Source organism: Haliotis asinina, chromosome 16 (assembly GCF_037392515.1).
Source record: "Haliotis asinina isolate JCU_RB_2024 chromosome 16, JCU_Hal_asi_v2, whole genome shotgun sequence".
Classification (NCBI taxonomy): Eukaryota; Metazoa; Mollusca; class Gastropoda; order Lepetellida; family Haliotidae; genus Haliotis; species Haliotis asinina.
Window position 1 is genome coordinate 45,782,213 of NC_090295.1, and position 112,912 is coordinate 45,895,124.

General features: G+C 39.4%; 5 protein-coding genes across 8 annotated transcripts; 3 read left to right on the plus strand and 2 right to left on the minus strand.

The window, feature by feature from the left end:
* The first annotated feature begins 7,468 nt into the window (after positions 1-7,468).
* On the plus strand, positions 7,469-30,490 carry LOC137267595 (mitochondrial 2-oxoglutarate/malate carrier protein-like). Its single transcript, XM_067802086.1, has 9 exons — positions 7,469-7,600; positions 10,893-10,954; positions 11,632-11,806; positions 12,886-13,005; positions 13,568-13,658; positions 15,265-15,355; positions 25,054-25,153; positions 25,484-25,535; positions 26,207-30,490. The coding sequence occupies exons 1-9, from the start codon at positions 7,488-7,490 to the stop codon at positions 26,381-26,383; spliced, it is 981 nt and encodes a 326-aa protein (XP_067658187.1). The 5' UTR covers positions 7,469-7,487; the 3' UTR covers positions 26,384-30,490.
* A 350-nt stretch (positions 30,491-30,840) lies between these two features.
* LOC137267596 (Parkinson disease protein 7 homolog) lies at positions 30,841-37,568 on the minus strand. Its single transcript, XM_067802087.1, has 5 exons — positions 37,355-37,568; positions 36,065-36,226; positions 35,080-35,149; positions 32,888-32,971; positions 30,841-32,723 (listed from the first exon to the last, which is right to left on the minus strand). The coding sequence occupies exons 1-5, from the start codon at positions 37,436-37,438 to the stop codon at positions 32,563-32,565; spliced, it is 561 nt and encodes a 186-aa protein (XP_067658188.1). The 5' UTR covers positions 37,439-37,568; the 3' UTR covers positions 30,841-32,562.
* A 1,232-nt stretch (positions 37,569-38,800) lies between these two features.
* LOC137268702 (forkhead-associated domain-containing protein 1-like) lies at positions 38,801-73,380 on the plus strand. The gene is made up of 26 exons (XM_067803300.1): positions 38,801-39,132; positions 40,490-40,696; positions 46,581-46,625; positions 50,554-50,872; positions 51,297-51,412; positions 52,215-52,454; positions 54,189-54,359; positions 57,737-57,829; positions 58,302-58,394; positions 58,801-59,013; positions 60,033-60,272; positions 60,538-60,736; positions 61,251-61,439; positions 61,739-61,866; positions 62,541-62,868; positions 63,139-63,250; positions 63,638-63,904; positions 64,928-65,060; positions 65,197-65,335; positions 65,801-66,030; positions 66,925-67,145; positions 67,600-67,651; positions 68,404-68,517; positions 69,012-69,089; positions 69,542-69,682; positions 70,471-73,380. Exons 1-26 carry the CDS (start codon positions 39,037-39,039, stop codon positions 70,510-70,512), a joined length of 4,206 nt encoding a protein of 1,401 aa, XP_067659401.1. The 5' UTR covers positions 38,801-39,036; the 3' UTR covers positions 70,513-73,380.
* Positions 73,381-80,221: 6,841 nt separating this feature from the next.
* Positions 80,222-94,325, plus strand: LOC137268703 (selenocysteine lyase-like). 4 transcript variants are annotated; one of them, XR_010955045.1, is made up of 13 exons: positions 80,222-80,546; positions 80,979-81,088; positions 81,620-81,691; positions 82,255-82,283; positions 82,835-83,009; positions 83,953-84,080; positions 84,374-84,532; positions 84,911-85,017; positions 85,838-85,874; positions 86,455-86,538; positions 86,916-87,015; positions 88,378-88,551; positions 94,062-94,325. XR_010955045.1 is itself a non-coding variant. In XM_067803301.1 (13 exons), exons 1-13 carry the CDS (start codon positions 80,530-80,532, stop codon positions 94,238-94,240), a joined length of 1,248 nt encoding a protein of 415 aa, XP_067659402.1. In that variant the 5' UTR covers positions 80,222-80,529; the 3' UTR covers positions 94,241-94,325. The 4 variants fall into 4 exon arrangements, 3 of the variants coding, with proteins under 3 accessions (XP_067659402.1, XP_067659403.1, XP_067659404.1); XM_067803301.1 differs by having other exon boundaries at positions 88,378-88,428; XM_067803302.1 differs by having other exon boundaries at positions 88,482-88,551.
* A 1,352-nt stretch (positions 94,326-95,677) lies between these two features.
* On the minus strand, positions 95,678-104,621 carry LOC137268704 (glyoxylate reductase/hydroxypyruvate reductase-like). Its single transcript, XM_067803304.1, has 3 exons — positions 104,275-104,621; positions 101,027-101,197; positions 95,678-98,780 (listed from the first exon to the last, which is right to left on the minus strand). Exons 1-3 carry the CDS (start codon positions 104,474-104,476, stop codon positions 98,179-98,181), a joined length of 975 nt encoding a protein of 324 aa, XP_067659405.1. The 5' UTR covers positions 104,477-104,621; the 3' UTR covers positions 95,678-98,178.
* Positions 104,622-112,912: the final 8,291 nt, after the last annotated feature.

Below are 112,912 nucleotides of genomic sequence, written 5' to 3' on the forward strand. Positions count from 1 at the left end.
TCCGTATCCATGAAACCTCATTGGCACCCATATCTGCTGATTGATATGTGCCCGGTAGTTATACTATATATATTCATTTGACATCCTCGGTTGTCAGTGGAAATATACATGTAGTTACAATATCTCCCCTGTTGCTCTGCTCTCTATAGTCATAAATCATTTTCAGTCTGCAGGTTTAATATTCATTATATACACAGTCGGAGACTACAAGGTCAATACAAGCACTATATTTCCTCTATATTCTCCCTCTATAATGAGGAATCGATTTTCTCTGACTTGTCAAAACATTGAGATCTTTCATAAAAAATACAATCATAAAATAAAGCGACGGGACCCTGTTCATGAAAAATCCTCACAAGTATCGTTTGCACGACAATATTCCATTACACAACAGATAAAGTTTTTAAAAATATTTTGCTTTTTCTTATTGTATATAGGACTATACAATGGTCGACGTTCTCCAATCCACAAATGCGTGTATCGCTTACTCATGGAAAAAATTAAGGGAACGTATGAAATAGCTGTGACTTTTAATCTTTGAATCAGTAAGAGAAAAGTTCATACAGATGAAAAGGCTTATGTCAAGTGATGAAAATCAATATCGGGTGTGTGCCCCATGTCTCTGGAGAACTTCTTGACATCGTCGTGGCATGCTGTGAATGAGTGTACGGATGGTACCAATCGGAATTCTACGCCATTCTTCCCGGAGAGCCACGAAAAGTTCATCCAATGTAACTTCAGGAGCATGTAGTGCACGTGCATGGAAAGCATTATGGTGAGTTTGAGTGAACTGCTCTTCACGAAAACGATAATACACGACGCTGAAGTTAGTAAACAGAAATTTTGAATTGCCCTAAGAAACATGCATTTTTCCATGAGTATATGAAAGAATCTATGGTACTAGGGTAGGGTCTAGACACATGTACGTCCTTCTAACACTGTGTATCTAAGCTATACGCCTGTATGTCTTTCTAACACTGTGTATCTAAACGATACACGCCCCTGTGCTCCGAACATTGTGAGTCTTAAGACACCTTATCTGGTCTTTTCCTGTACATGAACTTTTCTAATATCCTCTGAGTTACAACCTGTAAACTAATCTATCTCACAGTCCCTGAATCACACTATTTTCCCTAATGCTAATCCCTAAATAGCAAGTCTAGATTTCCCCGGGTTCAAGGGAATCTCCGAACTCATTGGGGCTCCTTTTCAATATTAAAATGTAAATAGTTTAGGGGGTTACTTTCAAACCTAAAAAATATTACACGCTTTTTACACCTTTTTTCAAATACAGTATATGCACGTCCACACGTCTTTATTAATGGCTGGTTATCCATATGTATTCAAGTGGTCATACTAACATACGTGGCTAGTTGGTGCCAACCTTCTTAATTTGCCTTCAGTTTGATGATGGGTTTCAGACAGTGACTTAGATTCTGATTGTGGTTTTGATCTTGTGTGAAATACTCATGATGCTTAATTTGTCTTTCTTTAATTAACTCTGAAGAAATGATGTAAGTGCGAAGTCTGCTTGGTCAGAATGTAGAACTATTGCTTCATGCTGAGATGAATATCCCTGCCTACCATACAGACGGTGAACATATCCTCAAAACTTAATTCAAATACACCAACAGAGAACAAAATTGGCAAAATAAGAAACTAGATTTCCAAATTGCAAGAATTTCCTCTAAAACTACCCGTCTCTTTGAAAGTTACGCACGCCCACGCATAACAAACAAACATTAATATCTCTTTCAAATGGGTGCAACTGTTCTAAAAAGACAACCAACGTTTGTTACTCTTTAATGAAAATAATGGCTTTGTTGACAATTTGTCACCAAGTATGTGCCATTAATTTGGCACAAGATATTCTGTTTCTGTCAGTGAACTTGTGGTAAAAAAACAATGGATTTATTTCCTATGAAGACTCCGCAGCATACAGCTGCAAACAGATACAGCACAAGCTTGAAGAATACAGCGATAAAGTCCCCCCCCCCCTCTCTCTCTCTAGGATCACTAAACTGACTGGGCCAGACAATCTGGTGATCAATAGCATGAGCATTTATCTACGCCGTTGGGATACGATGACATACTGTTAAGCAAATCAAGTTATGATTATTGAGGTTATCGTGTGGTAGGTAGATATGGTACATAACGTACGCTCTTCAGAATGTTGATATCAAAGCGTATATATTACACCTGTATCTAGGCTATCTGTTGCTTTGTTGATATTTACAGGTATGCGACAACAGATTTTCCAGATGATGGAATGGAGCTAATTAGCCCTCACTTGCAAATTTCAAGGTTTGGGGCCAAACTTGAAACAATCTGTCACTAAACAATCATTCCGATTCCTTTACTTCACAAATAACAATAGACAGCCGACGAGTGTGTAAGATTCCACTTGAGTATAATGTTGACTTCCCCAGTCAGTATCACTTGTACCTGGATGGGACTAAACAAATCTGGTGGCTCAGTGAAGTTACAGATTGTATGTCATCTCAACCCAGCGGTTTGATCGTCGCTCATGCTATCAGTCATCGGTTTATCTAGTCCAGCGTCTATATATCGTCAAGCCAGGTAGCTGGTATAATGCTGAGTGCATAAACATCAAACGCACAAATCTTTTCTTCCAGTTACCAACCTTGAGGGACATGAGTTATGTCCCAATTTCATACATATCACGATTCCCATGAATCGCCTCAAAATGACACACATGAGGATTCGTAGTGGAATCGTAATCAGTTTGTGAAAACTCGCATATAGTCGTAGTCAGTTGGTTTTTTATATTCTTTTTGAACTGTTCAGAATTTTGGCCACGAACGTTTGATTCCAAACTATCGTAGTTAATTCTTAACAAATTCGTAGTGCATTCTTACGCATCGTAACTGAATATAAATCGATTCGTAGGCATTCGTAGGTATTCTTAACTCATTCGTGAATTCGTTACTTCATGGCATAACCACAAATCGGCAGCGAATCTGCCACGAATGCCACAAACACACGCCGAAGCATGGACAAAGCAAATGAGAAATGCGTGTATCTACGAATCCACGAAAGAGCAAGGTGGCAAGAAAAATCTGCAGGCAATACATGGCAATGGTGAGAGTGTAGAGAAGCGGAGGAACCAGGGAAAGGGGAGAAGAAAGCAGATGGGGGAAAGAGGAGAAGGCACTGACTAATGTTTTTAGAGCATCCCTAAACAGATAGGGAAGCCCAGGATGAAGAAGAGTGGGCAGGCAGCTGCTGAGACGACGGACCGTCAACAGTGGATATGGACCAGACTCCAGTTCATCATGCCCCATACCCAGTCTAAGTAAACTTAGTCTCAGTGTATTTCGTTACACTCCACCACTGAGTCCAACAAAACCTAGTAGAAGGTCGCGTCAGGTAACCTTTGAGCGACCAATGACCATCCAATCAAACGCGAGACGGTTAAATAGATTTAGCTAATCAGAAAACGGTTACTATTTAAGGATCGGAGGGCCTTTCAAAATATTCAGGTCACTGACACAGATCTCTCCATAAACAAAAATCCGCATATAACACAATTATTTGACACGCAGAATATACGCTTTGGGGTTTCTGTTGACATGGTTACCATTAGCTAATATTTTCGCAAGATAACATCCTTGAATATTGCCAAAAACACCATAATCGGCGACTCTTTACTCACCGTTGTCAGGGTTGTACGTACGCCGTGTGCATCACCCGGAAGCATGCGTCAACTAAATAGCATTCGAAATCTTTCGGGTACGAACATTTTCGAGATAAAAAATTCAAAAGGTATGTGCGAATGTCCGCTTTCGCGATTTGGTTATCTGAGTTCTGATTGGTCAGTCTCAAAGGTTACCTGACGCGACCTCCCATAGGGTTTTGTTAGACTCAGTGGTGGAGTGTGACGAAAAGTACTGAGAGTAAGTTTACTTAGACTGGCCCCATACATGTCACCCACCGCACAGTCCAGAGTGGCACCACCACCAGCTACAATGAGTTCCAGGAAGAGGAGTCCAGTATCCACGATCCAGTGACCACCACAACGTCTACCACCGCTCAAGAGCTTGACTGTGACGGTGTCCAGCACCAGGGGAGCCAGAGGCAGAGTAGTCTGTAGTACAGACCCTGAAGTATATATATCAAAGAAAGCCTACGCAAGTCTAGAAAATGTGGCAAGTCTAGATTTCCATAGCTTCAGGTATTGTCCACATGAGTGACCTCATGTGAACATTTTCTACACACTGTGTGTGTTGAACATTTCCTGTTAACTGTTACTTGTAAAACATTTCAATCAAAGGCATGGCTCTGTCTTACTACTTCCAATAAACAGTTTTCTCCTGTTCCATGTGATTTCAATCAAACTGCCGTATATAATGCAGACAGAATATTTTGATTTGACAGAAAAATTATATTTGATCTCTTTGTTGGAGTTTTGGATACATCCAGTTTTCCAGCCATAGCATTAGTCTCAAGAGATGCTAACCCTGAGCTATGTGGTTGCGACACTTGATACTTCCCCTGAGCTGCCCACACTACAATGAGAGGGAGTAGGGGTCTGGCTGGGTGGGGTGATGTTGGGGGCAATAAAAAGTCCTGTCACATACACCTTCAGTGGCATGTCAGTAATGGGTGATAAGAATCTTTGCATGTGTTGAGAAATTCCAAGAAATTATCGCTCTGCAGATTTGTTTAGTCTCTGAAAATGAAGAAAGTCTCAGGGCTCCACATCCACATCCAGAGAGGTTAAAGGTTGCGGAGTACATACAACCTGCCTGAGTTGTGTGGTTTCCTGATGCCTACATGCTTGGCATCCAAGGCCCCCATGGGCAAGATGGAACATTCCAACGGTCTTGCAACAGCTGGGTAAAGCCCCTGCCGTCCTCCTGGTTTCTTGGCATTGGCATGACTTCATCCTTCAGCTCCTGTATGATGGCCTGACACGCTTCATACCACTGTTCTGTCTCCATCCCGGAAGTCATACCAGGTGGTGTGGTACCTATCTCCTCTAGCCAGGTGTCTGAAGGCAAACCCTGTTGAGTATCTCGTCAAAATTATACATAGTTGGCAAAGGTATTCTCATCTTCCATCCTCAGCTCTGGCATCAGTCTGTTGTATAGTGTTCTAGCCCTCCACGTGGTGTCAGTTACGCTTTAACCCGCCCCTCCTCTGGTGTCAGTCTGTTGTATAGTGTTCTAGCCCTCCACGTGGTGTCAGTTACGCTTTAACCCGCCCCTCCTCTGGTGTCAGTCTGTTGTATAGTGTTCTAGCCCTCCACGTGGTGTCAGTTACGGTTTAACCCGCCTCACCTCTGGTGTCAGTCTGTTGTATAGTGTTCTAGCCCTCCACGTGGTGTCAGTTACGCTTTAACCCGCCCCTCCTCTGGTGTCAGTCTGTTGTATAGTGTTCTAGCCCTCCACGTGGTGTCAGTTACGCTTTAACCCGCCCCTCCTCTGGTGTCAGTCTGTTGTATAGTGTTCTAGCCCTCCACGTGGTGTCAGTTACGGTTTAACCCGCCTCACCTCTGGTGTCAGTCTGTTGTATAGTGTTCTAGCCCTCCACGTGGTGTCAGTTACGGTTTAACCCGCCCCTCCTCTGGTGTCAGTCTGTTGTATAGTGTTCTTGCCCTCCACGTGGTGTCAGTTACGGTTTAACCCGCCTCACCTCTGGTGTTAGTCTGTTGTATAGTGTTCTAGCCCTCCACGTGGTGTCAGTTACGATTTAACCCGCCTCAGCTCTGGCATCAGTCTGTTGTAGTGTTCTAGCCCTCCATGTGGTGGTGTCAGTTACAGTCTAACCCGCCTCAGCTCTGGCATCAGTCTGTTGTAGTGTTCTAGCCCTCCACCTGGTAACAGTTACAGTTTAACCCGCCACCTGGACGCTCTTCTTCACCTTCTTCAAAGCAGTCTGATTCTAGGGATCAGCAACTGGCGTTGATGCTCCAGTTCCACTTCTACAGCTGCTCTACGTTAAACATCCAGTTTTGAATTGATAACCAAACAGGGATGATGACCTTTTTCATACCTATCTCACACGAACTGACAAGAATGGTTACGAATCCATTCGTAACTGGCCTAAGTACACTCGCCGGATTCTTAATTGATTTGTGACTGACTCCTAACGTTCGTGAAGTAGTCGTAATAGATTCCTATAAATCGTAGTGAATTCTTGACAATATTCGTGCGATTCCAGGTGATCCCAGGAATATTAGTAACTCTCTCGTACATGTATCGTAACTTCATCTTAGACCTTCGCGAATTAAATCTGAAAATTTGCACAATTCCACGAATCTTCAAATTTATACATTCGTACCGATTCGTTACATTTGTGGTCTGTGTGGAATAGGGGCATCAGACGTGTGTACAGTTATAAGTTCTACTTTTATGACGCATTTTGCAATATCATAGCAATATGAGGACGGGGTACACCAGAAACGGGCTTGCACACATTGTACCAATATGGGGAATCGAAGCCAGGAGTCATTGTTGTGAGCGAACGCTTTAGAAAACTACTAGAACACCCCACCCTCCCGGATAGATATGAATTGTTCAATGTAAATAATGTATTAGAGGTGGTGGGTAGCCTAGTGGTTAAAGCTTTCGCTCGTCACGCCGAAGATCCGGGTTCGATTCCCAATGTGGGTACAAGGTGTCACGCCCATTTCTGGTGTCCCCCGCCGTGACATTGCTTGAATACTGCTCAAGACGACGTAAAATTCACTCACTCACTCAATTTATATTTGTTAACGATTAAAATATTTCAAGAAAGATTAATAACTGAAATATGTTCAGTGCTGTTGGACATATGTTACGTTGTTCACGATGACGCCGAAGGAAAATATATTTATAGCAACATGAAGACGGGTGACATCTTATTTGATATACACTTATCATACCTGACGACCCAACACTTTAACCACCACTCTATCACTTTGTCCAAACCATCCACCACCACCCACCACCCCACCACCCCACTCCACCTCACCCCCTAAAAAAACCAACAACAAACAAAACTGTTCTTTAAACGAAAGCAACAGAGTCGCTCTTGCTTAACAAGCGACAAAATATGTTGTGCGCATCGTATTGACATAACGCATGTACATAAATGCACGTGAATACGTTTTGAATCGACTTTTAAAATGTGGCCAGATGCAACGCATATTATTTTGGGGATTGCATTCTATCAGTACTGTAAAATACAGCTTCTACTTCTTTGCAGGGTTCAATCCGGGTTCGAACTGCATTCGCAGAGCAAGCCAACCAATGCTAGTGCAATGAAAAATTGGTCGGGACAAATAAGCTGATTTTTAAAAGAAAAATTATTATAACCAGGGAGATAAAAATCTAGCTAGGCAATAAATCCGAACGGAGCATTCGTGACACACTATCAATTTAACTTTATATTCACGCATGAATAATTGTTTCCGGTTGAATCCGGACGCTAGCAAATGCACGCACGGTTTGGCACCATGTCGACATGAAGTTCAAGGTGGTATGGAGGTCAAGGTCAAAACGCACATTGACAAGATGTCTGCTTCCAGTGCACAGTCGACACCTCAAGCTAAAATCCCGAAAGGGATAAAATTCTTGTTCGGGGGCTCCGCAGGGTATGTATCAGCATTCCGAGTTCTGAACATTATGTCTGTTACTATAAGTAGCTATTTTTAAGTAAATTGTGCACACTTTAATCTAAGTAAATGCTCGCCGGTCTTGAAAGTGCACGGACGTCTCTCGTGTACGGTCATATCAACAGTTTACTCGAGTGCTTTCTTTCGTGTTAGTGCAAGGACTCTGAAAAATGTTTTCAGGACACCTGTTATCCACATTTATACAGTCTAAACGCTGAAAAATATTTTTCACTGAAAATTTGTGGTTTTCGCTTGAGTGCCGAGCAATGCTCAGAATTAGCTTGCATGGATGGACGAGTTTGTTGCATATCTAGACTATCAAGGTGACATTACAAAATTGCTTTGTTGTGAATAATGAAAACAACACAAAATGGCACTAGTCCTAAAGTCCTTGCCAGATAAAAGAGGTACATATGGATGACAACTTCATGAATACTTTTATAGGTGGAATATTGCTTAGTGTGGCATTAAACAAACATTTATAACAGTGGTCACATATTTTTCTGGTATATTTATGGACGTCATTTCCTTAGTTTGATGCTCACAATGTCACTGTCTGGTTAGATAGGTCTAGACCTGTTTATTTGCAACAGCTTGAATTTGCTGAGTGCAGTCTTAAAAACCAACAAACTGTAAACACAAGTTAAAGAATTATTTGCATATTGTCCATTGACGATTTTTAAGTCTACTGAATAATACTGTATTATTACACTTCCACATGCATGGATTTGCCACATCACACCAGAATTTCTGACATTAAGGTATCACCACAGGTGGATGAATTGCCAAATGTGAACATTTGTCAGGTAACCTGAGTGGAGTTACCACTATAGGCCTCTTTCAGATTTATCATTAGAGCATCATAACAAACAATAGGTGTAAGTCTATACCATCAGAGGTGGTGGGGTAGCTGATGGATAAGTGTTGGCACATCATGCCGAAGACCTGGGTTCAAATCCCAATGTGTGGTTTTGTGGAGCTCATTTCTGGTGTTCCCTGCTTTGATGTCACTGGATATTGCTAAAAGCAGCATAAAACCAAAGTCAATTACTCAGTCACTCTATACCACCAAATATGTGGCAACAAAGGAGTAGTAAATGTATTGTATACAACTTAGTTGCAGTTTTGAGCCTGCAAATGGCACTACATTGATGTAGAAATAAACACTGATTATATACATGTATATCTAGGTGAATTTTTGTATCATAGCATTGATAAAATAGGGTTTATTTAGTTTGAGGCAAGTCAGACAAATCATGTGTGTTGATTCGTATCGAAACAAGATAGTACAGCTGTTATGTTTCTGAAACAAATATACACCCATAATTTTGTCAAAATTGTACAATAGAGCAGAGATTTTTTCGAGATGTGTAAAGGGTTTTGTCTCTTCAACATTATAGGTCAGCTGACATGACACTATTTCATGACATGATTGAACGTTAAGGTTCAAAACACAAGAGGAATCCAAATCAATCTCATCCATACATGATAGATAGAAAATGATTGCATTTTGGTATATATTATAAAAAACAATTGATGAGAAACACCAGGGATTTTTCAAAATAATGGCATCTAATGAGCATCTACAAATCTTTTTAATCTGCTACTTAATTTGAAGAAATCAACATGTACCCTTTGGTGTATGTGTATAAACATTGTCTCAAGGTTAATGTCAAGTCGGTCTGGTTTGGACAGTGTAGCCTTTTGTTCCTACAGCCCTGACATAAACATTTCTGAGTATATCAGGATATGCAATGTGTTGGTGCACCTCGTAAACCCCCGAGAGGCAACTGCTTGAAATGTCTCTAAGGTTTCATTTTCATCTTTTGAGCCTTCCGTGAAACAATGGTGTATTTAACAATTGCTTGTTCAAATACAAGAGTCAGCTACTGTGTGCAGATCATGCTTTAGCCATGCCCTGGGATGAGCTCGTCACAGTGCATGCTACCTGTGGGACATTGTAATGGGTTTTGTCACCTCAGTAATGACAGGTGTTCGACATGAATGGTTAGTTTGATGCCATCTTGAATGAACGTGTTCGTGAAAGCAATATGAACTGGTGGCTGGTTAATTTGAGATTTTTAATTATAAAGTAATTAGGTGTAGTTGAGTGTTATCAATTAATTGTGAAATCTGAGTTCAATAATCGTACATGTCTTTTCAGCATCAAATGAGGTGTTTACCAGATGGTATATGTTACCGAAATGTGATATTTGACTGTATATGTCACATCTTGTGGAGTTGTTAATCTACAAATGATATTCATTATACCAGGTTGAGCAAAGTCACCATACCTGAACACTACTGCCAGCTGAATATGATGGAGACGATTAATTTTGATGTTCACAATTATATAGTGAGGCATTCTCATTAGAGCTGATATATACCACATATCTGTTACAGATGTTAGTAAAAAGCAGTCAGATTGATATCAAATGTATCCATTTACTGTGACTGGAAATGTTTCTCGAAACGTGAATAATGATAAAACGAAACAAAAATTAATTGTTGTTGGTATTTAGTATCTTAACCATGTATTATGTTCAAAAGAAGTTATTGTAATTATGTCTTTATCTTAATAGACAATGCAGTCTTTTAACCATGTAGGAATAACATATTACATTGTTGAATCTATTACTTACATGATGATATTGATAACAGGCCCGGGTACTGAGACATGTACCTTGGTCCAACTCATTACACACCTACTGGATTGTCAGGTCCAGACTCGATCATTTACAGACCCAGTGGTCGCAGTAGGCTTTCTGTGAGTGCGTGGAGACATAAAATTATAAATATGTAGTCCACATCTTTTGCACGTATAATTTTCAGTACAATCCTGAATCATGTTGAAATTTATCATTTGTCTATATGATACGGTTTTAAGGTACTTTTTTAAATTATGTAGATCAGTATCTATGCGTCCAAAACTCGCAAAATATTTTTTGCGAGGTTTTATTTATTTATTTTTTGCATGAAAAACGCATGTTTCTGCGTTAACGTGAACACTGAGACCACCGCCATATAGCTGGAATTGGGCTGAGTGCAGCGTAAAACTAAACTAACTCACTTACTCACTCACTCATTACCCACCTGTCCTGGGTCTCTGGGTTACCTGCCCAGGCCCTATTGACAATGGTACTTTCACAACCAGCCCTAATACATTCACTGTTTTCTAGAATGAGTGTGTTGGGTTTACTGAGTTTCTGATTCTGAAGGATTACTTTGTGAATAGGTATATCAAACATGTCCTCCATTTGTGTATTTTCAGGATGGGAGCCACAATTTTCGTCCAGCCCCTGGACTTGGTGAAGAACCGTATGCAGCTTAGTGGTACGCTAGTTTGCTGCATTGTTGTCTCAAGTTTACAGTTTATTTCACAATTTTGTAATCATTGTGACCTCTATGATAATAATTGGATAATGAGGATGAAGACTTTATGAAATGGATGTGATGTTTCGGTGTACATTCTAGCACCATTATGTTTTGCTTGATAGCTGTGTTAGAATCTACACTGAAGTGTTGCATCCACTGTAGGAAAGAAGTTGTTGATCCATGAAAGTCCTCATCCTCATCATGCCAACATCGAAAATGCCACTTAAGGAAAAAAGGAATTGGATAATAGTTCATAAATTTGACTACATAAACAATGCAAATTAATAACAGTATATTCCAGAACATGGTGTGATTAATATGTATCAAACTCCTTGTTCAGGATACATCTCATAGTTTGTATATGTCATGTTTTGTTCAGTTTATCTGTATAGCACACTTGTAGCATGTGTCTGGGTTTTATGTAACAGTTTATTATTATTATTGTTCAGTAATTATCAATCAGAACACAATACTTTGGCCAGCATCTGTCATATAGACCACAATGGTCTGTTTTGTCGGGTAGCTCATCTATTCCCCTTTTGAGAAAAAAAATATGTAATTGTATTATAAGATATGGTGAAATTACCATAGGAGAAAGTGTCTCAGTGATTTTGACGATACCAGTATTTGTTCAGGTGAGGGTGGCAAGGCGAGAGAACACAAGACAAGTTTTCATGCTTTACGCCACATCCTGAAGACTGAAGGCATCACTGGTGTCTACACAGGGCTGTCTGCCGGTCTTCTACGTCAGGCCACCTACACCACAACGAGGCTTGGAATCTACACCACGCTGTTCGAGATGGTGTCAAAGTAAGCACCATATGCATGAAATCGTTTTTATAACTGATTCTTCTGTAGGGTGAGTACATTTATTTTGAACTCATTCTACATGCTTGCCCAACAATCCAATCTACATTGCCCTTTGAACTGTCAGCTGATCGAAATTTAAGTTTATGTTGAATTACCTCCCTTGGGAATCTAACTTGGTACAAGACATGTTTACACCACAGCAAAGTGTAGTCAACTTATAAGAAAACTAATTCATAGTTATTTGTGAGTACATATGTAAAAATAATGGATATCTGACAAATTCCAAACTTTGCTAACGTTAGTACTAGCTTGCAGTCTTGAGTGTTGGTAACGTTTTTTTAAGTATCCATGCACCCGATATGTCATCTATACATGCGAATGAGTGAATTTCCTGACATATATGATAATGTAATACTCCTGTTTTCATTTGATCATTCGTCTCAGCACCATACTTCATGTTTCCTGATATCATACTTTCTGGACATTGGATAAGTATGAGTTAGTACTCTGTCATCTTGGACCAAGGACCTGTGAAGGTCCCGGGGTAGAATATGCCTTCAGCAACCCATGCTTGGATTAAAATGCGACTGTGCTTGTAGTAAGAAGCGACACTAACCTGATCGGGTGGTCAGGCTCGCCAACTTGGTTGACACATGTCATCGGTTCCCAATTGTGCAGATTGATGCTCATGTTGTTGATCACTGGATTGTCTGGTCCAGACTCGATTATTCACAGAATATTGCTAAGTGCAGCGTAAAACTAAACTCACTCACCCCCTGGACCTAGATTTTTGAAGCTCTCCTAGCGCTGAGAGTTAATGTTAATATTAATGTATGACATGTACAACTATCTTAGCGCTAAGAGAGCTTTGAAAATATAGGCCCTGGGTATTATATCTGGCAGGACTTTATCTGGATTTGCTCAGAGGTCATAATCAATTAAATTGCAACTGGTCCAACGATTAGATAGTCGGACCCATTGACATTGTAATTTGTATCCCAAGGGTGTTCATCATTGCCCACAGCATTGGGCACTCTGGTTTGTTGATGCCAACATTCTTCTCTTGATGCTACTTTCAGAGATGGCAAGCCTCCCAACTTTTTTACAAAGGCTGCTATAGGAATCACTGCAGGTGCCATTGGCGCTTTTGTTGGAACGCCAGCGGAAGTAGCTCTCATCCGGATGACAGCAGATGGAAGGTTGGCATTTAGGACGTCTCATGATCTGTAACTGTGTTGCTTCTCACTCATGAACTGATGAAGATGTCGGTTATAATTCACCTTCAGTAGCACATGTTTGTGTTAAGAGGCACTATCAGGATCGGGCGGTCAAGTTTGCTGCTTGACACATCTTTGGTTCCCAGATCAGCAGATCGATGCTCATGCTGTTGATTAGTGCATTGTCTGATACGGAAATTTGTCTGAAATTTTGCTGAGTGTGGTGTAAAACTTTGTTCACTCATGCATGCATGCATTTTGCCTCCTTGAACTATTTAGGTTGGAGTGATGTAACATTGTAGTTTAACAGTAGTTCCACTCTTGGTGTGGATTAATTTTTCCAATAAGTTCACAAGGTGTGAAGCCCTGCCATGATGCTTCTGTAGTGTTACTAAAAGTGGGAAAGAAGTGTCACCTATGAAGCCATGCACTTCCACTCACACCCACCCAGTGATCAACCAAACAAATCGTCCACCCTAATTCACACTGACTAAGTCCCCACCACCAATCTTGACTCACTGACTCACACTTACCCTCATTACAGGCTACCAGTAGATCAGCAGAGGGGTTACAAGAATGTGTTCAATGCGCTGTCCAGAATCGTCACAGAAGAGGGCGTGGTCACACTGTGGAGGGTAAGTGGAATACTGCATGTTACTGATACACCAGGGGCCAGTCAGTCTAAGTAAACTTATCCTCGGTGCTTTTCATTACACTCCACCACTGAGTTTAACGAAACCTTATGAGAGGTTGTGTCAGGTAACCTTTGACATTGACCAATCAGAACACAGCTTACCAAATTGCGAAAGTGGACATTCACACATACCTTTTGAACTTTTTATCTCGAAAAGGTTCGTACCCGAATGATTCCAAAAGCTATTTAGCCTACGCTCGCTTCCGGGTGATTCACACGGCGCACGTTACAACCCTGACAATGGTGAGTAAACAGTCCCTGAAAATAGTGTTTTTGGCAATATTCAAGGATGTCATCTTGCGGCAGTATTAGCTAATGGTAACCATGTCAACAGAACCCCCAAAGCGTATATACAGCAGGTCAAATAACTGTGTTATATACAGATTTTTGTTTGTGGAGAGATCTGTGTCGGTAACCTGAATAGTAGCCGTTGTTTGATTGGTTAAATTCTATTTAACCCTCTCGCGTTTCATTGGACGGTTATAAGTCGCTCAAAGGTTACCTGACGCGACCTTCAACTAGGTTTTGTTAGACTCAGTGGTGGAGTGTAACGAAATACACAGAGACTAAGTTTACTTAGACTGGGGGGCCAGTATATTCACCAATAGAAAGACAGGCTTACAGAAAGATGATGATAAAGTCTGTGGATGTACCTGTGCAGAAAAAATAAATACATCAGTATACATTCTACTGAATTGTGTGTATTTCTGGGTAAATGTTCAACATAATATTTATTTATAACTCTTGCAATAAATTGGTGCCAGAAAATTCAACAAACTGCTGCATCCATTTGCATGATCCTGTTGTCAGTGATTGGAATAAAACTTGATGTCAGCATGTATTTTGCAAACCAGTAATAGCGATTTGAAACTATGATCATTTGTCATAATGTTGTCAAAACAACTTTTGACCAAAGTTGAATACAATTCTGAGATTTAAATATTCAGTTGGCAAGGTAAAATTATGAGTATTCGCAATCTTAATTTCACTTCATTTGGTTTACTTTTCTGTTTAGAGTGAAATTCAGCGGAACATTTTCACAGCAAACAGAGTATAGATTTCCTCAGGAACTGCCCATCTCACTGGGCTTCCTTCCAGTTTAAATGGGATTATATGTTAATATCAGTTTACATATTGTACAAGTTGTATATATATTCAGAGACTACATGTCAGTCTATGGCACATCCAGCATCTGTTCCAGCCTAGTGTACGCCAGGAGTTGTTGTGATGGTTCTATTTAGGAGATAAACATACTGTGTTGGGAAATCCGAGGTATATAACAAAATTACGTGTTCGTTTTTTTAATATAAAATTTAGAGCTATTATAATTTCGTTATATACCGCTGATTTTCCAACACAATACGTTTATCTCCATTCTGCCATAACAGTGTTATTCAGATTTTGAACAAGTACATGATGTGTTTGAAAATCAGAGGTATATAACATGATTATATACCTCTGGATGACTTTGATTAGCCAATCACAATCCAGTATTTACTGAAGTCATTGTAGAATTCGTATTATCACAAGCAGTTATATATTTACAGGGTTGTATGCCAACAGTTGGACGTGCCATGGTTGTGAATGCTGCACAGTTAGCTTCCTACTCCCAGGCTAAACAGGGTCTTATGTCTACAGGTCTGTTTGTTACAGTGAACACTACATTACAACCAACACACTTATAACAAACCAATGGACATAAGGCCAAACCAATTTTATTTCTTGTTTTACAGATTTTTTTCCTCTGAAAACTTTAAGGCAGGCAGGAAAAATAATGAAAATAAAATTTCCAATCAAAGTAATTTTCCTTCTAATTACACAAAGTAATTTTTAACTTACCTTACCATAGGTCTTATGCATATTACCTCTAGCTTCGCTAAACGAGATCAGACAGTCGTTGATTCGCCATCCCCTCGATGGCTACCTCATGTAATCTACGAATGTAGTCACGGAAGTGACGTGATCTCTCCACTCGCGCGAGAGCGCAGAATCCAAAATTCACTTTTACCTTTAGCGTTCGTGCGAACGGACGTGTTGGTTTGCAGTTTTTTTTTCCTATTGTGTGTAGTTTCAATAAAGTTGCTACTCCTTGGTAGGTATGGTTTGTATCCCCTCATTATGTATCAAAGTCAAGTCATACAAGCATTTAATGTGCTTACCTTGCTACCTCGTGTTGTTCTTTTCTCACTCAGGCTTGGCTTGGCCATGTCGGAGGTGAGAACGACTTGGCGTCCATGAGGGTAGTTCATCTTGTTGGTGGTTTGCCCGTCATGTTTCTGCCCATGCTTGGTCATTTTCACTTGTGTTTTCGGTATTTAGCATACTTTTTTCTGCCATGAATTTCAGCGTAGCGAAGGCAGCCATTGTGGTTGTTATTTTTCGCTGCCCCGCACTTACGGGTGTGCCTATTTTTTACGTAGGGGTGCAACTACTTTCTACATTTTTATGTAGGGGGTTTTCCTCCTAGTATTGTATTAACATGTCGTCAAGTCGTGGTTTCTTGTCTGTTACAGTTCTGTGTATGACTCGACACTATTGTACTGTCTGCAAGGGGCAGAAATCAGCCAAGGACCCACATCCCTGGTGTCCGGATTGTGCGTCCGCTGTTTGTTCCATCGATAGTCGGTGCCTACACTGTCAAGCGTTATCTCTCACCGATTTCAAGACCTTTTTGGCGGTTCGGAGGAAACGTTTTACGCAACGTAAGAGAAGAATGTCGTCGCCAGCGTCTTCCTTGGGATCCTTACCTGACGACCAAGATCTACCACCGCCTTCAATACCACTATCAACGCCGAGTGTGGAGCGCTCATCTATTACGCCGGCGTGCTCCTCTCCAGAGCCTACGCGTTCGGACGCCTTTGTAGATTTATCTCACCCGGATGCCTTATCCCATCCTGAAGTTCAGAGGCTTCTGCGATCTCTCTTGACGCCGGGCGCTGCTGTACTCCCTACCTCGGTATCTACACCTTTACCAACGACAGCGCCTAGACTTACGCCAGCGCCGTTGCCTGTACCAGCGCCTCTGCCTGTCCCGGCGCCACTGCCTGTCCCGGCGCCTTTGTTTACATCAGCACCGGTGTTTTCGTCAGCGCTTATTCCGACGCCAGCGCCTATTCCGACGCCAGCGCCTGTACCAACGCCAGCGCCAGCGCCAATATTGTTGCCGGACCCTGCTCCTATAACTACGTCTTATCGGATCCCCAGAGTGTCTCATACGCTGACTAAAGAAGAAATGTTACAGCGCCAGCTGGATGAAGAGCGCGCTCGTCGTTTAGAGGCTGAGTGCTCCCGGCGCAGATCTCATTCTAGGTCCCCGAAGGGTCGGCGCTCTCATTCTCCACACCGTAGCAGGCGCCGGCGCTCCCGGTCGGTTTCCCGCTCTCCAAGGCGCTCCTTAGAGGAAGACTCACGTACCAGAAGTAGACGTAGAGTGCGATCTCGGTCAAGATCACCACGACGTCTCTCTAGATCCCAGCGTTCGCGATCGCCGGAACCACTGCGGACTTCCGGCAAAGAATTTAACACTAAGAACTCTGCTTCCAACTCGAGTCAGCGACGAGAATCAACCTCTATTTCCTGGGAGGAACACGAGGAACAGTTCTTTTGCCCAGACTATGAGGAGGAACCTGGCAATGTTGGTGATAGTGATGGCACCTATCTTCCCTTAACTGCTGTCTTTGAGTGGATTGCCGACAGATTACCGGACTGTCCTTCCCCTTCTTCGGATTCAAACAACCCGGCGTCGATTCACTTGACTCCTGAGTTACTTATTCCACCACACCCTATGGTGGCGGATGCGATTACTTTGTTAGACTCGGACTTTGCGAAGTTATCCTTAAATCCGACCATCAAAGCGTCGAAGTCTAAGAAATCAGATTATAAAGTGCACAGTCTGGATTTTGCCGACAACGGGGCGGCGCTAGACGATTCAATTAAGAGGTTGTCAAGTTCAACTCCGTCATCTTACAGAGTTCAGGATTCAAAGTTAGCAGCTGTTGATACTGAACTGAAACGTATGCTTAAACCTATCTCGGCGCTTGCGTCAGCCACCTCCGCTGCAGCCTTGGATTTGTCAGAGGATAATGCCTCGAGGGTGGATCATTTAACTACCATTTTTGCTTGGCAAGGCAGAGTACTCCATGACCTACTTGGACACTTACGTGCGGCGCTAGCCATGACTACTACTATGCGCCGATCTGGATTTTTAGATGCTTGTTCTTGGCAAGAGGAATTTAAACGTCAACTTCTTCGTGCACCATTTACGTCTAAGTTCCTCTTTGATGAAAAGATACCGTCGGTGTATAAACAACATGCCGAACTTACTAACACGGAAGTGGCGCTGTCAACTTTCGAGGCCTTGGGCTCTGCATTTCGTGGCCGAGCCAGGGGTAATGCCACGAAAAGATATGTACCCAGGAGAGAGTCGATCCGTTCCTCGTTTGGGAGGGGACGAGGTCGTACCAAAGACTCAGATGTCCAGCGCAAGCCTCAAGAACGTGGCAGGGATGCCCCAGCTACGTCCGGTCGAGGTAGGGGCAAGCGTCCCTACTCCGGCCGCTGAAGCCATGGACTACTACGACTGGGACCTCCCACCCCCAGTCGTACCAGTTCATCCGACCCCTGTAGGTGGGAGACTAGGGATCTTCTGGGCCAACTGGACATTCCTGGAAGACCCGTTTGTTTGCAAGATCCTGAGAGCCGGCTACAAGCTACCACTAGCCAGAGCTCCGCCGTTGACTACCACTCCCCTGTCACGAGGGTACTCAATAGATCAACAGGTACTTATCCTAGAAAACATCAACATTTTATTAACAAAACATGCTATAGAGATAGTGTCAGAACCCCATCTCTCCCCGGGGTTCTATTCACCCATCTTCCTGATACCCAAGAAAGGTTCCACCAAAATGCGGATGATTCACAACATGGCGACTTTCAACAACCTGTATTTAGCCGAGCCCCCGCATTTCCGAATGACATCACTGGATCAGATCCGAGCCAAATTGTCACCCGGAGCTTGGATGGCCAGCCTAGATTTACAGGATGCTTACCTGCACGTTCCTGTATTCCCACGCCACAGGAAGTTCCTGCGTTTCATATTCAACGGAGTACACTACCAGTGGCGAGTGCTGCCGTTTGGAATTTCTACGGCCCCGTGGCTTTTCACTCGGGTCACACTGCCTGTCACCCGGTTTCTGCACCTCCGGGGGATAGACTTCGATCCTTACATCGACGATTGTTTTCTAAATCACTGCAATCCTCAGTTGCTACGCAAACAACTGGACTTCTCCACACGCCTACTTCAACAGTTGGGATGGATTATCAATTTCGAGAAGTCGCAACTGAAACCAACGCAGGAGTTAACGTTCATTGGGGGGTTGTTCCTGACTCGGCTCAATCTAGTCAGGGTCCCTCCCGATCGATGGCAGAAGATTCTCGCCTTTACGGATCGAGCTCTGTCCCTACCTCTCACCCTCAGAGAATGGCAGTCTCTGTTGGGCTTGTTGACGTCGGCGCAGGACCTCACCCTCAGAGGACGGCTTATGCTGCGCCCACTACAGAGGTTCCTATTACCATTCATTCGAGAGAACGACCTCCAGTCGTCATTTCTTCTACCCCCGCACCTGCATCAGTACCTCAGGTGGTGGACGGTAGAGTGGAACGTCTGCGCCGGTGTTTGTTTGACAAACTTCAACCACGACCACGAATTGTTTGTAGACGCATCCCTCTTGGGATGGGGTGCTCATTTGAACGGCCAAGCAGTCATCCTAGCGGTTAGCCACTGGCTACCGGTCCTAACAGACTCCAGACTCCTGGTAGCGTCCGACAATTCCACGGTCGTGTGGGTGATTCACAATCAGGGTACAACCAGGTCCAAACAACTTCTGGACCAGATGTTCCTGTTAGCGGATCTGGTAGACAGCAACGGCATCGTGATCGCGGCTCGTCACATTCCCGGCTGCAAAAACATTCTGGCAGACGCCCTGTCGCGCCCCGGCAAACCATCCCCGACGGAGTGGATGCTTCATCCGGACGCATTTCGCCAGATTTGTTGGCAACTCGGGAGACCACTGGTAGATCTTTTTGCCACCAGTTTCAATCACCAGTTACCAACGTACGTATCTCCCGTGCCGGATCCACAGGCATGGGCAATCGACGCGATGTCTCTATCATGGGAAGGACTGGACGCATATGCGTTCCCTCCTCCAATTCTTCTCTCGGATGTAATCGCCAAGATCAGACTGACGCAGAACCTCCGACTGCTTTTGGTCGCACCTTGGTGGCCAGCCAGATCGTGGTTTCCCGATCTTCGACGGCTCGCCAGCGGAGACCCTTACAAACTTCCAGAGTGGTTGCATCTGCTTCGACATCCACACAGTCGACAGCTGCATCCGGATCCACGGCGATTCCATCTTCACGCATGGGTCATCTGCAGAGAGCATTAAAGGCTAAGGGCTACTCTGCGCACGTGGCGAACGTTATAGCTCGCGCGCATAGAGTTTCTACCCGTTCTTTATATGACGACAAATGGCGCTCTTTTGAGAATTTTTGCGCACGAAGATCTCAAGATCCCATGGCAGCATCTCCTCAGTTTGTGGCACAGTTCCTTCTCTACCTACGGAACTCTAGACATCTCAAAGGCAGTACCTTAGGCACCTATTTGTCAGCTTTGAATTCTGTCCTTGCTATCAAGTCAGATTCACAGATCTCCAAGATACCGGAACTTATTGCGCTTCTCAAAGCTTTCAAGCTGGAAGACCAGAAGACCAAGTTTCGTCCTCCAGCTTGGGATCTTAATGTTGTCCTTCAACATCTCAGAGGGCCGCCGTACGAGCCATTAGAAGAAGCCTCCTTTGAACATCTTTCCAAGAAGACGGTTTTCTTACTATCATTGGCAACAGCGGCTAGAGTCAGCGAGATCCATGCTCTTGACGTTACTCAGATCCGATTTGAACAGTCAAGACACGGACGTGCTCATTTGGGTTTGCTTTGGGATTTTGTGGCTAAGAACCAGCTTCCCGGGCAGCCTAACAGGTTATTCTCCATCCCTCCTTTGTCTACGATCTTGGGTCATCATGACTTGGAGGAGGAGCTGCTATGTCCAGTCAGGGCTCTCAGATGCTATATTAAAAGGTCAGCCTCTAGGAGACGATCCCGCAAAAGGTTATTCATTCCCTTTGCCGTGTCCTGCAAAGGTGAAGTAAACAGAAATACTATTGCCCTCTGGCTCAGATCGACTATCCTGGCGGCCTATGACGACAAGCACCTGCCTCATCCGGTAGCAAGTAACCCGCACGAGATCAGGGCCTTGGCGTCTACGATGGCCCTCCATCGGAACTGCACAGTACCGCAGATCATGGAGGGCTGTTTCTGGAGGTCATCAACTGTCTTCGCATCCCACTACTTGAGGGACTTGGCAGTTGAAGACGTGGAGGGATTACAGTCATTTGGTCCATTGGTGGTTGCTCAGCAACTTACCCGACCATCCGCCCATTAGGTAACTACACTTCTACTTACCTTTGGTCTTAAGATTAACCTCACCCCCAGGGTGCGTCGGTTTTTCTTTGGAGTTCTATTGGGTTGCTCTTTGTCCTGTTCCAGGTATTATCCTGAGACCGTTGACATTGGCTTTCCCGAGTTCTCCTGATGCATGTGCACTGTTTGCTGAGGGATGGTCCTCTGGAGTCCACACCACCATCCATCTGTCGAAGCCATATGCATAAGACCTATGGTAAGGTAAGTTAAAAATTTATTAAAATCTAAATATTTTAGATATTTAAATACTTACCTTACCATAGGGCGGTGACTCCCTCCCAACGCTGGATGCTCCTCCCCACTTTGGACTCTTCGGACCTTCCGGTTGACGGTAAAAGTGAATTTTGGATTCTGCGCTCTCGCGCGAGTGGAGAGATCACGTCACTTCCGTGACTACATTCGTAGATTACATGAGGTAGCCATCGAGGGGATGGCGAATCAACGACTGTCTGATCTCGTTTAGCGAAGCTAGAGGTAATATGCATAAGACCTATGGTAAGGTAAGTATTTAAATATCTAAAATATTTAGATTTTAATAATTTTAGTTTTGGCAATCTGTGGAGTGAATATGGGTAAAAAAACAACAAAACAGTATTTTCTTGTGAGTTTACATTTTTAGCCAATGAAAACATTAGGATTTTATTTTTTGAGCAAGGAAAATTAATTCTTATTTTTTTTTTTAGTCTGGAAAAAGTATTGCAGGCGGATCCGTAAAACAAGAAATATGATTGGTGTGGCCTAATGTTGTTCCACCATATGCTGTTATTTAGTCAAAATGTGTATGATGAACTGTTTCTATTACAAACTAAATTAGTGATTCCTTTTAGTTTGTTTTAAGTGTATTTTATCGCATAGGTAATACATGATGGGTGTCCTATATCTTATAACCTCTCATGGGGATATAGGGTTATTAGTCCTTGCAATCTAAACAGCCAGTCAGAGACAACAAAATGAATCATGTTTCCATGCCATGTTGGGGCAGTAGGGTAGAATAATGGTGAAAAGCGTTCGCTTATCACGCCGAAGACCCGGGTTCCATTTCCCACATGGTTACAATGTGTGAAGCCCATTGCTGGTGTCCCCAGTTGTGATATTCCTAGCATATTGCTGAAAGCGGGATAAGACAAGACTCAGTAAGTCAGCCCACACCTCAAAGGTGATTTGGTTACATTGCTGACTTTGTGTGCTGGTGGTTACGTGCCTGATTCTGAGAAGGTGGGAATTCAAATACAGGATGGGACTTGACATAAGATAAAATCGAAAAAGCTGTATTTTTTAACTTAGCTTACCATCGGTCTTATGCACATTACCTCAAGCTCTGCTTCAAAGAGAGTCGTTTATTCGCCATTCTACTAGAATGGCTGCTTTGTGAAATGACTTGTGAACAGGAACGAAAGTGACTAAATCTCCCCTCTCACACAAGTGCAATCTATCCAGAAATCACTTTTACTTCAAATGTGCTGCTCGTCAGATGTAAGATGCAAAGTGCAGAAATCAGTAGAGGAAGCTCATCTGTGCTGTCCAGATTGTCCAACAGTGTCTTGATGCTCAGGCCGTTAAAGCGCAGTTGTTTCTTCTACCGCTGCATCTCCACCCTTAGCTCCGTTAGTGGACCATAGAAGCAAACATCTGCATAGGAGTCTCCTTGACAGAGTTTGTCCATGATAACCAGGTTTTCATAGACACATCTCTTCAGGGCTGGGGGGCCCTCCTCAATGACCAGACCATCTCAGAGCTGTGGCCCGATGCGGAGCAACGATGGCACATCAACAGTCTGGAACTCAAGCTGTCATTCTAGCAGTCCAAAACTGGCAGCATATCCTGATGAACACCAAGCTTCTGATTGCATCCGACAGTTCCAGAGTGGTGTGTTGATTCCCAATCAGGGTACGACCAGGTCCAAGCAACTGTCGCAGCAGAAAACGGCATCAGGGTCAATGCACTGCACATGGCAGGATGCAGAACATTCTTTCAGACGCTCTCTCAAGACCAGGCAGACTGTTGCCTACAGAGTGGATGCTGCACCCAGAGGCATTCAGTCTTTTCTGTCACAGTCACAGAGGCCTTCTGATCGACTTGTGCAATGAGGTTCAACAACCAGCTTACGTTGTATGTGTCGCTGATTCTAGACCCAGTGGCATGGGCAGTCGATGCCATGTCCCTGTCTTGGGATGGCCAACCAGAACCTGGTTCCCAGACCTGTGCCCTTTGAAAGAAGGCGAAGTTTTGTATTCCCGTTTGGGATCTTAACATCGTTCTCAATCATCTGACAGGTCTTCCTTACGAACCTTTGTACTTGGCTTTATTTGAGAACCTATCTAGGAAGACAGTTTTCCTCCTGGTCCTGGCCACGGCGACTGGACGTCACAAGAGTTCATTTTGAGCAGTCCCAGCATGGCCTTGTTCAATTGGGACTGCTTTGGGACTTCATGGCTAAGAATCAGATGCCAGGACAGGATGTTCTCCATTTCACCCTTGTCTTCAGTTTTAGGGTCGCAGGATGCTGATGAACTGCTGCTGTGCCCTATTAGGGCCCTTAAGATGTATATTTCTAATTCATCTGTCAGGAGACAGTCTCTCAAGAGACTGTTCATCCTCCGCAGCTAAGTGTGAGGTCAAGAGACAATTGCTCTCTGGCTGCGTACTACCATCCTGGCCGTCAACTATGCAAAAGGTCTCCCTCACTCTACAGCCAACATCCCACATGAGATCAGGGCCCTGATTTTGATTATGACACACCATAGAAACTGTCCTGTGCCAGCTATTATGGAGGGTTGTTTCTGAAAGTCCTCTACTGAGCCACTACGTGAGGGATCTGGCTGTTTAGGATGTGCAGGGACTTCAGTCTTTTGGTCCTCTGGTGGTTAATCAGCAACTCACCTGACCTACCACCCACTATGTAATTACTTCTCACCATCTGGTTGCTCAGCAACTCACCCGACCTACCGCCCACTATGTAATTACTTCTCACCATCTGATTGCTCATCAACTCACCCGACCTACCGCCCACTAGGTAATTACTTCTCACCATCTGGCTGCTCAGCAACTCACCTGACCTACCACCCACTATGTAATTACTTCTCACCATCTGGCTGCTCAGCAACTCACCTGACCTACCACCCACTAGGTACTTACTTCTCCTCACCATCTAGTCTTAAGGTTAGTTTATGCCCAAGGCGTATTTGTTTTCCTTCGGGTTTTTTCTTGGCTCACAATCAGTTTCTTGTGTTAGGCTCTGCCTTCCTCCACTAATTCCGATTGGTTTCCCAGGTTACCTTTGCATGTGGTCTTATTTCTTAGGACGGTACCCCCTAGTCCAACACCGCCATCTCACTGTTGAATCCATATGCATAAGACCTATGGTTAGGCAAGTTAAAAATTTATTAAAATCTAAATATTTTAGATATTTAAATACTTACCTTACCAAAAGGCGGTAACTCCCTCCCAATGCTGGATGTCCCTCCAGCTTCCTACCCTGTTTTTTTTTTTTAAGAACTTGTCAGCTAAAGTGATTTTTAGATAGATCGCGTTTGTGCTAGAGGGGAGATCTCGTCACTTCATTCCTGTACACTCATCGATTCTAGTTGAATGACTAATCAGTGATCTCTTTTAAGCAGAGCTTGAGGTAATGTGCTTAATTCCTGTGGTGAGGTAAGTATTTAAATATCTAGAATATTTAGATTTAAATAACTTCCCTGAGATAGTGTATTTCCACATGTGACACATATTGCATCTGACCACTTTCTGAATGGCATTGTGAATTCATACAGTCTGAATGTTGAAATGTTTTTGTTTATTTGCAGGTTACTTTGCTGACAACTTATTTCTTCATTTCTGTGCCAGTATGATCAGTGGACTGGTAACAACAGCTGCTTCAATGCCAGTAGACATTGCTAAAACTAGGTCAGTTGGACACTCAGCTTGAAATCAGATGTGACTAGTTGTCTAGTATTGGTATCAGAGGGATGGTTGTAGGATGGTATCATATTTTGTTAAGCTTTTGTTTGTGTCAATTTAATCCCTCAAAATGCAGGATTCTGAGAGATACCTTGAAATGATAAACAACTTGTCTTCACTGTTTGTTTCTCTTTTAATCCACATTCTTTTGTACCTGTTGTTTATGAAATAAGTGTAGGAATGTAAACGTGGATCAGTCCCTCAGTTCAAAAATTACAAGTAAATAACAATTCCAGTTGAGATGATCCAAATAATGACATATTTTTTTCATACCAGAATACAGAACATGAAAATGATAGATGGCAAGCCAGAGTACAAGGGTGGACTGGTAAGTAACCAGGGCATCACATACCCAACAACCTGAGAAGATCCCAGTTAGAATTGATCTTCAGTAACCCTGCTTGTCAAAAGAGGCGACTAATGGGATTGGGTGGTTAGGCTTGTTGACTTTGTTGACACATGTCATGTCCCAGTTCAGTTGATCAATGCTCATGCTATTCATCACTGGATTGTCTGATCCAGACTTGATTATGTTCAGATATTGCAGACTAATGTGTGTAACAACCACAAGAACCTATGTCCTCTTTGAATGTCACATATTCCGAACCCAGCAACCCATGCTTGTCGTAAGAGGCGACTAACGGGATCGGGTGGTCAGGCTTGCTGACTTGGTTGACACATGTCATTGGTTCCCAATTGCGCCGATTGATGCTCATGTTGCTGGTCACTGGATTGTCGTGTCCAGACTCGATCATTTACAGACTGTCGCCATATAGCTGGAATATTGCTGAGTGGGGCGTAACCTAAGCTCACTCACTCACCCATATTCCGAACGGTTTCATGACAAAATGTGACCCAACTCAGATGTGTAAGGCTCAGCATTTTGTTCTGAGCTGCTTTCCTATGGTGTGCCAGAAAACACACAAAATATGAAAAAAAATGCAGTGAAATACTCGCATGCTATTTCCTGAAAATGCAGAAACTTGTTTTCCCTTGCAGGATGTTCTTGTGAAAGTGATCCGGAAGGAAGGATTCTTCAGCTTGTGGAAGGGCTTCACGCCTTACTACGCCCGACTCGGCCCACACACAGTCCTCACGTTTATATTCTTAGAACAGATGAACAAGGCATATGCCAAATATGTTCTAGGAGACACGCGTGCTTCTGGAGGATTATAGGACTGTGTGTTGTAGGCCCTTATATATCACCTACTACCTATATTGTTACCATGGTTACGTACATGTGATAGTGTTGTAGGACAAGAGCTCAGTTTACATTTGTTAACAATTACTTTGAAAAAGTAACGATGTGTGTTCTGTGAAATATTTTTGTGAAGAATCTTTGGGATGGATGGGTACATTACTCATATTTTATGACATAGTTTGTCATATTTTGACATAGTTTGTCATAGTTATGACATAGTCTTGAGAATGAATTAATTATTTTGTGTGTTTATGGTCATACAAATATTCTGGATCAGATTGAATTCTACTGAATTCCAAAAATGTATTTTCTTGAATTGTGTAAACAAAGAAGATAACAGATATTGTTCACAGTATTTCTCTTTGAGGTGCCTCTCAGTGATCAGGTTTGGATAGGTGGCCCAGTTGTCCGAAAAAAGGATTATGGGTTTGAATCCTATTTTTATTTCTGGAATGTCGGAACCCTTCCTGTGCTGAAAGGGCTCACCACTGAGGTAAACGTCTCAGACTCGTATCTCGGTGACCTCTGCCAACAAGCTGAAATACTGTTAAAGGGCGGTTAAACACAGCTAATTCTCTCCTGATTGGTCGTATTGAAATGGCTCTCATACCAGGGGTTAGCTGTGTCTGTTGCTTAACGTTTGAACTGGTAAAGATATTTTAACAACAAAAGTTTTGATGCATGGTCAATCAAACAAGCTTGATCAGTCTTACACAAATATGTTTGAAAAATGGTTATTAGTATTTTGTTTTTTATAGGGAAATTGTTGGAAATATTTTGATTTTATGACAGAACATGCTTTTTAAGTTTTGTTTTAAGAAAGAAATCTTTTTGATTTTAGTGGAATTTGGGAGAATATTGTTGAAACATTTCAGGTGTAAGATGATCTGATGAAGGAGATGCATTTGTTGTGTGGGAGTCATTATATGGACATACTGTATTTTTCAAGAAATATTTCACATGCCTCTTTCTCAGGATTTTCTTGACAGAGATCGTGGATGGAATCCCAGATGACAAAGCTTTTGTCAGCAGATACCAGAGTTCTGCAAAATATTGAACTTAACATTAATTTGGGCTTTCCGTCCAGGAGTTAAAGATAAATATTCATGCAATTACATATTGGACAGGTGCTTGAATCAACGAGTAATGTTGTGTTTTCGATAAAGCTGTTCAGTGTTGCTACATAGTGTTAGAAGTTGAAAAGATTCAAGATGAAGGTAATAATGAGTCTTTTCAGATAGTCCTTGATATGTAAATGTTGGAGAATCATGATGGTTTGTATCTAGCATCGTCAATACGTCATTGATATGTATGCACAAGAGCATTCCTCCTTCTCCTGTAAATACATTCAGCAAGTACGTTCAGCGCCGTTAATTGTGTAGAAAGCTTATGGACATCCATGATAATCTCTAGGGTATATGTTACAATAAAACTTCATTATACACTGGATGCATCTACGACTTGGCCCAATGATTTTAATATCTCCCTTTACTGACTCTTTATCCACTCGGGTGTACATGATGGAAAGTTGAGCATACCAATCACAACTCACCTCTCCTTTTATATTATCAAACCAATTAAACTTTCCAACACAAATCATGCTGAGGTACTCTGAAAATGGTAGGAGTGCTTGCAATTGCTATCTTATCTGATTCGCTACTGTGAGAATGTGTAGACAGCAAAGGGAGGTTATAAAACTATCAGGCTGAGCTGTAAATGCATCCAGGGTGTAGTTCAGATTTATCGTATTGTTACCGTGGAGATAATCAAGGATGGCTTATGGATGATTCGATGAATAACTCACCAGTCTAATGAGTGGTAGTCAGTGTAAGAATTTTGTGCCATCTCTGATCACCTTGATCGAGACATTACGAGATGGTACCTGATGTTACTCTGCGGTAAGGACCCATTATAAGACTTGCTAGGCAAGACTCAGTATGTTGTCTGAATGTCTTGTTCAACTGCAACATGGCTTCCGTTAGCGATATAGAAATATTGTGTTTAAGAAAACCATGAAGTATTGACAATAATGTCTTTAAAGAATGGGACAAATTCTTGTGTGTATGTTTTACCATCCAGTACATGCTAGTGTGTTTGTTTGTTCAGAAATGTTGATATTTTGTATGCTGGCATGCAGATAAAAAGTCATGGAAGATAACTATAAATATAGAGTATCTGTCCCCCAGTCTGTGCAGATAAACTTTTTTTCATTAAACTAGAGATTAATAATCCTTAAAGCCTCAGTGTATTCAGTAGAATGGTGCATAATATAATATATTTATAGTGCTATTATTTTTGTCAAATAGATATTTAATTTGGTTATTACGATGTGTTCATCTGTGCCTGGAGGTATGAATTTACTTCCAAGCCATTACGTCTCATAAACTTTACCATTTTGTGCTGTATGTTTTTGTTTCATTTGTTGTATTTTACTGACATTCTGACAGTTAATCTGTCCCAGGTCAAATTGTATATCTGTTACCTTGGTTACCAGAGGCTAAAAGACAAGTGGTGCTGAAGACCAGAGTATGTGGTGACAAATGTTAAGAGCTCATGGGGACTGGTTTGTCAGCAACTACTGTACGAAGTTGCTTCCCTTAGTTTTGACAGGACAAGTTCAAATTATATCTGTTCGCTTTGTACTTTGGTTATATATTCAGCAAAGGGGTAAGATTCTGTAGTAGGTTCTATAAAGGCATTCCTCCCACATCAAGGTGATATGCCATGATAATGCTTCAATACCGTTCTATGCTGCATCAATACCAAGATTCAGGATTCTAAAATGTACATATGAACTATACATCAATTGCATGGCTGCAGGAATGGATTCTGGAGGTTTATGTGACATTGGTTGCTAGATTTATGTATATGAAATAAGTAGTATTAAAACAGTGTCAACAGATTGGCAGATCATATAACGACCTTCAGAGTCGGGTCCTTTCTGTTTGCTCCAGTAGTATACTACTCAACTTTCAATAGGGATAAACAAACGTGTTCTATTTACATATATGCCTGTTTTCTGTGGGAGTTATTTTGTTTTACACGACACGTTTTACGGATAGCAACTTCTTGAGTTTATTTTCATGACGTTTCGGGGAGTATCCTAGCCCCATCATCAGGTTGAGCTGAACTGAACAGTAAGGCCTAACTGAGGGGGGTTAGGATAAGCCCCGAAACATCGTGAAAATAAACTCTAGAAGTTGCTATCCATAAAATGTGTCCTGTATTACTACGCCAACTTCTAAATACCTTTGAAGAATCACAATTATTTTGTTTTGTTCATGGCTGTGTCCCTGTTACAAGCAAAGTAGTATATTTATTCAGGTATTGATCACCTCAAGCCACAACTTTAAACGTAAGTTTAATAATGATGACCTTTTACTTACTGATTAATTTCCCACACTGCGCAGAACCTAGATGCACATTTATGGATATGGAATATTATGTATACATCGGATTATACCCTTGTTTATGTTTGATATTATATTAGGTTTTCGTCTCCTGTGTGTGTCATACACCGTGTGTGTCATACACCGTGTGTGTATGTGCAGCTCAACTTCTGATAGGGATTATCATCTATGTCACACTATTATTCACCTGTGGTAATTCCTGCAGTGTAGTATCTTTACAACAATATTACACCAGTGTAATACCACTAGACATATGGTGTCATTATGGTTTAGTTTTGATGTCACAATGCTAATATCTCTCACTTCCCAGAAATATCATTTTTATTAAACTCTTGAAATATTTAGTACCAAACCAAATTATTAACGTTTAATTAAAATGATATTAAATACAAGGTACTTCAGTATCTTCTGTATATTTTCACATACCTATGTATGTGTGATTGTAGTTTTACATATCATGGTAAATACGATGTATAAATCCCGGTCAGAAGTGAAGCAGTATGTATAAGTATTTGTATATTGTGGCAGGAGACTATTGTTCAAGTAGCAGTCCATGTGTGATATGATTATAAGGCACAATGACTATTTTCAGATTGTTCGAAGAACCTTGCAGTGCCATACTTACACAATGAGATCATGTAGAGATGATGAAATATACTTGAGAAACATGGAGTTGTGTGTTCTGTGATGATCATAGTGGGTAGATATACATGGCATTGATGCTGATGGATGCATGCATGCATTGAAGAGGATCAACACTTGTAGAAGTGACAAACATCAGGACTTGTTGAAATGATGGATGCATTGACTGAAGAGCATGGAGACTGATAAGAGACCCATTGAACTTTTTCTGTACATGCACACTCTACCCTATACTATTGCCCCATGGATTTAGGCAAAACGCTTATCACACCAGCAAGTATGTCATTATTGCAGTCACAAGGTAGTGAGATGAAAATATTCTAAAATGCATTGATTTCTCTATTTCACGTGCATGTAATTGAGCAGCTTTACCATCTCTATTTGCATTTGTCTGGTCCAGACTCAATTTTTTTATTTAAAGACCTCTGTCATGTAGCTGGAATATTATTGAGCGTGACGGGCATCCAAGTATGTCAAGGGACTTATTCTGTCCACAAACCCAACATGGAATATAATGCATAGGTACAAAACAGTGAATGAGAATTCAAAAATCACTTTCACAAACATTCAGGGGTGAAGTACTTGTCACTACATTGCAGTAAGTGAAAACCATCAAGGTATATGAATACGATATACGCATTTACTTACAAATGTACACCGGGAATCAAAACAGCACAATCAGTAATACAAACAAGCAAACAGTGTCAGTTGGAAGACTAAAATAAAATAAAACAAATATTGCAATAATAACCATTTCTGACATGTTGCCAAACAGAAAATGTTTCCTAATGATGCTAATCCATATATAAACTGATTTGTAGATAACATACTTGAGTATATCATTGAGTGGTATGCCAAATAACAAAGATTTTAAACAGCTTGCATCTCTGTAAATCAGGAAATTAGAGCGAGTGTCCCATGTTTGTGCATTCTCTTCCCACAGAGGTTACTTGTCATATCTTCCTACGAACCTCGTTCTAATGCAGCCATATTTTGCGGTTCTCATAAAATCCCCTAGCGGTAAGAAATGGCAGCAGATTTATCTCCCTTTTTTCTGTCCAATCAGAACACGTATTACATCGACCTAGATTCAACTTGACAAATGCAAGCAATGTGAAGAAACAAATACGACATGACTGAGTTCTGTCTAGAAGAAACATTTGAGTATCGCACTCAGGAAGAGGTGCTAGTTTTCACAATGCATCTGGAAATTACCGAGATCTTGCGAAAGATCACTTTTGAAACAAGGTCGCTGATTGCATAACTAAATCTGATTGCCTCCAATCACGAGTCTTGAACACTAACACCATGAAAGGGTCGTATTAGAACAGAGGTTACGTAGGAAGATATGACAAGTAACCTCTGTGGGAAGAGAATGATGTTTGTGATAAATACAACATTTTTATACGGACATATTGTCAGGTGTGGTACACTGTATCAGGGTCAACAACACTGGTCATTTACATTCTAAAGATAGCACTGAACTGTACACCTGGACTGAACCATTTCAGTTGAATACGGATCATCTTAACTGCCTACTGTTGACTTCAAGAAATTTGGAAGTAGCTGAAGTAAAGTTTGTCAAGACATTCTCCCCAACTCCACAAGCAGATAGAAATCACTCATACACCCATGATATTCTATCTCAAGTGACTGTTTTCCACATTTCACAGGTAGGGCTACAAAATGTATCAGTTTCATGACAATTTTGGCCAGGTGGTGGTTGACACTGTCACTTTAGAGACACATTCAATGTTTCATAATTTACAGCACACAGAATTGTTGCAAAAGCTTAGGATCAGTTTCTTGATCAGTTCATTGTAAATTAACATAACATGATGATACTATTTATACAGACTTAATAAACAGGCTTTATCAAAACAAAATTTGCCCTGAAATCAAAGTAAGCCTTTTTCAGTAAGGACCACAGCATTCCACTATTCCAGACATAGCTTTTCTATGTATGGATTTTAAAAATCCACTCAGTGTTAAAGCCATGCCATACAACGAAACAATCCCTTCAACAAAATGGCCACCCTGTCCTTGCGATTTGTTTCCTAACTCAAATCAGAGGTTTGTATTGAAAATGTTCCACATCCACCTTACAGTTTGACCAACATTGGTGAGACAAGGGACTGAGCCTTCTCAACTCCCTGAAGAGCCTCTACAATCTTCAGGGCAAACTCAAAACACGTTCCCGGGCCTCTGCTGGTGATCAGCTTGCCATCCTGGACAACTCGTTCCTCGGAATACTTGTAGTCACCTGGAGAACAGGGAGTGTGCGTGTTAGATATGGGTTCAAACAGTGTTTCAGCTATAAAAATGTAATACATTATACACAGGAATGTGACAAACGTCTCACATTTATAACTGTTTCATTTGTGCATGCCCAAAATAAACACTAATTTCTAAATGTACGTAGCTCACCTTCCTTAAACTCGTCTGCCACTCCAGGATGTGAGGTGACAGTCTTCCCCTTACCGATGCCATGTACCTTAAGCGCGGTTGGTCCTGGATGAAAAGAAGCAAAAACTCTACATGAAGGTTATCCTATACTCACACGAACCTTAGATACATATATACTGCTTGTTCAGCTTCACCTGAGCTACTCTACATATGCAAGAAATGGCAGTGAACTCCATGAAATAAAGGGGTAGAGAATGTTATTAATGTTGGGTTAATGCGAAGCACGCATACATCAGAAACATTAAACCATCAATTCTAACCCTGATCTTCATGGGGTTGGGTTTTAAATGATAATGAAACGCTTGTGATTGAGATCTTAAAAGTTCATGACACACTTCTTTTTGAAACATGTTTTTGTACATTTTTAAGCTCCACGTACCTGCACATACAGCTGTACATGTTTAAGCTACACACAGGTGCAATTACAGCTGTACATGTTTAAGCTACACATAGCTGAAATTACAGCTGTACATGTTTAAGCTACACATACAGTTGAACCCCTTTGTCTCGAACTCGGTTGAGACGAATTCTCGGATGTGTCGAACTGACATCTCGGTCCCTGCCGATTTCCTTATATTTATCATTATTTTTACCCTGATGTGTCGAACTAGATGTGTCGAATTCCCGGTTGTGTCAAACTCATTTTAGGGTCCCCAAAGGCTCTAACAAGTACAAATTTACCCTTTTGTCTCGAACTGTCAAAGCTGGTTGTTGCAACTGAAAACTTCAGTCGCGCAATCGGAAGTCATCCTCATAAACGTGCTACCTAAAGATCAAAAGTAACGATTAACGGACTCAACAATCAAGTGACATGTTTAACTACGCATCTATACACACATTGTTAGCACACTTACCAACTGAATTTTACTCAAACAATTAACCATAATTAAGTTGTTACCAGTGACACGTTGATCACGGACCGACAGGATATCTCTAAACAAACAATGGCGCATGTTGTTGTCATGTGACAGTCTATGTTAGCGGTCATGTGATTTCCTTGAAAATACAAAATGAGAAGTGAGGAAAACGGAGTTGGATTATCTAAATTGATGTTTTGTTTTTGGTTTAGTATTTAAGGTGTAGGATCAATATTTTTAACCAGTACGGTTAGTAACATGGCAGGGCAATTCAGCGAAGGACCCGATCAGCCCGGGGGGATAACTGGATCGCATGTTACACCTAAAAAGCGAAAATTATCTGTTAAGACAATAGAGACAAAATACGAGGCTGTCATAGATAAATTCCCCACATGTACACGTATGTACATTCCGATTCTGTTTGTATGAACTATACAACTTTTTATACTGACTGAAAATGAATTAGTGCTGTCAACTAAATGGGATCGCTTGTGAGTTTGTTAAATTATTCTTGTTCTTATCTTTTTGTATGTATATTTATTTGCCATGACGAATAAAGTGATTGAATTGATTTACATTTGTATATGTTGTAATTTAAAGATCAATACTGCCGTAAACGTTTATTGCAAAGATATATTGTTCATATGTGTATCCTACTGCAAAATAACGATGTGTTAAGCAACGTGGTCGTGTTGGTTCTTGGTCTTTTCAATGCTGACGGATGTGTCGAACACTCGGATAAGTCGAACTTTCCGCTTGGACCCAACGAGTTCGACACAACGGGGTTTGACTGTACCTGCAATTACAGCTGTACATGTTTAAGCTACACATACCTGCAATTACAGCTGTACATCTTCAAGCTACACATACCTGCAAATACAGCCATACTTGTTTAGTGAGTGAGTAAGTTTAATTTTATGCCGCGCTCAGCAGTATTCCAGCTATATGGCGGTGGTCTGTAAATAACCGAGTCTGGAACAGACAATCTAGTGATCAACAACATAAGCATCGATCTTCGCAATTGGGAACCGATGACATGTCAACCAAGTCAGCGAGTCTGACCACCCGATCCCGTTAGTAGCCTCCTATGACAAGCATAGTCACCTTTTATGTCAATCATGGGTTGTTGAAAGCCTATTCTACCTCGGACCTTCATGGTTCTCTACTTGTTTAAGGGACACATACCTGCACATACACCTGTACATCTCTAAGCTACACATACCTGCACATACAGCTGATTATCCTTAAGATACACGTACCTGCACATACAGCTGTACATGTTTAAGCTACACATACCTGCACATACAGCTGCCACCAGTGCATCTCGTCCTTCCTGTTCCCTGAGCAGTTTCCCTACAGCTTCAGACTGGCAAACACAAAGATCTTTCACTCACCAAGTCATTTTAATACTTGCTAGATAGATGTTAAACTTGCTAGACAGGTGGAAAATTCACCAAATGGTTATAATACTCACTCTGTAGATGTTAGATTCACTACACAGATACTAAACTCTATACATGGGTATTAACCTTGTCACTTAAATGCTAAATACATGCAGATGTTTCTTTGTCCATTTGTTGATGAACATCACAATGTTCAATTTTCCACAAATCTGTACATAAATCAGTCTGGACTAGACAATCCAGTGACTGATATTATCAGGCAACTCACGGAGCCAAACCACCCAATCCAATCCATGATAGATAGATAGATAGATAGATAGATAGATAGATAGATAGATACATAGATACAGAGTGAGTGAGTGAGTGAGTTTAGTTTTACGCCGCACTCAGCAATATTACAGCTATATGGCGGCGGTCTGTAAATAATCGAGTCTGGACCAGACAATCCAGTGATCAACAACATGAGCATCGATCTGCGCAATTGGGAACCGATGACATGCGTCAACCAAGTCGGCGAGTCTGACCACCCGATCCCGTTAGTTGCCTCTTACGACAAGCTGAATCGCCTTTTATGGCAAACATGGGTTGCTGAAGGCCTATTCTACCCCGGGACCTTCACGGGTATAGATACAGAGAGAGAAAGAGAGGTAGAGAGGTTTTATGCTGCTTTTAACAATATTCCAGCAATATCATGTCCCGGGACACCACAGAAATGGGTTTCACACATTGTACACATGCAAACTGCAATCCAACTGACTAGGGAATCGAACCCTATTCTTCAGCATGATGAGCAAATGCTTTAACCATTAGACTACCCCACCGCCCCAACCCACTAGCTACCAGGGACTATTGTAACACAAACCTCAAACAAAGTTTACCTCGCGAAGATTCTTGGCACCTGTACCACCTCCTGGCAAAATTACGACATCATATGGTGTCGACTTCAAGGCATCATCAAGACTCTTGTCTGGCACAACATTGACCTGACGACTACATAACACAGGGTCAGTGCCATTAAGTCCAGCCAATGTCACGTCAATCTGAAAAAAGGGAGAGAATGACTTGTCCCATGCTAAACACTCTCTCAGAATTGGGTACACTTCATGAAATACGAGATCACACAATTTGTTCTGTTAGATAAAGACACCTGTCCAAGTAAACCAGGCTTGTTCTTATTTGTTATGCTGCAACACAGAGTCTAACAAACCCTAGTAGAAGGTCAAGTCAACTAACCTTTAAGCGACCTATGACCGTCCAATCAAAAGTGAGATGGTTAAACAGATTTCAATGGGACTCGTTTAATCTTTTAAATTATTTCAGAATTCATTTTGAACATCCGTGTTGAGAGTTTTGGGATTTTCTTATCCTGTAACTCAACAAATGATCGAATATCTGTATAAAACACAGACATTTGAAATGCAATGTATATACGCTTGTGGGTTACAGATGACATGGTCACTATTGGCTCATATTTCTGCAAGATGATATCCTGGAATAAGAAACACTATTTTCACTATTTGCTCACTCAGGAGGAACCATTTGAGTGCAAATGTTTTCGAGGTAAGAGTTTAAACAGTATGTGTGAATGATTACTTCGCTGTTTGGTAACCTGTGTTCTGATTGTCTCTTTTTCTATGCATCAAATATTCAAACTGGCAGTATCACCTTACACATTTATGCTTTCAGCATTTCGTATCGCAACGTCATACGTTTCAGATCCTCATATGTTTTCAATCGGCCATTAAGATTCCCATTATAGCAAGACAATGTGGGAAAATCCATGAACAGTAAAAAATCAACGAAAGATTTATTTTAACTCGTGAATCATTAAGGCAATATCTGCCTCATAATCAAATGCATAAAAATCCTTAGTTCAGCAAGCTAAACGTCGTGTATGTCTTGGCAGGAACACGACGTTTAGCTAGCTGAACTAAAAAATCCTAATTGTTTACTCCAAAGCCGCCATTAATGTTTCGCCTGCCTGTTTTACATACTACCTTACAAGATCTCGTTACTAGTCACATTTCCATACATCTCTGTATCTCAGTTTCACCTCTACTTCAGCCAGCTAAACGTTTAACTGGCTGCACTATTTCAGACCAAATTTAACGTTCAAGTAGCGTTACACTACATTTAACAAGGACACACATAATGACAGCCAATATTACCCCGCCCCTGCGCAAGACATCCACTGTGATGACCGTCTCCATCTCTTCCGCTCCTGCGGCCAACAGTACAATAGCTGACGGCATCTTTTTGAAGTTGCAATTGACGTCTATATATGACGTTTTCGGTCCTTTAATCGCGTTTCTGTAAACCGGAAGTGCCGCTGTTTTGTAGCGTATGTGATGCGAAGCTGATTTTCTTAGCAACTACATATATATTGACGTTGAAGAATCGGACTTCAGATGGTAGAAACACAACACATTACAAATCAACATATAGATTTTTCTGGGTTACATCCTCTTGTTTTATTCTGGGAAAATACCGTAATTAGAATTACTAAGTAAAATATCAATATGAATATTACGTGGATGTAACCCAAAAAATTCTCTATGTTCTTCATATAGCATCTTCTAAAATGCCAATCAAACGTCTATTTCATATTAAAAATGGGATGAAACAAAGAATGAAATTCTAAAAATAACTCCCATGTACAAATTGACTATATCAGCATTTAATTAAAATTGCAATCTTTTTCCAAAAAATGTCACTGAGCATCTGGGAGACTGGTGCTAATAGTAATGTGAATCAACTGATTCAGTTTCTATGTAGATGACAGCCATGAAGACAAAATGATCAAGAGAGTGGGCTTGAATCTTCAATAAATATACTAGAATCTGTACTTTGCTGAGAGAGTGTAATACCTAATATAAGATGTGTTAAAAATAATCAGGGCATTTAACACCATAAATACTTCATGAACGAGGTACAACAAAAGGATGACTAAAAGGATTAAATCAAGTCACTCGGGTTATATAATAAAATAACATTAAATATAAATTAATAAATATAAATGATTTTTTTCCAAAGTACCAACAAGAATACATGCTACACTATTTAGTAACAATTATGGCATATCACATATGGTGAAAATATCATTATTTAATATCATCATCATTATTCGTTATCATCATTGCTGAAAAGTGAAAACATAACTGCTCAAGACACTTTTTGAGTTGGAACTTCTTTTAAAAGTTTTGGCATTTCTAATATAAGTTATTTCTTAAGTAAAACTTTTAAATGCATTAAATGCATAACGTAAGTATTAATTATGTGCAATTTGTTTTACAAGAAAAGCTCTAGACTGAAATCGATCGTTTGGCATGTAGTATCTAAATGTCGGTCTCGTTGTACGCGAGTATATTTGCATAAATAGTCTCAAACCATAGTGCTTTAGTTTTACAAAACATTAAGGAAATTTATTTCATACACACCAGATTAACAAGGCTCTCTATATCACTAAACCCAGCATATATTAGTTATAACTTTGTTTTGTGAGACCTATTTTCTACGACAAAAAAAATACGTCTCCATGCATAACTGTTTACAGTTTCTAGGTTCGAGAGTAAAACTGTTTGGTTGTCACGATGGCAATGAATGACATGCGTGTTGACCTCAACTTGATGGAGGGAGATATATCTTCTAAATAAATGGACGCTGGGAGGCGATGAATTATAAAGGATGGGTCGGACAAAACAATAGATAATTAATCAGCGGAAAGAAGGAAGCTAAACCGCAATCTAGCTGGCCTGGAATCACTGCACCGCGCGGGCACCTGCTAAATATACACGCCCTCAACTTCAAGGGATCACAAGTATCGGCATTGCTGTGAGGGAACTTGCCGAAAATGAAAGCGTTTTTAAAAGGAGGCGAGGGCATGTTATGTCCGATGGGACCTAAAGTGACAACTATAGGAAGAGAAGGATGTGATATTATAATCCAGGTGTGTTCATCATGGATACAAGATGTCACAGTGTGTAAATGATTCGTGTATAATTGACACATTCTTGTGTAAACATGTACAACTTGTCTGGCAAATTCATCATTATGTACCGTTCACACAACAATGTGTGATAGATAGATACGATTTTGACTGCTCATGACCAAAGATTGACAAAGAGTTCAAACATTATTTCATGCATGGGTCGTAATTGTTGATGACATAATATTTAACTAATGTGTCTAACAGACACAGCTGTGCGGCTTTGATATGTGAAATTGATCATAGTGACCCGGTAAACAAACATAAACCTGAAGGGTGGAGAGAGTTTTTTTTTAGGTAAAACAGATATGATGTACTTTAACAGTTGCTGATTCATTGACACTTTGTTGATTAAGTTTCAACAATGTCATCAGTGTCAAACAATTTCTATGACACTTTAATCACCTGATACTTAATGCACACAGCACATTATATACATATTTAGTATTGAAATCTTCTGCTGATTTGAATATCACATTCCATTAATTTAAATTAAATCAACATCATCAATGAGGATATTATGGTACTGCTCATATTTAGGGTATTTTGTGTTAATTTTCCATCTGTCAAAACAATGTTTTGTTTCTACCCCAGAGTGAAATTGTTTCATATATGATTGCATTGTTTTCATAATCCTGTTGTCTGTACAGATCATTGCCCAGATATTAGTAATACATTTTTCTACAAAGTCTCTTTTGTTATTTTCATGTCACTTAAAGACAGTTTGTGACATTATCTGATTATTCAAGATCAATTGGAAGCATTGTATTTTCCAGACGTATGATATAAATTTGAACAAAATATTATTTAGTTATGTATGTATATGTGTGTGATTTGAAAAACATGGAATGTTGCTAGTTTGGCTCTTATTTTTCAAATATTATTGTATTTTTGTCATCGTAAGCAAAAACTTTCAATTATATTTTACACCTGGCACCAAATAGTCAACAGTGAAGGTATAATGTTGTTTTATGTCAGTCTATACAATTATCATCACAGGACACAGGTTTCTGCTGATACCTTGGGTCTTCTTCTAAGCCCTGTGCAATGACGTTGGGGTAGCCTAGTGGTTAAAGCATTTGCTCATCATGTCAAAAACTCAGGTTTGATTCCCCACCTGGGTACAAAGTGGGCAGCCAATTTCTGGTGTCCTTAGCCATGATGTTGCTGGAATACTCACTCACTCACTCACTCCATGCAACAGTGTTTGTGTTTTTGCTTACAATTAAATATGTTGTGATTGAAGTACACAGTGGCAACCTTCACTCTGATTCCAACCGTTATTGCCTCCTCTGACTCGACATTCTGATATCCGCAGATGCCAGGCGTGGACGCACAGCACGCTGTTATAGAATTTCACGAACAGGAGGAATGCTGGGTAATCCAGGATTTAAACACAGCCCAGGGTACATACGTGAATGACTGTCGGATACAGAATGCCACAGTGCGGGTACAGACAGGCGATATTATCAGATTTGGTTACAATGGCACTCCATACGAATTTCATCTTGAAAACTCAAATACAGTAAGTACTTTTGTATATAAACTTGTGTCTGTAGATTATTATCAGTAGTAAGAAAACATAGCTTTATCTTACAGTCATTAGTGCATTAAATGAACATTAGACTTAAACATTAAAAATGTTTAGTATTTGAGCACCAACACAAATAATATGTTTGTTTTGTAATACATTTTTAATTGCATAATTTTGGTGTGTGAATAATTGCCTTTACTATCTAACAAGACAAATGAAAATTGTTCTCTTTTTTATGTTTGTGCGAAGTTAAAAATAGTTTTATTTGTTATTTTAGTAGTCAATTTGTTATTGTTGCCATGGCATTTGGAATTTACATATTCATATATCCAAACAAGTATCATTTACAATATTTCATTGAGAGCTTGTCTCATTTACATTTTGTGGCCATCGTTTATGTGTTCGTTGGTAAAGAGAGGAGGATATTTATGAAAGTAGGTAGTTTTGTAAAATTGTAGCTTGAGAAATCCTGTACACATGATCTGAAAGACTTTGGTAAGGACTGAATTACTTTTTTTCTGTTATTGTTCTTTGTTTATGAGGTTAATTACTTATTGCTTTAGAGTCAGTAGAATATGAATGAAGCCACATAAGCAAACTTTGGGCCAGATTCAGTTATGGTGAAGAAGAAATTGACCTGATCAAACATATAATTGTGAACACCTGAAAATAAATGATAACTAGCTCGTACACTTTAGCATGTCTGTTTAAAAATGTTGCATGGGAAAAGTGATTTATTAAAAATGCTCAGTGATGTTTGGACTAGTCCTAACTCAAGATGTACTAGCAGGTAGATATAAACCTAAAAAAAATAGCAATGCTGGCTCTCAACTCGGCTATCTTCCCTGATAATAAGGACAATGTAAAGATGACACAGCTCAAGTACAGTTAGTAAAAAGGCTAGGACTTCATTGCAGTTAAAGACACATTTCATGCGCTTGATAAGGACCATAAAAGGCGACTTTGCTGGTCATAAGAGGCGACTGACAGGATTGAGTGGTCAGGCTCGCTGACTTGTTTGACCCATGTCATTGGTTCCCTGTTGTGCAGATTGATGCTCATGCTGTTGGTCACTGAATTGTCTGGTCCAGACTCGATTATTTACAGACTGCCGTCATATAGGTGGAATATTGCTGAGTGTGGCGTGAAACTAAACTCACTCACTCACTCACTCTTGATAAAAACTGACTAATACACCACAGCTCACTTTAAGATTTGTATGGACAAGATTTGTGTAGAGTAGATTTGAAAAAAAACACAGCATAAACAGCGCATACTACAGATGCAAAGGACATTCTGCACCTCAAGAAACAGTAATAATGACTTTACAACATTTTCCTGTATCATACTACACATGATTATTTCAGTATATACTCCAGAGTTGTATTCTCCATTAAGTTGTTAAAGATATCCATGTCACGCCATTCCAGTGCCCATTTGGGCAATGTAATGACCCCAGTACAATGTACCATTGTCAGAGGTGAAATAAACACATGGTTGTACTGACTCTGTCAGGACAGGTGATTATTTACCCAGTGTTATGAGACAATGTCATGCAGTTGTTGTGTCAGAGCTATTATAATTGCCATGGTAACATATGTAAATGTACTCTGTGGTGTCACTACAAACTGGTATTTAACAAGACATTGAGAATTCTGTCATTTTTGCTAATTTCATAATGTGTTATTGTTTTTAGATTCAAATTAAAAAATCACTTGCAATGATTGTTATTCTTTCAATGCTTATTGCCAGTATTGCTATTTGTTATTCCTTGTACATCTAAGTATTCCTACAGCTAACTGATTCTTCAGTTAAATTGTTGAGGAAGCTTTCTGAAACATGTTTCCTTTCAGTGGAACAGATCCTAACCATTAGGAATACCAATGATCCAATGCCATAGCTTTTGTAGCTTTTAAACAGTGTATATATCCTATACTATGCCAGTAATGTTAACCGTGGTAGGGTAGGCTAGTGGTTAAAGTGTTTGCTTGTAACGCCAAAGATCTGGGTTTGATTCCTCACAGTGTTTGAAGCTCATTTCTGATGTTTCCAGCCGTGATGTTGCTTGAATGATGCTGACAAATGCTTCAAACTAAACTCACTCATATAAATTCTGCTGCAGAATTCAAAATTGATTGGGTTATATTGTGAGCAGAGCCATAAAGGTCCAGAGTAGAACAGGCCTTCAGCAACCCATGTTTGCCATAAAAGTCAACTCTTAAGAGGCGACTAACATGATTGGGTGGTGAGGCTCGCTGACTTGGTTGACACATGTCATTGGCTCCCAGTTGTGCAGATTGATGCTTGTGCTATTGATCACTGGATTGTCTGTTCCAGACTCGATTATTTACAGACCACCACCATACAGCTTGAATATTGCTGAGTGACAAACTAAACTCTCTCACTCACTCACTCACTCACAAGCACAGGCATGATAGATCTGTTGTACTTTCAAAGTTTCTTGTAGGTTATCTACTCATTTAAAAAAAAAATCCAAAAATCAAACAGAACAATTTAGACCTATAATGTTGTCAGGGTAACTGTTGAATATCAGTCTAATGAAGAAAATATGAGCATTGAAAGTGGTGTAATGCGTGAATTCCACTTCCCAGATTTGGGACTGCCATTTTGTACCAGTGTAATCCCCCTTTCAGTTTCTTTGTAGTTTCATTGCTTAGAGGCATTGCTACACTTACAATACCTTTCAGTGTAGGTGTTTGAAGAGTTATGAAAGTATTGATTGTGCTTATCTGGTCTGTACAAAGGCAGACAGTGTGCACATAGCCAAGAAGCAGGGTTGTGTCATGTAGGGGTATTAAGCTGTGTCAAGTGTGTACGTGAAGGGTTGTCGTAGAGACGAGTTACAATACACTTCACTTTCTCTCTGCAACAGGGCAAGTCTAATGGTACAAGTGTTAGCTTTTAATGCCTATGTCTTCAGTTTGATTCTCTGACCTGATACAGTGTGTGAACACAGTTTTGTTTAAAGTTGGAAGGGTGTTAAAGGCACATAAGCGAACACTTAGCAACAGTCGCCTTGCCAACATCACATTCAAATCTTAAAGCTGAGGCTGATTTATTGCCATTGTGATGGAAATTCAGTTTTTTAACCATTAGTGTTTTAAATCTGTCACCACTTAACTAGTTGGTAATATAAAGCACCTGACTTGAATTAACTAAATGCATGAACCATTAGCTCATACTGATTTAACTGAATGATTACTTTCAACTTTTTTACATTATTGTTATTATTATTATTTTGTATTTTTGTCTGTTTGGGGATGAAAAATAAAGACACGCTTCATCAAATCTCAACCACATTAAATACTAATTGTTTTATCAGCATTCTAGGTCGTGAGTTAATAACGAAGCTTACAAGTATGGCTAACAACATCTTGTTTATTGTATATTGCTGTATAGACTAAATATAATACTCTATGCATTAAATAAGCTAATGTTATCAATAAACATAATAAAGTCGTATACTTCACATTAAATAAGAAAACAAGGACACTACATCAAATCTCAACAATAGTATATACAACATTATTTGCTTGTTATCTTGGCCTCGGCCAAATATTCAGGTGGATCAAAGTAACATAGTGCCAAAAAGACAAAGGCTGAATGGAGTGTGTTTACGGTGGTGGTTGCTAAGTCAAACTCTCTGGGACAGCATGAATGTATTGTTCCCGATGACATTGATGTTTTACTTTGAAATACGACACAATAGCTGTTGATGGATGCAAGTTCCCTGCATACTTGAACACTTCCACTCCTGCTGTTTTCATGTGTTGTGTGGAAGTTTGAGAGTAAAACCGACATAAACCCGGCCTTGGTATTATAGTCAGAACTTTTCAATCTTGAGGTTGTGTCATTTTCACATTGTACTGAATTCAAAGTGGCCCTAGGCCATACGATATTAGACTAAATATTCGTTTCTGTATGTATATAAATTTGACAATAACAAACTAACCCATGTAAATTGAAAGTGAACCCCAGGTAGACCAGAGATTTGTGAACCTGAGGACATCTGGATTCGCTGCATTTAAGGCTCTAGCATTGCAGAGATTGCTTGGTAGTAGGGAATATGAACTGGTTCAGGGACTGTAAGACAGACTAATATATTTTGTAAAATTTGTGTTACACATATGCTGACTTAAAAATTTGAATGTGGAAGAAATCAGAACTAAGTTAAAGATACAGAAAAATACACAAACTCATGTAATGTGTGATCAGCACAAATAAAATATTCCAAACACTGTAATTAAATTCTGATGAACATTGAACTTACAATCTTTTGAATACAAGTAATTATGCCAAATTAAATTGCTATCATGTCTTCCTCCAATCCTGCCACTCAAAATTTTCCCAACCGTCTTAATATTTTGTGGGTGTACATGTGCTATTTAAAATCAAGAGTTACTTGTCATTCTTTTACTTTTCAAATTTATACTTTTTGGCTGGAAGTTCTACTACCCTCTGTAAAATATCTCTTCTATCAGACCCCAACTTACAGTCGTAATGATTGTATGTATACAATCCCATCATGTCTGTATATACTTAAGGAACAAAGTAAAGTCAGACAGGCTTTACTCGTTGTCCTTGCCACATTGATGCGTTACAGGGGGGAATGTTCGTAATAGGAATGGTGGCATAGCATGGCGCTTTTAGAGTTTGCTGGTCACGCTGAAGACCCGCGTTCAATAACCTTCGTGGTCACGGTGTGAAACCCATTTTTGGTGTCCCCAAACCTTGTATTGAAGGAATACTGCTAAGAGCAGCAAAAAACAAAATTCATTCACTCATAATAGGAAATCTCCTGCAATCCAGAGTAAATATTTAATTAAGATATAAGGCCGTGTTTTGTGTTATCTTGACCGAGGTGCATGGAGCTAACATACCAAAGGTTGTGGAGGTTATAATGTTTTGGTGCAAATCTGAAAACATGTTTGAACAAGATAGTTGAAAGTGTAAACTAGCATGACATATGATAAAACACTTTATGTTAGCAGCAAAAATGATCAAGATAGGTTTTCTATTTCAATGTACAGGACTGATTTCAAAATAAGTCATCAGCACTTGCTTATATTTTCATTACTTGTGTGAATGGTGTTCATTTGAACGGAATTATCGTAACTGAAATAAGAAATTAGAAGTTATCACATGCTTTCAATATGTATGCTTATTTTTGTTCTGTTTTAAGGTTCTTTATCGAATGAGAAGGCCAATGGTATGCTTATGAACATCCTCAGACTTTATTTAAAGTTTTACTGTATAAGTCTCATAGATCCTCTGTTAGATTTTAATAAAACCCTTTTATCATTTGCATGAAATCTTGACAGTTTCTCATCTGAAAACTTTTCTGTATCCACAATGTTCCTCATAGTTATTAATATGTTAATGACCCACAAAATTCATGTGTCATGTGGTTATGTAGCCATGGTAACCAAACATGTTTAATAATTTATTTTGTTGCATATGCAAGATTTATTTAAGCAATTTTGAAAGGGTGTTTCTATATTAATTATTTGCTGTTTATATCTAGTGAATGAAAATAATTGAATGTTTTGTATTGCTAGTGTTAAGTAACTGAAAGAGTACTTGTTTTATTTTATTGTAACCGAGAGTGGCATCTACAGCCCAATTATACATGTTAAGCAAACGTTGAATTTAATCTTCAACAGGAAGCATGGTAAGTTATGACTTTTGTTTATATGACCATATATGGTCATAGTTATTTGTAACCATATACTCTTAATTTACTTTCAGACGGAGCAGAAAACAAAACTTTTGTGCTCGTGATATGTTTTGTTGACTGATCAATATTTTCAATATTTCTTCTCTAAGAAATACTACCTTTGTTCACAATTCGCAGGAATATCCAGATTCAAAATCTGATGCAGTTCAACATTTTGCTGGGGTGAGCCTGTGTGTGGTCACATGATGTGCTGTGATATATAACACGTAACATCATACATACATGTGAAATACACCATGTATTCCTTATTTCATGTAATTCAGTATATGGGACCTAAATATATGGTTAGGTCTCCCTGTGGAATACTGAAAGAAAATGAATAAAAGTCGCCATTGACAAAAACACAAGACATTATTTTACATCATCATGGCATGGACGTATACTTGATGTTATTCCAAAATGGATGAACATAGTGTATACAAAACTGTGAAGCATTGGTGACACCTTTGGGTAATTGTGTCTGTAATCTTAGTGGGATATTGTTTGATGAACATTCATTTGTTGATAACGCACTTTTGCAGCGATGCCAGTGTAACATTACTTATACCAGATATACCATAAAGATATGAGACCTGTTTGTCTGTGATATGATGTATTGTCTTCAGTGTATCATAAATATACGTCATACATATATATATACTTTATTATGATATTCTCTTATGTATTGATATTCATTCACCTACCTCTGATCTATCATGATATATCCTATTCTGATATAACAATTAACATTGCATTCTGTAAATACTTGTGTATCATCCTCTCTACATGTTCTATGCAGCTATTATTAAAACAATACGTAGAATAGATAAAAATGTACATGTCAAGTACATCTGAATTAACAATCTGTTTGGTGACAGGGTTTGATTTTCCTTGTTTTTACATTGTGATATTAATCAGTAAACTTCCTTGTTTTCAATTGACATTTGACTACTTTCTCAAAATGTTTGATATGTGATTGAAATAATGTTAAGATAGATTTAGATTAGGTTGTGTCATATTTTGTTTGAGCATAACGAGGTAATAGGGATTATATGTTCTGAATCAATGCCTCTTTAAAAAGAGCAGATGATTAGATGAATAACTGCATTAAAAGGTTTGTTCGTCATGGTCATGGTCGTTGATTTCGATATGTCGGTTGTAAGTTGCAGACTGAGCTTCATCTGTTGTCTGTCGATGTGCAGTAGAGCACTGCCTACTGAAATGAACATGAGTTAATTACTCACCTGTCTGTTTGACGAGGGAGCAATGTGATACAGGTGACAGATCCATGAAAAAGTCATAGGGCAGTATCTAATTAACGTGATTACCTGTAGGTCTTATACAGGCATGGTCTTCCTTCATTTGTTGAACATTGCATTTTGTTTGTCATTCATATCCAGACTTTGTCAAGACAAATACTTCTAAGCTAATAATTTTCAAAATTTAAAATTGAAAATAATTGAAGATATGTTGAAAAGAATATTGTATATTAAATGGAATTCATTTGGGTATATAATAAAATTAATGTGTATTTGTGCTAAATCAAAAATAACTTATCTTTTTGCAGATGAACATTTTTTGTTGTTGATACTTTCTCTTTAGTTGACTCAGACATTAAGATCTTTTAAGGGAAAATGAAATTGTCCTTGTTTTTTGTAAAATATATGATGTCTATGCCGTGTGTGATTGGCTGAAAGGATCCAGTATACATTTTACCATTTACATTTTAAAATTTGATTTGAAGACAGTCAACTAGGGTCTTAAAATGTTTACCAATATATTGGTGAGAAAAGTGATTCTGCTTCTCTGTCACTGTTTGCAAAACTTCTCATACTGGTTTGCACAATTCTGTAGAAAAACCTGTATTTTAGTTTGAGATAATTTCACTGCAGATTAGAAGGTTAATATTTTCAAAAACATGGTAAACATAAAACTGTCATCATACAATTGAAGATTCAGATTAGAACTGGATTAGTTACTTCAGTAACACATGCTGTGTTGTAGGAGGTGAGGAAAGGGGTTGGGTCAGACTCACTGATTTAGTTGATCTTCAGGAACACATGCTGTGTTGTGGGGGAGGTGAGGAAAGGGGTTGGGTCAGGCTCACTGATTTAGTTGATCTTCAGGAACACATGCTGTGTTGTGGGAGGTGAGGAAAGGGGTTGGGTCAGGCTCACTGATTTAGTTGATCCTCAGGAACACATGCTGTGTTGTGGGAGGTGAGGAAAGGGGTTGAGTCAGGCTCACTGATTTAGTTGATCTCAGTAACACATGCTGTGTTGTGGGAGGTGAGGAAAGGGGTTGGGTCAGGCTCACTGATTTAGTTGACACATCTCACTTTCACCCAATTGCATCGATGGTTGCTCATGCTGTTGATCACTGGATTGTCTCGTCCAGACTCGATTACTTGCAGACGGCCAGGGATTGGGAAAGGTAGGGGCCATTGGCCATTTTACACATTAGAATGAAAAATGTCCATTAAAATTTGGAAGTTTACTGTTGATACAAGGGCAGTGGCCCATTCTAAATTTAGAAAATGGCTAATAATTCTGAAAATGGTCCACAGTATCTGGAATATTGCTGAGAGCAGGATTTTTCAACAAACCAACCAACCAGCCAAGTTCTCAGAAGTATCCTTGTATCTTTACGAGAACTGTTTTGGTTTAATTTGAGGGAGATTAAGGCATGAAGCAGGGAGCGTTTTATCTGAATCTTCGATATAAATCTCTGTCATGCTTTATTCAGGGTTTCCAGTCTGGTACGTGATACAAAACTTTGATTGATTGGAATTCTCCTCAGACTGGGCATGTTGATAACCCACTCTTAAAATCTTTTACATTCGAGCTTTGGTTCTTAAGGTATCAGCTGAAATCTCAGTGTGTCGTTATCATTGCCTTTATAGTAAAATTACAGATTTGAAAGTCCTTTGATTGAACTCATTATGCAGAGGATCTCCACAACTACAATTTCGTAGTAAATCCATTAATGCATAGCACAGGTCAAGAGCATCCATTTGATTTAAAGGAAAAAAGAGAGGGTATTTTGACAAGACTATTTAAATGAACTGTCTCAAATTAATGAAAATGCCTCAAATTAATAGTATGTTGTCATGGGTGAAAAAATGTTGTGCTGATAGTGAAAATTGTTTAAAATTAAAATATTCTAAAAAAATATTAGTTTGTTAGGGTACATCTGGGCAAGATTAAGATTGCTCCAAAGCAATAACATAATCTCTTCCCACTCCCCATACAAGAGAATGTTTTAGCAGAAATCCTAAGTGAACAGTCATACATTTTCAGGTTATTGTTTAGTTGATGTTACCAACTGTGTATCCTGATTATACCATTACAGAGGGGACAACACTTGCGATTTGTTTTGTATTGATTAAATTTTTAACTTACCATACCATAGGGCTTAAGCATCTATTACCTCAAGCTTCGCTTAGAAGAGATCAGACAGTTGTTGATACGCCATTCTACCGAATGGCTACCTCATGTATCGACAAGTGTATAGGAACGGAAGTAAATATTTAAATATCTAAAATATTTAGATTTTAATAAAAGTTTACAGCCAGAACTACAACAGTGTGATAGTCTCCGTGAAAGTTTAATATTCTCTCCATATTGACACTCATGATCTGTGATTCTCAGTTTGATATGTGAACTTTGGGTAAAGCTGAGACATAACTGTAAGCAGTTGCAGGTAAATAGCACTGTAGTACTGACTAGTTAATAGGTAGGAAGTCCTGGGAAAACCCCCTTTTGGTAGCCAATCAGAAGAAAGAATGTATCTGATGCAGAAACGGTATAACTAAGGCTGAAATATATTCTTTACAACTGCTGATTGAACATACTGCTGCAGTCTTTGCTGATAAACCGTTGCATAAGTTAATAGGTATGATATTACTGTTTAATGTGTATCAACTGTGATGTGTGTTACTATTAGTTTTCTGAAAGTACACTCACTGTGTGTTTTGTTTACTGTTTTGCTATTGATTGCTGCCATGATTACCTCCCTTGTTTTTGCTTGATACTGTCAGTTTGCCATCTTCAAAGGTATGGTTGTTGTAAGTGATTTCCTGGTCATCCACATGTCTTTGCCCCACTTCCAGGTGCTGTACCCCCCTGTTCAGCCACGCCCAGGATCAGCCTGGCCCCAGCCTGTCACCATCCTTGACCATACGCAGTACTCACAGCAGCAGCAGCAACAACACACAACCACCAACCTGCCGTACCTCGCAACATCTACAGCAACCCCAGCCTCTGTTACATGGACGGGGACAACGACTGGGCCACTGCCCCGCCCCCCACTCAGGTCACGCCCTCTGTCAGCAGGGGCATCAGCGGTGAGACGAGGACCGTGTGACATGAGGTTTGCGGGCGTGACCGGGCCACCTGTTGGGGGTCCGTTGCCTAGAAGCACTTCAGGAGGTAAGAAGTGATTGGTTAATAGTTGCAGAATTCCCATACTTCACAAAGCAGTAAAAGCAGTTAGTAACTGTTGACTGTTCTTAGATTCTCAAAGGAATTCTGGGGGAGTGGGGTGGCCGAGCGGTTTAAGTGTTGGCTCGTCACACCGAAGACCACGGTTCGATTCCCCACATGGGTGTAATGTGTGAATCCCATTTCTGGTGTTCCATGCCCCGATGTAGCTAACATTGCTAAAAGCGACGTAAAATAAAACTTGCTCACTTACCTGTAGAATCTGTGATACAGTGTTGCCATGGATTCCCAACATTGTAAGGGGTACATGGTGAGCGATATCCTGATGTGCTGGGTGTCAAATACGTGTATTTGTATTTGTGTGAGCCATGACCTGTTGTCGTGTGTTAAAGCTTGTATGTTTGTGACACAGTGGGATGGATGGGATCCACGCAGTCATCCATCAACACGCAGAGGATGCAGCAGGCACCGTCGACAATGCCGCAACAAGCACCATGCCCTGATGTGCTACAAATGATGCAGGAGAAGGTAAGTCACATGCCAGATAACAGCGTAGCTCAGTGATAATGGTGCTCACCAACTTCACAGATGATCTCAGGTTCTAATCTCTCCAGGTGTATAAGTCCCAAACAATTTGCCATTGCCACTTCATTTTAGTTCAGCAGAAAGGATTCATTGCTCAAAATGGTGGAACAAATTAAGCCATTGTGGAAAATGGGTGTGGGGATTATATCAGGAATTGAGAAATAATTTGCTTGATGACAGATGGTGGTGTACAAGTAGCCCACAGGTGTGTCCTCTGTGTTGTTCTCACTTCCTCTGTTCTGTGCTTTATCATGCTTATATTGCTACATTCTGGCTGTACATCAGCAGTTAACCAATCAAAATTTAGGATAGCCATGTGGTATATGCCCATACTCAAGCTGAACACCTGGGTCTCATTTCCAATGTTAATGTACCATTGAATATTTTAATGTCCACTGTGTGTAATGGTCTTTTGTTGAGTAGTCCAGTAGGTTGGGTATTTTCATGCTGAAGGTCCTTTCTTGATGTCCCCTACATCATACATAACCTCAGTCACAATAACTCAAACCTTTCTTGATGCCCCCTATGTCATACATAACCTCAGTCACAATAACGCAAACCTTTCTTGATGCCCCCTGTGTCATACACAACCTCAGTCACAATAACGCAAACCTTTCTTGATGCCCCCTGGTGTGTCATACATAACCTCAGTCACAATAACGCAAACCTTTCTTGATGCCCCCTGTGTCATACACAACATGAGTCATAATAACTCAAACCAATCCTATGCTATGACTTATTTCAGGAACAAAAGATTCTGCAGTTAACTGAAGAAAACAGTAGACTACGTGTGGGCGAGTTTGATGCTTACCGTAAAGAACAGCTGATTCAGCAGTTGCAACAAGAGAATGGCCAGCTGCAGAAACAGCTTCGTCAAGAGCCATCTGTCATAATGGGTGGAGACACAGATGTCTCGTCCAAGCTACTGGTGCTAGAGGCGGAGGTTAACGCCCGGAAGGATGAGGTCGCGTCGCTCAAGGAACAGGTATGTTTCACAGGTGTTCTTTTATGTTATGGATATTGAAAACACCTGTAAAATAGTTAAGCACAACACCTTCATTTCCCAAACTTCCTTGATATTCAATCACATCCTCTTGTATGCTCACATTTTGTTTAAGGTAAATGAAGGTAATATCACAGGTAGAATCTGGTTGGCAAATATGAGGAACCTAGCAGGGATATAAGACATAACAGCTACTGATGGTGTCCAGTTTGGCTTGGGTGGAAAACAGGCTTTTTATAGTCAGTTACCTCCCTTGCATCAGGAAGCTGTTGATGCACAGACGCGAAGAGTAACTGCAACAGCTGAAAAGATAAAGTTAAATATCTATAGCTGTGGAGCTGTTACAAAACTTATTGTTAGATCATAGATGTTGTCTTCTGTATTTCAATGTGAGGGTTGAGATATGTGAACAAAATAAAATGTTTTTTTTAAACAAATATTCCTTAAATATCTTCTTGGAGAGATAAGGGGTGATTAACTATTTTACGGGTGTATAGTTCCATGTGTGTGTTTCATATCTACATAGTGGTTGTCCTTGGTGTTTGGTTTGGGTCTTAATTCACAAGAAATACAAAGCAGACCTGCTTCTTGTCTTAGTTTTGTACTTTGTCATGAAGGGTTTCAAGTTAATAAATTCAAACAGAGATATGACTGAGGTCAGGCCAATGTATTTTTCTGATTTGCTGACAAGCTTTCCTTTATGAGGAAACTGAAGAGCACTGGTAATTGGGAGTTTTTCCTAAATACAGTTTTTGTTGTGACTTAAATTATTAAGGTTATTTAACCTCAACTTTAACCTCAACATATTTCTAAAATCATATGAATTATTTTAAACAAGAAATTATGTTTGCCTGGTCTGTCGTCAATAACATTGACTACTACATGTGTAATTTGTTTTGAGCACAACTGATTGGTTAGCATGTATTAATTATTTGTAGAATTTTTATTTTGTGGGTTATGATTAGCTGTGTCAGATACTAACTGTGCAAATTTATTACTGGTTTACTTAATTACCATGGAAACAGGAAATATTATGGGAACACTTTTAAGAAGTTATTGCGGTAGTATTTACCATAGCTGTTAGGAGAGATTGGTGTTTTAATTGAAAACGTATTTAATGTAAGCAATGTGATCTTAAGAGTTAGAATTAGAAGTGTGCTGCATATATATACATATTTTGGCAGATAGTTGTAGATGCATATATTATGTGAATTAATACTTGTTACATATTAAGGACAAGATATTTGTCCTGTATATTGTGATGAGGTCCTAAACTTGAAGCATCTGAAACTGTTCCAGTCAATAATGCATTTATTATATTCTGTGGATTAGTTTAATAGTTCTTTAATTTTTTTCATTTTAAGTAATAAAACTACCTCTCTCCTAGTATTTTTTTTTTATAACTTTGGATTAAAGTCTGATAATTAATGTAAGCCTCATTATATCTGAACCTCATTCAGAGGGGTCCTCAGCTGGCCCCCCAGTGGAAATGTGTAGAGAGCATTGTGACAGCCTGGGTTCGATTCCCAGAATGGAAACAATATATGAATCAACCTCCTGTAGTTGTCATACATGATAGTCCTTCCATATTGCTGAGGTCGGTGTAAACAGTACACAGTCAGTGAGTGAAAAAAGCATCAATCTCTCTGAAGGAACTAGGAACTATGGAAACTGAAATGATAAATCAGCTGACAAGACGACTGTTTGCATTTGTAGCTAAATAACATGAAAAGCGATTCTGGTGATAGTACTTACCATCTAAGACAAGAACTCAACGAGAAGGTGCGAGAACTGAACAATGTACGGAATGAGTTGGAGAGGGTTAGGAAAGACAAAAACATCACATCAGGTTTAGTCACCCAGATGCAGAGAGACATGTCAAATAAAGTAAGTGTATTCAGAATATTTGACTAACCCCCATGTTTGTTACGCTAACCGAAGAGCATGTTCTTGTTTCTGTGACTAACCCTTTGTTGTCTGTCGTTCAATCCCATTAATATCATTTCCCACTTACTGCATTATGTTTTCTAAATTTTGATTTTTCTTTATTTGTTACCCACCTACATCTTCATGACATTTTGTATTTAAAGTATTAATTGTTTAAAATTTGTTGCCATGGTTACATGTGGAGATATGTTTTAGTCATGGTTATCATATTTTTAGGGAAGCCTGATCAGAATAACAGTGAATGTTCGGTACAAATGTTGTTAATTTGTTTCTTTGTTTACTACAGAGAGTCTTTTGTGTAAGTTCTTCTTAATTTTTAATTACTCTTTCTGAGAACAAGCCTTCTGACGACAGAACTATGGAACTTGAAACAAAAGTGACTTAAAATCACATATTAAAAACAGAGACAGGTCTCAAGTTTATTCTTTTAAACTACAAAAATAAAGAAATTGTAGAGCGACATGAAAACACACAGCTTGCATTAGTGAATCTATTCGCTGCTTCACCCTCTTTCCATTCTTTGAAAGCACATTTGAATATGCTTATCAAGAGATCATTATATTTTTTCAAGATATTTTATTAGCAACATTCACAAAGCCTATGCTTTTATGCAAAATGTAGGCCTGCTTTTGGTATATTGCTGTATAGAAGAAAATAAGGAATTGAAAAATAATGCTATGTCATTTTTTCAGTTTTTATTGTAATTTACAATTTTGGGTTTCACTGAACATCATCCTTACCTGTAACAGAAGTTTAGAGCCAATTGTATGAATATGAATTCTGATATTAAATTCTTGATCCTGAGAGATAGAACTAAGTTATCTAAAACATAGTATAGTGTATTTGGTTAGTTTGTCCCAGTTACCTCCCTGTAAGACCCCATTGCCTAGAGTAGCCTCCCCTTGTTATCAGCCTGCCTGCTGTGGATGTAGGCTAATGTGTTTCTGTTCTCTTGTAAAGACAGAGGAGGAGAAGGTAAGTAAATCTGGTTGCAGCACATGCAATTTCACTTGCAATTCTTTCATTTATTCCTGGTTGTATGTGAAGCTTTACATTTAACATTGGTATTTTTGTCATGTTCTGGAAGTGGTCTAAATAAATTAATAAAGATTTGGCTGTTTGAGTATATATTCTTTTATTTACAAAACTGACTTTATATGGAAGATATCTGGAATATTATGCCATGGACATTTTTGGGCTTTTTGTTGTGAGCTCATTATTAGGTCACATTAGGTTTGAGAATAATTTGTTAAGATATTTTTGAATTGAAAGGGTTGGGTTTTTTTAAAACTTTTGATCATATTTCAATGTGAGCAAAGTTATCTACATAAATATTTTTTAAATTTAAAAAGATATTGTTTGATGTTAAATTTCGAATGGAACGTCTATATGATATTACATATTTAAAAGAACTGTCTCATTAAATTATTTTTGAAACAGAAGGTCCTTTTTGAAATGTTAACCCCTGTTTTATGTTGAGAGTTTAGTTAACATTTCTAATTCACTTTGATGGGAATATTTTAGTTGCGAATTTTAGATGTTTTGCTATGAATTGTGGATTCATTTGCAAACCTGTTTTCTTAAATATTTTACTTCATTATTCAAAATATCATATCACATATAACCTGGTGTCAGCTTGTGATCTTCATCATGCCACCATCTTATCAAATGATAATCAACATGCAATTATCACATTGTCATTATGACAATATATGAATTAACTCACTTGACAATGTTAGATAACTGTCGTTAGCATGCATATTATATTACTGACGTATGGAGTTAGTTTTGAAGAAATAATTCACACGATATGTGCTGTGTTACACGCTGTATGCATATTCAAGTTATCTACCTGCTTAAGAACTGTATCAGTTTCATGCACATTTCACTGTCCGTCACTTGCCGATTCTACTGTCAGCTGATTTGTTCCTCTGACTGACTAAGTGTGCCTGTGTGCTCTTGATAGCTTACATCTCTTCTAGTCCTCACATCAAGTCTCTGCAAAAAGGGACAGTGGGGTAGCCGAGTGGCTAAAACATTTGCTTGTCAAACTGAAAACCCGGGTTTTATTTCCCACATGAATGCAGTGTTGAAGCCCGTTTCTGTTGTCGCTGCTGTGATATTACTGGAATATTGCTAAAAGCAGCAAAAATCTAAACTGGTTTATACTGTAACTGCTCTGTAGCTGAAATACTGTTCAGAGAGGGACGGTGAGGTGGCCAGGTGGTTGAAGTGTTGGTTCATCATGCTTAAGACCAGGGTTCTATTCTTCACATCCCACATGGATACAATGCATAAAGGCTATTTTTGGTGTACTCCTGCTGTGATATTGCTGTAATATTGCTAGAAACAGAGTAAAACCTTTTCACTCACACAATTCAAAGGGTGCTGAACAAAGTCACTCACCCAACACAGTTGGTACTTCTAAGTCATAAGGTATTTCAGCGAACTATGTTTGCTGTAGCGTTATTGACCAAATAAGCAATTTTGTGGTCATGTGACCTTGCTGATAGTGTAAACAGCATCTTTCACATCACTCACTCACTCACTCACTCACTCACTCACTCACTCACTCACTCTTTCAACCATGTCAGTATGGACAAGTATCAGGATACAATGATCACAGATAGTCAAGCCAATTCAAATACATATTGCTAGTAACTGAAACAAATGAGATCAATGTTTTGAAATAAGTAAATTAAGATCAGGAGAAAGAACTCTTTCTACAATTGTTTAATGCAATAATCTCATTGATGTTTTTGTTTGTTAAAAAAAATATGACTAAATTTGTAAAGTGAAACAAAACATCACATAATGAAGCTCTGTTTAAAATGTTTAAAATGTTTAAAATGTTTCTTCAAATGTTTAAAATGTTTAAAATGTTTCTTCAAATGGATTAGCAGTTCTGTGTGCAAAGTTGTGTCCCTTGGGCACAACAAAACCCATGATTATGGGTTGAATCCCGGTTCAGTCTGACAGTGTTCCTGGGTTTGTTAGAACCATCCTCATATTTGTGGGGTTCACTAAACTTATAAACATCCAACTCCTGTATCACTTGAGGTATGCCGCCGTCATCATTAAATCTATCCACTCACTCACTCTCATTCAAACTGACCTTTTAGCAAGAGGGGCTGGTTGTCCAAGAATTGATCTGTTAGGGGAAGATGTTTTGAGATGCTGTCACTCTCTTGGTATTACAGATGTTGTTTTTTTCTTAAATGTAACAATCTGTGTATTTTCGAAATCAAATCAACATAAAATGTGGAAAGATGTTATCATTTTTTTTAAGTATTATATTTATTATGGATATATTGCAGGATTCATCCATCAGCAAACTCACCCGGGAAATTGAGATGTTGAAGAAGGAACTTCGAGACCGTGATGTCCAAGTCACAACACTCAACAACAAGGTGGGTGGAGAACATGAAAATCAACATCAAGTCTTCAGCAGAACATGCTTGTTGTAAGAAGCAAACAATGGAATCAGATTGTCAGCATGTAATAATGTCCAAATTGTGAAGTTCGATGCTAATGATGTCAATCACTGGATGGTGCTGTCCATACTCATTAACAGGCTAGTGTCAAATAGGTGAATATTGTTGACCATTGTGAGATACAACAACCAAACAATCTTTTGAGTAGTTTCTCATTTCTGGGGAGAGTTTTAGATGCCAACTTATTTAAGACAAAAATACCCTTTTTGAGCATATAAAAGTGTTGATATTACTTTATGACGATGATGTCACTTGTAGCTGAGTGATTTTCATGACAACATACTACATTTGCTGTTTTCCAATTTATGGATGAAAATCCAGACAGTTTGAATGTGGAAAATTCTCAGACTGAGGTATTGAAACGTAAATACACTGTATTGTATTGTAGATCTCCAAGTTGAAGGACACGTCAACACCAGTCAGCCGTCCTGGTGAGGACAGACCGGATGTCAGAGAGAAGGAGCTGGTCTGCCTCCGACAGGTTGGTCTTGAATCTGTTGTCTATTTTGGGGTGGTGGGGTAGCTTAGCGGTTAAAGCGTTCGCTTGTCTTGTTGAAGACCTGGGTATGATTCCCCTCATGGGTACAATATGTGGAGCCTATGTGTGAGCCTTATGGCAGCAGCCATTTTCATAATAGTTAACAATCTAATTTAACTGTAGGGTATTATATTGCAAATGTCAACAATCGTAAACAAGTATGTAAACAAGGCTGGGTAGATAGGAATATAATGGTGTCTAGCAGCTGTGAGAGTGACTAATGGCCTTTGCAGGATAGAAGTTGAGATCAAGTTAGAAACATGCAGCTGATCTTCCAGCTATGCATTATTTGTGACATGCTAGAAAATGTCAACAAATAAATGATACAAATAATGCTTTGTTCCTCCAGAAATTCAAGGCTTCTGAGAACAAAGTGTCAGAACAACTTAATCTGATTGGCTCTCTCAGAGAGGAGCTGGACAAGACAAAACAGATGTTGTTTGAGTCGAAGGACGTTCATCGCAAACTTCAAGGGGAGGTGGACGCTGCTAAGTCCCAGTTCTTGGACATGCAGCGGACTGAGAGAGTTGTCCGAGTGGACATGGAGCAGTCTTCCAAGAGGGTCAGTTAAACAGCTGCATCATGGGAAATATATAGGGTTAAACTGATGAAATGTCAGGCCATCATATTTTCTGACTGGATAGAACATGTGTCAAACAGGCATAGTACATTTATTGCCCAGGGGGCGATAATATATATTTACCATTCAAAAGTACGGGATATTGGATTTACAAGGTTGTTAAAATGCAAATGATGAAGCCAAAGACGAAACAGATGATAAAGCGAAATTAAGGAAAAATGCGTCAATTTATGGATATACATTACTTTTTCTCATATGCATTGGCACTGGCTAGTGGTTTGCTTGCAAAATGGAATATCCCCTAATATGTTTGCGTGTACTGGAATCTGGACGGTATAATATCTTGCATATCTTGCTAACACTGCTGTAGCAGATGGTAGTACCTGCATGGTTTTCAAGTTTATAATTGCTGTATGGAATAAAAATGAATCTCTGCAACTTTTACACATGTACCTAAGCTTCCCCCCACCCCCACCCCCTTAGTTGTACTTGTAGTAAGTTGATAAGTGAAGACTATCATGGGTTTTCAAACATCCAGTGAGTGTAAAGTGAATCACAATTGAAAATTAGAGTGCATGCAATTATTAACTTGTCTGAGTGGATCCTAACCAGCGTAATACAGTCTTAAGAAGCAGTATTAGATATTATGTACAGCTGCAAAGTCGACACAGTCTAGGTGAATTAGGGTAGCCTAGTGGTTAAAGCAGTTGCTTGTCACGCCGCAGGTTTGGGATCAACTCCAGACATGGGTACAATGTGTGAAGCACATTTCTGGTGTCCCCTGCCATCATATTGCTGGAATATTGCTAAAAACGGCGTAAAACCATACTTGCTCTCTCACTTCTCTCGCTAATATAAATTTGTCTTCACCATAGATACATTCCATTTGCATTCTCAGCTCCTTGGGGAAAATACAAGCATCCCAGTGATAATCCTTTTTTTAAACTGGAGTACATATTGCCCAATATGATCATTTACAAACATTTTGTGTTCACTTTCAGTTGGAGAGGTTCAGGAACCGTGTGATACAGGTCACTTTCTCCACTCCTGGTATCAAGGCACCAGAAGCTGAGATCACAGACGATGAGCTGATTGAGACAATGAAGAAACTTATTGATGAGCGCACAAGTTTGACCAATAAAATTAAAGATCTCAAGGAGCAAGTTCGACTTGCTAAGATTGGCACAAGTGAACTGATCGCTAATGGGGAAAAACTAAAGGAAAAATTAATGGCTTCAGTGGTATGTTGAAATATTTTCATAGAAGTAATCATTGGGCAACCACACAGACAGACGGACGGACGGACAGACAGACACAAAAACACACATACCTCCCATGAGTTTGTTGACATGCTGACAGTATGATAACACCTGTAATTCTCACAGTAACTGAGTTTAACCAAAGTTGATTAATTCTCGACTGGAGAAACTCCACTTACTTTAGTATTGTCATGTAACATGTCCTTTAGAATCAAAATCAGGATGAATGTTTTCCAAACTTATTCAGAATCGCCTCAGGACAGATGGCCGTCTGTCAGTGATGTTACAGCAGGAGCTGACTGTCATCCAGTCTCTGTCGACGGAAGATGCACTGACGTGGGTCCGTGACTTGCTTGTCAGTATCGTGAAGGATGAACAGGCATGGGAGACAGATGTCGAGGAGGCCTTGGAGAAGTGTGGCGTTAATGTCAAGCTCACCAACGATGGTAAGGATTTCAACAACAGTCGTGTGTATTTATGATACGATTTCATGTAACAGGAAATCAGGTGATGACAACTATAACAGAGAATGGTTGGGGCCAACAGGTACTTCGAGTTATGCATTAATATTCAAGATGCCAGCATTTGACTCACTGAAATTTGGCTTTAACTAATCGTGGTGAGAATGTTCGCATCAAACTCACTAACAATGGTGAGGCTGTTTAATGTCAAATTTACTTACAATGGTCAGAATGTTGAATGTTAAACTCACTGACAATGGTAAGAACGTTTACCATCAAACTCACTAACAATGGTAAGGCTGTATGTCAAAGTTACTTACAATGGTGTGAATGTTGAATGTTAAACTCACTGTCATTGGTAAAATAGCTGACTAACAATGGTAAGAATGTTTACCATCAAATTCGCCAACAATGGTAAGAATGTTCACCATGAAACTCACTAATGATGTTAAGAATATTCAGCGCAAAATCACAAACTGACACTTATGTCTCTGTCCAGCTCCGGGATCACACATCCAGATGCTGTTCGCCAAGTGGGAGTCGGCCATCACTGACAAGGAGCGCCTGGAGTCGCAGCTGACTGAGATGGAGCAGCACCACAAGGAGGAACTGAAGGAGAAGCTGGATGCCCTCAAGGAGGAGATGGACAACAAGCTTGTGGACGCTGTGGAGAAGACGCGACTTGAGGGTGAGACAAATAGTGAAACACCAATGTTGCAAACTTTGAAAAAAAAAACAATCTAAGTGGTTGCTATTCGCTGTGTGGTGTTGCCTCAAATGAATCAGTGTCAAATGATCAGTCACTTAACAATTTGAAAAACAATTTCCAATGATGATAATAAATTTTGGTTTTAGCCGTTTCCAAACCTGACATTAATATTAGTTGTCTATGTTTACCAAACATTTGCTGCACCACCACCACAAAATGTCTGAAAAGAAGAGTGAAGCATCTCTGAATATTTCCACAAATGTTCATGTGTTTTGCAGAAGAAGAGAAATTTAACCGTGCAATTGATAGTATCACTGCCGTGGAAACCGAGAAACGAGAAATTGCTCTTGATGCAGAGAAGAAGAAATCGGAAGAGTTAGAGGCCACTCTAGAGTCAATGAGACAGGTGAGAGGTTGTCTGATCGGACATGTTGTGTAGTGTGTTTGTGGGCAAGTAGCGTCACTCACAGTAATGTTGTCAGAAGGAAATTAGTATACATGTATTGTAATGAAAATTGTCCATCAGCCTGTAAAGTCACCTGGTCACAATATGGCTGTGATATTGCTGATGTGATGTTAAATATTAACTCACTCACTGTAAAGTCAGCAAAACATTTCGATAGGAACTGTTGCTGTCATTGATGTTACTAAAGCACTATGTTCGTAAATTGTATCACTATTGTGACATCAGTAATATTGTAGTAGATCATGAAAGCATTTATGTTCTGAATGTCTGATTTTTTAGGTTTTAACTAAAAGAAGATCAGTTCAGAACAAATCATTTGGTTGTTGGGAGATAGTAGATAAGTGAAGAGAGATAAATCTCAAAAGCTGCATGGGGACCCACAATACAATATCTTTTCAAATCTAGATAAACTCTAGTGTAACAAGACACAATTCAGGCAACACCAAAGACTAAAGCTGACACACCATGCCATATCAGTACTGAAAAACATTTAACCACTTTACTTTAGTTTGTTCTCAGTTTGCATAAAATCTTTTAATAGACTCTTGAAGAAGCGAAGTCAGTTATTTTCAGTTCATTCCACATTTTGATTCCACACAATCTCTTGTCCCCAGTCTTTGACCTCGAAGCAGGAAGAGGACAGAGATAAACTGGAACAGGCCGCCCAGGCACTGGCGGAGATGGCGTCGCTCAGGGCGCTGGAGTCAGAGCTCCGGGAACAGATCACCAAGCTGGAGCAGGAGAAGATGGAGGAAGTTGCCAGGCTTGAGGAAGAGAGGGAGGAGGTGAAGAAGAAAGGGCAGGATGAGTCTGAGTCCTTTAAGGAACAAGTTAAACAGCATGCTGTCACCATTTGTACCATGGAGGAGAGGATTGTGAAGCTCACCAAGAAGAACAAAGATTACCAGGACGAGGTGGAACAGCTGAAGAAAGTAATAACAGGTAACAGAGATTTAAGGATGAGCAAGAGCCTTTGTGACCTGGGTTAGAATTGGTCTCCAGGAGATTATTTTTTGTTGTAAGTGGGACTAAATTGCATTTGGTACTTGGGGTTGACTGCATGTTTAGAGCTTGTACCATGTATTCTGGCAGTGAAATATTGATCAGAATGTGAGTCACAGGGTTGTATGGTTCAGAACTGATTATCTACAGATTGTTTTGTGCCAGTACTTGGAAACTGGTGTTTTAAAGGTCTTGATCATTATTTTCCAGAAGTTGAACAGAAGATCTCGCAGAAGCCAAGTCTTCCTCCAAAGCCTAAAGTTGTTATCCAGAGAAACACAGAAGAACTGGCAGCAATGGAGCATCTCATAACTGTCCTCAGGTAATGGAAGACGTTGTGTCATGGAGGAGATGACCTCCATGACAGTTAAATCAAAATGAATGAATTGAGGTTTTTAATGTAAATCTGTGTCAAACGTCATTTCAGAAGAGACATTTTGATTGGGTGTCAACTTCAAACTCAAATATAGTTTCAACCTATCAATATGACTAACATTTAGTCCCAAAAATATAGTTTTATTATTATTTCTTATATGTTTGCAAGGGTTGATAAGTCAGGGTACCCTCAGTCATAACACTCTGTTCAAACAGACATCCTAGAATGCTTGTTGTGGTTGAGAAAAGATCATTTCATGGTGTCATCTGCTGTGATGCAGTTTGACTCTTGCTGAAAGGTCACAGAACCTAAAACATGTAGTTAATTTTCCAGGAGGGAAAACAGTGATCTCAAGAAGCAGTTCACAGAATCTCAGGACGTGATCATGGGTCTGCGTCGCGATCTGGCAGGAGCAGCAGCCCGTCTGTCGGACATCACCGGGGAGCTGAGCGAGTCGCAGAAGCAGGAGATGGAGCACAAGAAGGAGCTGTTGGTGAAGAAGGAGAAGGACTTGACGGAGTCTCGGCAACAGCTCGCCAAACTTTCGCAGATTGTCGACAAACAAAAGGAGGAGATTAAAAAGATGGAGGAGGAGTTAAGGTGAGTCTTCTTATGTCAGGTGGTGATGGTGTACTGTAGATGTTCCCAGTAGCTAATGCTTGTTATGTGTGGTGGTGATGGTGTACTGTAGATGTTTCCAGCAGCCAATGCTTGTCATGTGTGGTGGTGATGGTGTACTGTAGATGTTTCCAGCAGCCAATGCTTGTCATGTGTGGTGGTGATGGTGTACTGTAGATGTTCCCAGCAGCCAATGCTTGTCATGTGTGGTGGTGATGGTGTACTGTAGATGTTCCCAGCAGCCAATGCTTGTCATGTGTGGTGGTGATGGTGTACTGTAGATGTTCCCAGCAGCCAATGCTTGTCATGTGTGGTGGTGATGGTGTACTGTAGATGTTTCCAGCAGCCAATGCTTGTCATGTGTGGTGGTGATGGTGTACTGTAGATGTTGCCAGCAGCCAATGCTTGTCATGTGTGGTGGTGATGGTGTACTGTAGATGTTCCCAGCAGCCAATGCTTGTCATGTGTGGTGGTGATGGTGTACTGTAGATGTTTCCAGCAGCCAATGCTTGTCATGTGTGGTGGTGATGGTGTACTGTAGATGTTCCCAGCAGCCAATGCTTGTCATGTGTGGTGGTGATGGTGTACTGTAGATGTTCCCAGCAGCCAATGCTTGTCATGTGTGGTGGTGATGGTGTACTGTAGATGTTCCCAGCAGCTAATGCTTATCATGAGAGGCAATTAAATGATCAAGGTTTCTGTTTCTGAACCCATTCTTCAGTGAACTTGGAACAGGTCATCTTTTGCTTGAAGCAGATGCATGTGATATGAGATGTAGAATCTGATTGGTCAACATGAGAGACTTATAGTTTGTGATCTAGACATTTATCTCATAAAAAACTATGGTGGCACACTGGTCAAACCACAAAATTCCAACATAGTTGGCAAAGATAAAAATGGACACGTGTGGTCAGTTATCTCCCTTGCTTAGGGAAGTACCTTAAAAACAGACATTACATATCAGTCTCACAACACAAGTGTAATTCTGTAATCCTGTTTCTGCAGCAAGGAGCAGTCTGTGTCGTCCAAGTTGCGGGCTGGGTTGGAGGAGAGGACAGAGAAACTGAAGCTTCTGGAGACCCGGCTGAGCGAGGAGAAAGAGGAACAGAAGAAGCAACTGGAACTCCTCGACCAAGAGGTAATACTTTCACCTGTGGATACTAAATAGTGGGTACAGTAACACTGAGGTATTAGGTACTGGGCACTGCTGGTGTTGGTTGTGAGTTTGTTGGTTTTGGCAGTCAGGTTATTGTATTCTTTGTCTTTTTCTTCAGGGTCGCATCACATCAGAGTTGTCTGCCCTTGGTTCCCAATGCCGTGGAGAGAGACATGAGCAGGTCATAACAAGACAGAGAGAGGCTCTCGCAGAACTCAGGCAAAGGGTCAAGGTCCTTGAGAGTGTGCGACCACCATGTGAGTACCAGACTTCAGTCAGTATCAATCCTTCAGATTGCTGCTGGGTTGTCTGAGCACCTATATCTTGTGATCAGAGTTGACTATAATCAGTCTGAAGCTTTTAATTGAATGTTATTGTACCACAGCTGTATGGAACTCTGTTAAAGTTCATCTGTCTGAGACTTGATCATGTCCTAGTTATCATCCTGTGGCTGGAATTTTGCAGACTACATTATGCAACAATGATGTTGGATAATTCTTGTTTTTTCTATAAAACTGTAATGAAGTTTAGGAACTATATGAAGTTTTGACTTCTTGTCCAGATGTGTAGCACTTCTGGATGAGATTTGGGGTGGCGATGTAGCCTCATGTTCTACATCTCAAAGACGCATGTTTGATTCTTCCCATGGGTTCAGTGCAACATAAAACCATACTCACTCATTGCCTATTATGTAAGAGTTTGTGTCGTGTCTGTTTGTCCAGTGCCATCCCAAGACCAAGCTCTCCAGCAAGTGATCTCACTCAAGAAGGAGCTGGCTGAGATGAGGGTCAACCAGGCCATATCAGAGGACCGTGTGTTACAGAGCGTGACCTCACTGGACCGTGAGATCGGCAAGGCTCGGGGGCTCATCACACCGGCCAATGTTGAAGCTGATATGGAGAGAAGCGCCCACAGAGAGACTATGGATGCCTTGGAGTGCAGTGAAACTACAGTAAGTGGATAGTTTGTAGCAGCTTCTCTCTCTCTGTGTGTGTGTGTGTGTGTGTGTGTGTGAGAGAGAGAGAGAGACAGAAACAGAGAGAAAGAGAGAGAGAGAGAGAGAGAGAGAGAGAGAAGTTTTGGCTTCTCTTCCAAATGTATATCACTCCTGAATGCGATTTGGGGTGGTGGAGTAGCCTAGTGGTTGTCATGCCCAGGAATGGTCACACCCACAGCCACATGCACCTCCCCTTTCTCCTTAACCTTTAGACTTGATGATTTATGTGCATATCCTCCTCTCTCAAATCCTAGAACTGCCTTTGATGCCGAAGACTCATATTCCTCATATGAGTGCAGTGTGTGAAGCTGATTTCTGGTGTCACATACAAAGTCATATACAAAGAGATGTAAAGACATAACTAACTTGTCAGTTTGGTAGTTCCAAGGCACAAATTGCAGTAATAAAACTTAATCAGAATGAAATGCCCCCATTTTCTGTATATACTGATGATCTGTATTTGTCTTCTTATGTTTTATATTCAGCTTTGCAGCTTGTCTATTGTTTGCTTGAATTTTCACTTTGCACCAAATCAAATTAATTAGTTGTGACCTGCTGCAGGAGGAGTGAGATAGAGTGAGTGAGTGAGTTTATTTTTACACAACACTTAGCAATGTTCCAGCTATATGGCGGTTGCCTATAAATTATCGAGCCTGGACCAGACAATGCAGTGATCAAGAGCATGAGCATCAATCTAAGCAGTTTGGATGTGATGACATGTGTGAATCAAGTCAGCAAGCCTGACCAGCTGATCCCATTTGTGGCCTCCTCGTTTTACTAAAGGTCAATTCTATCCCTTATCTTCATGGGCTGAATATGATTACTTTAAATCCCCTTCCTGTGTTTCAGTACATGACATTACTGAGAGCTATGGCAAGTTGTCTGGAGATGGAGGCTATAGATGGACTCCGACCGATGGCTCACATCCCGAGGGACGAGCGTGAACGTCTTGTTATGCAGCGAGAAGGGTCCTGTGGAATCCTGGCACAGAAGATAAACTCCCTGAAAGAGAAGACAGCTAGGAAAGATGAGCTCCTACACAATTACGAGCGAGACCTCGTCAAACTCAGGTGGGTGGAACTCGTTAAAGTCACTGCTGAAATTTATAACTTGGAAATTGTTGTTCCAGAATGAGCAACTAATTCTGCCTTTTCCTCATCTATATCTTGCTTCAGTGGGATAAACATTTGAAATGAGGGAAACTTTCTATAGCCTTTAGCCACATACATTCAAGCCATTAATTAGACTTCACTGTACTTTCTCTTTTTTTTTTAAAGAATGTGAATCGTTATGTTTCAAAGCTGTGTCTGGAATGGAAGTCACCAGTTTGAAACATGTGTAATGATTGAGAAGACTGTCCTCTGATTGGCTAACAGAAACTTATTGCTGGTCATTTGTTTCCAAAATATGCTAACCTGTAATGTTGTCAGGAATAGTGTCACTATTACCATAGATGTTCAACACTGAGAGAGGTAATTGTATCAGGCGATAGGTAATGTTTATACATTTTGTTGTTTGTTCCAGGCAAGCTCAGGAAATGGCTGCCACAAAGACCCAGCAGATGCAGACAATGCAGGTGATTAGCTTGTTTCATAATTAATTCCTCTGGGGAATACTAATGAATGCAGTGCTTCTGGAACAGAGGATGCTGGGTAATAACAGATGGTAATAACGCAAGGTTGCCATAAGCTTTAATGTTAGGTGAATGAGTGAGTGAGTGTGAGTGAGTGAGTGAGTTTAGTTTTACACCGCACTCAGCAATATTCCAGCCATATGGAGGCAGTCTGTAAATAAATGGGTCTGGACCAGACAGTCCAGTGATCAACAACATGAGCATCAATCTGCACAACTGGGATACAATGACATTTGTCAACCAAGTCAGCGAGCCTGATCAGCCGATCCCGTTAGTCACCTCTTATGACAAGTATGGGTTTCTGAAGATCAGTTCTAACCTGAATCTTCACGGTTCCAAAGTGTTAGGTTAAAAACATAGCCATAGCAGTCTTGTGAAAGAGAGGCTCTGGGTTTGTTTTGAAAGACAAAAATGGCAAAAATCATTGGCCACATGATTCCCCTTGTGTCAATCCATTGTCCCAGTTCAAGACGCTGTCAAATAGACAAACTTGATGATTTGAGTGATTGCATATCATTGTCCTGTGATTCAATGTCTTTTTCTGATCCAAAGTCAGATGTTTAAAACACAGTTGTATAGCTGAATATTGCTGGAGCGCAGTAAAGACTACAGTCAAATACACAAACACTTATCCATGCCTCAACTTTAACTCAACAATATAACAAATACCTTTCATATCTTATGTCATTTTTCAGAATGATATTCGAATGCAGTCGCAGGAATCTGAGTTATTACGCGAATCTCTCAATCGAACACGAGACAAACTCAACCAAGAAAAACGACTCAATACAGCTATAAAACAGAAAAAGGTATGTTGCAAGAACTACAAAGACCAAGCTGTGGCTGTTGTATTTACTTTTCCAAAGACCTGTGCACCAGATGTAAAAAACATGTTGCAATGGAAATATTGCCAGTGTAACTCGAGAGCGCTGCCGCTATTCTGGAAACTTGAACAAGTGTCTGTGGCTCGATACTTTAGTCATAAAATACTGATTAAGTTTCAAAGTAACTGCATTTATTGACAGTTGATAGAGAACATAAACCCATGAAATCTTTATAACAACTGAGTTTGCACAACAATGGCTGTGAAAGACGTCCGTCAAAAGTATAGATATAACAAATGTTATCGCTGTGTAGATGAGAACTGATTGAATTTGATCTCAAATCAAGCAACTGTCACTAACATCTGCTAAGACTTCACTCACAACATATCTTTTCAATTTCTATCAGGGCATTTACTTGTGAATGATGCGCTATATAAATACAAATATCATCATTATGATTATTGATTTGGAATTTCCAGACATTCCATCTGGAGAATGAGAGGGCCCATCTCATGCCTCGACTCGGCTCAGCACGCAAAACAACGGACGATCATAAAGTAAATCTTTACCCTTGAAACTAATTGTCAGCATCTGCAATACTGGCAGTAGTTAAATGTCATTAATTGCTGATTCAAAGATATAGATTGAAGGAGGCACTGGTTGCTATGCACCCTTTGTTGCCACTTTTCAGCATTGACGTTTTAGATACCATGATAAATATTTATCCTTTATAACCAACTTTTGGCTTTAGATTGTTGAAGACCCTGGTAAATGTTTATTCTGGGAAACCATTTTTCAACATTAGACGAACACACAGGTCGTGGGTTTTATTCAGTGTTATGTTCTGTCGGTATGATGGTTTGTTTGTCAGCACAATAAATACATTGGTTTACTAAATTCATAAATATGAGTACCTATGACATGTAATCATATACTGAGAGAGCAGAAATGGTGTCAAAATTACTTCACTTACATTCAAATAAAGGTACATTGAATAATCTTCTTTCAGGCTCAGGTCCGGAAACGTGCCCAGAAAGAGCTCCTTCATCGCAAGAACTATGAGATCACCATGTTAAAACAAGAACTGAATCAGAAGGACAGAGACCTAATGGACAAAGAGCGGCAGATGTACTCTATAGAATCAAGTCTGGTGAGTAGCACCATGATCACTGGGCAGGGTACTGCAGTGTACTAAGGGTGGAGTGTCGGGGTCACTTGTGTGTGGAGACAATATTGGGGGTATGGGGTATTGGGTATGTCTTTCAGAATGGGTTAGAATGTGGTGGTCGGGTGTGGTGGGGAAAGGATGCACTACAGGCAGGTGGGGTATTGGCTACAGGTTCAGTTGACCCTTCATGATCACTGATCAGGGTACTTCAGGGTGGCGTGTGTGGAGGCAATAATGTGGGTATGGGGGTCTTGGGTATGACTTCAGGCTAGAATGTGGGGTCATTTGTGGAGGAGGTGGAAAGAGGCAATATTTGGGGTGAAGGGTATTGGATGTGGCTTCAGTTGTCCCCATATGTCAGAATGTAGGACTCGGGTGTGTGGGTAGGAGGAGGCAATATTTAGGGTGAAGGGTATTGGGTGTGACTTCAATTGTCCCCATGGGGTTGAGTTTAGGGTCAGAAGTAATCAACAGATTCAAGCCTGTTAAGTGGGTGAAGGAGGTAGTATTGCCATGGGGTATTCAGTACCAGTTCAGTTGACCCCATGAACCAGGGACCCAATCCACAAATTGCTCGTACCGCTACCACATTCGTAAGTCTGTGATATACAATGGAGTTACGACTTGTCGTAACATTACGAACGCTTTGTGGATTGGCCCGTAGGATGTTATGATTAAGTCATCTTAAATTAGATTTAGGTTATAATTCTGACTTCACAAAACATGCTTAATAAAAACATCTACTGTACAAAAGTATTTTTCTTTCTAAGGGATTGGAGCGGCCAGTTGAAGTGACAGATGCTGTCCACTGATTGAAGTTGTCCTGCCACCTGTCTAGTGCATTATTTAGTCATTTCTGTATAGGATGTTAATGTATTGACATCACCGAGGAAGCAGCTGTGGACTAGGGTACCCCACTGCCTGGAGCTGTAATGTGCATATAACACAATATGCACCAGTTAACATATACTCTGTTGATGTAGCTGTAGAAACATCACTTCCACATCATCCATGGATGTGGAAATTTTTTTTTTTTCATTTCATGAATCGCCTCTTGTAGATATTTGACAGTTAAATGACTTTAATGAAATTTGATTACGATAAAATTAATGTCTGTCAGTGGAAAATAAGGTGTGTTTTTTTTCACAAAGTTACCTCCTTTTCTGTACTGATTCATTTGATGTTGTATGTTACTGTAATCAAATGATTGAGACTGGGTAATGTAAGACAATTTATTTACTTTATTTTACCATTTGTGACATTTGATAAAACAAGTAAGTACACATCCCTAAATTGTTCATTTTACTGATGTTGGTTATGAATCCGTGACACAGCAACACACACACATTTTACACATTCAGTCAAACCTCTACAGCATTATCGTAGCAAGTGAATAGCAAAACAAGATAAAGTACTATTTTGATTAAATTTTATGATGAACATGTAATAGTATAGAGCAGATTCTGAGAATAGTTGAATTCATGTTTTTTCAATTTTGGATTTTAGACGAGAACTGTCCAATTATTTTATGTGCTTTCATTTTGGGCTATGATGTATGTCTGTATATATATATACATATATATTTCAAGTTAAGTGTTGGTAGTGACGAAGTCTGCTGTGAACACCAACAACAATCCACATTCATGTTTATCCTGTTCATCATGTTGGTTAAATTTCAAAATATATGTAGATCCATATGACATGGTTACAAATTTTTAGAATGTTTGTGTCAAATTTGTGGAATATTTCCAATTAGGTGAGAAAGCAAGGATGAACATCGGACAACCAGATAGCATATGTTGATGATGTCACCTCAAAATGACATAGTAGCTGGACCAGTGTCATGTTGATTTGATGCCATCTCATGCATGACGTCAAAGATAACTTTACATTTTTGCAACAGTTGACTCATGATGTCAAGTCAGCATGACATTCAAGCGGGCATGATATCATGGGTACATGTCATCCAGGGCATGACATAATGAGAACAGTCATAGATCAGTATCTTGAACATGAGGAATACTGATTATAGTGGGCAGTGTGCTGCAACTGATGCAGAGTTGTGTCTCATACATGTGCCAGGATCTGCTAATCTGAGGCCAGTTATTGATCAAAACAGTTCTTAACTAGTATGTGATACAAGTTCAATGTATTTGAAATTGTTATGCTGAGTTGTGTCCTTTAGATGTCAATCTATTGATCTTTGTTTTGAATTGCAGTTTTGATCCAGGATTTTATGAAAATTGCAGTTCTGTATCCACTGAAACATAGTTTTATGCAGAACAGAACCTATCTTACTCTCTACATTGTTGTATTCACAGCAGACTCATGTATTCTTGAAACACATTTAAACAAGTATTTAATTTCAAAATTACTACTTTGTAAAGAGATTCATTAATATTTGAAATCTTTAGAACACTTTAGAATCAAACAATGCCATTTAGGTTTTTCACTTACACATACATTCAAGGACTACTTTTTTAAATGTATTCATTCAATGTTACCCATTGCTGTAATAGGTCAAATAATCATAATTTTGATATTCTTATTCTGTGATATTAGACTGCTAAAAGACTTCAGATAATGCTAGAATCGCTTTGTGTGTGTAGTCACTACAAGTTCTTTGGAGAATAGTTTAGTACACGAATGAATAAAATGAGTGATTGTTGATGACATTCTCAATACCGCTCTGTTGAAAGAAATCTCACATTAATGTCATAAGCTTACATCATATACAATATTCCTGTGTTATATTGTCATTTATTCAATAGTTGTTATAGATCTGAGGTAAGCATCATCTAAAGTGCATTGTAGAAAACAAGTGCCTTTACAATATCTAGTGTATAAATTGTAACATAATATCACCTTGTTCTTGTTGTATACTACTGATTTAGCTGATGTAATTATGGTGATTAATTGCCATATTTATGTGTAGTACATAGTGCAAAGTTGTAAATAGAATATACTTTATTTGTTATAGTTAATTCCTGCTTTTTTACCTGTACAGTAATTCTTTTTAACAATATGAAATTTATGAATATTTTTTTTATGTAGTGACAGTTTCAATTTTGTATCTAGTTAGTCAAATCTAACATTTATTCATTGAGTAAAACATAGAAGTGAAATAAAATGAACATTCTTCACTCTGAATAATTTCCTACTAACTATTTAGATGGAAGAGTGTTTAGTAACCACTCATGAAACATTCATGAGTGACCCAGAATTTAATGACATTTTTAAGTTCTGTTTATAAACCTGTAACAAACAAGGGTACGGAATAGAAAATATTACTATGAAAAATTAATGTAGAAGCTTTTTTAAAGCAATATCTGTTTTACTCATAAGAGCATTGTTGTATTCAAATGTTATTTATGTCACATTAATTTTAAGATTCACAGGAGATGCACAATGGTTTCATGTCTAATTAAACGGGCTGCTATTAATTGTTACGCAGGAGGAATTGGCCATTTTGCCACACTGATTCCATTACAATTGTGTCTTCAAGCCACTATCATGGTAGAATATTACCATGCAGTTCCATTTCAAGAAAAATTATGTTGCTTGGTAGCAAAGATCTCAGCATTTAACCAGTGCATGTAGATAGAACGAGAAGGTATATATATCCATCGAAGAGCATGTTTCCATTGTTATAGGATAAGGAATAAACAATACGACATAAACACATGGCTCTGTTTTTGTGGAACATGAGAAGTTCATTTTCAGTATGAGCGAGAGGCTGGTTTTTGTTTAATGCTGAGGTCAGCAGTATTCCAGCTGCCATGGCTGTATGTGTGTTGTGATTGAGTGAGTGAGTGAGTTTGGTTCTCTGCCGCTTCAGCAGTAATGTAGTAATATCATGGCGGGAACTCCAGAAATGGGCTTCACATGTTGTACCCATGTGGGGAATTGAACCTGGGTTTTCAGTGGGATGAGAGAACACTTTAAACATTAGGCTACCCCACTGTAATGCTCTACTCAGCCTTAAAGTGATTGATATGAATAGAAGTGTGAAAGAACATGTTGGTTGAATGGTTGGTTCTCAGGAACATTCCAGCTATATGGTGGCAGTGTATAAAATAACTGAGTCTGGGTCATACAATCCAGTGATCAACAGCATGCTTATCAGTCTACACAATTGGGATATGATGATGTGTGAACCAAGTTAGTCGGCCTGACCACCCAATCCAATTAGTCGCCTCTTACAAGAAGCATGGGTTGCTGAACACCAATTCTAACGCGGATCTTCACAGGTCTCAAGATGAACATGGGGACGAAGCTTGTGTGAAAAATAGATTGTCTGAACAGTACAGTGTGACCTTTATGTGACCTGCACATTGTATGATCAGTACGATATGTGACAAGTACTGTGTCTGACCAGTACTGCGTGATCAGTACTATGTGTGACCAGTACTGTGCACCTATCATATGACCTGCACAGTGTGTGATCAGTACTATGTGTGACCAGTCCACCATGTGATGAGTACAACGTATGATGAGGACAAACATCAAACAAGTCTGAAAGATAGAAATGACTGAAAGATGTTTCCAGGCATTAAATAAAACTTGGAGCAAAAAATTGAAAATATTTATTCAAATCAGGTGATAAAATATTTACCTTTAGATTTTGTTCAATCAAAGGCAAAGGTATTCAAGCATGATCACAGGCCAGGTAGAAGACCATAACACATATTATGTACATGAAACTGTGTTAGAAATAATAAATTCTGTTCTGTTATAAAATAGGGCAATGGTGAGTTAATTGATTTTCATTGCCAATCCCCTTAACAAACCACCCATCTCACATAAAACCAATTCCTTACAGACATTGAGGGTAAGATGAATACACAAAGAAACTGCTGCAAACATTCTCTTCTGCTTCACATGATGACATAATCATATACACTATTACTGGGATCAGGCTAGTCCGGAAAACACTTTTGTGTACACACTAAGGACTGCTATACTAAAAACTTAACACATCCCAAAAATTGAAAATATATTATGTCAAATAAACAACTTGGCAAAGAAATGTATTTTTCTGAATAAAATTGATATTTCACACTTATTTTGACTGATGACGTCAAGCATAATAAGTATGAGTTGTGCTAAAAAAAAAAGTATGAAACATTCTGAATAAAACTGATATTTCATACTTATTCTGACTCAAGCTTATTATGCTTGACGTCATGAGACAGCACAAGGAAAACTTTATTGTATCTGGGAAGTAAGTAGATGCAGGTCTATTTAATACGGCATTCCTGTAATAGTTATCTTGTTTATGTATCTAAAAAATCATATTTGTAGAAGTATTTTCTACAAGTGATGTTTTGAACAACCTAACTTTAAGTTAACTCTTATGGCAATTGGACTGATACTTTTCACAATATGAAGGTTACTAGTGTTGGTTGCAAATGTCACAACTGATAACACATTTAAATACTGGAAATTAAAATTAGAGCATTTCATTTGGATCTAACAAAAATAACATAATAAACGTTATGTACAACTCAGGATTTAGACAGATTTACTATGCAACTTCATTGTGTGACAACTATGAAGACAGAATTTACATTATATTGTAAGATTCATCAATTTGAAACCTTGGAAGGGACAGGAGGTAAAGACTGATTGAGGAAAGACTAGCTAAATACACATCTTGTTCATAAATAGTTTGTTGGCAGGGGTATGAAAATGAACAGTTCGTTAAGACCTTAGGACTTAAAAGATAATATCTCCACTCCCTGTAAAAATCAAACCACTCTCACAATAATAATTGGATGGATCACAGCATCACTAACTCAATGTCAAAGTCCAAACTCTAAAATTTGTCTCATACTCAACAACAAAAGAATCACAAGTTTTGAAAACATGAAATTTCATAAAGTAAACATGCATGTATGTATTTTCTATTTAAAAAAGATGTCAAGAAAGAGAGTTGTATTTCTTCAGCTCTTCAGTATAAGTCGTTAATAAAACAAAGATACATCATACACGTGAAGCAGAAATTATGTTATGTCTAGATATAGAGACACCACGTTTCACCAGCTATAGTGAGCTGCACATTTCGTTGCAAGGGAAAATAATGTAGGCATTTTCTGATATTACTGTTATTTATTATTATTTTTATAGCATATTAATATAGTGCACATATTCGCACAACTAGTACAAACTCGAGGTGCTGGTATTTTCATTACTACTTGTATTTTATTGAATTCTTTGTCACATACTTCGTGTACCCTTCTGAAAGGGTAAACTATCCCAGCTGAGAAAGTGTAATGCCAAATACATTTGATCAGCTACAAGAAGGCAACATGTATTCGCAGGTTCCTCCAAGGAAGCTCTGCTCATTAAATTTTTGTCAGATGGGTAAGTATATGTATGTGATCCCAGATGACTCAGGTACTAGAATCTGTAATTTGATGAGAAAATATAATCCCACATAGAAAAAATGTAACTTAAAGATCTTAGAAAAAGAAAGGGCGGTGGGGTAGCCTAGTGGTTAAAGCTTTTCTCGTCACGCCGAAGACCCGGGTTCGATTCCCCACATGGGTACAATGTGTGAAGCCCATTTTCTGGTGTCCCTTGCCGTGATATTGCTGGAATATTGCTAAAAGCAGCGTAAAACTAAACTCACTCACTCACCCTAGAAAAAGGAAGCCAGTCACTGACATATTTTTATAATGTCAAGAGCACACGTCCAAAATGTTCAATAATGCATGTAATGCTATTTTCTGTGTCACTAACATTGAGACTTCCCATAAACATATCCAAGTATGTGAAGCGGCTTTATTACATGCTAAAATTATTCAGTTACAGAGCCTGTAACCAGGCCTACATATCAGCCAATTAAAACATGGGTACATAGGTAAAACAACTGAACAGGTAGCACAATGCCACAGCCCCCAATAGTTTTGTTTTGGAACCTGATGTAATGCATTTTTTGCTTGGACATCATAATGTTATCCATTGTTGTCTTGGGAGTTGGCATAATGATGAAAGTAGTAAAACTACTACAACAAAATTCCCCCTTGTCACATTATTTGCACTTAAGAATAAAAATATTCTATATAACATTCATGAAACAAGCAAACAAAAGAAATTAGAAACAGGCAAGGCAACAATGAACACTAGAATATAATAGCTGCATAATGATATTAAGCATTGATAACTGTTACCATGGGAACCAGGCGTTAAAAAGGTTTACACTCTCCCTGATTCGACACCAAGCAGCATCCCCATGAGATGATGTTTATTGCTGTATATGATCATAAGGTTGATTTGCTGCCTTTGTAAATGACAGGATGCAGGAGAAAAGAGCAAACACCTCTCTACCTCATCATGTCATATTTTTTGCTTGGACATCGCAATGTTATGCATTATTTTGTCTTGGGAGTTGACATAATGGTTGTTCAATGACTTGATTTAAAGTCTCCTACATTTTCAGGGACAGACAATGCAATAAGAATGCAGTAACAGTATGGTTAAAGGAATAGTCTGAGACTGTTATCTGATTGGGTGATAGACTGACTTGAAACATGTCACAGCAAGACCTCCACAACACAGCAGAAATGCTAAGGTCACATAGGTGTCATATTTGATAACAACTGAAACAAGACAATCCTTTTCATTAACAAGCAAACACAATAAAACAACCTCACAAGAAATATTAAACATGAATCTAATGCAAGCCACAGTCCTTGTAAAGTCCTAAACAGCAGCAAAGTACATATTGTTACTACCAGAGTCTGAGCACTATGTACGAATATAATATAGATTGTATCATATAGTGCCAAGTCCCTAGCAATGACAGTACAAGCCCATAACTTGTTGCTACTGTTTGCTTTACAATTACCTGTGTTACATGTTCATCTGATCTAAATTAAACAAAAACTCTTCTCTAAACTACACCATTGAGACACATTAACTGATTTCAATACAATACTGCAAGAAAATGTTAAAAACTCACACAGAAAATGGGTGTCATTGAACACCCCTTTTTGTTACCATGGATACGATGATTAACATACTTTGTGGTGATGTACCTAAACTTTAATTGTGTTCCCAGTTAAATCTTCCAATAATTATAACATGATTAGTAATAGTACGTGAATATCTATCAGACAATTTCACTTCTTAATACAATGTGAAAGATTCTTTGTTTTCTTACAATTATTTCTCTCCAAACATATCTGCTTTGTCTTCAGAAGCCATCAGTCAGTGAAAATTATACCTTTTGACAAGACTTTCTATAATTGTTACTCTTAAGTCACTTGACATATAAAAGAAAAAATGTCTGCATAAGGTCATGGGTGGAAACCATACACCTATAACCAAAGATCATTATGCTAAACCCAGTCAAATTATGAACATATTTTGCATATAGTAAGCCAAATGAATCATTACTATGATATTGACTGTACACTGTAAAAGGTCACTGTATTTTATGTACCACATGTATGTCCACTTGTGAAACTATATACATATAAACTGTTGCAAATCACAAACCAAATTGTGAATTAGTAAACATGAAAAAAATAAAAACCAAACATCAAAGCAAATGATAGAAGTGACAAACATGATTAGATTTTATTTTATGTGAATGACCCCCAAGTATGTCATGTACATCACATATCAAGAAGCGTTTAGCTGTGTAGCATTACAAACAATTCTATTAACATTCAGAATGATTCTCAACAAAAACAAAAAAAATCCAAACATTTGCTGACAAATGGTTGTCTGAAACAGAAGGTATCATCATAGGTAAAGATGACAAAAGAATGGTTCTAGATTTTCATGTCATGGTGTCCATGGTTACGTATCAACACCAACGATTCATTCACTTCACTTGCAAAAATTAGGGCTATTTGATTAAAAAATGAAGTTACCCAGTTCTATGAAATACAACAACTGCTCTCCTCAAGTTCACCATTTAATGCCTTTAGTTTGTTAACAGCTGGTGAAATTGCCCCATGATCTGAAATACCTGGTGTTTCCAGCAAAGTCAGCAGAACAGTCATGGCATCGTGGAGATATCTCTTGCGCACCTTCATTTTTCCTTTCCTTTTAAAACTGTTCCTGACAACCCAGGCCTTTTGAATTGTTTCTCTTGGAACCTCAAATTCAATACAATTTTCAATGAAGCTCAATGCATACCTTATATCTTCATGAAATTCATTTGACTTATAGTAGAATCTGTGAGCACGGGGAATGAGAACTCGAGCAAACTCGTAAGGATTAGAAGGCCACTGAGCAGAGTGATATCTTTCCCATGAAATTTTGTGTTGATATGTTGGCTTGCAAAGAGACAGAATTTCATTCTTCCACAGGGAACATGATTGACACCACTGAGTTGGGTTTGTTTTTGTGGCACTGCAGTTTTCACTACATTGCTCCATGCCTCTGAAAGATGTTTTCACGTGCTTGTGAAGCATTGATATCTTGTGATGGAGACTTATAGCCAAGGCCTTCGTCGCTTCCCGCAGGGCAACGTTCAGCGTGAACCAGTCTCTTGTTTGTTGATCGTCAAGCTCCTGGCTGATCAGTTCCTGTCGAGATGTTTGTTGGCCCATAATGACAGTCACAAAAAACCTAAAAATCATCAGAAATCATGATTTTCAAGATGTTCAGGCATAAACAACAAAATATATCCAATGAGACAGAGATGATTGGAAACAAGTGGTATAAAGACAGGGGTGGACATAACCCACTGCCCAATGTCCCAGTCCAGTGTTTTTCAAGCAAGCAAATTTTTTTATATCATGCTATGCCAATGTGTGTCTGTCCTTCTAATGTTAATTATGTTAAATATTTAAAAAATCAACAACAACAACAACAAAATAGGTCGCTATACTGGAAACATTATCAGGGCATGAGCTTTTACATGTCCTATTACTGTACCAGAGTACACTATAGCAATTTTAAAGTCATTTCTACCCCTGAGAGTCTATGCAATATTCTGGGAGAATTCCAAGAAGATATGAAAATGAAACCTTTTCCATAGACACCCTAATTATCACTTAACATATAACTTGGGAGTAGTGTATACGCTGTTTGGTACCGACAAGGTACGTGTTATTGAATAATGTTGATATTCATTACTTTCAATACGATGATTCAGTACAGGGAGATCATAACTGAATGTAAGCTAAAGAAAGAGGGAAAGCTAGGTTTGTGATCGCTATCAGACTCACACAACTGTCTTTCATACCTGCACTGCCCACTTACTGATCAAACATCGAAAACATCACACAAACTCTTAATTTTCAAATAAATCTCGATAGAGTTAGGGATATACCTTATCTAAGATCAAAGACAGACCAAATGGACTCTTCCAGGCTAATATTTCATCGACTCAGTGGTTTCCAGTAACGACACACAAACCGAAAGTACAAAATTCTTCTCAAGACTTCATCTCGTAAGGCCAGCTGATGAAGTAAACAAAACAAGCACCTGCTTGGGCATGCGCACACACAACTTCCGGGTCGTGAGATCTCTAAACTGGTTCTACTGTTGGCACGCGATGTAAGGTGAGAGCCTATAATTGTTTTGTAGACAAAAACCCAGTGTTAAGAAAAAAAATGATGACTAAAATACTCATTATTTTTCTGTAAAGAAGTTCATTTAAAGTTTCAAGGGCGACAAAATCAGCAGAAAATTTTAATTTGTTTTGGTGTTGTTAATTCTGGGAGATTTTCAGAAAATATAAAACATGGAATAGGTTGTGATACGAAATAGCTGTAAGACGAGTAATTGTCGTGGCAAACCATGAGTGGATGTATTAACGAAAGAATATATTTTTAGAAGTGCATGTGTAAAGAGTGGCGTACACTATGTCCAAAACAACCAGGTAGGTAGTTGGTGTTAAAAATCGGTAGTCATAATGATTGTTGGAAACAGTAATCAGTGACAAATCCAAATATCACTCTTTAAGTAAACATTTCGGTGCACGACCACATTCTTTGGCTACAATTTGAAAAAAAATAAGTGTATGATTTAGCAAATCTTTATAAGCTAATGCAGTTTACTTTATAGAAACAGACTTTACTTGTCTCACCATTTCAGAGCAATAGCTGAAACTGTTATTATATTGTTACAACCAGCAATTCTTCAAAATGTGAATTTTACTCAGTTTTCCAAATTATGTCATCAATTTCCTCTTCATTAACTGTAGTATAAATGCTATTCTTTTAAAATAGCTATTTGGATAATTTAATTATGGAAAATCATTTCTTTTAATATTGACCATTGAATATTGCATGGTTTTCCATATATGATGCAGCGTCTACCTGGACTACAATGCTACTACTCCCTTAGACCCGGACGTGCTGACAGCTATCACCAACACCCTGCGTGATGCATGGGGAAACCCTTCCAGTTCACACACACAAGGTGGGAATATGATGAGAACATACATATTTTCAAAGTACAGAAATTGTTACTAAGTTTGGAAGAGTACATTAGGGTATTTAGTGATCGTCTCCACCAACCTATGCTCAACACTAGTACTAATGGAGGAGATGGTCTTGTGACCCTGTCATCATATCCCAGTGTGTGGATTGGTGCTTGTGATCTATATCAGTGGATTGACAGGTCATATATTTGGATTATTCAGCCGTTGTTCATTCACTATGCCCCTTGTCATCTAATTTCAGAAGTGAGTGAGTGGGTATGGTTTTACGCTGCTTTTGGCAATATTCCAACCACATCACGGTGAGGGGGCACCAGAAATGGGCTTGTAATTTCAGGAAAACCCTTTACACCCCTAATTGTGAACATTTCAGTTTGTCGAACATTTGACAGAATGAAGAGAATTCACTGGGCATTAAAATGGCTTTAAGTTGTCCATTACGCATGTAATGATCAAGAGTGCACATGCTGGAGTATAAATAAAGGTATTCCACTACTTGTTATTGTTTACAGGGAAGAAGGCTAAGGCTGTGATAAATGAATCCCGACAGAATGTGGCATCAATGATTGGTGCCAAACCTTCAGGTTTGTCTTCTTCCTCAAAGTTTCTACGCATGATCTTTCTTTTTGACACTTTTTTGCATTACATTATTGATGTTCTTGTATCAATATCTGGATCTTATTATTCAGACACCACTATTAACAGATTGACACCATATACAGTGACACAGATTGAATTGTACTGAGTGCATGTGAAACAGCAACAACAATAAAATTACAAATATTTCAGTCAGTCAGATTAATATAAAGAAGCTACAAAGTTTGTAAAAGTAACAGTGGTACACGTGAGACTGAGTGTTGCTGTGCCAGGTTGAATAGAGTTATCCCCCTTGATGCCTCTTTTCTGTTAACATTCAGTGAGCTATTGAAACTGTACAATTGTGCCTTTCTGTGACCTAAAGCTTGTCTTGGAATAACTCGAGTCGGTCATGAATGACATCTGTAGAGCCAACAAATTCTGATCCCTTCGCGTACAGCTGTATGAGGACATATTTCATTGCGATGTTGATGTCAGAATATGGAAGTTAGTGCTTCCACTACAATGGCTATGTGGAACAACCTCCTAATCTGTTTTTCCCTGTTTCTAGACATCATCTTCACATCAGGAGGGACAGAGGTGAGTGTATGGGTTTATATATACAAACATGTTTGTGATTGAAATAACCTAGCACTTGGCAAACGTTTTTTGACTTGGTGTGAGGATGCCAACCTGTTACCATATTTGTAATCTGAGTGAAGTTGCCTTCAGAGCTCTCTTGTTATTTGAGTATATTGCCTTCATGATGACTGCTGTTTCTTCAGCCAGGAGGATGTTGGGTTAGAAGTATCCCTAACAACCAAGGCTTGTTATGAGATGTTCTTAATGGATTGTGTGGTCACATTTATTGACTGAAATGTTTGCATGTGTTAGTGTTCATGTTGAACACAGTATTTGGTTCGGTTTGTTCACATTCAGCAATATCACAGCAATATGATAGCGATATGTAAATAATCGAGTCTGGACCGTAAAATCCAGTGATCAACATCATGAACATCAATCTATGCAAACAGGATGCAAAAACTAACCACCTGATCCCCTTCATCACGTCTTACATACCGCCACACACCCGTCACTGTAGTAATCATAAAAACTGATTACTTCTCACCTCAAAATGTACAAAATTTCAGGGAAATAACTGGATCCTTGACACTGCTGTGAAGTTTTTCCATGATGACTTGAAGCAAGATCGTAAACTCAACACAGAGAGCCACAGGAAGCAGCTGCCACACTTCATCACATCCAACCTAGAACATGACTCTGTAAAGCTTGTACTGGAGCAAATGGTGTCTACAGGAATTGCAGGTATGTCCCAGATTGTAGACTAAGTCAGTTTAGCAGGGCTTGGAGTCATCCCACAGATGACATCCTTGAAATTCCATGTGATGCATTACCAACACATGATGCACGTGCACACAGAAGTTAACCTCTGTAAACATACTAGAGAACTCACAATCACTAATGCAACAGAGGTGATATGGGGGAGGTAACCTCGTGACGTGGGACAGGGTTACACATGACAGGTGATCAGGCCTGGTCATCGTTAATGAATCCTTTATTGGTCAGCGATATGCTGGCGAAATTTTGTGTCCTGTCATGGCTCGATTGGCTAGAATCGTCGGCAGGAATTTTGAATTCCAAAATGATAATGCCAGACAACATTGGGCCCAAACTGTCACAACTTATCTCTTGTGAGGGGGCATACAGACATTGGACTAGTCCTCTAAGTCCCCAGAGCTGTCCCCAGTTGAATGTCTATGGGACATTCTCAGTCGAAGGGAAGCGAGCAATACTAAGGGCAACCATCTGGAAATTACTCAGAAGCATGCCATCAAGGTGTTGCCAAACATGGTGGACACACCAGATATTGAACTGCATGCCTAAATTTAATTTAGTGAACGTTCAGAGCAATTTCACATTCACTGTCGTTTCATCATTTCCTGTATTTTTTGTCAGTAGTATATATAGATTACCTGTGTGAATGCGAGCTTGAGAAACATTTGTGTTAGTGGTGACGGTTGTGATATATTGTGTCTGTGTTATGTGTTTTTTAAGGGCAAGGACATATTAATGTTTATTTCTGTTATAATTAAAATATATCTGTTAGATGTCGTGCTTTTATTCTGAAGACTATAAACTGTACTGATGAACTGATGACAAAATTACTGCTCTGGTGCAGTATTGTTGTTAGGTTTTGCAGGTGAAATATTTTTGTGAAATTCTATTTTAGTCTATTTCTGTGTTGTAGAGTGTACCTTCGTGGCTGCCTCAAAACTGAGTGGGCGAGTTGAAGTTGAGGATGTGTTGAGTGCTGTCCGCCCAAATACCATTATGGTGACAGTTATGCTGGCAAATAATGAGACAGGTGTCATACAGGTGAGTCAGTAATGCTGGACACAAACGGGACAGATGTTATTCAGGTGTGTCAATGATAGTGACCACCAACAGGACAGGTGTTGTACAGGTGAGCCACTCATGTTGGCCAACAACACGACAGGTGTTATTCAAGTTAGTGAAGAATCTTTTGAGTGCAGTGCACTCCCAACATCATTACTGCAGAGTCCATAATTTGACCAACAATGAGATACAGGTGAGATGTGTCCATGATTACAATTGTAAATTAATTATCATAACAGGTGCCATCACTACATCTCACTGTTTCATTGCAGCCAGTCTCCAAGATATGTTCTCGAGTGCGGAGCCTGAAACGCCATCTAGGTGAGACCTCCAAGATCCTGCTCCACAGTGATGCTGCACAGGCTATAGGCAAGGTCAAGGTCGATGTCAGCGACATTCCCGTGGACTACCTTACTATTGTAGGACATAAGGTGAGGAGGATAATCTGTAATGGCATCTTATTGTTGCCGAGCTATATGATTGTGGACATTATTTAGCAGACTGAAGTCTGTCTGATTTCATTTGAGACTGATGAATTGCTGACTAACCCAAAATATACTAAATGCAACACAACCAAATTTTGCACAGTCACATTAAATTGACAGACCAACTGATGATTTGTCTCATAATTTTAGACACCAGAATAGAAATGTTGTTCAACAAGCAATCATTATTTTGTTGTCACTTGCTGCTATTTCTTTCAACTTGTTGGTTACCTGGCACTTCTACAAGCAAGTGGTCCCCCATTGTAAAAAATAGCAGAAAGTGATAAATTAATTCAATTTGATACAATATGTTATTTCATGCAGTTCTATGCTCCAAGAGTTGGTGCCATATACGTACGTGATCTAGACAAGGGGACACCACTCTACCCACTGTTTTTTGGCGGAGGACAGGAGAGTAATTTCAGACCAGGGTGAGTGCAATTCATAGACTCACTTGACTGTTTGAATGTTCACTAGTCTAATGATTATTACTTTTTTTTTTTAAAAATAAGCATTTTTTGCATATTCTGCACAAATCCAGTATGCATTTTCTGCATGACTAGCAGTCAAGCTTGTCAAGCCACCTAACCTGTGTCATAGTTAATATGTGAGTGAGTAAGTTTTTTTTTTCCAAAGATCATGACTACTTTATCAATATGGCAAACAAATGTAATTGGCCTTGAATTCATTTTTCAAAAATTGAATTACACAAGCATTTTAAAAATAACATGGACAGATTCCAGCTTGTTACATAATTCCTATTAAGTCAGGATCGCACAATTGATTCAACTCCTTTCAGAGATGTAATATAACCACTGACTGATGCTAGTCTATTTTTTCAAACAATGTAACTTCTAAAACCACGTTTTTACTACTATACGATTATCTCCCTTACATACTGAATTTGCTGCACACAGACTTTCCACAGTTAATAAGTCGTTTCTGTTTCTGGTCACATGATCAGACTGATAATGTGACTTGGAGTGAGTAAGTGAGTGAATTTACAGTTTTTAACAGTATTCCAGTTTAACTGTTGTCATCTTTAATAAGTGAGTGAGTGGTGAAGTTTAATTTTACAGCTTTGAATAATATCATGAAGTAAATTCTTTTCTTCTGGTGTTTTTTCACTCATAATATAATTAATCAATGAGTGATTTCTTGATTCCCAGGATGTTTAGTAATTTCCAGGACAAGTATAGAAAACATATGAAAACCTCAAGTTGATAATGTAGTTCTGTTTTATTGTTTTAGGACAGAAAATGCTGGTATGATTGCTGGGCTGGGAAAGGTAATGGACAGACACTTTGTACCTTGATTGTCATAAGGAGGTGTGCTGTTATATTGTCAGATCTGCAGAGCTGTTAGCTCCTGTGGTGGGATTGGAACCTCAAAGTTTTTGACCTCCACATGACCAAATGAGCTGGCTATATCTGCAAGCTGTCTTAGAACACCTAAGGGTGGGATGGCAACTCTGCATGGTACAGATTCAGCTCCTCACAACTGGTGCACTCAATGCCTCAGATTGTGATATCTTCAATTCTTCATGCCATCAATTAATGATATTTTTGTCACAATGACTGATTTGCATGCATCCTGCTGATGTATTGTGAAACTCTAAATGCTCATAATTCTTAATATAATAATAAAACATAGAAAGTAATTTCCTTCTTGTGTTATTGTTTATCTGTTCATACTTGTAACTGCCTGAGACTAACATCATTCTGTAATAGATTACTTAATTCCTTTTAGCTTGATGGCTATTTTATAAAGACTGTTAATTATGAAACAGGAAAATCATTTCACAAAAAGTTAGCAAATTATATCTTAAATAACAGCAGTAATTTATGTTTTTCCTTCTTTCAATTCAGGCAGCAGAACTTGTGGTGAGGAATCTTGATGTCTTTGAGAAACACCTGAAGGAAGTCAGAGATTACCTTGAGGAGCAATTAAAGGTATGTGGAGAGATTTACTTTTTAGTGGCATGAACCTTAACATCTGAAAGTATTATCCTTTTGTATTTTGGATCCATGTTAAATTTGTTCATTGTGATTTTTACCTGTAGAAGTATATGGAACAATTCACTGTCTGGTTTCTAGTGGTATGCAACTTCACACCTGTAAGAATTACCTTTCCCTTATTAAACTATGTAAACTACTTAATGTTTCAACCTTTGGTCCATGTTGATGTCGAGAAACCAGTGCTGATATTTTGTATCAATCAAAATAAGTTTTCCAGGATTTTGGCAGTTCAACTTGAACAGCTCAAATGGTTTCTTCATTTATCTTTTGAAATGTCAACATCTCAACAGTACATTATACATCTTTTTTAGAGAGAATTTGGAGATTTGATACACATCAATGGTAAATTCAAGAACAGTGAGAGATTGCCGAACACTTGCAACTTTTCCATCACAGGTCAAAGACTTGAAGGTAAGATATACACACTGCTGATATACAACTGATTGATATTCATACATCCAAAGGGAGACAACTGTGTAGTGCAGCTCATCCACCCATCCTCAACCCTCCTGAAATGAACTTATTATTTATTCACTATGTTTCATAAGTGATTGTGTAATGCCAGTATACACGTTTCATCTCTTAATCATATTTTTACAGTGTTTTCAGTATTTAGGGGCAGTTGGTAGCCCAGCGTTTGCTTGTCATGCTGAAGACCCTGGTTCGATTCCCCATTTCTTGTACCCCCCACAGTGATATTGCTGGAATGTTGCTAAAAGCAGCATAAAACCCATCTCACTCAGTAACACACTTCAATATTTAGTGCTTGCTGCCAACTTGTATGTCAACTTTTGATCCCAGAATGAACAGCACCTCGAAATATATATCTGTGTGTATGAATAATACAGCTTTATAGTATGCTGGGACAGTGGGTAAACATGCCTTGTCATATTCAATTTGTCAAGTATCCACTTGGCTTCAAATATTTGTGTGTTCAAGGCAGTGACAGACATCCTCTAGGGTCTCTCTCCAAAATAAATAACATGCTAAGGCCAGTGAAATGGCAGCAGGCTAATATTTCACTATTTATTTTGTTTAAATTGTTCCCCCATAAAATCCTCCACAAACATTTCATTGCCAAGTCTGTAGTAAAGGGAAGTAACTCGTGTATGCTTCCATGTGTATTTTGAAGGTTACAGTGTTGACCTACATTTCCTTGACATACAATGCACAGCAGATGTATTCATGTAGATACTTTAACAATGGCATTGAAAGGTCAGAAGTGTTATGTTTGGATTTAAAGACTCAAAGAAGTGCATTTTAATTTCTGTTTTACAACCATATGCAATTTCACAAGGTCTTAGATGCTAGAGGTCTCATGGCATTGCTGGGAGTGGGTGTGCATAAGTTGTTCATATGTGACCAAGTAGGGTTGTTCTAACAACATAACACGCACGAGTGTGTCCATTTCATCTTGTATTCAGTAACTTGTGTGTGGTGAAACACATGGAACAGCCTCCAAGGTTTAGCTTCTCTCTCTCTGCTGTCACACCAACACTCTCTTTGTGTTAAACTCGCACCCTCTTCTCATCAGTAGATCTTTCACTGTGGACCAATAACAGGGCGACCCTTATCCTGAGTGCCTTAAGCTAACCCCATTTATAGCTTTGTCGCCAAACATTAGATTCTAGCCTATGTATCTTAAAGGAATCTCCCCATTACTTTAAGTATTTTGGGAAACAACCTTAAACAGGATGTCGCATTGATGAACTGTTATGTTAAAAATTAAAGTGATGTGGTCAGAAATTCCATCAATACATGTGTCTCAATCAGGTGTGACAGGCAGGTGTGTCAACCAGGTGTACTATCTTGGCCTTGATGCAGGTAAGTCAAGAGTTATCTGTCCTTACCACCAGGTCACACATTTTGTATTGAAGGTCACAAGGTGTTGAGTCGGGCTGAGCATATTCAGGCCAGTGTTGGGGCAGCATGCCACTCTCAAAACAGGTAAGTATCATGTGACTAGCAGCTGTGTCGCCATTCAATTTTATTGGTAGTTGCTATTGTATTCATGGCCATATGACATTGGTGGCCATTAATGTGCTGAAGCCTGGAGGATGATATATTGTGCATGCCACTTTGACAAATATACCAGCCTTTTTATGATGTCTTCCTGTAAATAATCGGGTCCAAACCAAAGATTAATAAAATGAGCAATAAAAACACAGCTGTTTGGATAAGTGCACCACATAGTTTCCAAATTTCACTTGTCAGGCTACCTTTGGTTTAAGGCTTTGTTGTTTTTTCATTTCACAGATGATGGGTTTTGTTTTTTTTGTTTGTTTTCTTTTACTGGTTGAAAGTTACTAGCCCACAAAATAATTCACTAGCCCGAAATTTGGACATTTTTTTTCAAGCCATAATGTTGCATTATGTATGTATGTATGTATGTATGTATGTATGTATGTATGTATGTATGTATGTATGTATGTATGTATGTATGTATGTATGTATGTATGGATGGATGGATGGATGGATGGATGGATGGATGGATGGATGGATGGCCCTTTAGTCTTATTGAAATTTAGCAATATATTTGAGGCTATGCATAGCGAGAATCATTGGAGCACCTTGGGCTTGGCTTAATCACACAACAGGCATTATCAATTAGCACCCTGTCTGCTTTGTATTCTTCTGTTTTTAATACTTAATCTGCCCTGCTTATTCTTTGTCACGACTCGCCACGTTCTGTAACCTTTAAGAAGTGTGAAGTGTAACCTTCATGGCCGTGCAATTAATTGTTCCACTCCCCATCTGGTCGTACCCAGTCGTGTAGCACTTGTTACTCAATTATATGCTGCTGATAATGTGAATCTCAGGTTTGTCACAACATATCATGTATGTACACACCTCTAGGTTGTCGTCACCTGATCACGGTTTAAGAATCTACACTGAAACGTCGCTTTGTGCAAGAAACACGAAGTTCCACACTTTATTACTGACTCTAGAAACTCCAACAAGCCTATCAAACACTTACCTCAAACCACGATCATTGAAGAATGTTTGAATCTAATGGCCTGTGACTTCAGTTTCGCAGAGTCACCGGCGTACGTGCTACAAGTTATTAAGCATTGCACCAATCCTCCCTGAACAATTACATACCTGCCCGAGTCCAAGCATAACTGGTCACACCACTAGGTAAAACACCTGACATACTGTCACATTACATGAGTAGTCATATGAATATATGATAAATAGCCAGTCCACCTGGATTGTTTGCGGCGTTGAATAGCAAGTTTATCGGTTTCATGTTCGTCACATTAATACTCCATAACAAATGGGTCAAAGAGACACCCCCTGGATTGTTTGTGGCATTGAATAGAGATTTTCTCAGTTCCAAATTCTCACAGTTAGGAGATAAACTTACCGTGTTGGAAAATCAGAGGTATATAACGTGATTATACACCTCTGAAAGAATTTGATTATACCTCTCAATGGCTTTAATTAATCAATCACAATCCAGCATTTACTGAAGTCATGGTAGAATGCGAATATTTTCTATAATGCTGCAGTTACTAGGTACTGTCTGTATGCTGCTCATATGTGTAAACGATCCTTGTATGTGGGAGGGAGTGTCGTAAATGGCTGTCTGGATAGTGATCTGACAAGGGACTAGTTTCACGCATGTCCATAAAGACTTTTCTTTCCCATGCTGATATCTCCCATATATCTACACATGGATACCCACTATGTTGACTCGTCAACATCCCATTTGTTGCATCCCTTTGCTTCGATGACTTTGAATTGCTTCATTAACAAATCAGTCAAAGAGACACACCCACACCTACGTATGACCTCATTGCACAATTTCATGGAAAGAAAGACTGATTTTTGTTTATGGAAATAGACAATGAGAATACACAATGACGTATGTAAAGTAGAGTCCGCGTCTGTCTCCTTGTCCGTATACTCGGGGTTATATTGGAATGAATCACGTTTTATCTTTGTACATTTTGAACATAATTGTGAACTCTGGTTGCACTGGTCATAGAAAGTCCATCTGCCTTTGCCAGCTTCACGAAGTTCATCAGAAACTAGAGTGAACGAGCGAGTGAGTTTAGTTTTACGTCGCTTTTTAGCAATATTCCAGCAATATCACGGCGGGGGGCACCAGAAAATGGGCTTCACATATTTTACCCATGTGGGGAGAAACATGAGGATATTGTAGATGAAAGTGCCCTTCAAACAGACATATTTTTCTCAGCAATGTAACTGAAAGGTGTCCTTGTAGCTACTAAACAGAGATGGAATGTCTAACTCAGATAAGTCAGTCTTTAAAACTCCCAAAATTTCAAGCCAAACATTCGGACTGGTAACTTGAAAATATTACCATTCCGGATACAAACATGCCTGTCCGGTTTTCAACAATAAAAAACGAAAATAATCAGGTTTCTGAATACTGTTTTTACTGCATGTAAGCTACATGACCTGGTTAATAAATCTGTTACATTTTCTGCCTCGCAATCACAATCAAGATCGGACAAATCTGAGTCATTGTCTGAGTCGGCAGTGCATTTTCTCAGCAGCATCTGCATCTAAATGCTGTTAAAACACAACAGCACTCTTCAAAGCTTTGTTTGACCTGGGTATGAAGTCAGGTCTTCTTAGATGATTTTGAGTCCATCTGAACCTGTCTGCTGATACTATGAAAAGTATACTGTTAGCCAGTTAGGCAGCTTAGGGGTAAAAACGTCTACGAGACCACCGGAGAGGCAACTTTTGAAATTAGACCATTCCGAGATGAATAAAGACCGTTCTGGGCGGGTCGGGTAGGCGGGAATTCTAAACACCGGATAAGTTCAACTCCTGAAAGATGTGAGCAATGTAATCGTTACAAAAACGTTTAGAATCTGCAAGTGTTTGATACAATCCTAGTATAGTAGTTCTTGGGTGAAGGTCTTGCGTTGATGGTGAACTGTTTTCATCAAAGAGCAAGGCATTAGTGACTTGTTTACAAATAGTTCCACACACTTCATTACCAATAATGTGATTGAATGAAAATCTGATGATGGATTAAAAAGATACATATTCCACTGCATTCTCCACACGAACACAGGGTAATTGTTGCGTACTATTTCATTCCATATATTGTCCTTCCGTACCACTTTGTCTTCAGGGTTGTTACTTACTTTAAGTAAGTTTACAAATTCATCAAGGGGGAAATATAGCGTGTCAGTGTCACCAACACACGTCAGTGTCTGTAGAGTATGAATTGAAGTAGGTACCCTCATTTTGATATCCTTTATCCATTCAGGAGACCTGCATAGTATTAAGAGAAATTATGGAAAGGTTTTGAAAGCAATCTGTTAACTCATGAAATACATATATCTTCAAAGTTGTCATTCTCAACCGCACCCAAATAAGGGACATGCATTTAATAAAACTGTCCATCCTCACCACAAATGCTTCAAAATTTTCAGAAATAGTCAACAGTATAGTATATCATTAACATATTGTCCGATACTTTATCATTCCATTCCTCAATTTTACGTCATTACATTATGTAACTCATACCACATAATGACCATAAATACAGAAACACAAATTAATGGGTGCCAGAGACTGATGACATGTCTCAAGTTCTATGTTTATAGCAGAATAGAATTTTACAGTGAATTATGCAAAGACAGCTCTATTAAATTTTTACTTCATAGCGTTCTGTGAAAATGTTTACAGTTCATACACAAACAACATATATATTGTCTTTCCAACACATAAACACTACACAGGTTTTGCTCCTAAGTGGGTTTATAAAGCCATTCCTATGATTTCATACAGAAAATGTACAATTTCCACACCAATAACGCCTTATTTTATCTGTTTACTTTCCCAGACATTCTTTCATATCACCTTAAAATAATATATTCAGATATTATCACAGTTAAATTTCATGAGAAAGTCATGTCTGAGATGAACATAATCCATGCCCGAAACAGACATTTTGCGCACTATTGTTCTCAAACAAACTTAGATTATGCTGTTATCTCTGAACCTTATGAAATAAATTCTATATCAAAGTGTGGCACGTTCTGTCATATTTCTATAAGAACGAGCTACTTTACTACTAATACAAAGCATACATTAAAAGACGTGTCTGTTACTATCATGAGTGGTAAGTACAAATACAGATAAAGTTGGAATATTACTTCCAAATAACTTACCCTCCAGTTTTGATGAAGTGAAGTCACTGTACATCTTCTGGATTTTGTTGTAGCTTCCTGTGTGACTGTACTACATAACACAATATGACGTATATAAACATACAATAAATTTATAATATAACATGAATTTACAACTGGGCTGTTTTCATGGCATTAAAATGTTTGGTTGAGTCGGGATACTTATGACCCTACATCCTAATTGTCTGTGTGATGGTCTTTCTGAGCTTGAAGGGCCGTGCGGGTGAAGCAGTGGGGAAAATCTTGTTTGTTTATAGAAACCCCGTACAAATCTGTGGCCACGACGAATTTCTGGAGGGTGGCATGCGTCATACCAATTACTGGATGACGATTTTAGAGCTTCTGTGAGATCCTAAAAGACAGGCACAATTCTTACATTTCCCTAGCACTGTTTGGAAAGTGTGTCAAAGTGTTTGAAACCTGAGCCTGTTTATCAGCACCAAGGTCGGAAGTGCATGCCTAGACTCTGTTATGAAGTCTCCGTATGACGCTCAGGCATTTAGCGTTGTAAACAGGGTCATGGGACAGAGTGGTGTGATCATCTCGAGTTCGGAGTGCTGTTTCAGTGACCCAATGTCATGACATGATAGCGCAGGTTGGTTCGAATGGCGGCTTTGTCTGCACTGTCTATTTACCAACCGTTTCTATCATTCATTTCCTGAGGATGCAGAAGTGGTTAGGGATCTACATTTAACAAAAGAAAGAAAAAAAAAACAAGAAAAGAGAAGCAAAATGTGCTTGCATCGACTGTCGATGTTTGCAATGTGGAACGCAAACCGAACGCTGGGAACGTCTGGGATATAACTCCAAGACTGGAAGAGTCCGCCCAAAGGTTTTGTTGTTGGAACTTTGTTGAAAAAGTGTTTTAAACAGTAACTACACCCACACCACACCCCCACCCCACCCCCACCCCCAAACAAATTAATTGCTATCTCTGAGTCCCCAATTTTCAACAGGCATTAGATGTCGTGTGGTGACGGTGTTGCAGGGTTAAAGCGCTCGTTCACCAAGTGCTTTGAAGGGCTTGATCGCCCTCTGTTACCTGGGTCCCATTTGTTAGTGTAAAACTCATATTTGGTGTTCCTAGCCTGTTCCGATTTCTCACATTGCCTCACTACTTACACACTTTAAGTCGTGTGGTGAAACCTACTACGCCACCAATCAACTGATATCCAATGTTCCTTAATTGCTGCCGAATACGTCCGACATGTGTTGATACATCAAAGCCAATAGGCAGTATTACTATTCACGAAGCAATGATATCCTATTACATTCCAGAGCCTCCCCTATCCTTTTGGCCAGTGGTATTCCTGAAGACATTGCCAGAAATGCGTTACGCTTTTCTGTGGGGAGGGAGACAACGAAACAAGACATTGACGTCGCTATTCGTGGTCTCAAGAAATGTGTCGACGAATTATCAAAGGAAAATAACTGATGACAAGGTTTTAACAATGTGATCCATTGACATGATCGGTGTATTTCCAATTTTACAGATAATGCTTCTTTCTCATGTAAAGAGTAATAAATGCATTTTCAAGGAAACTTTGTTTTGTTCTTTTCAAAAATGGCTGGTTGAGATCGTTGCCGTGGCAGCACATTAGCACTTGTCCAGACTGCAAGCACGACGATTCTTATGGTCTGGTTTCTAAGAATTTCTAAGGAACTTCATTTCTCTCCTACACTAAAGCACATATTCTGAATTGGTACCCGATAGGACGAGAAGGTAAAGAGATTCTTTACACCTCAGCGCAGCACCTTGGGAACAAGGCCGATATTTAAGTTGAGAAGGTAACTGGTGATCTTTAACCTTCTAGCTCCGCTGAAGAAGCTTGGGCTGTACAATCCTCATGGAGCTGAGAATGAAGATCCAAACTGCACTAATCCATTATTCTAGTTAAACTGATGTTTTTGAATATCTTCATTGTACACGAACTTCTTCGGGTTCCAGATAAAGCTCTCATGTATTTGACGGCCCCACTCATTCCATATTGACAACTAAATAGATTTGATGATTTGACTGGTGCAAACAACTACCTTTATGCCTTTGCGTTTTCAAATTTTATAAATACTTTTATAAATACTTATTTAACTGAAATTGTCAACGCGAAAGGTTTTAGGGGTCACACGTTGATCTACCTGTCATATATTGGATTTCCGGTGACAGGTTGATGAGCACTTAACTTATTGTTATTTTGTCACATGGTACCGTCTGTGACGTCAAGGATGTCTCAGTGGTCTCCTTGACCTTCGTATAGGGTCACCTTGACACCATGGCAGAAATATGACAAACAAGTCTCGATGTGCCTGTTATCAGTCGGACCGATAAAACACAATTTTTTGTGTTTTTTTAGTCTACAATCTCAAAATGCTAGCGCCCTTGAAGTTTGGAATTCAGGCTGAAGTCGAGGAGCGCCATGTCAAACCAGCCTGGTTCCCTAGGTATGCTGCGCCCCGCCTCTCTCTTGGGATTACGCTGCAGCGAATCCTCAGCGCAGCCTACCCAGGAAATCAGGCAGATTTATTGCTTTTAAAACTCCTGACTCTGCACCGCCTCGTGACATTTATATGTCTCACCCATGTCTGGTACCTCTACATTACAGCTTGTTCAGCTTGACCTAATCAAGTGAATCCTAATGCATTCCGTCACCATGTCACACCTGACTGGGTCTATCGCTGTGAAGGGGTGCACCTTGTTATCTGGTTCTGTTTATTCGGAAAATGCATTTTGCAAATTTGAGTGGCAATCTCAGATTTAACTTTATTTCGAGAACTCATCTCTAGATTTAAATAAAATTGGATGTTTACATGAGTGATCGTGATCACCCATGAGAGCTAAATTGGTCGCCACATTTACAAATACGACTATTAGTTAATAAGTCAAAGAACAAAGCAAAAAAGCCTTCAAATGATACTTTATGGTATTTTTTATTTTACAACGAAATGACTAGTCTACATGGCACATTAAACACAATAAAACATGGTTAATAGAAAAGTGAGACATGCAAAAATACACATGGTAAAATAGTACTAGAACTTTGTTAAACCGAAATAGTAATTGTAATAAACTGCGTTTGGTTATTTTTGTTTCGACTGGACAAATAAGTCTACACATCTGTTCTAGGTCAGAACTAACATCTGCGCTGACTAATTTCAAAATTTCAATAGTTCGAATAAAAGGATCACATATCTAAATATACATGTATATATCCTTGTATCAAACCTCGAGTCAGTTTTCTGTTTACTCTCGTCATTCGTCACTTGCCCAGGTGGCATAATGTTTTCCAAAATTATATCTTCCAGTCTCAATAATTGCCTTCGAAACGTAAGGAAACTTTCCGACTGTTGAACAACATTCCCTGAAGGAACAAGTCTGTTTAAAGCATAAATTAGCATTATGACGGCGGAAAAAACTTATACATGCTCTTGCATATTGTATCCATGTTGGGTATCGAACAGGTTTTGGACAGGACGCGTGAAGGCTTTTGGATACTTCTCCGCCCACACACAGAGTCAGGAATGTCTGGATAACAAGGACAAAACAACTCTCTAATAAACATGTTCCTATTTCCCATAGTTCGTAAATCATACAGGACTTCGCGGTCAGTTTAACATAAATATACAAGGAAAAAACTAAAATAATAATCTATAAAACATAATAGTTCCTAACTGTCTAACTCTACTCATACCATTCGAATAAATGGCGTAACAAAATTTCCAAAGATTTTGGAAATTGTACATTAACAAGTATATAACAGACATGATAAATGTCAACGGCAATACATTCAGTACATAATGATATAGTACACGATAGTTGAGAATTGTCAAGTTGTCTAAAAATATATGTCCTTTATACTAAAAGTTGTAGACCCAGCCGACTTCCATGGACCTTGTACACCGTGACGTGCAAAGCCGGCAGGTATTGTTGAGAATTTCCCATAGGTGAAAGTGTTTTTATCATTGAATTACAGGGAGGAATATTCCCATTTGTAACTGAAATCGCTTTCAACCGGGCATTCTGACCATTATATGACTCGTGGTCGTGTAAGTGAGTTAGTAATCACAGACAATCGTAGGCTCATCAGCCTCGTAAAATAGCTGACACACTTGGACAAGTGAAAACAACTTATTACCGGTGATACATTCTTGTAAAATAACAACTTTGGCAGCGAGTCAAGGAAACAGGCATAGATTTGGCAACTGCACCGGAGAAAAACATAGTAGTGAATGTTAATACGACCACTATTGTGTCGAGGTAGAAGGGTCCTTCGTGAAAACACCGAGTTGACCGCGGTTTGTCATAACCGAATATTTTAAAGCAAAGAATACGAAGGAACCAAAATTTCACCTCGGGACACCCGTTAGGTACAGACAAAGGTGTTAGACTGTAGCTGAAGACAACAGTTCTGCAAACAAGATCGGTGTGAATAATCCACTCGATGTCGTTCCGAGTATTATCAAGATTTCTTTGGAAACTAGAGCTCAGTGTAATTTTTCAGACCCAATGACAACCCCCATAATTTGAAATCATTGGTGCTGCCCGCCGTGACATTGCTCGTTTAATGCTTTGAACGGAGTGAAATGTTTGCATACTCGCTGTCTCGATACAGACACCGTACCCAAGTAGCTGACCTTGACATTCGACAAAACCAATGTCAAGGACAACGTATTCATGCTGTAAATTGAGTGAAAGCGCGTGACTAGCATGTTTGCTCTTGGTTTTGTGAGTGGGTGAGTGAGTTGGTCACATCACGACCGCCAGCGACCGCCAGCCCCAAGTGATCCTGCGGGGAGGTATTTTACCACCATAGACAAACCCCTGGTATGGCGTAGACAAACTGTTGACTCTTACGAATAACAGACCATACAAAAGCAGTATCATCTAGAGGGGGACAGAACACTGAAACAAGCACGAGTTTCTGGACTGAAAAGTGTTGATCACTGGCGGCTCAGGGAAGGTTTGAGCGAATATCAAAACATTGCGTACATATATAATGCTGATGGATATTTGTGTTCAAAGCTAGCAATATTTCACATATTCATGCACTCAATATAAACAAAATGACTCCAAAACAACTGAATCGGTATCAGTCACATCAGGTGAACCATTAGTATATAAGTCCAATAAAACTAATTAGTCCATTTCAAAATACAATTTTAGAAACGATTCGTTTCACTTCATATTGACAGAGAGATGATTTTGTCTGGATACATCTTCACTAAACAGAGTCATTGCACGATAACTGAATACAGGGGATGTTAATGGATTGTAAAACAAACTGAACACTTGAAGATTCATTTCTCCATCTTGAGCGTTGACCACAAAGCATTTAGGTAAACTGGCACCCTTCGACTGTTGCGTAGCGACAGACTGATGAGGGACAAGCGACCAGTTTGATTAATTACTCGAAACTTGTCCAAACACCTTCTCTTTGTGGAACACCGATAAAATATTTTTAGCGGTCGTCAGAGACATGCTATTTCTCGACTCCCATGTATTACTTCCCATGTGTGGCAGAATTATGCAGTTGTTGAGCGATACCAACTTGTGATCGGCTGGCAAAGGTTCCGGTTCTGTGACGTCCAGGCCGGCTGCTGTGATGTCTTTGTTGAGGAGAGCCTCATATAAGTCGTCATGCTGGATGACTCCGCCTCTTCCGGAATTGACCAATATTGCCGTCGACTTCATCTTCTTGAACGCAGCAGCGTCGAACTTGTGTCTCGTCTGTGGCGTTAAATTACAACAGATGCAAATACAGTCCGATTGCTCCAAAAGTTCATCGAAGGACACGTACTCAGCGCCAATGTCGTCAGCGTAGCTCACCTTCACGACGTCATTGTAGATGATTTTCTTGCCTCCGAATGGTTTCAGACGCCGAGCGACTCCGTATCCTATTCGCCCAAGACCATATATCCCAATTGTCTTATTGGTCATCTCTATGCCGCACAACCACATGGGCTTCCATGGTCCCCACTCTCCAGACTTGACCGCCTGTATACCTGAAACAGTCACACCACATAAACTCACCAATGTTGGTTGACACTCATTCCACACGGGCTTGTGCCGCAAAATACAAAAATACAGGTATCCTCTTAGATAATGATAAAGCACCAAACCTAATAACATGATCCACGACGTCATGATACAAGGACAATCTATTGCCCAAGACACCAACCCCCCACAACCCGACCCATGACGTCGTGTTACAATGACAATCTATTGCCCAAGACACCCAACCCCATGACGTCATGTTACATTGTAAACCAAAAGTCACTGTGTTCTGTAATCTGATTGGTTGAAAAACATGATCAAATGGTATTAGATTCCCGGAAACTGGAAGACTATTCACTGCGTATTTACACGTAAACAATTGTTTTGTTGTGTCATCAACAGTGGTGACGTCATTCAAATCATATTGTGACGTAAAGTTAGAATGACGTCACAAATGAGCAACTCCAGACGTTACCATGGGAACCAGCTGAAGGGGCCAGCTGATGACACTTTACTGCTGTACTCATACTCGATGTAAACGAGTGCAGGCAGTAAAACCCCTTTGGTTTACTTTTTTGTTTACAATGTCGATAAACATCATGTGTTGGCCAATTTTGGGGAGTTATTGAGTATTTGAAGCACGGGAATATTTCATTTGAAACCTCCGGCTGACGCCGTCGGTTCCAAATGCATTCCCGTGCTTCAAATACTTAATAACACCCGAAAATTGGCCAACACATGATGTTTATCTCCTAAATGACAGTCTACTATCCAAGACACCAACCCTCACAACAAGATCCATGACGCCATGGAACAATGACACGCTTTTGTCCAAGACACCAGCCCTCACAACCCGACCCATGACGTCATGTTACAATGACAATCTACTGTCCAAGACACCAACCCTCACAACACGATCCATTACGCCATGGAACACTGACAGTCTATTGTCCAAACACCAACCCTCACAACACGATCCATTACGCCATGGAACACTGACAGTCTATTGTCCAAACACCAACCCTCACAACACGATCCATTACGCCATGGAACACTGACAGTCTATTGTCCAAACACCAACCCTCACAACACGATCCATTACGCCATGGAACAATGACAGTCTATTGTCCAAACACCAACCCTCACAACACGATCCATTACGCCATGGAACACTGACAGTCTATTGTCCAAACACCAACCCTCACAACACGATCCATTACGCCATGGAACAATGACAGTCTATTGTCCAAACACCAACCCTCACAACACGATCCATTACGCCATGGAACACTGACAGTCTATTGTCCAAACACCAACCCTCACAACACGATCCATTACGCCATGGAACAATGACAGTCTATTGTCCAAACACCAACCCTCACAACACGATCCATTACGCCATGGAACACTGACAGTCTATTGTCCAAACACCAACCCTCACAACACGATCCATTACGCCATGGAACACTGACAGTCTATTGTCCAAACACCAACCCTCACAACACGATCCATTACGCCATGGAACAATGACAGTCTATTGTCCAAACACCAACCCTCACAACACGATCCATTACGCCATGGAACACTGACAGTCTATTGTCCAAACACCAACCCTCACAACACGATCCATTACGCCATGGAACAATGACAGTCTATTGTCCAAACACCAACCCTCACAACACGATCCATTACGCCATGGAACACTGACAGTCTATTGTCCAAACACCAACCCTCACAACACGATCCATTACGCCATGGAACACTGACAGTCTATTGTCCAAACACCAACCCTCACAACACGATCCATTACGCCAAGGAACAATGAGTCTACCGTGTAAGACACCAACCCTCACAACTCGGCTATGAAGTCGGCTAAGAAGTCGCAAGAGTTGATTTATGGCCGTCTTCATGGTAAGAAAATGTACTAACGAATCATAACTGCCTAAAAAGAAATTCCCAAACATTGCGCCAATTCTGTTTGGCACGTAAGAAAATCGTAATGTTTTTGACATATGTATCTGGAAAGAAAACCACCAGAATATGTATTACAACCTCCCTTTTAGAAAGAAGTATATATTGATGACCTGCGCCGATAGCCTTGACAGGCCTGCAACAGTTTACTTCGTTAGACTGAAAACAGCTGCAAGCGTTTTGCCGACACAGCATTCCTTGCAACAAACAGTCTCGTCTCTCTGTATCGCATACTTGCGTCAACGGCGGCTGAGGTCTGTGGGAAAAACTTGGCACTGCTCACCTTCTAATAATCTACGGGATGTCAAGAGAAGCAGGGACACAGTCAGCTCGGCAACGCTGTCCGTGGATACGTTAGGGGTGTTGGCAACAACAATGTCACGGCGGCGACATTCTTCCAGGTCGATGTGCTCGTAACCCACCGACATCGTTGCTACGACCTTCAGCTTTGGACCTGTATGTGAAAAATGAGAACATGTTAAATATTTCGCCCCCTCTTATCATTAAATACATCACTAAAAACAGGTACAAAAAGGGAAAAAATTTGTCAACATCTTTGGAAAAATGGAATTAGATTTCCAAATAGACTGCTCCATTCTTACAAACAATATTGGTTTCACCATATTTGTCCTTTTTGACAGGACCCAGGTAGTGACCTGACCCTAACCCTGACCTGACCCGTCAAACCATTATATATGGTGGAATATTCGGAGTAACAAACATCGTGTGTATTGCATTTACAAACTGCTATTCATGACGTTCACGCCTTTTTTAGCAATGTATCAGCAACAACATGGAGTGGGACACCAGACATGGGCTTCTCACAATGTATCCATGAGGCGAATCGAACTCAAGTTTTCGGTGTGACAAGTGGGTGCTTTAACCATTAGGCTACCCCAACGACTTGGATGAGTGTGTTTCGTTGCACACCGTATGTTGCAATATTTAAGCAATATCCCCGACGGAGACATCAGAAATAGGCTTCACGCACTGTATCCTTGTGAGGAATCGAACTAGAGTCTTCGTCGAACGCTTTAACCACTAGGCTACCTCATCGCCACAAGTTTCGGGTAATTACCTAAACTCGTGCCAAATCTCGTTACATCATCGGTCCTGATAAAGATGAGCATGGTTTATCGTCACTGACTGAAAACATCTATCTTAATCTGCCATACTGACCCTCAAGCAAATATATCCAAGAAAACCAACACAAGTCTAGAAAATAGGCAAGTCCAGAACTGAAAATGAAGAATGTCTCTCGCCCCGCTTTTAATGTATTTATAATGTTAATGTTCAGCGACTAGCTGTTGGTCTATATCAGTCCTAAATATTCGCAAAGTCAGTCTTCCATTTCTACTGACCTAGAATCAGACAAAGTTAATAACTATTCTCGAGTAGAATGAACCCAACGCTATCGTGGTACGCGGCCATTTAAGTCCTGTCAGTCCTGTGAGTATTCTGATTCAATACCCCGACGACAAACAGTTTTCGGTTTCATGATCAGTGACCTGAAATATCTGACACCCAAATACCCACTGGACCCCAGGTATACGGGGCGGGTGAATGAAGCATGACTTCCCTATGTGTACAGAGAGTACATGGTTGATAAAACCCCAACATATAGTGACTGTAAATGTAAGTTTCCCACGCACCTGCTATTACAGGAAATACGACATCATCACTAAACGTTTTCAAATTGATGTTTGATATTGACGCACGTCCAACACGTGTTAGTTTCCTGGGGCGAATGCAGATCCACTCATTGGTATGTACCTATGTATGTATGTACATATGTCCTGTCTCAGTTTAACATGCCAAAGGACCGGTCATTGTTTCGCAGTGGATCAGAGGGAATACAAAGCTATGACAATTTCGGGGTCAGGGTCAAAACACACTGGGTTTTCTGATAATAAAATGTCATCACATAACATAAATCAGTGTACTTTTGTTCTTTGTCTTTTCGGAAAAAAACATGTTCTAGGAGTGGGGGAGTGAGTTTAGTTATGCACCGCACTCCGCATTATTCAAGCTTTTTAGAGGTGGTCTGTAAAATATCAGGTATGGACCAGACAATCCAGTGATCAAAAGCATGAGCATAGATCTACGCAACTGGGTTACGATGCCATGTGTCAACCATGTCAGCGAGCCTGGCCACCCAATCCCGTTAGTCCCCTCCTAAGACAAGCATGAGTTGAAGGCCTATTCTAACCCGGATCTTCACGGGTGGCCCTCATGGAAACTTATATGGGAGTGTTAATGTTAAATAATTCTTAAACGTACCACAATTTAAAACAATATGGAGAAATTTTCATAAAATGTGGAGAAATATGTCTAATGTAGGTTAATCTATGTTTGTTTTGTAATAATATATTTATTAATGGAGCATACACCACTATACAGTTTAATACAAACACTGCCCGTCATGCACCATCAAGCCCAGGCCTTGTATAGAATTAAACACACAGTTGTATCCCTGTGTGCATTTTATCCTCAGGATAAAAAACAAAATATACATGAAACCGAAAATATGAGCAACCCCCAACTCAGTAGCCAAGGACCTATATATAGATAGTTGTTCGTGGTCTGGTTCACATGCATGACCGATTCCTGTCGCCGAGTTAGTGCATGTGTCCCTCGCTACTTCACTTGCTGTTTCCTGACACATTTACGCTTACACTTGAGTTCAAACCCCAAAGACGTATCAGCTTTTTCAAATTCTATCGAGTTACTTTCTGTCCCGCTCCAGGAAATTAAATATGAATCTCTACACGCTTCCACCGCGTGAAAAGCGACACCATAAATCGTGCGCGCTCAGGGCTTTATCGATTTTCCAATCGGCCCCAACTATGCATAATTACGACCGTCCTTGCAATGCCTGAATGTAACCTTGTGCAACTTCAAGGTGAACTCAGGACTTCCGAGGCGATACGTCTGGTAACTAACTAGCTTTGACCTCACACAGAAATCGTAGTGAAACTATCTATCATGATAGATAAACGCGATGTTATCAATAATTTACCACCTTCCCTAAACAAACGGATAAACAATAGCCAGACAGAGGTTTTACTGTCAGCATAAAGTCAATGCCATACCTGACACAGGACACTTTGCGATACTGTTAATGAATCCTCTCGAAAAACGTGAATCACACGCCTTTAACGAGTCGGTTCCAAAACACATGTACAATACCATCGAATTGAGGTTACCCTTACATTACCTTCAGCTGACCTTAATTCAAATACATATCTGTCTGCATATACTGCATAAACACAATATACCCCGATGCATATACACCAGCTGTCACATTCACGTCTACGAATGAATATTCACCATTGGGTAAATCAAATAACATTTTAACGGTATTTGACTTTTTTTGCTCTATGCACTGTCTCTGTATCTATTAACCATTTCCTCTATACTAAATTGAGAGTAATTACATTATGTCTAAAAAATATGTCTAAAAATATATATTTTTTTATAAAGAATTCACAGCATCACAGTTGAATTAAAATATATCTAAATTTCGCTCACCAGCAGCTTCAAGAACTTCCTTGTCAATGCTATCTGTAAGCATACAAAACAAGGCATCGTATCCAGGGATATTCTTCAGTAGTTCTTCCCGGGGAATAGCTTCATCGCTTTCCCAAAATGTCAGATCACATTCGGTCTTCAGAAGTTCAACACCAGGGGCAGGGACCTTCCTTGTTACATACACCCTCGGCTTTTCCGTCATTTTGATCTATACTGTGTCTCTGTCTGCTTGTATGTTCCACACACTGCCTCTAAGGAACTAAGCCGACCTACATCGACAATATGCATATATAACCACTCAAGATATGCTGCAATGTTAGAACGAGGTTGCAATGGGAATTCCTTGCAACCTGATTGGCTGTTTTCATCGACTGACGTCACAAAGTCACAGTGCCCTTGAAATTAGGGGGAATCCTACGTGCGGTTTCGCCTGCATCCGATGTGGTCGAACGGATATATAGGCGAAGATGCCGATATTTACATCCCTATTAACAAACATATCCCTCTCTGTGAGGGTGGAGATATTTGTTACCGGTTCAGTTCGTGTGTTTGATCACGCAAACTGCTGGCGTATGTGAATATTACTGAAGATAATTGATGCGATATTGTTTATCTGCACCGGCTCTAACTTCTGGGCTATTTAGGGAGTGTCATCCGCCCATTGTAAATGTCAAAGACTATTCCGTAAGACATGATCTGGACATCACGCCAGTATTCCGTGATAAAACGTTCTTCTACTGCAGTGAGTCCGTTGTATTCCTTTTAGCCAGCGAGACAAATGAAATTCACTACGCCTTGTCACTGAATTATGTTATTTTGATAGAAGCCAAAATTCCTTTAAACTGAAAAGAAGCACCAATGATAAAAGACATTCAGGACCTGAATGTGAGGAAATATAGCTTTGCTTCACTTAAAGCGAAAACACTGCAGGAAGAGTAGAGAGGAAGGGGAAATATTTCTTTTCATACAGGGAAATGGGAGCGACATGCACAATGATGTTCTTTTTGGTGTCTTTGGTGAATGGTAATTAGTTTTGTTTATTTTATACCGTAAATATTCAGCCCTGATAACTTATGTCTCACAGACTTGGTTGACACATATGATCTTATTCCAAAGGCGTTGCACATGATGTTGATCACTGGATTGTCTAACACAGGCACGATAATACAGACTGCTGCAATACAGCGAGAATATTGCTGAGTGCGGCAACAAACATTAAACCACCCTGTGGCCGGTCTATGAACTTGTAGTGTAAAGACCATTATTACTCGCCCGTTGAAAATACTGCAGTGTAACATTTTCACTTCAATATTACACTAGTGTAAAACCGATTGACCTTTGACGTCAAAATGGTTCAAAGTTGTGACGTCACAATGCTAATGTTGATGTCGCGATTTTACTAGACCTTGCTTGACTTGAATTTCGCCGCAGTTTCTGTCGGCGAGTAATAAACAGAATACTAAACTCGCTTCCGTGAAATACCATTTTCATTAAACTCGTTAAAGATGTAGTATCAAACTCGCTTTCGCTCGTCTGATACCAAATCATTAACTTGTTTAATAAAAATGGTATTACACGGAAGGTCGTTTAGTATTCTCCATTTATTACTCGCCCGTTGAAGATACTGCAGTATAATATTTTCACTTCAATATTACACTAGTGTAATACCGCTTGACGTATGACGTCAAAATGGTTCAATGTTATGACGTCACAATGCTAATGTTGATGTCGCAATTTTACTAGACCTTGGTTGACTTGAAAAAGCTGAGAGTCCTCACACTGCAGGCAATTTCCCCGCAGTTTCTGACAATTTATGTTGGCGAGTAATAAACAGAATACTAAACTCGCTTCGATGAAATACCATTTAAACACATTTGAAACACATTTAAACATTCACATTCGCAAGTATGTTTTACATCCTTACCATATTTCGCATTTCTTTCACAGGTTTACTTTGAACCGGATCATATATAATTCGACGAGTGACGATACAAACACATTACTGTGATTCGTAAATGTAATATTATGTGATTCACTGTCCATGCATTGTAAATGCAAGCAAACCGTAATGTACGCAAATCAACTTCGCTACTTTCAAAGAAATATGGAATGTTTTGAATCATACACTCAGTCTGAATCTAAACTGATCGATTTCAGTTTCCGTAATCGATAGTTAAAATGAATTATAAACTGTACAGATACAATGAAGACAGGCAGGTCTTTGCTGTCACTTCGACCTATCTCCAGTAGCAACATGGCACACTTCTCCGCTGTCCTTTTCATCGTGATGGTGGTGGTGATTGTGCAGTCATGCAAGTGCATCATGCGTCTAGCATTTCAGATTTTATCTTTGTTTTTAACATATATTTTTTTCTGTGTTGATAAAGCTCTATTGTTCGTCACATTAAGTGATGTCTCATGATTATCGTGATGCCCTGTGCCCGTCTGGTCGTATACGTTTTTTTTTTTTATGTTAGTACATGTAGAGAGGGTAATTTTCACATGTACACGTCAGCGACATCAATCTACACTCATGTTTGGTTGTGATGTCAAGATGATTACATGTGCTGTAGACAATGGATGTGCTCATTCAGGTCCAAAGTTAGCTGCAAGATCAAGAGATGGAACTGCTGATCAGATCAAAATACCCCAACACAATGACACGTACTCACACGTGCTCGCACGCACACGCAGGCACACATGTATGCATGGGCGCGCACACACACACGCATATCCACTTGTATGTAACTGTCAAAAAGCAATCATTCCTTATCTGCAACAAATGTTGTAGTTAATGAATATAATTCTGATGACCGGTTACTGAAATATAGTAACCGTTCAACACTGTCCGATTTCCGCGCCAATCATTACCAGTGATCTCTGCCCCAATATCGAAATGCCAGTCAATGTCTAGTGTTATTTTCATGAGGTCAGCGCACTGGTAGGCGGTCGGTTTAGCCGGTCAAGGTGACCTAGTTTCATGTCATGGTGACCTACATATTTCACCGAGTAAAGCAAACAGGCATCTGGGTGTCCAAAGAATGAGCAAGAACGAATCCGCGCTCTACATCCTTTCAACACATTTGTTTTCCTTTGTCAAACAGGACAAGTTTTAAACTGGCCGACTCAGGCGACACACACCAAGAGAACGATCGAGAGGCACATGTACCGCACCGTATTTTTCCTGTTGACAAACATGCCCACCAACCAGCTGGGCGGGGCTTATATTGCATAAATTACACTGAACGGCGTCATTGATTTCCACCGTTGTAGATATTTTTTCATTTGTATGCATTCTGTGAAATTGTTAGTGTTGATATGAACTTTTAAGAATTGACATGAATCAGCGTTTAATGAGTCAGAAAAATTAAACCACGCACGATTTACACAATTTGCACATCAGATTTCACGTGTATCTCTCTAAATAATGAACAGTTTTATATATATAGTTAAACTTCTCCCTGAAGATACACGATTGAAGATGCACAAGTAGGAGAAGATCCGTGTATTTCTGTGTGTTCTGTAAGGCTCACTTGTCACACCTTCGAATTCCTCTTAGCATAGTTTTCTCTATCCATAGATTTGCTTCACTTACATACATAGTTCAGTAAAAAACAATCTAACGAATCCACTTACGGGGTTGAATCGCCAACTGAAAGTTAAACTACAGTCCATTCCTCAAACCTGCAGTTTTTATTCACATATTGCATTACACGAGACAACACTTTACATTGTGAAGTCTATTTATGATTGACAGATTGTAATGATTAACTACAGCTATGTGTAGATCACAATGATCATCAAAACCATCACGAACAGTGAACAAATTGTCTTCTGAAAATAACTGTTTTGTACAGAATATATGAGTTAAGATTTTGTAGTATCTATATGTATGTGTTTCATTTCGGGAGGTAATGTTATTGTTACTTGTAATGACTCCCAGGTACTATTTCAAAGTTGTTCTGTATATATATGTGTATGTATGTGTGTGTGTGTGTGTGTGTGTGTGTGTGTGTGTGTGTGTGTGTGTGTGTGTGTGTGTGTGTCTGTCTGCCTGTCTGTCTGTGTGTGTGTGTTATATTTAACGATGTGAAAACTAGGGAACTGTACATGATGCATTCAAAATTTCCCTGAGTTGATAAAGAGACAAAGAAGTCATCTTATCTCATAACTTGTTTATTTGGAAATTACATGATGCACACCATTCATTGGCCAGTGAAATGTTTATATACAACAGCTTATCGGCCTATCCTTTTTCCTTTACCATCGTCTTTAAATCTCAAATTCACCATTACCAAAGTAAAAGTCTCTGTGACATCTTTAAAACGTTATTTCAGTGAAATTGGTGCATATGACATCAATTTTATGTTGAAAACTTGACATAATTCGTTATGGATATTTTGGACTTCGGGGGTTTTTAATCTCATTTTTATTATGAAAATCACTTTCAATGTAAATTATGAGAAAACGACATCTATGCTATTACTAGATTTATATATGTAAACTATAAAGTTGCAAGATGATATTATGTGTTGAGTAGGAAAATTATAGCCATTAATACCACAAACAAACAAAATATAATATACTCAGAGACAAATCACAATGACTCCTTCACAAATCATACAGTCTCTCTCCCTCTTTCTCCCTCGCTCGCACCCTGATTTTGTAGATGTGCTTGAACTAATTTGGCATCATTTTTAACGGAGTTATAGCCATGCCATATCTTCAAAAGTATTGAAATCACCGAAAATAAACAACATTTGAGCTGAGCTCATGTTTACCTCTCAAAGAATAGAAACGCATACCCTACATCCACATATGATATAATGTTGAACAAGGATACATGTAGATACTGAAATTAGTTTCATGAAAAATAAAGGAACGATACGTAAAATATACATCACAATACTGAAAGCGTAAACGAAATGATATGGCCATTGTGTATATTCTTGTTCAACCGACTTTCACCTCAAAGAAATTGCCTAATATTTGCAACAATTTTAACGTGTTACCTCTGTACTGATGACCGATTTCGTTCAAAATGGCGGCTTCGTTGACAAGGGTACACAGGAGCTTGCGAGGACTCTTCCCACGATACAGGGATCGTTTGTACATAAATATGAGATGTAAGTAATCAGAATGATTCTGACACTATTTGAAGTTTGTTATATGTTTTTATTGTTTACATTGTAAATAACAGAAAAAACCCAGAAAGTCAATAAATAGACCGTTGTCGTTCTGCTTGATTTTACGTTAGTCATGGCGTCACGCTGCACGGACACTTTGACAGTTTCTTATGAATTATCAAACAATTGTTGTATCTATATTTAATTTGCCATTTCTTGCTATGATACTCATCCCCTGAATATTCTAAACGTACCGAGCCAATGTAAGAGACGATTAGACGTCTGGATGTCGGAAAATTTCCGAAAATGCCACGCAGTGTAAAATAGGAGCACAACGTTCGCTCTCATACCTATAATCTTTCGTTTCGTTTTATCTAGACATTTGGTATTGGTGATGAAGACCATTTGTAATTTGATTCTAAGATGTATGGGGAATTCAATGATGCATTTGTCGCAGTTGACTATGAAATATGCGTGATGTAATAGGCGTCTCAATGCCGACCGTAGTGTTTGTAAACACTACCCAATGTAGCGGAAAGCGCACTTCGGCGCTCAACATCCCAACAGATTGTGGGTTCATCGGTGACGTTACAGAATTATCATTACTGGTTACATGAAAACTTGATATCAGTGATTATTAATATGCTATTTTTTAAAAATTCAATACTTCCAGTATTTATCAGATTTTCACATTTCAAAACATACAGCAAATAACGCGCTGTGAATCGCGATTTTGTATTGTGTAAAAATGACATTTACGACGAAGCCTATTTTGAAAGGTAATTTTAATCATATATGTGCGTGATATTCTATAGAATTTTATTGGACTTAAAACAGAGGGTTGAAGAGGAAGGACATAATATGTCCCTATGGCATCCAGGGAGTTAAAGCGTGCGCTCGTCAAGCCCCAAACCCGAGTTCGATTCCTCATATGGGTTCGATGCGTGAAACCCACGTGTCCCTCGGCCTCATATTGCTAAATGCGGCGTAAAACTAAAACTCACTCACTGCATGTTAACAATAATACACTGCAAATACTGTTAAACTCCACTCACTGTTGATGGCAAGGTTGACTGTTTTTGCGGCTTTTTTTAACATCATTTCTACAATAATTTTTGCAGTTCCCAATTTTATATGTCATTTGGTTATGGGCTGGTCATGGGATAGCTAGTTGTCAGGTCATGCACAAAGGTTGCGCATTGTTCTCGTTCTCGCTCGTGGGAGAGTTGCGTCCCTTTGGACATGCCAGGAACCTCTGAATTTGGCTTCGATTCGAAGATTCGCCCCGATTATCATTTCAAAAGCATTTCAAACCTCTTCATATTATGTTCACTGTATTCAACAATATTTACAACAGTCAAAAAAAGGAAGACAGAAAAGAAAGGAAAAGAAGAAAAAGCGTAAAAACGATTACACTCTTTGGCATTGTTTCAAGTTGTATTTCGCCCTCAACTTTCGCCATTTATAGTAAGTGGCACCATACAGCAAATATCGCAATATAAGGAAAACGTTTAAAGGAAATTGAACTACATCTGGTCGGGGAGGGGATGGACAACGAAATGAGGCTTTTACTACCGCTTCTATGGATTTATTAAACTGAGCTTCATGTTTGGGTCTGTTGTTTCTCATTTATTGCTGGCGGAGTAGAGGAAACAGCGGTTAATGCAAATGATTCATATGCACACGATACAGTAACGTTAAACATCTTTTAGCTAAATTAAACGTTTTTCCGTAGAACGACAAGTTTTCGAATATTGAATAAGAAAATGCCTGAGACATTGTTTACTTGGACGGAATATTAATTCCGATGTATTAGGTCATTAACATTCTTCTCATTGCCGACATTTGCCTGGATCTAGTTCCACAGATCGATCTCACTGATATGGAATGTGTTTGGACAGTTTGGAGTTTTTGGACAGTGTTTGAATTTGAAAGGATGTCTTCGGTATTTACTGCGAGTCTTTTTCAGCTGTTAAATTTTTATTACGTTGTCGTAACATTGCATGATAAACTTGACAATACATATCTGCTGGAATAAATAATTGAAAAAGACACATATTTCAAAAGTATAAAACATTAACTTTTTAAAACGTTTTTGCTGAGTACGACAAGTCGTAACGCTTTGTGGATCGGGTCCCCTGATCTATTAATCTGTCAGATGATTGTGACGTAATAGTAACTAATGACGTCACAGTGGATTACAGATCGTGGTGATGCAATCTCAAGATCTGGATTAGAACTGATTTTCAGGAATCCATGTTAATCCAGGGACGACTAACGGGATCGGGTGGTCAGGTTCGCTGACTTGGATGACACATGTCATTGTATCCCAGTTGCGTAGATCGATGCTCATGCTGTTGATCACTGAAATGTCTGATCTATGATCGATTATTTACAGACCGCCGCCATATAGGTGGAATATTGCTGAGTGCGGTGTAAATCTAAATTCACTCACAAGATTTTCTAGCCTTTTAGTATCCTCGATGACGATTCTGCCTGAGAATATTGATGTCGTGTAAGTAAGTTTAAACAACAACTACTTAAGCAGCACCTGAATCCAAGGGTAATTTCTTAAACTGTGGTCCAAACAGGCGGTCATACCGTATCTTACTATAACTTGAAAAACACGAAAAGCCATATGTCGCATGTCCACGGGCTAGGAAGGCGCCAAGCATACACATTGGGATGTAAATTTGATATTTGCAGTGAGTGTCTGTGCACGTTTCAGGTTTGTGAAGTAATTAATAGGACGGCAGAACTTACAATGGAGTTTTGTTGACATTACATGACGTAGAATTTAAGAAAATACACAATCGTAAGTTACTGGCATACATGGCGTCGGGATGCCTGTCGCAACATTAGCAACACGTTGTTAGTCAGCTTGTGGGAAACACGAGAAGGAAAGGATCGTCCAAGACCTGACCTGGACGATAGACGACAGAGATTTTCGCCGCCTTTAGCAATATTCTAGCACTATCACGGAGGGGACACCATTCGCTGCACTCAAGAGGAGAGTCGAACCCGGGTCTTCGGCGGGGCAAGCGAACACGTCAACGACTAGGCTACCCCAACCTCTCCTGATCGTGTTGTGTGGCAAGAAATGTGATATCGACAAAATAAAAAGTGATTGAATAGCATTCTTTTATTAGCAAAAGGTACAAATATTGTCAACGCCTTTTAGGATTCTGATGTTGTCGCTCTATTTTCCAGGACCTGTAATTTCAAAACATTGGAATTTATTACTGTACACAGTTAACTATTATATAACACTTAGGAATAGGGAGTGGGTGAATTTGCACTCAGCAATATTCCAGCGATATGGCATCGGTCTGTAAATACTCGAGTCTGGACCAGACAATCCAGTGATCAACAGCATGAGCATCGATCTGCGATGTGTCAACCAAGTCTGACCACTCGATTCTTATAGTCTTCTCTTACGACATGTCATCATGTCTTCCCTGAACACACACACACACACACGCACACACACAGACAGACAGACAGACAGACAG

Coding starts and splice junctions, on each gene's coding strand:
- LOC137267595 (XM_067802086.1), top strand. CDS start 7,488: ATGGAGGTCAAGGTCAAAACGCACATTGACAAGATGTCTGCTTCCAGT. Junction 7,601..10,892: donor TTGTTCGGGGGCTCCGCAGG/GTATGTATCAGC, acceptor GTGTATTTTCAG/GATGGGAGCCACAATTTTCG. Junction 11,807..12,885: donor CTGTTCGAGATGGTGTCAAA/GTAAGCACCATA, acceptor TGCTACTTTCAG/AGATGGCAAGCCTCCCAACT.
- LOC137267596 (XM_067802087.1), bottom strand. CDS start 37,438: ATGCCGTCAGCTATTGTACTGTTGGCCGCAGGAGCGGAAGAGATGGAG. Junction 36,227..37,354: donor ATGTCTTGCGCAGGGGCGGG/GTAATATTGGCT, acceptor CCCTTTTTTCAG/ATTGACGTGACATTGGCTGG. Junction 32,724..32,887: donor GGCAGACGAGTTTAAGGAAG/GTGAGCTACGTA, acceptor CCTGTTCTCCAG/GTGACTACAAGTATTCCGAG.
- LOC137268702 (XM_067803300.1), top strand. CDS start 39,037: ATGAAAGCGTTTTTAAAAGGAGGCGAGGGCATGTTATGTCCGATGGGA. Junction 60,273..60,537: donor AAAAATTAATGGCTTCAGTG/GTATGTTGAAAT, acceptor AAACTTATTCAG/AATCGCCTCAGGACAGATGG. Junction 61,440..61,738: donor GGAGAAGACGCGACTTGAGG/GTGAGACAAATA, acceptor TGTGTTTTGCAG/AAGAAGAGAAATTTAACCGT.
- LOC137268703 (XM_067803301.1), top strand. Junction 83,010..83,952: donor GGTGTCTACAGGAATTGCAG/GTATGTCCCAGA, acceptor TCTGTGTTGTAG/AGTGTACCTTCGTGGCTGCC. Junction 86,539..86,915: donor ACCTTGAGGAGCAATTAAAG/GTATGTGGAGAG, acceptor CATCTTTTTTAG/AGAGAATTTGGAGATTTGAT.
- LOC137268704 (XM_067803304.1), bottom strand. CDS start 104,476: ATGACGGAAAAGCCGAGGGTGTATGTAACAAGGAAGGTCCCTGCCCCT. Junction 101,198..104,274: donor GGAAGTTCTTGAAGCTGCTG/GTGAGCGAAATT, acceptor TTTCACATACAG/GTCCAAAGCTGAAGGTCGTA. Junction 98,781..101,026: donor ATCCCGTAGATTATTAGAAG/GTGAGCAGTGCC, acceptor TGACTGTTTCAG/GTATACAGGCGGTCAAGTCT.